General features: G+C 39.5%; 3 protein-coding genes and 1 long non-coding RNA gene across 5 annotated transcripts; 2 read left to right on the forward strand and 2 right to left on the reverse strand.

Annotated features, from left to right (window-relative positions):
• Positions 1–4168: 4168 nt before the first annotated feature.
• On the forward strand, positions 4169–31249 carry GINM1 (glycoprotein integral membrane 1). Of its 2 annotated transcripts, none has more exons than XM_038526311.1 (8): positions 4169–4351; positions 10567–10626; positions 10797–10893; positions 19712–19863; positions 20395–20551; positions 21135–21268; positions 23891–24054; positions 28532–31249. In XM_038526311.1, the coding sequence occupies exons 1-8, from the start codon at positions 4232–4234 to the stop codon at positions 28641–28643; spliced, it is 996 nt and encodes a 331-aa protein (XP_038382239.1). In that variant the 5' UTR covers positions 4169–4231; the 3' UTR covers positions 28644–31249. The 2 variants fall into 2 exon arrangements, with proteins under 2 accessions (XP_038382239.1, XP_038382240.1); XM_038526312.1 differs by having other exon boundaries at positions 21138–21268.
• Positions 30826–77610, reverse strand: KATNA1 (katanin catalytic subunit A1). The gene is made up of 11 exons (XM_038526310.1): positions 77357–77610; positions 66551–66725; positions 64396–64553; positions 57338–57518; positions 42313–42434; positions 40773–40878; positions 39174–39332; positions 33866–33992; positions 33035–33169; positions 32594–32720; positions 30826–31193 (listed from the first exon to the last, which is right to left on the reverse strand). The coding sequence occupies exons 2-11, from the start codon at positions 66710–66712 to the stop codon at positions 30995–30997; spliced, it is 1476 nt and encodes a 491-aa protein (XP_038382238.1). The 5' UTR covers positions 66713–66725; positions 77357–77610; the 3' UTR covers positions 30826–30994.
• Positions 77611–77733: 123 nt separating this feature from the next.
• Positions 77734–82633, forward strand: LOC111090669. The gene is made up of 3 exons (XR_005353073.1): positions 77734–77893; positions 78108–78222; positions 82284–82633. It is a non-coding gene; the product is annotated as an uncharacterized LOC111090669 (long non-coding RNA).
• Positions 82634–97072: 14439 nt separating this feature from the next.
• On the reverse strand, positions 97073–115964 carry LATS1 (large tumor suppressor kinase 1). Its single transcript, NM_001024635.1, is given in 5 exon segments — positions 97073–98158; positions 100201–101711; positions 108490–108637; positions 112069–112557; positions 115832–115964. Coding segments are annotated over 4 exon segments (2592 nt in total). The 5' UTR covers positions 112411–112557; positions 115832–115964; the 3' UTR covers positions 97073–97567.
• Positions 115965–129774: the final 13810 nt, after the last annotated feature.

The following is a 129774-nucleotide window of genomic DNA, read 5'->3' on the forward strand; positions in this document are numbered from 1 at the left end:
CCTTTTCTTTGTTGTGATTATTTTATCATTAAACGTTTTAGTAGATATTAGTATGGTGTTTAAAAATGTAGGTTTGGGCAGCCCCAGTGGTGCAGCGGTTTAGCGCCGCCTGCAGCCCAGGGTGTGATCCTGGAGACCCTGGATGGAGCCTGCTTCTCCCTCTGCCTTTGTCTCTGCCTCTCTCTCTCTCTCTCTCTCTCTCTCTCTCTCTCTCTCTCTCTCTCTCGTGTCTCTATGAATAAATAAATAAAATCTTTAAAAAAAATGTAGGTTTTATTATTATTCACGAATGATGAAGCCAACAGATCAGAACATGATTGCCATTGAAAAGATAGTTACAATTCTCAAAGGGGTAAGGGGTGGGGGGCACAGGGAGGAGGCACACCATGCCATGCAAGGCCAAAGAGAAAAATACCAGGGTTGGTCAGGAGGGGTGGAAGGAGCCCAGAGGAAACTGTAGACAGGAGTCCTTATTGTGGTTCCCTGGAGAAGGTGAGACAAAGGAGGATAAACAGGCTTAGAATCTGCTAATTTGATTTTTTTTTAAATTTTTTTTTTTTTAATTTATTTATGATAGTCACAGAGAGAGAGAGAGAGAGGCAGAGACACAGGCAGAGGGAGAAGCAGGCTCCATGCACCGGGAGCCTGATGTGGGATTCGATCCTGGGTCTCCAGGATCGCGCCCTGGGCCAAAGGCAGGCGCCAAACCGCTGCGCCACCCAGGGATCCCGGAATCTGCTAATTTGAATAATTTCAGCAGTCTCTGGAGTATAAAAGCTATCTCTAGGGATGCCTGGGTGACTCAGCAGTTGAGTGTCTGTCTTTGACTTGGGGCCTGATCCTGGGGTCCGGGATTAAGTCCCATGTCAGGCTCTAGAGGAGAGCCCGCTTCTCCCTCTGCCTGTGTCTCTGCCTCTTTCTCTCTCCATCTCTCATGAATAAATAAAATCTTTAAAAAAATAAAGTAAAATCTATCTCTAGTTGTTTGGTACCTGGCCCTGGGATGATTAGGACAGAGGAATATTGCCTCCTGGACCTTAAAAGCCTGATAGAGGAGGGGATTTAGAATATGGGCTCTGGATCGGTTGTTGCCTATAAAAGGTAAATTAATAGAAAATACATATTGGTCTTTGCCCCCAGTTCCTGGCATGGAGCTTCTGAAACCTTGTAATTTCCTGAGTGATAAGAATACTAGGAGCATCCCTTGTTCTAAGATTGGTGTCCCTCTCTCTCTGTTTTCGAAGTAAGCTCCAGGCCCAGTGTAGGGCTTGAACTCATACCCCACCAAGATTGAGAGTCACATGCTCTACCAACTGAACCAGTCAGGTTGCCCCTAATACTGGTCTTTGACTCTATTCCTGACACAGAGCTCCGAAACCCTTGCAATTTCCTGGGTGATAAGAGTGTCTTTTGTTCTAGTGAGGTAACTCTGCGTGGGCTTCTGGCGGGCTCCTGGATGAGGGCTGGTCACCAGAAAGACCAAGATGTGAGTGGAAGCTTAGAATTTTCAGCCCTGCCCCTCATTCTCTTGAGGTGAGACAAGGGCTGAAAATGGAGTTAATGATTGATGATGCCTCCATTAAAATCTCTTAAGTACAGGGTTCAGAGAGCTTCAAGTTTGGTGAACAGGGGGAGAAGCAAGGAGTATGGCCTGCCTGGAGAGGGCACGAAAGCTCCACCCCTTCCCTTACTCTACAGACCTTACTCTGCGCATCTCTTTGCACCAGGCTGTTCATCTGTACTCTTTTAATTAACTGGTAAACACAAGTGTTTCCCTGAGTTCTGTGAGTCGCTCTAGCAAATTAATCCATGGGGGTGGGCGTGGGGGGTGGGGGCCATGGCATTGGAACCTCTGCTCTGTAGCTGATTGGTCAGAAGCGCAGGTAATAACCTGGGCTTGTAGTTAGCATCTGAAGTGTGTGTGGGTGAGAGGAGGCTGTGGCTGTCTTGGTGGACAGAGCCATTTTCCTGTGGAATCTGATGTAATCTCTAAGTAGATACTATCAGAACTGAATTAAATTGTAGGACATTTAGCCGGTGTGGTAGAGAATTGCCTATTGGTGTGGTAGAGAATTGCCTATTGCCAAAACCTCCAATAAACTCCAACTCTAGCAGGCTTCTTCTTTTGTTTTTTGGGTTTTTTTGTTTTGTTTTGTTTTTAAGATTTTGACAGGGAAAGAGAGAGGACAAGCAGGGGGACTGGGAGAGGGAGGAGCAGGCTCCCCGCTGAGCAGGGAGCCAGAATTGAGACTGGATATCAAGACCCTGGGATCATGACCCCAGCGGAAGGCAGACACCCAACTTACTGAGCCACCCAGGCACTCTTTTTTTTTTTTTTTTATTCATTTATCTGAGAGAAAGAGCGAGCACAAGGAGTAGCAGATGGTGAGGGAGAAGCAGGCTTCCCGCTGAGTGGGGAGCTCAACTCTGGGCTCTATCCCAGAACCCTGAGATCATGACCTGAGCTGAAGGCAGACACTTAACTGACCGAGCGACCCAAGTATCCCTCTAGCAGCCTTCCTAGAGCTCAGAGCTAGCCATGGAGACAAAAAAGTAGAAAGATAATGAATTGTCAGACTATGAGAAGGGATCTGTTGGGAAACAGACTACTTCACTTTCCATGTCTACTTTTTCATGTAATGTGTTCTGATCTCCAGATTCGTTTTTGATCCCAGCAGTCTGAAATAGAGTGAAAAACCAGGTGGTTGCAGTTGGAACCCAAGAGTGAGTGGGACTTCACTGCAGAAACCACTTGCAAGTTGATAATGTTGTTGTTGCATATCTTACTGCAGGCAAGGAGTTAGTTGAATGATTTTTTAGTATACCCTACCAAGATTTTATTGGGAGAGGGGTTGATATAAAGGGCTAAATGTGAAACAGACTTGTGTTCTTTCCATGTCAAAGTTAAAAAGACTAAACGTTTCTAATTCTGCCTCGAATGGCAGTGTCTCCAAGTTCTCAATCAATATTCAATATTAATCTGAAATGCCTGACTTTCCTGGTATTCTCTGCTTTAGAGAGTTTCATAAAATATTTATTTTTAAATATGAAAGAGGAAAGAGGGACGCCTGGGTGGCTCAGCGGTTGAGTGTCTGTCTTTTTTTTTTTTCTTTTTTTTTTTTTTTTTGAGTGTCTGTCTTTGACTCAGGGAGTGATCCCGGAGTGCCAGGATCCAGTCCCACGTCGGGCTCCCTGCATGGAGCCTGCTTCTCCCTTGCCTGTGTCTTTCATAAATAAATAAAATCTTTTTTTAAAAGAAGGTGAGGGGGGAGGAGAGAAGTCTATCATCTTCATTTTGTAGATTAAGAGACTGACTAGAAAAGAGCCCAGAGGGCAGGTGGAGTAGCTTCCTGCCGGGAGTATTGTTCCCATGGCGCCTACAGTGATCCACTGAGGGTTGAACATTGGATGCGCGGCTTATCCTCAGCCCTGGTGCAATAAACACGGGGGAATAGCATCCCAGACTAATTAAATCAGAAACTAGGCTGCCCTGTAAGACTCCAGAACAGTCATTTTTATTATTTATTTAAAAAGATTTTATTTATTCATGTGAGATAGAGAGAGAGGCAGGGACATACCTAGGCAGAGGGAGAGCAGGGGCTCCCTGCAGGGACCCCGATGCGGGGACTCGACTCTGGGATCACGACCTCAGGGGAAGGCAGGTGTTCCACCACTGAGCCACCCAGGTGCCCCGAACCAGTAATTTTTAAAACCGCCCAGGCAATTCCCAGGAGCAGCCAAGGGTGAGAACTACCGATTTAATAAAATTCCCCCTTTAAACGTGACATATTCTGTCTATAATGTAGTTTTCTTTGATATTACCATTATTCTCATTTTATGCACATGTAAAATATATACACACAGAGATATAGCTATGTGCATACGTACATATACTAGTTCTGTTAGTACACACTAATTTTAAAGTAATGTCAACGAAAACATCCTCCCTCCTAGGGTCGGCCGCTCTCTCCAATCCAGACCGCCAGTCTAATGACGAAATCGGACCCGCCCCGGCTTGACTCCGCCCCCACCTTTGGCGGCGACGCGCATGCGCAGCCCGCCTTTCCCGGAGCGGAGCGGTCCCTGCCACTGGCTCCTTCCCGGGCCCGGCCCGCCCCCTCACCCGGGGCCCCGCCCCCCGCCGGGCTCGCCCCGCCCCCGCCCCGTCCCCGCCCCCACGGCGGGCTCGGCCCTCGGCTCCCGGCCGTCCGCCGTCGCCGGCCTGTCCAAGATGGAGGGCTCTCCGCCGGCGCCGTTTGCCCTCCGGCTGCTCCTGCTCGCGGCGCTCCCGGCCGCCGGGTGGCTGATGACGGTTACCCAAGAGCTGCCACTGCGATCCCGGGCCCTGAAGGTAGGGCAGGGCGGGCGCCGCTCGGCCGCTCCTCCGCCCCGAGCCTCCGGGGAGGCCCGGGCGGGAGTCGTGGGACTTCGGCGTCCGTATGTTTGTTGCCACCGGCCGGCGGGCCAGGGGCGGGGTCCGGGTGCCCAGGAGAGGAGTGGGGAGCAGCCCCAAGGCCCTGGGGCAGCCAGGGAGGAGGAGGCGAGAGAGCGAAACGCGGTCCTTGGTGTGCGGTGGCGCCTCGTGCAGCCCAAGCCGTCCCGCCGTGGCCAGCGGAGGGGGTTTTGCCGTCGGAAGGACGATCACAAGTGCTCTCTCTCAGCCTTTGGTAATGGCGCCTTCCCGGGGATGCCCCGGCCCCGGGGCCAGGCGGTGTCCGTGCCTTCTGTGCTCGGGAAGGGGAGCGATCCCCGGCCACCTGTCTGCCCGGCGGCGGCGGGAAGCCCTGCCCCCCCCCCCCCCCCCCTCCGCGAGCGGGGCGCGCACGGCTCGGGGCCGACGGGACCGCACGCGGAGAGGCCCGCGACCCGACGCTTCGGTTAGCGGCGGCGGCTCTTGGAGCGTGGCGGGACCAGCCCAGCCCCACCGGCATCGCCTCGCGCCAACCCGATGCTCTGGGGGTGGGGCCCGCCCGTGGGTGTCCGCAAGCCCTCCGCCCCAGGGGCTTCTGCGGCCAGCTAAAGTTGGGGCACCCCTGCGCCCCTGGGCTGCAGCGTGGCCGCTTCTTAACCGCTTTCGCCGGGAGTCATGCTGAAATAAGCCAGTATTTGCCATTCATCGATTGAATGTATGATTGGGAAAAGTTTGAAGATTTTAAAAAGGGGACTTTCCCAGAATGAAAAGAAACAATATAGGTATACTGTTCCTTACTGGTCAAGACTTGAACACTCTAAATTCAGGGGTGACTTAACACCGTATCACTTTTTTTCTAAAAACACTTTAAAAAAAAAAAGATTTTATTTATTTATTCATGAGAGACAGAGAGAGAGAGAGAGAGAGGCAGAGACACAGGCAGAGGGAGAAGCAGGCTCCAATGCAAGGAGCCTGATGTGGGACTTGATCCCGGGACTCCAGGATTACACCCTGGGCCGAAGGCAGACGCTCAACCGCTGAGCCACCCAGACGTCCCTAAACTTTTAATAACACTACTTTCTCCGAGAAGAGAAATAACCAGCATATCTCAGTTTCAGTTCTGCTAGGCATTTCAGTATTTTTTTTCTAAGATTTTATTTATTCATGATAGACACACAGAGAGACGCAGAGAGAGAAGCAGACTCTCTGCAAGGAGCCTGATGCAGGCAGGACTTGATCCCAGAACCCCCAGATGGGGACCTGAGCCAAAGGCAGACTTAACTACTGAGCCATCCAGGTGCCCCTACTGGGGCATTTCAAGAAACCACAACAGGGCAGCCCCGTGGCTCAGCGGTTTAGCGCCCCCTTCCGCCCAGGGCCTGATCCTGAAGACCTGGGATCCAGTCCCACGTCGGGCTCCCTACATGGATCCTGCTTCTCCCTCTGCCTGTGTCTCTGCCTCTCTTTCTCTCTCTCTCTCTCTCTGTCTCACTGTCTCTCATGAGTAAATAAATTAAAAAAAGAAAAAACCACAACAATGAAAGCCTAAAGAACCCCTTGTATCTGAAATTGTATGTGGACCACAGTTGCAACTGGTTAAAAATAGGAATGTGATTGGCCAGCATCAAGAGACCAGATAAAAATGAAATGATTTTTAAAGTTCTGGAAATACATTATTTTCTAAATTTTAAAGATTCATGATCATCAACTAGTGAATCCAAAGACATTTGAGTCTGTCCCTATAGTCTGAGAAAAATGCATTTTGACTGCAAGCTGAAAGTACTGCACTGTGGGCTTAATGAGGTCATTGAGGTTGTCATTTCAGTTCTGCCTTTTAATGCCTTCCTTCCACTTTTGGAAAGTCCAGATCTAAACTCAGAATTTCAGGGACACCTGGGTGGCTCAGTCAGTTAAGCATCTGCCTTGGGCTGTGGTGATCTCAGGATCTTGGGATAGAGCCTCACTTTGGGCTCCCTACTTAGTGGAAAGTCTGCTCCTCCCTCTGCCTTTCCGCACCTCTGGTGCGCTCTCTCTCTCTCTTTCTCTCTCTCAAATAAATAGGGACGCCTGGGTGGCTCAGCGGTTGAGTGTCTGCCTTCGGCTTAGGGCGTGATCCCAGTTCTGGGATCAAGTCCCGCATCGGGCTCCCTGTGTGGAGCCTGCTTGTCCCTCTGCTTGTGTTTATGCCTCTCTCTGTGTGTCTCTCATGAATAAATAAAGTAAAATCTTAAAAATCAAATAAGTAAAAAAAAAATCAAATAAGTAAATATTAAAAAAAAAACCTCAGAATTTCATAGATGAAAGAATGCTGAACAGAGAGAGGGAGCATCTCATTCCTTGGAAATGTTTACACGGGAAGCTGAAGCCTCTTGATCTAAATTGTTCAATGTTTTATCTTGAAATTTTTCTTTTTTTTAAGTAGGCTCCATGCCCAGCATAGAGACCATTAAGGAGCTTGAACTCAAAACCTTGACTGAGATCAAGCCCTTAGCCGGATCAAGAATTGGATGCTTAACCGACTGAGCCACCCAAGCACTCCTATTTTGAAATTTTTCAAATGTACAGAACATTTGAAAGAATGTCACAGTGGTCACCATGTTAGATAAGTGTCATCTACAGGACTTCCATGTAGTGATGGTGTTTGTTTGCTCTCTCCATTACAGTAGTCACCAGACTGCTGTAATTATTGAGTGCTTGAAATAATGGCTGACCAGGGCAACAGAGGAGCTGAGTTTTTAAACTTTTATTTATTTAATTTTAATTAATTTAAATATAAATGACCCATGTGGTTAGTGAGTACCATATTGAATAGCGCAAACTTAGACCACCATTAATATTTTACTATACTGGCTTTATGCTTTATGACATCTGTTTACCTGTTCATTTTTGTATCTAACTTGATCTTTTATTTTATTTATTTATTTATTTATTTTTTAAAGTTTCAGTTTATTTTATTTTATTTATGATAGTCACACACAGAGAGAGAGAGAGGCAGATACATAGGCAGAGGGAGAAGCAGGCTCCATGCACCGGGAGTCCGACGTGGGATTCCATCCCGGGTCTCCAGGATCGTGCCCTGGGCCAAAGGCAGGGGCCAAACTGCTGCGCCACCCAGGGATCCCTAACTTGATCTTTTATTTTTTTTATAAATAAACCTTTTTTTTTTAATGTTTATTTATTTATGATAGTCACACACAGAGAGAGAGAGAGAGAGAGAGGCAGAGACATAGGCAGAGGGAGAAGCAGGCTCCATGCACCAGGAGCCCGACGTGGGATTCGATCCCGGGTCTCCAGGATCGCGCCCTGGGCCAAAGGCAGGCGCTAAACCGCTGCGCCACCCAGGGATCCCAATCTTTTAGTAAGAAAACTGAAGTCAAGAAAATTCTCTCCATATCCCCTCAGTGATGCAGATCTACTGGACTATAGGCATTTTTCTGTTTTGTTTACATGTGCAACTGTTAGAAGTTGAGGTTACCCCACATTGTAAAATAATGCAAATTTTTGTAGTACATTCTTCTAATATTAAAATAACTTGCTCATCAAAGAAAGACATCCAGAGGACACATATTTTCTTTTCTTTTTTTTTTTTTAAGGTTTTATTTATTCACGAGAGACACACAGAGAGAGGCAGAGGGAGAAGCAGGCCCCATGTAGGGAGCCCGATGCGGGACTCGATCCTGGGACTCCAGGATCACACCCTGGGCCAAAGGCAGGTGCCCAACTGCTGGACCACCCAGGCGTCCCCACATATTTTCTTATATGTGTATTTATTTCATATACTTCCCTGAAACTTAATTCATTTATTTTAAACGAGGTATTTATTACCTTTGTCCTTAGGAAGCCATGTGTACTAGCTGGGCATCTTGTGAGTGAAGGAATTAGAGGAGGGATTGAAAATGGGTGGGTAGAAACTTCAGTTCTGCCACCCACTCTTTAAGTATCCGCCACCCTGGCTCCCAAGCTTGAACTTCCAGTTCAGTCAGAGGCTCTCAGGAATAGCAAGAAATATGACCTATCTCTGAACTTGAGCCCAGGGGGCAGTAAGGGATTAAGGTCTCTTTTGAAATGAAATCATTCGGAAGGAGCAAAAAGTTTAATTGAATTTGGTTCTTTACAAAATACAGCAGGACAGTGTCTGCTGTCTTTTACAAACCCCAGATTTCACTATGCAAGTGATATATGTAAGTGCAGTAAGTATACAACAGTATAGCGTATGTTCACTACTGAAAGGCTGAAGGTGTGAAAAGGTTTCTTGGAATGCCATCATTGTAGGGTTATCTCTGGGCTGTTAGAAGAACAGTATAGTGAAAAGAGGAATTCTTGGCTGGAATTAGAACACAAAAAAATATAACCACCAGTTTGATGACTTACTGAATGTTGGTTGGTTCTAGAGATGAGTGTATTGGTTCTAGCCCATGCTTCATTCTAGATTAGGGTGGACCAGGAGGAAGCCAGACTGGTTCTGAAGCTTCCTAAGCCCCCATACAAGTTGGCAAGTGTACCAAATGTATAATACAGGCTTTCCATATTAGAGTCCTGTTCCTTGGGATCTCTGGGTGGCGCAGTGGTTTAGCGCCTGCCTTTGGCCCAGGGCGCGATCCTGGAGACCCAGGATCGAATCCCACGTCGGGCTCCCGGTGCATGGAGCCTGCTTCTCCCTCTGCCTGTGTCTCTGCCTCTCTTTCTCTCTCTCTCTGACTAACATAAATAAATAAAAAATTAAAAAAAAAAATAGAGTCCTGTTCCTTGAATAGCATCATCTCAGTCTCATAAAATCACTTCAGTCTTTTTCTCATTTGTTGGAAATATATAAAGTATTGGAGATAGTCACAGTGCTAAGAGATCCACTTGTATATTATTTTTTTTAAAGATTTTATTTATTTATTCATGAGAGAGAGAGAGAGAGAGAAGCAGAGACACAGGCAGAGGGAGAAGGAGGCCCCATGTAGGGAGCCTGATGTGGGACTCGATCCTGGGACTCCAAGACCAAGCCCTGGGCCAAAAGCAGGTGCTAAACTGTTGAGCCACCCAGGGATCCCCTGTATATTATTTTGATTATGAATAATTTTCCTATTTTCAAAGTTAGAAATACCCCCAGGAAAAAATATTTTTTTTTATTCTAGGATAACAGTATCTAATTGTGAATAAACTTAGGTAAGGATTTGCTTTACAAATGACAAACTGTAATTCCTCTTAGAAATATTGGTGAATACTTCTTAACAGTGTTTTCTTCTCTTTAGAAGGTGTGTCATTAATAAATTTAAATATTTGAGTAACTGCTTTTGAGCATACCTTGAGAGACACTAAAACTGTGCACAATACATACTTGTCCACAGACCCTATGGGACATACTTAAGAAGGGTTAGACCAGGGGTGCTTGGCTAGCTCAGTCAGAGGAACATGTGACTATTGAGTTCAAGCCTCATATTGGGTGTAGAGATTACTAGGAAAAATCAATAAACTTAAAAAAAAAAAAAGGTTAGAGCAGTCTTGTTCAAAGAAAACAAAAAAGTTGGAAACTATTCCAATGTCCATTGATAGTGGAAAAATAAGTAAATTGGTAATCATTTGATGGGTTGTATACAGCACTGTAAATAAATGTCTTCAGCTGGTTGCATCAACAGTTTTAAATAAAAGAAGTTCCAGAGGAATACATGCAAAATTGTTCCACTTATATAAAGCACAGAAACAGATAAAACTAAACAACTTATTGTTTAGAGAGAATGACACACAGTAAAAGTATAAAGAAAAGTAAGAAATGATTAACATGGAAGACTATAGATATTTCTTCTGAGGGAAAGGAGGAGAACAAGACAGAGAGGGTTATGCCCGGGACTTCTAAGGTGTGGACAATACCCTAGTTTTTAACCTAGGGAGTAGGTACATGAGTGTTAATTTTTTCTTTCAAGTCCTACATTTGCATATTATATGCTCATAAATGTGATATATTTCATAACTAAGAAAAAACACATTATGAAAAGTTGGAATTGTGAATGAGGGCATAAAAAAGGCTGTAAAATTAAAAGGCTGGGTTTTAAAAAATGTTCTTTTGCTATTATAAGTGATTATACAATAAATATAATTGAGGGGAAAAGAAAAACTGAGTTATTCTTACTTAGTGAAATGCATACCTATCCAATTTATATGTTTTGCAGGACAGCATCAGAATTAATGTAACTACCCTGAAAGATGATGGGGAGGTATCTAAAGAACAGGTTTGTCTACTTTTGATTATGTTTTTAATATATAACTTAGCTAAGTATTAGGCAGCCTATGTTATTTTCCCCCACAAATCTATTTTACTTAGGTAATGTATTTTTGACATGAAGAATTTGTCATCATTTTTAAACCATTGGAATTAACGTATATGCTGCTTTATTTTAAGGTTGTTCTTAACATAACCTATGAGAATGGACAGGTATATGTAAATGACTTCCCTGTAAATAGTGGTGTAACGCGAATAAGCTGTCAGACTTTGATAGGTGAGTACTATTAAATTATTTCTGTAATTGTTCTGTTTTTAGTAATACTAAATTTGTGAAACACGGTTCTTTATGTGATGAATTTCCATTTTAAGTTAATACTATACATCATTACTGGAGTGTATACTAATACGACTGTGTTTAAAATTCAAATCCTACTTTATATTGGTTATTCCTAGCGTATTCCTATTTCTTTCTTGTGAGATTGGCATTGATGGGAGCTGCATTTCTGGTAGGTTGAGATCAATGTAAGAATATACAGAGAGGTAATAAGGGAGATTTACAAGTAAGAGGCAAAATCTTGGAGGAGTACTTATCACAATTATAAAAAAATAAAGAGAAAAATAAGCTATTGGCCTAATTCTCTGGTTTTCTGTTTCTTCTATCCTTATATCCAGATGACACTTTTTTTTTTTTTAAGATTTTATTTATTCATTCATGAGAGACACAGAGGCGGGGCTTGGGGGTGGGGAGGGCAGAAACATAGGCAGAGGGAGACGCAGGCTCCATGCAGGGAGCCCGATATGGGACTCCATCCCAGGACTCCAGGATCATGCCCTGGGCCAAAGGCAGGCACCAAACTGCTGACCCACCCAGGGAGCCCGACACTTTTTTTTTTTTTTTTAAGATTTTATTTATTTATTTGAGAGTGAGTGAGAGAGAGCACACAGCAGGGGCAGAAGGAGAGGGGAAGAGAGAGGGAGAAGCTGGAGCAGGCGCAGGTTCCCCACTGAGGAGGCAGCCGGATGCGGGTCTGGATCAGGGCCCTGGGATCATGACCTGAGCCAAAGGCAGACACTCAACCAACTGAGGCCCCCAGGTGTCTCAGATAACATTCTTTTTAACCTTTTAAAATCTTGAGTTGGGGGTCGCCCGGGTGGCTCAGTGCCTTTGGCTCAGGGCGTGATCCCAGGATCCGGAATCGAGTCCCATGTCAGGCTCCCTGCATGGAGGCTGCTTCTCCCTCTGCCTGTCTCTCCCTCTCTCTCTCTCTGCTTCTCATGAATAAATAAATAAAATATTTTAAAAAAATAAATAAATCTTGAGTTGGGCAGCCCGGGGGGCTCAGTGGTTTAGCGCTGCCTTCAGCCCAAAGCCTGATCCTGGGGCCCCGGGACTGAGTCCCACATCCAGCTCCCTGCATGGAGCCTGCTTCTCCCTCTGCCTGTGTCTCTGCCTCTCTCTCTCTGTGTATCTCTCATGAATAAATAAAATCTTTAAAAAAAAAAATCTTGAGTTATTTAAAGACAAGCAAATATATTATGTTGTACCACAGTATTTGAAAGAAATAAAGAATATGAGAAATATGTATAGTCTTCTTACCATCTGTTTTAACATACACATTTAAGGCAGTGAATTTTTCTCTAAACAGTTGTACCCTGTACTTGATTTATTCCATACTTTCATTGTTATTCAGTTTGTAGTGTTTTCCAGTTATTTGTTGTGCAATCTCTTGTCCTGTGGGTCATTTAGAAGTTAAGGTGCTTAATTTTAAAAAAATTTGGAACTTTCGTTTTTTACTGTTTCCACCTCTATCATCAGAGCTACACTGGGTATAAATTTAACTCCTGAAATTAGAGACTTGCTTTGTGGCTTAGCAGATGGTCAGTTTTAGGAAATGCAGATGTCTGTGTGCCCTCAAAAAGAAAGTACATCATATGATTATTTGGATATGATGTTCTGTATGTGTCAGGTAAAATTTTTTGTTAATCATATTGTTCAGTCTGTTATGGAAGTACTGATTTGTCTGTTTGCTTTCTTGCTCTATCAGTTCCTGAGAATGGTATGTTAAAATCTCCACTATGTAGATTTGTCTTTTTTTCCAGCTTTGTTCATTTTTGCTATGTTTTGGCACAATATTACCAATTTCACACGGATTTACTGTTCTGTCTTCTTTGTAGATGGACTTTTTTAAAATTATGATATGCCCTTCTTTATCTCTAGTGATATTTTTGCCTTAAAGTCAATTTTATCTATATTATTTTAACAGTAATTGCTTTTTGGCCGGGGCAAGTGGGAAAGAGGGAGATTGTTGTGTGGTATCTTGCTGTTTTCTTTCAGTCTCTCTGGGTCCTTATAATTAGGGTGAATCTCTTATAAGCAACATATACTGGTGGGTCTTATTTAAATTCAGTCTGTCAATCTGTCTTTTAATTGGGATTTTGATTTATTTACATTAATGTAATAACTAATATATTTGGATTTAAATCTTTAATTTGAATTATGTGTTTCCCATTTGTGTCCCATCTGTTCCATGTCCCTTTTTCTTTCCCTTTTGGCCCTCTCCTGGCTTTTTTATTTTTTCTTTGATCATTCCCCCTCTATCTTGTTGGTTTTTGAATTATTTTCCTATTCTTTTAATAATTACTGCTGAGCTCAATAAACTGGGAATTTTTATCACTTCCCAAACAATGCAAGAACCTCAGAAAATATAAACTCCATTATTCCCTTTCTGCTTTTGTATTGTTACTGTCATACATTTTAACTCTTTGTGTTATTAAATACTAGTACTACCCATAATTATACTACATAATTGTTTTTACTATTTTGTGTAGTCCAGTACTCATCTATGTTTACGGTAATGGTTGCCCTTTCCATTGCTCTTTGTTCCTTCCTGAATATCTGTGTTCCCCTTGGGCCTCATTTTCCCCCTGCCTAAAAAGTTCCCCTGAGTAAGAGATCAAGAAATCCCCTAAATGCAGATGTGTTTGCCGTGAATTATGTGAGCTTTTGTTTGAAAACATCTTTATTTTGCCTTCATTTTGGAGGATCTTTTTATAGATAGGGAAAGACAGGTTAGCATTTTATTTTGTTTTGTTTTTAAAGATTTACTTATTTATTTATTCATGAGAGACACAGGGAGAGAGAGGCAGAGACAAAGGCAGAGAGAGAAGCAGGGTCCATGCAGGGAGCCCGATGTGGGACTCAATCCCAGGACTCCAGGATTGTGCCCTTGGCCGCAGGCAGGCACCAAACCGCTGAGCCACCCAGGCATCCCCAGGCTAGCATTTTAAAGACCAATTTCGTGGTCTTCTAACTTCTCTAGTTTCTATTGAGAATCAGTGTTAGGCTCATTGCTACAGGGAGGATAATAGGTTTTTGTTTTTTTTTTTTTTTTTTTTTCTTTTTCTTGTTGCCCTTGATTTTTTTTTTCTTAGTCTTAGGTTTTTAGTAGTTTTACTGTGATGTCCCCAGGTGTAGGGTTCTTTAATCTGTGACTTGATGTCTTTTGGGGAAAATTTTTGACCATTATCTTTTCAAAAAGTGTTATAAGTCCTCTTTCTTATTCCCTTCTTGCTTTTCATTTACATGTATGTTTGACCCTTTCATAGGGTTCCATATCGATTTTGCACTGTTTAGTGCTTTTTTAATCCTTTTTTTTTTCATCCTTCCTGCACAGAAATTTATCAGCTCTGCCTAATTGAGTTAATTTCATTTACTGGACTTTACTTCTAGGATGTCCATTTTATTCTTTTTTATTTTATTTATTTTAAGTAAGTTTTTTTGTTAAATATTTTATTTATTTATTTGAGAGAGAAAGAGAGAGATAGAGCACGAGTGAGGAGGAGAGGAAGAAGCAGGCTCTTTGCTGAGCAGGGAGCCTGAGAAGGGGCTTGATCCCAGGACCCTGAGATCATGACCAGACCCACCCAGGTACCCCCATTTTATTCTTTTTAATTTTTTTTTCTTTTTTCATCTCCTTCTTGGGCCCTGGATACCAGCCCACCTCTTTAAAAAAAATTATTTTATATTTTCAATTTTGATTTTAATAGTTTACACTTATCTGGTGAAATTCTCCATTTTGTCATCTATTTTCTTTTTTTTTTTAAAGATTTATGGGCAAGGCAGCCCCTGTGGCACAGTGGGGTTTAGTGCCGCCTGCAGCCCAGGGTGTTATCTGGAGACCTGGAATCGAGTCCCACGTTGGGCTCCCTGCATGGAGCCTGCTCCTCCCTCTGCCTGTGCCTCCGTGTCTCTCATGAATGAATAAATAAAATCTTTAAAAAAAAAAGATTTATTTATTTTAGAGAGAGAGCACGAGCAGACAGGGGAGGGGCAGGGGGGTGAGACAGAGAATCTCAAGCAGACTTTGTGCTGTGCGTGAGTCCACCGTGGGGCTTGATCCCACGACCTGAGCCAAAACCAAAAGTTGGATGCTTAATAGACTGCGCCAAGTGCCCCTATTTTCTTTTTTTTTTAAGATTTTATTTATTTGAGAGAGAGATTGCAAGCAGGGAAAGAGGGAGAAACGGGTTCTCTGCTGAGCAGGGAGCCCAGTGCGGGGCTCAATCCGAGGACTCTGAGATCATGACCTGAGCCAAAGGCAGATACTTAACTACTTAACTGACTGAGCCACCCAGATGCCCTATCATCTATTTTCTTGAACCTGTCACTTTCAGTAACTTTATTTTTTTTTAAATTTTTATTTATTTATGATAGGCACACTGAGAGAGAGAGAGGCAGAGACACAGGCAGAGGGAGAAGCAGGCTCCATGCACCGGGAGCCCGACATGGGATTTGATCCCGGGTCTCCAGGATCGTGCCCTGGGCCAAAGGCAGGCGCTAAACCGCTGCGCCACCCAGAGATCCCTTTCAGTAACTTTAAAGTTCATGTCTGCCCCCTCTAATTTTTCGAGCCATTCTGGATGTGTTTTGTTTTTTCTTTTGATCCTTCTCCTTCAGTATGTGTTGTTATTTTTTTTTGTGTGTGTGTTGTTATTTTTGATACTGTATGTGAAAAGTTAAAAAGCGTCTGGATAGTATTATCTTGCTCCAAAGGGGATTTACTTTAATCCCTGACAGTCATGATAATAAGGGACAGAATACCTTAATTTTTAAATTGAAGATTGGGCTAATGGAAGGCTCTATTCTCATCTTTGTGAGCCGTAGTCTATTTCTTAGTTACTATTATTCCTCAGATGGAGCTCATCATTCGCCCTACGTGAAAACTTGGGGTGTTTATGAGGGCCCATCCTTTTGTGGGTCCCATGCTCCTCACTCTCATGAGCCTGCCAGAGTTTCTGCTTAACCTCATAGTGTCTTAGGTAGATACTCAGTTTTTTAGCCCAGCCTGACTTAGTAGTCAGCAAATGTTTTGGGGGGCAGGGGGGCGACCGCATAAAGTATTAGCTTACTTTTATTCTTCCTTCACTCTAGGATCTTGTCACAAGTCCCTGGATACCTTTGTAGCCATAATCCGTCTATTACGCCCCTCTACATGAGACTGCCAAAATCTGCCCGTTTAGCTCTGTTTAGCTTCTTGGCCTCTTAGTCATTACTTTCTGTTGAGCTCTCCAGCCTCTCTACCTGTTCAGCTTGGGCATCAGTAAATGCCTTTGGGATGCTGACTGGCTTTTCAGCTCTCTGGTGCCTCTAGACCCCTGTGGGTTTTGATTGTATATGTGTGTGTTTACATCTTTACTAGTGGCTCTCAGTGAGAAGGTTGGTATACAGCAAGCTAATTCTTCATAGTTAGGAAAAGAAGTGCCATTATTGGTATAAGTAATAATTCCATTGATGACATACACATTAGGAATTTCCCGTGGAGTGTGACCTGGCTGCTGTCTGTATTACTATATTACAGTCACCTTGCTGGTCATCCCGGTTGTTGCATTGAGTTTCTTTGATAACTGTAGTAAATGCCCATCCTATTAGTTCGACAAATCTTCAAAACAAATATAACAACAACAAAAAGCCCTCTTTCCTTAATTCTTTAACAAACTTATTTGGAGGTGTATTAGTTGTTGCCGTGTCACAATTTAATTCTTAGTAGCCGACAACAATATTATCTCATGGTTTTTGTAGGTCAGGAGTCTGAGCTTGGCTTAGCTAGGACCTGTGGCTCTGGCTCTCTGGTAAGGATATAGTCATCTCAAGGCGCTGCTGGGGCTGCTTCCTGGCTCACTCATGATTTTTGACAGGATTTCGTTCTTGTGAACTATTGGACTGAGGCCTCAGTTCCTTGCAAGAGGTTGGCCAGAGGCCTCACTCATTCCCTTGCTGCATGGACCTTGTAGGGCATCTCACAAGATGGCAGCTGGCTGTATCGGTAACAGGACAAGGGAGCCTGTCAGCAAGAGCAAGAGTCTAGCATGATGAAGTCACAGCCTTTATAATCTAATCATAGAAGTGACTTGCCATCATTTTTACTTTATTCTGTTTGTTAGAAACAAGTCACTGGGTCCAGCCTACACTTCATGGGAGGGTCATGGGTCGTTGAGAGCCATTTTTTTAAAAAGATTTTATTTATTTATTCATGAGAGATACACAGAGAGAGAGAGGGAGAGAGGGAGAGAGGGGCAGGCCCCCTGCAGGGAGCCGAGTCTCCAGGATCACTCCCTGGGTTGAAGGTGGAACTAAACCGCTGAGCCACCGGGGCTGCCCTTAGAGCCATTTTTGAAAGCTACCTACCATAGTCAGAAAAGTCAGAATATCAAGGGCTTTTTTGTGTGTTTAATTTTATTTTGTTCTACAGCAGGGGTGCCAGATTTAGGGACCAAATTTGATGTATTTATAGGCCTGCATTTTCTCATCCATCGACTCTCTTTTGCATAGTGTACCAGCCTTTGGACAGACAGATGGACTGCCAAGGAGCCTACTGTTTTGTGAGCAAGACCGATGGGCAAACAGGGAACACATGCTCAGGTGGACCACAGGAGAAGGGAGGAGCTTGGAGGATGGGAGAGAGGTTAGGCAGATCAGAGAGGGAGGAGCAGCAGGTGCTCCCTGAAGAAGGACCATTCAGGGAACCCCCAAAGAGTTACAGGGATGCTGCTGATGGTGTTTGAGCAAGGCGGCTGTATAATCAAAACTCTGTCATGGAAGGTTAATCTGGCACTGCTGTGTGGATGGTTTGAAAGAAGGGACTAGTTAGGTAACTATTATAATGGCGAGTAGTTAATGAACTCCATATTGGGTGGGGAGGTAGGTGGGAATGAGAAGGACAAACGTTAAGAGAAACTGGACCTGGAATGGCCCAAAGGAAGCAACTAACTAACTGGATAGGGAAGGAGGGTGAAGAAGTCAAATGTAACCTGCTAACTTTTGTCCTTGCTAGTTTGGAGAAGGGTGGACTTATTTATAGAAATAGGGAAGTCAAGGAGGAACCGTTTTGTGAAGACTTGGTTCTCAATGGAAACGTCTGTACCTGTTTAAAAAAGTGAGACAAGTTAGGCTTTGCCTCCCAGAGATTTTGACTTACAGAGATTGGGATCAGACTCTGGCATCTGTACTATTTCCCAGTTGGTTTTGATGCCTCATTATGATTTAGAACCACCAGACCAGGCGTTTGAACAGTATCGATAACTTATGATGGCATATTATTTTAAATTATGTATTTATAATTCTGGATGGAATCACTGCTGAACAAAAGCCATAGAACAAGAAACCTGATGCATTCTGTCAAGGGAACGCTGCCTGGTCAAGGAGATAGGTTTATGAACAAAGAGTTACATTACAAAAAAGCTATTGCTTAAAAAAAGGCGTGAACTTAGCAATGTAGGGATACAGTAGATAGAACTGCCTAAGTAGGAGTTTATTAAAAATGGATGAGAATGGGGCGCCTGGGTGGCTCAGTCGATTGGGTGTCTGCCTTCTTCTAAGGTCATGATCCCAGAGTCCCAGGATCAAGCTCCACATCGGGCTCCCCGCTCAGTGGGGAGTCTGCTTCTCCTTCTGCCCCATCCCTGCTCATGCTCTCTCTCTCTTTCTCACTCTCAAATAAATTAATAAAATCTCAAAAAAAAAAAATGGATGAGGAGAGAGTGGAGAGTAGAGGACATTCCAGATAAAGGGAAGGGAATAGGCCTATAAAGGCACAGAATCCATTTAAACAGCTGGGTCTGCATGCAGAATGTCCATCTGGGTCCCTTTTTAGCGAATAATCCTCATACGATAACATTTGAGGGACTAACATTTGAGAAACTAAGTGTTCCTTTTGCACTGGTCTCCTTGATTTATATTGATTTATCTTTTTCTGTACTGTTTTCTGCCTTGATAGGGTAGCCACTGGCTCCCAGGGTGGGGGGGTTCTTCACTAGAGAGAAGTAGGGCCAGCAGCTAATCCTTCCCTCATCCATTAGTGTGCCAGTTACAGGGCAGTCCTGTCCTCTGCCCCATTCCTGTCCTCTCCAACAGCAGCGAGTCACTTACTGGAGAAAGTGTTGAGAAAACAACTCCGTGTCCTTTCTTCTTGGGCCGTTATGTCCCTGGATTTTGTGAATGAGAGAACAGATGAATGAATGTGCTTGCTTTACTAAAACATGAGATTGATGGGCTGTGTCTTCTGGCCTTCTTCGTAAGTAGTTATGCCCCGTTCGTTCCTCCTTGACAAACTATGTAAAAGAATGGGAATGATGTTGCTAGTGTGGTAGTTTAAAGACCATCGAGGAGCACCTGAGTGGCTCAGTGGTTGAGCATCTGCCTTTGGCTCAGGTCATGATCCCAGGGTCCTGGGATTGAGTCCCATATCAGGCTCCCTGCAGGGAGCCTGCTTCTCCCTCTGCCTATGTCTCTGCCTCTCTGTGTCTCTCAAGAATAAATAAATAAAGTCTTAAAAAATCAAATTAAATTTTAAAAAGACCATTGAGCACTTTTCCCTTTTCAAATGACTATATAAGCATTTTGAGGATTTGTCAAGTTGTCTCTGTTTTTATAAATTCTGTAACATTAGTGAAGTTGGAGATTAAAAAAGGCCAAGAAATTGTTATGTAATTGTCTTGTTCCATGTAAATGTTGAAATAATCAGATTCAGTAACAGATTGGGTGGCATTTGTTTTGTTCAAAACTGTTTTTTGTTTTGTTTTGTTTTGTTTTATAGTGAAGAATGAAAATCTTGAAAATTCGGAGGAAAAAGAGTATTTTGGAATTGTCAGTGTAAGGGTTTTAGTTCATGAGTGGCCTATGACCTCTGGTTCCAGTTTGCAACTAATTGTCATTCAAGAAGAGGTAGTAGAAATCGATGGGAAACAAGTAAGATAGTATGATTATTAATTGGGAATTAAACTGTAAAGATTAGTGCTGGGTGTTATGCATGTGTTGCATTATTTTATTTATTTCTGACTTGATAAGGAAAAATGGTATCCTAATGTTGCCTGTATCCAATCTTTTAGAACTTTTTACTTGTAACATTTGCTTAGCATTTGAAGACTTAGCATTTGAAGTCTTAAGTTTTAAAAAATTCATATTTATACATGTTTTTATAACTTTAAAATATTACAAACATTAGTAAATTGAGTGAGTGAAGAAATTGAATTTCGTTCATAACTCTGCAACTTTTCTTCTGGCTGAGTAAATGAAATGGAACAGAGAACAAGCTTATGATACTGAATTCTAAAACACTCAGATTAAAGTTGTTAATTAAATGCCTCAAAGTATGGGGAATAAAGAGTAATTGTGAATAGGATAAGTGTTTTAAAGAGAACAAAAAGGAAAAGTTAGTTTTAGATTCTTATAGATCCATTATTTAAAATAAAGAATAATTGCTTATTTTTTCTTTCATAGGCTCAACAAAAGGATGTTACTGAAATTGATATTTTAGTTAAGAACCAGGGAATACTCAGACATTCAAACTACACCCTACCTTTGGAGGAAAGCATGCTGTATTCTATTTCCCGAGATAGTGACATTTTATTTACCCTTCCTAACCTCTCCAAAAAAGGTACTTTAAAAGACTGTTACTTAGGGTATCAAGGAAATTATTTCTTTAGTGGGTGGCTTTCTAATCGTAGTTAATATGTTTGGTAGTAGGTTTCTTTCAGAAATGCTTTATAACACCTGTTACTTTATATGTCCATTTAAGAACTCCAGGAACCTATCTGGAGTCTTAATAGAGAGTGACTGAAACAAAAAGTGATCAGTCATGACTGCTTGGTGATATTTTATGGTAATTATCTACCCTTATTCTGGGCAGTCATCACAAAATACATGATAAGAATAGTGTTTAGGTTCTTTTCGAGAAAGAAGTATTCATTTTTTTTCCATCGAAACATGGAACTTTTTGAAGATTTGACTTTGTGCATTCTGCGTGATGATAGGATCATAACTGGTCTAGCTCCTTATGACTGTCTAGGTTATGGCTCCTTTCTGGCATTTAAATATGAACAATCAAATGTTACTGTTTTTCTCCTGTGGCAAAATAAATTCTTAGTATCCTACATGTGTTTGGTATAGTAATGATGGAACTAGTAAGAGAGACACCAGAATGCACCTAGCGTTTTGGTAACTTGGCTCTTCCTTCTCAGTAGAAAGTGTTAGCTCATTGCAGACCACCAGCCAGTATCCTATCAGGAATGTGGAAACCACTGTAGATGAAGACGCTTTACCTGGCAAACTACCTGAGACTCCTCTCAGAGCAGAGCCTCCTTCTTCATACAAGGTAAATAAAATATTTTGGATTATCTTGATATTACAAACATTTTTTTGAAGAAAATAGCATTTCAGATGAGGTGGAAACCATGAGGATTGGAAGTGTGAAACATTGTTAATAGTGGACTCCTCACTGTTGTAGTATGATGTTTCCAGGTATTCCCATGTTCTTTTCAAGTTTCATTTAATAATAGTTAGATAATCATTATCAAGTCATTGGATTCCATTTTGGGACAGTTTTCAGTTCCAGAGTCATTCCCATCCTTATTCCTATTTATTTATTCTGTGGCTGCTGCCTGGTGCACACACACATGCGTGGTGCCCTCAGGATCTTGAACAGTGACCGAGCACATGTGGTCAAGAGTGCAGTCAGGAGTCCGATCACGTAGGTTTGAATCCTGGTTCTGCCACTTACTCGTTGTGTGATCTTGGACAAGCTCCTAGTCTCTCTAACCTCTGTTTATCTGTACAATGGAGCATCCACTTTAATCTATAAAATCACGCAGTTGTTACCAGGATTAAATAACCTGGATACAAACGTAAGAACGTATTTCCATTTGTTAAGTATTCCTAAATTACTAAGGGCATCATATGGTTGCCTGGCCATATATTTGGGGTTCAGACTGAGTATCTTGATGTCTTTATACATATTAGCTAAGGCCTCTTACTCAAAATAATTTTTGTTTTTGTTTTTGTTTTATAATTTCTATTTAAGTGAGCAAGGTCTGTTGTTAGTCTCAAAAGATTCTGGAGGTTTCTTTGAAGTTCCCGCTGAAGGTTGGGATTGCTTATTTGGGGTTGCTGGAAAAACTCCAGTCACCTTTGGCTGGCTGAAACGCCAGCACCCTTCCCCTGCCTGCTTGCCTCCCTCAGAGCAAGGCAGCCCATGCCATCCATGCACCTTAGCATCTCCTCTGACTCTCTAAGTATAGGAACATATTTTGTGCACTGTGAACTCCCCATCTGGGCCAGAAGCCACTAATGTTTGTCTTTTTCTCCTGCTCCTGTCCGCCAACTATTAGAAACATAGTTGCCTCTGGTCTGTTTTGCATAAAGTAGACTAGCTGAACCTCTTACCATTTAGCAATAACTTTCACTTAATTTATAGATAATAGTATAAATAACTGTAAAGGATAATGAAGCAACATTCCTATGCCTGTATTATTAGGATATAATTTTTAGATACATTTACAGAGTTTATCAAGGTACATTTTAAAATGAAATGAAGGGCAGCCCCGGTGGCGCAGCGGTTTAGCGCCGCCTGCAGCCCAGGGTGTGATCCTGGAGACCCTGGATCGAGTCCCACATCAGGCTCTCTGCATGGAGTCTGCTTCTCCCTCTGCCTGTGTCTCTGCCTCTCTCTCTCTCTCTGCATTTCTATGAATAAATAAATAAAAAATCTTAAATAAATAAAAAAATAAAAATAAATAAAAATTAAAAAAAAATGAAATGCACCCATTTAAAATATAGTTAGGGGGTACCTGGGTGGCTCGTTGGTTAAGCGTCTGCCTTCAGGTGAAGTCATGGTCCTGGTGTCCTGGGATCGAGCCCTATGTCAGTGGGGAGTTGGCTTCTCCCTTTCCCTCTGCCACTCCCTCTGCATGTGCTCTCTTTCTCTCAAATAAATAAAATCTTTAATAATTTAAAAATAGTCCTTTGACAGATGAATGGGTAAAGAAGATGTGGTGTATATATACATAATGGAGTATTACTCAGCCATTAGAAAGGATGAATCCTTACTTTGATATGATGGAACTGCTGGAGGGTATTATGCTGAGTGAAATAAGTCAGTCAGAGAAAGACAATTAATTATCATATATGGTCTCACTCATATGTATAATATAAGAAATAGTGAAAAGGACTATAAGGGAGGGATGCCTGGGTGGCTCAGTGGTTGAGTCTGCTTTCAGCCCAGGGCGTGATCCTGGAGTCCTGGGATTGAGTGCCACATCGGGCTTCCTGCATGGAGCCTGCTTCTCCCTTTGCCTGTCTCTCTGCTTCTCTGTCTCTCATGAATAAATAAATAAAATCTTTTTTAAAAAAGGGGCGGGTACTATAAGGGAAAGAGGAAAACTGAATGGGGAAAAATTAGAGAGGAAGACAGGGATCCCTGGGTGGCGCAGCGGTTTGGCGCCTGCCTTTGGCCCAGGGTGCGATCCTGGAGACCTGGGATTGAATCCCACATCGGGCTCCTGGTGCATGGAGCCTGCTTCTCCCTCTGCCTATGTCTCTGCCTCTCTCTCTCTCTGTGACTATCATAAATGAATAAAAAAAATTTAAAAAATTAGAAAAAGAGAGGAAGACAAACCATGAGAGACCACTAACTCTGGGAAACAAAGGGTTGCAGGAGGGGAGGACGGTCGGAGGATGGGTAACTGGGTGAAGGGCACTAAGGAGGGCACATAATGCAATGAGCACTAGGTGTTGTATGTTGGAAAATTGAATTTAAAATATTTAAATTTTAAAAATAAAATGTGTAGTTAGGTAAGTTTTGATAAATGTAGACATCTGTCTAACCAGCAACACAGTCAAGACACAGAATTTTATCATCACCCAAAACTAGAACATAATTTTTAAAGCCTCTTAGAGATTAAATGATCCTTGATTTATCTAATCAAAACTCCTTTTTTAGGTGATGTGTCAGTGGATGGAAAAGTTCAGAAAAGATCTGTGTCGGTTCTGGAGCAGTGTTTTTCCAGTATTTTTTATGTTCCTGAATGTCATGGTGGTTGGAATTATAGGAGCAGCCGTGGTAATAACCATCTTAAAGGTGCTTTTCCCGGTTTGTGAATACAAGTAAGTAATTATTATTTTTGAAACATTAGTGGTTTTAATGATTAAAGAGTGAGTTGTATTTACTGTATTATTTAGAGTAGAAAGTATAAATAATAGGAAGGCTATAAGACAAGAGGGAGGGAAAATGTTCCTTTTTCTAGCTTGTCTCCCAATGTTAGCAAAATTAAGACATTTATTGGATATCTGTCATGAACAGGACACTTGTCTTAGGGATTCAGATGTAAGACAAACTCTCTTCTCTAAGAACTTAGTCTATTAGAGAAAGGAAACATATATCTGTTATGGAAAATGCAATGTTAGACTAAAATGAAATGAGGGCTTTGCTATGTATAATTTTCTACCTCAAAGTATCAATTTAAAATGAAGTAGATTTTAGAAGACCAGTGAGATAGTTGGTGTAGCATTGCTAGTAAAAAGCAAGAGAGGAAACTTAAGTGTTATCAGTGAGGGCTTACCTAATTGTTCACACATGTAGTGGAATTCTGTGCAGCTGAGATGCAAAGAATCCAAATTCTATTAGATGGGGGAAAACGTGTAACAGTATGATCCCATTTGGGTAAATACTTTTCTATTCTGTATATAAATGCATAGGAAATTTCTAGAATGACAAAATACGTTATCTCTAATGAGTGGGAATGAGAACAGGGATAGAAACACTGACTTTTTCTTTTTCTTTAAGATTTTATTTATTTATTCATGAGACACACATACAGGCAGAGACACAGGCAGAGGGAGAAGCAGGCTCCATGCAGGGAGCCCGACATGGGACTTGATCTTGAGACTCTAGGATCACACCCTGGGCCAAAGGCAGGAGCTAAACAAACTGCTGAGCACCCAGGGATCCCCACACTGACTTTTTCCCTTTGTGTACAGCTTGATTTTTTTAACCATAAGAAATTATAAATGTAAAAGTGAATTTGTTATTAGTATTTTTGTAAGTTAAACAGTCAGGGGGCACCCATCTGGCTCAGCTGGTGGAACATGTAACTCTTGATCATGGGGTCATGAACTGGAGCACCATGTTGAGAACAGAGTTTACTTAGGAAAAAAAAGAAAGAAAAATAAGTTAGTCACTTCAGTTGTCTTAATAGAAGTAAATCTCCATAGATAGGGACGACCACACTCTTTGGCTTAAATTATATTGTACTATGTTGTAAAGACCATAGGATTTATGGGAAAAGAGGCCCAATTCAAGCATTCACTTTTCCACCTGCTTGCCTGCCATTTTTTCCTATGTAACATTGAACTAATCCCTCCCCTAAAGGGTTTGTTGAAAGACCATAACGTATGCAAAGTGCCTGTGGAGTATCCCTCCTACCTTTTAGTTTGGTTTCCCTTGAAGAATTCACATTTACCATTTCTTTCTGAATGAAAATTCTGGAACTTAATAAATTTTTTCCTTTTTCCTTTGACTGCCAGGAATCTCAGGACCTTTTTTGAACTTTATTATGCAAACCTGTATAGAAAACCATGTTGCACTTTTTTTTTTTTTAATTCTTTTACCAAATGTTTTGTTATGGGCTTCCATGTGGGAAGAGACACAATAGAAAATTAAAAACCTGATTTGCAGTATAAATGGCAGTTGCCCTAAGGATACTTTCTGGTAGTAAAAGATTTCATCAATACAGAAATATAGAGAGCAGTTAAAATACCTCATTTCCCTGTTCTTTAATTCTTATAACTAGAGGTAATCATTGTTAATCAATGTTAACTTTGAGAGTGTGCATCTTTTACCCACATTCTGTATATTGATATAAATGCATGGTAGGGCAGCCCCAGTGGTGCAGCGGTTTAGCACCGCCTGGAGACTTGGGATCAAGTCCCACGCTGGGCTCCCTGCATGGAGCCTGCTTCTCCCTCTGCCTGTGTCTCTGTCTCTGTCTCTCTCTCTGAATAAATAAAATCTTTAAAAATAAAATGCATGGTAAGATATCATTAAAGTATGGTCCCATTTGGGTAAAACCAAAGTATTATGTTTATAATAATAAGATTGTTTATCAACCGAGGCTCTTAACTGCCCCACATATTGCTTTAATTTTTTTTAGATTTTAAAAATTAATTTATTCATGAGAGACACACAGAGAGGCAGAGACCTAGGCAGAGGGAGAAGCAGGCTCCCTGCAGGGAGCCTGATGTGGGACTCTGTTCCAGGACCCCAGAATCATGACCTGAGCCGAAGGCAGATGCTCAACCACTGAGCCAGCCAGGCATCCCTAGATTGCTTTATTCACCTAATGACAGAGGCTCCAAAACTTTTTTGGTACATAGCAGTCTCAAGTGTGCCACTAATTTTTTCCTGTTGCTCTTATCTAGGCCAGAAGAAAATTAAAAGAAAAATTTTTATTTAATTCTTTTAAATATTTTATTTATTTTTATTTTAAGTAGGCTCCACACTCCACATAGGGCTCAAACTCACGGCCTTGAAATTGAGAGTCACATGCTCAACCGAGTCACTGAGACATGACTATTTTTTTTTAAAAGAATTTAATTATTTATTCATGACAGATACAGAGAGAGAGGCAGAGAGAGAGACAAGCAGGCTCCATGCAGGGAGCCTGACGTGGGACTTGAACCTGGGTCTCCAGGATCATGTCCTGGGCCGAAGGCAGGTGCCAAAACCGCTGAGCCACCCAGGCGTCCCGAATATTTTTTAATTTACAACTACACATATACATTATGTTACATTTACAAGCGAGATGTGTGTGCCTACAGGGCACCACATAAAATTCTTATCTGGGAATCAGATTGCACACTGCCCCCCTCATTTCCTGTTCAACATTAGCTTTTGTACAGTATTTTTTTTTTTAAAGGATTTTATTTATTCATGAAAGAGAGAGAGAGAGAGGCAGAGACACAGGCAGAGGAAGAAGCAGGCTCCATGCAGGGAGCCCAATGCGGGACTGGATCCCAGGACTCCAGGATCAGGCCCTGGGCCGAAGGCAGGCACTAAACCGCTGAGCCACCCAGGCTGCCCCAGTATTTGCTTTTTATTCAACAACTGCCCAGGTCCAACTTTGCAAAGATCTGACCTCACTGAATGTGTAGTATGACCTGATGTTGAAACTGTGACTACTCTCAAAATGAAATCTTGAAAATGAAATAGGCTGTAGCCTTGAGTCTATAGAGCCACCCCAGGGGTCTCCATGCATTTGGGAACCACCCAGGGGGTCTCCATGCATTTGGGAATCAGACCTTTTCCTATCAGCACACATATTGCTTATTGATCCTCTTTCTGGCGGCGTGGTGTTTTACAGCATAGGTAGGCCATAACATAACCACTCCTCCAGTAGACATCCAGGTGTCTTCCAGTTTCACACTATTGCCAATAATGCTCTAGTGTGCACCTTAAATATACAAATGTACGTCTCTTTGCACGTGTATTTATGGAGATAGACTTTTTTTTCTTTTTTTAAAGATTTTATTTATTCATAGAGACATAGCTAGAGAGAGAGGCAAAGACACAGGCAGAGGGAGAAGCAGGCTCCATGCAAGGAGCCCGACGTGGGACTCGATCCCGGGTCTCCAAGATCACACCCTGGGCTGCAGGCGGTGCTAAACCGCTGCGCCACCGGGGCTGCCCTGGAGATAGACTTCTAAAAGTGAAATTACTGGGTCAAAGGGTGTGTGTATCTCAACACCTGAGAACAATCTTTTTTGTTTTTGCTATTGTGGAGAAATCTCATCTTACTTTGCATTTTCTTCTTGCTTATGTCCCTCGCAAGTCCAGGTCAAACTGAGTCTAGCAACTTTGTGATAATCAGCTATATATTTCTCCGCTGACGTGCCTGTTTATAGCCTTTGCCCATTTTTCAGTTGTGTTGCCTTTTATAATCAGTATGTGGGAGCTCCTTTATCTGTTACACACATATAATATCTACTGCAGTTTTTTTTTTTTTCTTAATCCCAGACTGTGATTTGTCTTTTGCTCTTGTTTCTGGTATCACACAAAAGTTAAATTTGGGGCCAGAGCACTTCATGCCTTTCCTTTGTGGCTTTTAGGATTTTAAATTTTTCTTAAGTTGACCTTTCCCATCTTAAAATTATTTTTCTTAAAACATGTTTTACTATCACTTGTGTATACGGTAAGCTGAGTTATGATTTTGTTTTCCAAAGAGAGTTGCCGTCATTTCAGTTGTCCTTTGCCCTTGAATTGATATGTTACCTTATTCTGAATTTCCACATACTTTAATCTCACTTCTGAACTTCTCTTCTTCCACTGCTTTGTCTAGTACTGTGCCAGTAGCATAGTTTTAATTACTATACTGCTTTAATAAAACCAGGCATGTTAACAGCTATTCTTGTGACTTATTCTCCCTTGTGACTTTGGACTCCCGTTTGTCCAGCTATTATAAACTAACTAAAATGAAGCAAAAACACTTAACCCCAGGTATATATTTAATTTTAACTCTGATACAGCCTTGTCTTACCATCAAACTGTAGATGGAGGAAATGTTTAATTTCTGTTTTTGTATTTCAGAGGAATTCTTCAATTGGATAAAGCAAATGCTATACCTGTCACAGCTATCCACTTATTTCCGGATAATCCTGAGAAAAAAGCAGAAACCCTTGAAGATAAAACATGCGTTTAAAACACTATCTCAAATCATGGACTCTGAATTAGTCTTTTGGCTCTCAATTTGCCACTTGAATAGAATTGTCTTTTAAATCGCAAAGAATTTGTTTATACACTAGAGAAATTGCTAAACTCCTAAAACTGTCTGAAACTTGTCCTTTTAGGAGACAAGTTAAAGTTCATCTTATTCTGTAACAGAGCTGGTTATTCAGATGATTAAGGAAAATTTAAATGAAGTGGAAGAGAAGATATGAAGAAACATCAAAATTACCAAAAAAAAAAAAAAAAAAAAAAAAGGGAGAGGGCAGGACAAAATGCCACGTGCCAATACTTTTCAAGGTGCCTTTATAAAGGAAATTATATCCACTTAATTACTATAATATATGAGACTTTATGAAAAGCACTTTATGAAATTCTAATTTAAAAGCTCAAGAATTTAACACTTATTTTTTTATTCAGTAAAATGTGCCTTTATATTAAGTATGTGACTCAGCATAAAATCACTTAAGTGTATCATCATTTGATTGTATCCTGTACGAAGACTACTTACCTTGAATGCACCAGGATTTAAAAATAGTAGTGACTTGTTCTCACTCTAAAATAAACTTTTTTTTGAGGAAAACAATAGAGTTTTGGTATAAAAACATATCCTGGGCAAGAACTGCTTCTGTGTCAGAGTTGATTTCACAGACACTGGCTTTAGCCATGGTTCAGACTGCAAATGAGCCCTTTGGTCCTGGAATTAGATTGTACCTTGCTCTTGTGCTCCTTAAGTGTCATTTATCCTTCAACAGTGATCTTTTTTTAACCATCACCTCCATTAACATGTTTTATAATGTGATGTAGTACATAAAATACTTGCTTTTATTCCAAGTGACAGATATTTCCTATTTTGTTTTATTCATTACTTTTTTATTGCAACCTGTCATTTTAAACACATTGTTCAGTAAAATAATGACTGACTGGTTTGTAAGACCACCTTAGTGGAGAGGGGAAAAAAATAAAACCATCTTAGAGTTGGGTTAAGTAGATATGTATGTGTGGGGTAAGGATGACAGGGAGCAGAGTGAAGGAGTGAGGTTTTATCCCGCCTAGCTGTTTTTTGTTTTGTTTTGTTTCCACCTAGCTGTTTTTAATAAGAAATAACAGCCCTGTGAAATATACTTTCTCCATATTATATGAATAAATAATAGCATGTGATTCACTTTGATCCTAAAGTCACCCAGCCAGTAACACTTTATGTCCTTCCTCACTTTAAGATGCTGGAAATCACCAATTCTAACTTCAAAGAATGACAGTCTATTAAGCTTACAGAGAATCTCATGAGAACTGTGGAGGAGGCTAAGTGGCCAACTGGAGAGTGTAGGCTTTACAGTCAGCAGAGTCCTGTCCTGCTTTGCCTCCTTATCAGGGAGACCAGGAACTATGGCTTGGTGCTCTCTTTTCTATGGTTGGGATGATACAGTTATTTTTTAAAAAGTAATCCTTAAAATTTTTAAAAAAAAATATTGTATTTATTTATTCATGAGAGACAGAAATAAGCAGGCTCCTTGCAGGGAGCCTGATGTGGGGCTCAATCCCGGGACTCCGGGATCACACCTGGGGCCGAAGGCAGAGGCTCAACTGCTGCGCCACCCAGGTGTTCCTAAAAAGTAATCCTAAACAGGTAGCTTACTTAAGATCTTATACCATTAACTTTTAACTTATACCATTAACTGTTCATTTAATTATGCTTTGTATCCATGAAAGAATGTGCTAATGAATTTCATTCATTAGAGCAAAGGGAGCAGCCTGTAGTGCAGCCTCATATGTAGGCAAACTAAAGTCAAGCAGAAGTGTGTGTGTGTGTATTTTTTTTTCTCTTTAAGTATATTATAAAATGAAGGGTCTTTAAAGCTCTCCCAGGAAGAGGAGGGAAGCTACCTTAACGCCAAGCAGGAAGGCACAGTGGGTGCATGGTTTGTGCCTCAATTGGCTACTTATGTAAAATGTTCAGGAATTTTCAGTTATTCACTGGCACCCAAAGTGCTAGAGCCAATCTTACTCCCTAAAAGGAATGGCAGCCGGACAGTGGAAGAGAAGATGCTGTACCTAGAAGTGCATACAAAGACACTTCCAACCTAAGTAATTGCATCTGTGCTGCAAACATACATGGTCAGTGAAAGAAATTAGCTAATACTAAAGTAAAAGAGATTTGCTTGCAGCTTTAAAAAATTGCCTTTATTTATTCAGAATCATACTTTTCTTTTTTTAAAATCTTACCATTATGAAACTTTAAAAAAATATAGTACTCAATGCAATGAAATACTACATTTAATTATTATTCAAACACTTAAGGCAGGTTTCTCACAGTTTGCATGTGAGAATTTAGCATGATCCAAACTCAAATATCCATTTCTCATATCTTTCAATGTCTGCAGCAGAAACTGACTTAGAAACCTTTTTTAAAGCCATTTCAAAATCCTCCATAGTTGTAGGCATGTGCATTTCTTCTCTTGAAAGATTTCTGATTTCTTCTGGGGTCAAACCTTCAATACGCCTTCTCATTGCCATCAAGGATGCATCCCTAGGTTTTAAATTAAAACACACTGTTATTTTGATTGAATAAAAACTTGTAAACAACATTTTTTCAGTATTCTTATTTTGTAATTATCCCACTACACATACTTACGGAGTATTGCATAGAATCTTGTATCAGAATACAAGGCCTGTTTGGAGTTGTTTTTTAGCAGTTAAATCTTCCATGATGAAATAAGGATATTAATTAATTTAAATAACTGATAGTAGGAAGTCCAAGAAAAAAAAGGCGTAAGAAGCTAGCAACTGAATTTCATTTTAAGTGTCCGATAAAGAATATACATCAGAAAGACAAGAGAGAACCAGATGGCTGAAAAACAGTATTTTCTAGATGTGTAGGGAAAACTAAATGATCAGGTTAGGGTGTTTCAGCTTTCCCCTCTGTATTAGTTATTTATTTATTTATTTTTTTTATGATAGTCACACACAGAGAGAGAGAGGCAGAGACATAGGCAGAGGGAGAAGCAGGCTCCATGCACGATGTGGGATTCGATCCCGGGTCTCCAGGATCGCGCCCTGGGCCAAAGGCAGGCGCTAAACCACTGCGCCACCCAGGGATCCCTGTTTTTTGTTTTTAAAGAAGAAACTTCAGAATAAGGAACCTCCTTTCACCAAGTTTCATCCTTAATAACAGCCACCATTTATTTATGCAAAGGGACGCAGCTGCTTTATGTACACATGTTCTCACTAATGCTCACAACCTTGTGTTGTTTACAATGAGTAACCTCAGATTAGGACAAAACCTACTTAAATCAACTGGATTGGAGACTTTTTTTTTATTCCTGTTCCTGTCCTATTTTGTACCCTTGCACTGAAATGAGATTGTATTCCTCCTAGAGTATGCCCAATCAATATCACAATTGTATTTCTTATGAAAAAGTATACTAAGTACACCAATAGTTTAAAAATCCAATATAACTACTGATTTCCTGTATTATATCGATTGTTCTACATTTATTTATTTTTTAATTTTTGTTTATTTATGATAGTCACAGAGAGAGAGAGAGAGGCAGAGACATAGGCAGAGGGAGAAGCAGGCTCCATGCACCGGGAGCCTGACATGGGATTCGATCCCGGGTCTCCAGGATCGCGCCCTGGGCCAAAGGCAGGCGCTAAACCGCTGCGCCACCCAGGGATCCCTGTACCGATTGTTCTAACATTAGCTTCTTGAACCAGCAGCTTTCAAATGCACTGCAAACTGTTCAGTGCTGTGCAACATGCCGAAATTCCTACCAGCGCCTTTCCACAAACTTAATACCAAAACTCGCGTCTGTGAATAAAGACTCTAATGTGGGTTTTTACTCTTCACATATCCTATTAATTCAGCATGAAAACTTCCTAACAGACGTTTATACTCGCAAAACCCCATACTTCCAAAATAATTCATACCTGCACACATTGGTAATGTCTGCACCTGAGTAACCTTCCATATTTTCTGCTATACTTGCAAGGTTAACATCATCAGCCAATTCCAGTTCACGTAGACTTATTCGTAACAGCTCCTCCCTGCCTTTTGCTAATGATGGAAACAAAAAACGTAAGCTTTCAATATAAACTTATTTTTTCTCAAGCCTACTTTAAATGAGAAGTTGCTTTCCAATTCTTAGAGCTCATTTGCTTAAAAATTTAAAAGCCCTTCCTCACTAAATTTAAAATTTCCCGATACCAAGTCTTTCAGGTTCTAGATATAGCAAAAACAGTTAATGTAAGAAAGATATCCTACATTTGTTTCTTTACAGGAAAGGTAATTACTACCAAATTTTAAAATCTCTAAGCAAAACTACCAAAGAGTTAACATGAGCTTTCTGACAAGATTCAAATGCAGATAACCTGATGGTAATGGAATATAGATTCTTTTTTCAAGACGTCGTCTTAACGCCTCATCAATATCCCAGGGAAAATTAGTAGCTGCCAGAACCATAACCATCTTGGAAGGGTCATCATTTTCAGAAGCACCTCCAACACCTAAAACAAAGGGTGAGGAGAAAGTAAAAAGGAAGTCAGAATATACAAAATAAAGCTCAACTACTTAAAAACCGCATAGTTAGGACTAAATTATAAAGGTAGTGTAATAGTTAGGTATCCCTAAGGCTTCCAAAGGTAAATGGTACATATATGAATTTGTGGCCCCCAAAAATAAGGTTTAGTATGGAAAAAAAATAGGACTCAAATAGATTTTTTTTTTTTAAAGATTTATGACATAGAGAGAGAGAGAGAGAGGCAGAAGGCAGAGACACAGGCAGAGGGAGAAGCAGGCTCCACGTGGGGAGCCTGACGTGGGACTTGATCCGGGGTCTCCAGGATCAGGCCCTGGGCTGAAGGCAGCACTAAACCACTGAGCCACCTGGGCTGCCCGGACTCAAATAGATTTAATCAAAAGACCAGCTCAGTTTAACTACATACCAATTTCTAAAATTTTTCAAAAACACCTATATCCCTAAAGCAAATTTATTTGCATTTATTCCAATTTCATTGTTGAAAACAAATCAGAGTATATGCCCATGAGTGCTCTGAACAGCCATTATTTCTGGCATGTCCCCAAGTCCATGTACCCAATATACTGTCAATCTCCAGGACCTACTTGCCAGCCCTCCCTAGTCGTCAGGAGTTGTGTGGGTGAGCCCTAGGAGCAGAGCTTTGTCAATATACAGACATGCATACCATCCATTTGAACCAGCAGCTCGGCTTTCACCCTTCGGCTTGCTTCATGCTCTTCAGAAGTCCCTCTGCGACTACAAATGGAATCTATCTCATCGATAAATATGGTGGCTGGAGAGTAAAATCGAGCCTAAATAAAGAAACCATGTAACACCAGGTTTTTATTTCATTTAAAAAATAATCTGCAGCAATTAGAAAAGAGCCCAGGAACCTGCCACATCACATCTCTCTAGTCCTATTACTGGGGAGAAGATAAACTGGAGCAGCTAAAAGCTTCTAATAGAAACTTATCATAGACTTAAAAATTACATGGCAATTTTTGTACCATTCAGTACTTTAACTGGCAATATTTATTTATTCATGAGTGATATAAATACAGAATTATCTTGTGCACTCCAACAATAAGGACAATAGTGGCAAGAAAACATTCATAGATATTGGTAAGTGTTCTACAGTTCGAGAAAAAATTGGTTACAGAGAACCATTACCTTAAATAAAATCATATAGATTCCCTCTAAGAAACCTAATTGCCATTTTTCACTTGACAATACATTACAGTAACTAAAGAAGTTCATAATTTATCGTTTTTATTTTTAAAGACTTATTTTAGAGCAAGAGAGCATTAGCGGGGAGAGGGACAGAGGGGAAGAGAGGGACAGAGAGGGAGAAAAGCAGACTCCCTTATGAGTGAGGAGCCCGACATGGGGCTCGATCTCACAACCCTAAGATCATGACCCAAGCCAAAATCAAGAGTGGGACACCTAACTGACTGAGCTACCCAGGCGCCCCATACTTAAGTATTTTTAAGATTTTATTTATTTATTTGAGAGAGAGACTGATCACTAGCAGGGGGGAGGGGCAGAGAGTGAAGCAGACTCCTCACTGAGAAAGGACCCCCCCATCAGGAATCGATCCAGGACCCTGGGATTGTACCCTGTTCTGGAGGCAGACGCCCAACCAATTGAGCCACTCAGGTGCCCAAGTAGTTAATTATTTTTAAATGAAATATCCAAACTTACAGAATCACTGCACAAGAGAGTTTGAACCTAAATGATGACAATGATTTCTCAAAACACAGCTTAATGAATAGCACTTTTCGAAGGTTTTTCCAAAAATAAAGTCCATGATGGCAAATGAACCATTATGAACTTGAACATGCAATTATACTGGGTCTATCAGTTCTTTTGGACCATGAAGTTATAATCTAGGATCTTCTAAGAGGCAATTCACTGTGTGGAAAACTATGCCTCCAAAAGTATGGATGCAGTTTTTGTCCACTTGGAAAATCCTAATACTTAAATCTCACTTTTCTAGTTGAAAATTTGAATTCTAAGTCATCAGTTCCCTCTACAGAGATAATTTAATTTTATTTTTTTATTATTATTTTTTTAAATAAATTTTTATTTATTTATGATAGTCACACAGAGAGAGAGAGAGAGGGGCAGAGACACAGGCAGAGGGAGAAGCAGGCTCCATGCCGGGAGCCCAACGTGGGATTCGATCCCGGGTCTCCAGGATCACGCCCTGGGCCAAAGGCAGGCGCCAAACCGCTGTGCCACCCAGGGATCCCTAATTTAATTTTAGTAAAGCGTCCTTACTTGGATTTTAGGTACTGTTTACAAAAATTTTGTATTCAAGAAATAGAATATGAAAAAAAAATGTTCAGGAAAATAAGAAAAAAAAAAGCATCCAAGAAAATCCTCAACTGAAATTCTAGCAAGAAAGCATCTGTCTACAGAAGCTAACATTAACAAAAATTAAATTTCAATCTATTTGTTGCCACATCAAGAAAAAACCCAGTAGATTCTTCCCAAATATTGAGGGTGTGAAGAACAGTTTGACTTAAAACAGAGGCTACACAGAACATGTAAAATTGGTTTTGCATGACATGGAAAATACTACAGAAAGATTCAGAGTGAATACCAAATGTTTTTGCTTATATAGCATCCCTTTTGGTAAGAGAAGCTCCCATTTTCATTCATAAACTATCCTACATGTTCTTGTTCCACTACTTTAAGAGAGGCCACCTCGGACACTTGAAAATGAAAGTTCTTGACAATACAACAAAAATTATACCATTAAGTTTTGGTATGTGTTACCATGTCATGAAAAAAATCACGGACAGACATATTTTAAGTGGTATTATTTAAAATATAGGCCTTGGGAAAACAGAAAAAGAAAAGAAAATACAGGCCTTGAGATATGTTTGCTTTGAGCAATTCTAGGGAATTGGGAGGCAAGTTATCTCTATAGCAGTCAAAAAAGATGTGAGTGGCAGTCCAACTCAAGTACTCCTTGAGAGTCCATACAGCGAACAGAGAAAAAAAAACAAAAAAACAAAAAAAACTAAGCCAGTTTTAAATATGATCCCTAATCAAAAGTCACAAAGGCAAAAGCTCCAGACTGGCTTGTGATTGAGCCTCTACTCAAGTAGACATCTCAAAGTAGCACACTCCAATTAAGCATTTATTTGAAGATGGTTAATACCAGGGAAGCCGGTGAAAAATAAGCTGTTTCACATGAATCTCACTATAAAAAGTAATGTAAATTAGCACTTTGTAAGAGGCTTCCCCACAGAGAAGAAAATGTTCGGTTTTCTTGAATATAAACCCTCCATTAGAATACCTATCAAACGGGGACACCTGGGTGGCTCAGCGGTTCAGTGTCTGCCTTTGGCTCAGGGCGTGATCCCAGAGTGCCAGGATCGAGTCCCACATCAGGCTCCCTGCATGGAGCCTGTTTCTCTCTCTGCCTGTGTCTCTGCCTCTCTCTCTCTCTGTGTCTCATGAATAAATAAATAAAATCTTTAAAAAAAAAAAAAAAGAAAGAAAACCTATCAAATAATTCTTAAATAGGGATGCCTGGGTAGCTCAGTTGGTTAAACATCTGCCTTTGGCTCAGGTCATGATCTCAAGGTTCTGGGATCGAGCCCTACATCAAGTTCCCTGCTCAGTGGGAGCCTGCTTTCACCTCTGCCTGTGCTCCCCATGCTTGTGCTCTTGCTCTCTCAAATAAATAAAATCTTTTTTAAAAGGCAGCCCTGGGGGATCTCTGGGTGGCTCAGCAGTTAAGTGCCTGCCTTTGGCCCAGGGCGTAATCCTGGAGACCTGGGATCGAGTCCCACATCGGGCTCCCTGCATGGAGCCTGCTTCTCCCTAAAATCTCCTTTTTAAAGATTTAAAAAAAAATCTTGGGATCCCTGGGTGGCGCAGCGGTTTGGCGCCTGCCTTTGGCCCAGGGCGCGATCCTGGAGACCCTGGATGGAATCCCACGTCGGGCTCCCGGTGCATGGAGCCTGCTTCTCCCTCTGCCTATGTCTCTGCCTCTCTCTCTCTGTGACTATCATAAATAAATAAAAAAATAAAAAAATAAAAAAAAAATCTTTAAAAAAAGTAGTAATTCTTTTTTTAAGATTTTATTTTTTTTAAAGATTTATTTATTTATTTATTTATGATAGACATAGAGAGAGAGAGAGAGAGGCAGAGACACAGGAGGAGGAAGAAGCAGTCTCCATACCAGGAGCCCGACGGGGGACTCGATACCGGTACTCCAGGATCGCGCCCTGGGCCGAAGAAGGCGCTAAACGGCTGAGCCACCCAGGGATCCCCTAAGATTTTAATTATTTATTCATGAGAGATACAGGGAGAGAGAGAGGCAGAGACACATGCAGAAGGAGAAGCAGGCTCCATGCCGGGAGCCCGACGTGGGACTTGATCCCAGGACTCCAGGATTAGGCCTTGGGCCGAAGGTGGCGCTAAGCCACTGAGCCACCCGGACTGTCCAAAAATAGTAATTCTTAAACAGAGCAGCTAATATCTATTAACCCTTATGAGTCAGGCTCTATTGTAAGCAATTTACATGCATTAGTTCATCTCACCATCCAAACATTACAGAGGTAATTCCTGTATTGTGGTCTTCCTTTTATAGATAAAGTAACTGTGGATCAGGAAAGGAATTGGTCCAAAGTTAGCCAGCTAGGGAAGTGTGACAGAGGTAGGATCTGTAGCTGGGCCACCTGACTCTAAAGACTCCATACTTAGCCATTTATTGTATTTAGCTTACTTTTTTTTTTTTTTTTTTGAAGATTTTATTTATTTACTTGAGAAAGAGAGAGCATGTGAATGTGCATGAGCAGGGGAAGGGGCAGAGAGGAAGAGGGAGAAGCAAACTTCCACTGAACAGGAAGCCTGATGCTGGGGCTCAATCCAAGGACCCTGGGATCATGACCTGAGCTGAAGGCAGCCGGTCAACTGACTGAGCCACCCAGGCGCCCATTAAGCTTACATTTTTAAAATGCCTGGATATTCTGGAATTCTGGCAATATAATTTTTTTCCCCTGAAGCAAAGGGCAAACTAATTTTCCAAACTCATCTAAGAGGTTCTCCACTAGATTCCTACTGCAGTATAAACTACTGATAAACTCTTAAGAACGTATTAGAATTTACGTCCTGTCTTATGAATTATCAAACTTGAAGAAGGAAATGGGAATTGATACAGGGATAAAAGCTTTTACAGAAAATGGATAACCTCAAATTGTAAGGGTTTTCATTTGCTTGTTTTGTTTTATTTGGAGCCTATGAAGTAAGATCTAGTGTCAAATTAACACTGTCATCTAAGGTTTTGTCCATGATGGAATCTTTCGAGTTAAGAATGCAAGTCACTTCCCATATAATAAGCATAACTCTGCCCTAATGTATATAACTACACTATTGTTTAAATGAGGCAAGACTGAAATAACCACTAAAAAGCTGCTGAATTCAATCCAAACGCTCTACTAGAATTCATTCACTTATATTCCTCCTATTGATACTCAGATTAGTGGGGTTTGAAGAAGGAAAAAAAGAAACTCAATTAACAAGCAAAAAGTAACAATCCAAAGACTGGATCATTAAACTCAAGGTATTTAGCACAGTTAATGGATTGGAGGTGATCTAATCCATAACTACTTGATTTTCACTGTTCTGAGTTACTGTTACTACACTAAATTTACCATATTATAACTAAGTCTACGGATTTCAAAAACATAGTATTCTAAACTCCTATAGCAGATTAGTAATGCAGATCTTATAATGTGAACATGCCTATAAGCCAACAGAGATGACTCTTCCTCTAGAGGAAAGAACACACAGAAAAACTCAAATTAAAACTTAAAACTCATGTAATTAAAGGGCTCTAATTTTGAGGGCATAGGAATCACACTTTGGAAACAGTATCAGCCTGCCTAGCTACTCTGCACACTGCAGATAGTTTTGACCCACTCTCTCCCCCATTTGAGAGGTAAAGAATCATTAGAATTGTCTTAAACGTTCACCATTTCGAATAATAGACGAACAAGCTTCTCGGACTCTCCTCTGTATTTGGAAGTTAGAGTTGATGAAGACACATTGAAGAATGTTGTCTTGCATTCTGTAGCTACTGCTTTAGCAAGGAGGGTCTTTCCTGTGCCAGGTGGGCCAACCATCAACACTCCCTGTTGGGAAAATAATAACATAACTGAGATTAACCTGCCACTGTTCTAATTCACAAGAATTCCATTACTGAGAACTAATTTTCAACTAATATATAATATTAAGATAAATAAAAAAATAAACAAAAGGATGCTTTATCACCAATTTACATCATTCATCATAAAAGGTTATATTAAAAATCTGAAACTCAGAAATGAGAAAAAGATAATGTCATAATACTGACATAATAATCATATGTACCAATAGTATTTGAATGTATTTCCTGCTAGTCTTTTGTTTGAACAAATCTGTCTTTTTGTTACACAGCTGTACTCAAGAATGTCCAGAATTTTGTAGCTTATCACTTAATATTTCAAGAATTTTTAGTAAGTGCAGAGTTAGCCATTAGTACATTTTCTAAATCCAAGAAAGAGTTTTTTTCAGTCTCTTTTCAGATCAGCTCATGATTTCTTAAAAAACTGAGACACAATAGCCAAACTGTGGAAAGAGCCTGGTGTCCATTCAAAGATGAATGGATAAAGAAGATGTGGTCTATGTATACAATGGAATATTCCTCAGCCATTAGAAACGACAAATACCCACTATTTGCTTCGACTTGGAGGGACCTGGAGGATATTATGTTGAGTAAAATAAGTCAATCGGAAAAGGACAATCATTATGTGGTCTCATTCATTTGGGGACTATAAAAATTAGTGAAAGGGGGGCAGCCCCAGTGGCTCAGCGGTTTAAGTGCTGCCTACAGCCCGGGGTATGATCCTGAAGATCCGGGATAGAGTACTACATCAGTCTCCCTGCATGGAGCCTGCTTCTCCCTCTGCCTGTGTCTCTGCCTCTCTCTCTCTCTCTCTGTCTCATGAATAAATAAATAAAATCTAAAAAAAAAAAATTAGTGAAAGGGAATAAAGGGAAAGGAGAGAAAATGAGTGAAAATATCAGTGAGGGTGACAAAACATGAGACACACCTAACTCTGGGAAATGAACAAGTGGTAGTGGAAAGGGAGTTGGGCGGAGGTGACTGGGTGATGGGCACTGAGGGGGGCACTTGGCGGGATGAGCACTGGGTGTTATGCTAAATGTTGGCAAATTGAACTCTAATAAAATTTTTTTTAAAAGATTTTATTTATTTATTCATAGACACAGAGAGAGAGAGGCAGAGACACAGGGAGAGGGAGAAGCAGGCTCCATGCAGGGAGCCTGATGTGGGACTCGATCCCGGGTCTCCAGGATCACACCCCAGGCTGCAGGCGGTGCCAAACCTCTGCGCCACCGGGGCTGCCCAAATTGAACTCTAATAAAAAATTTTTTTAAAAAATTGAGACATACCTGCATCGAATGAGTACTTATCTATTTTTTCCCCTCACTTCCCTGAATACAATACTCATTTTCTACAACAATGTACTTGCCATTCACTTTGACAATGCCATTAACAGTAATAAACTTACTTTCCATGGCCTCCTAATGCCCTTAAAGAATTCTGGCATCCACATTGGTAACACCACAGCTTCCTTTAGCAACTTTTTAGCTTCTACTAAATCAGCAATATCATCCCTGAAAGAAGAGATATTTTATCAACACCCTCTTAGATTATGCATGTAACTGTATGCAATCACTCTTGAGAACCACAGAAGCACACGGTTTTACACTGCTGCCAGAATGCAAAGCCCCTCCCTAGGTACCAGTGCACTAGCACACTGTGATGAGGCCTGCCACACCAACCAGTATACACAGAGCACAATCTGAATCATCAATTCTTGGCAATAATGATTTCCAATGTGGTGAATGAGAACACTGGTCTATAGACCTACTCTAAGTATTTATCATGCCACTTCATTTTAAATTCCTGGCCTTGTGGTGCTCCTTTCATAAACCCCATGATTTAGAGACAATGAGCCCATTAAAAAAATAATAATAAAAAAATAAAGATAAAAAAGGCATAAAGCTGAGGCAGGCTACAATATTTTGCCCCCAACCCTTTTAAGAGATAGGCACCAAGGATGAAGAGTATCATAGAGACTACTATGAAGTCATCACCTACCACTAGAAAACTCTGCTACTACTATTACTGGTACATGTGGCATTTTCATGAAAGTATATGTTCACTGTATAAATATCAAATACCAAAAAATATTTTTAAAATACCCCCAAAACCATACCTAAAAATCATAAGGTTTTAATGAAAAATATATAACAGAATGAACCTAACTTTGTGGGAAAGGAGGCATTTTTTTAGGTTTTTTCGAAAAGGAGCTTTTAGAGAACTCACAGAATTACAGTTCTTTGATTAGATATGATAAATCAAGTTGAGAATCACTGCTCAAAATCATAGAAAATAAAAGCAACATCCACAGGATAAACCTATCGATAACAAGCAACAATGGGACAACAGTGCATGCAACTCCAGGTCTTGGACAGGGTTTTGAGTTCAAGCGGCACTTAGGCATTGAGCTTACATAACAAAAAACAAAAACAACACACATGCGTAAGAATCACTGCCATTTCACCAGTAGAGGATGTCCCAGAAAGAAGATGGAATTTCTGTGATCTTATTCCCACTCTGTATAGAAGATTTTTTTTTTAATTTTTTTATTTTATTTATTTATGATAGGCACACAGTGAGAGAGAGAGGCAGAGACATAGGCAGAGGGAGAAGCAGGCTCCATGCACTGGGAGCCCGACGTGGGATTCGATCCCGGGTCTCCAGGATCACGCCCTGGGCCAAAGGCAGGTGCTAAACCGCTGCGCCACCCAGGGATCCCGAAGATTTTTTTTTAAATAGAAACTTATCATTTGTTACTTTCTTAAATAAAAAAAAAAAAATCCCAACAAAAACTTGGTAGAGCCTAAACCAAGTGCTGGGTTCACACTGCATGTACTCTGGTTCCATCCCCAAGGACTGATCTTCAGTGCAGGCCCACATTGATTCCATTTACTTTCCCTAAAAGCATTATCAGAGCCTAATTATTTTGTTGTGATATAACTTACCATCGAACATTGGGATTCTGAGAAATTATATCTCTTTCCAAAGCTTCTACTAAGTCCTTATCATATCCAGTACTATCAAATTTACTTGTCTCTGGTTCGGTAACTGCAGCAGGTGATTTGTTCTACATCAGGAGAAAAAAACAAGAGCTTCTGATTGACTCAAAAAATTATACTCAGAAACAAAGATCGGACTCCAGTGATATTTTTAAAAGAGCTAATCTAATAATACAAGTAATAGAGAATCAAGGCTATTCAGTCATTCTTCTCTATCAACATCAGAGTGAATTATTAGAGTTTCATATTCAATCTTTATTTTTACATAAAAAGTATGACAAAAATGTTCAAGAAAAACAAAAATATTATGCATACAAATTAGTGAAAATAAAAAAATCAACATTGAGATGAACAGTGATTACTAGTGAATATCAGATAGTGATATTTATCTCAAAGCTTTAGAGGAGATAAGATTAAAGACAGTTTATGTAGCTGAGATTACAGCTCACTCTTAAAAAAAAGGAAAGTATGTATGTATGATTGATATTTATTTATTTGATATTTATTTATTTATTAATTAGAGTGAGACCATGCATGTGAGTAGGGTGAAGGGTAGAAGGAGAGGCCGAGAATTTCAAGCATGAAATGCTGAGCACAGAGCCCCACATAGGGCTCTATCCTACAACCCTAAGATCATGACCTAAGCCAAAACCAAGAGTCAGATACTCAACCAACTGAGCCACCTTGATGCCCCATTTACAACTCACTCTTAATCACCTACTCATTAATGCTCTTAAAACATTGCTTTTCACTGTTCTTACCTCACTCCAAAAGAGACATCCCAGTCCCAGGTGTGATTCCCTCCCATCCTCTATGACAGCAGTCATTAGGGCCACAGCTCCTAAGCCCTGTACTAAAGCATTCCAGGGCAAAATGGGAAACTTACCGAGCACTGCAGGATATTTTACATTTTTTTAGGGAATCTAAAAATCCAGCAGTATCTGTTGAATATTAGGGGAATTACCAGCTCCAGGCAATTCTGTTTCTAAATTAAAACCGCTGCATTCCTTTCAATAATGCCAAATTTAAAAAAATAAAAATAAAAAAAGTGCCAAATTTTTGTAAAGCTGGGTTTCTGGCAGTTTCTATGATAAAACAAACAGTGGGGGGAATCCCTGGGTGGCTCAGCGGTTTAGTGCCTGCCTTCAGCCCAGGGTGTGATCCTGGAGTCTCAGGATTGAGTCCTATATCAGGCTTCCTGAAATGGAGCCTGCTTCTCCCTCTGCCTGTGTCTCTGACTCTCTCTCTCTCTTTCTCTCTCTCTCTGTTTCTCTCATGAATAAGTGAAATGTTTAAAAAAATAAAACAAACAGTGGGAAAAATCAAGGTGAAAGAGGAATCAGAGAGAAATATCCACTCTGCCTCCAACGTCTGAGAAACTGAGCAGTGCCCAACATATACTGTTAGGACATAGCAAATTTGTCTGAACCTAACTTCTTCACCAATGTATGAGTATTCTTTTTGTCCTAAAGGTGCTGTGAAAAAATTAAAGACACTCATGAATTTTATAAGGCAAGAAAATTTATGAAGGTCTGCATTAGGGTAGACAGTCATTTACTTGGTCTTGTACTAGAATTCTTACATTGTCTCCTTAATACTGTTTTGCCCATACATGATTTGTCAGTGCTGTTATCTAAAGTCAGCATTAATGTATCTGTATTAGTAGCTAAACTTAACCAATATTTACATATTCAAAAGTCTTACATTAGATGGTCAATAAGTGTCTGTCTCACAGTATACATATTCACTAATACCAACATAAAACAAACAAACAAACAAAAAAGGAAGGTATTGCCTTTAAAAGAGGAGAAGGGGGCAGCCCGGGTGGCTCAGCGGTTTAGTGCCACCTTCAGCCAAGGGCCTGATCCTGGAGACCCGGGATCAAGGCCCACGTCAGGCTCCTTGCACAGAGCCTGCTCCCCCTGGGGAGCTTGCTTCTCCCTCTTCTTCCACAGACACAGTGCCTGTGTCTCTGCCTCTTTCTCTCTCTCTGTGCCTCTCATGAATAAATAAATTAAAAAAAAAAAAGGAGGAGAAGGTTAGGGCACTTGGCTGGCTTAGGCAGAAGAGCATGCATTTCTTGATCTTAGAGTTGTGAGTTCAAGCTCCATGTTGGGTGTAGAGATTACTAAAAAGAGGGAGGGAGGGAGGGAGGGAGGGAGGGAGGGAGGGAGGGAGGGAGGGAGGGAGGGAGGGAGAGAGGGAGGGAGGGAAGGAAGGAAGGAAGGAAGGAAGGAAGGAAGGAAGGAAGGAAGGAAGGAAGCCAGTCAATCTGAATATTTATGTAGTCTTTCTTTCTTTCTTTCTTTTGTTTCTTTTCTTTCTTTTCTTTCTTTCTTTCTAGATTTTACTTCTCTGAGAGAGAGAGAGAGAGAGAGAGACACAGATTACAAGAGTACGAGCAGGGAGGAGAGGGAGAAGCAAGCTCCCCAATGAGCAGAGAGTCTGATATGGGGCTCAATCCCAGGACTCCAGGATCATGACCGGAGCTGAAGGCAGATGCTTAAACAACTGAGGAGCCCAGACCTCCTGCAGTTGTTATTCCTTCACAAATATTTACCAAGAACCCATTCTGAGCTAGCAGCTGTGGGGGACAGAAAGAAGACACTGTCCCTGATATTTGGGAACTCACACTGTGAGCCTAGCAAGACACAGACAGAAAGTACTTTCTAGTTGCTCTCTTTCCTCCCACAGAACACAGTGCTAAAGGGATGTCTGCAGACAAAGCAAAATGAATTTAAGCTAGGCAGAAAGGAGTAACAATTCAATAATAGGTCAGCCAAAGGAAGCTATGGACTTTCAAGTGTTGACATTTTTTTTTTTAATAAAGATTTCACTTATTTGAAACAGAGGGGGAGAGAGAGAGCAAGCACAAGCAGGCAGAGGGGCAGAGGGAGAAGCAGACTCCTCCCTGAGCAGAGAGCCCTATGTGGGCTTGATCCCAGGACTCTTGAGATCATGACCTGAGCTGAAGGCAGACTCTTAACCAACTGATCCACCTAGGGGTCCCAAATGTTGACATTTTTGATAGGATTTTATTTAATTAGTTGAAATAGTACAATTTCCTTGATGCTTAAAATAAAGCTGAAGATGAACCAATTAACCAGGAAATAAATACCCAACTTTAAAACCAGTTATTGTAAAAGCTGACAATGTCAGAAACACAAAATCCAAATATACTGTCTCCATTAAATGAGTTAATTAAAAATGACAGCTAGGCTTTCACTCACAGGAAGACAGAGTAAATGTACTTTTCACAATTCCTTCTGCTATGGAGAACTAAAAACCCTGGCATTGGGATATCTGAGTGGCTCAGCAGTTGAGTGTCTGCCTTTGGCTCAGGGCATGATCCTGGAGTCCTGGGATCAAGTCCCACACTGGACTCCCTGCATGGAGCCTGCTTCTCCCTCTGCCTATGTCTCTGGCTCTCTCATGAATAAATAAATAAAATCTTAAAAAAAAATAAAAATAAAAGTAAAAACAAAAACAAACAAAAAAAACCCCAACCCTGTTGTTATACACTAAACAAAGACAGGACTTCAAAAAGTATAGAGAGAGGCAGGCCAACCAGGGAACCTAGACAAGGTTGTGTGCTCTCTAGATTTTCTTTCTCCTTCATAAATCCAGACTCAAGGTCAAACAAGACAGAAACCCAGAAACAACAATGTGAGCAAATAAAAAGACCCCAACAAAAGCTTATTCTCTCTAGCCAGAGGACCAAAAAAGAGGGAGGCGTAGCAAGATAAAACTTCAGACAACACTCTATTCCAGTCAAGCACCTTGGAAAAGGCTGGGGGCCTGCCCTACTCAGGCAAGCAAAAGCCAGGTGGGGAGCCTAGATATCCACTTGGGAGGCTGGAATGAGGTACTCTACCCTGCCCCAATCACAGTGTATCAGAGGCCAATCAGGGGACTAGAATTTTCATCCCTGCCAATCAGTAATAAGACTTCCACTCAGTGGAGATTACAGAGGGAGCCTGCACTTCCATCCCCACCAGCAGTAATGCGGTACTGGGGTGGTGTCAGAGGAAGACTCATGGAGTCAAGACAAGGTCACCCCCATCACAATGTCACTGGAGTTCACATGGAGAACTTCCACCACAACTCAGTGGTAATGAGAAGACCTCTTCCCCATTCCGGTGTCAAGAGAGGCTATGTGGGAACCTAGACTTCTACTTTCACCTGAGGGCAATAGCCCCTTGGCTTTCCTGCCACAGCAGTGTCAGAAAAAGTCAGTTATAACAGTAGGTGTAAATAAGATCTAGAGTCTCATAACATAATATGAAAATATCCAGGTTTCAATCTAAAAATCACCTGATATACTAAGAGCCACAAAGATCTCAAAGACAATCAACACATGCCAAGACCAAGAAGACAAAATTTCAAACAAGCAATTATGAACATGTGAAACAAACCAAAAAACAGATAACTTCAGAAAGAAATAGAACACCCCAAATTAATCCACTGAGAGTAATAAGCAAAAATAACACCTTGCCAATAGGAAAAAAAACTATTCAAATGAAAGTAGATTTCTCCTCAGAAAAGGAGGCATAAAATTTTTTTTCAAGTGCTAAAAGAAAAAAAAAACTGTCAACACAGAATCCTCTACCCAGTAAAAATGTCCTTCAGGAATGAAAGGGTAATAAGACCATTCTTATATGAAGGAAAAGTAAGAGAGTTCTGTTGCCAGGAGACCAATCCTAAAAGAATGGTTAAAAGAAGTACTCTAAAGAGAAAAGAAAAATGTACGGAAGAACCTGGAAAGATCAGGAAGAACGTAGTAAGTAAAAATACGGGTAAGTACAATAGGCTTTCTTTCTCCTTTTGAGTTTTCTTTTCTTAAAAGATATATTTATTTATTTGACAGAGCCAGAGAGAGCATGAACAAGGGCAGTGGCAGGCAGAGGGAGAAGCAGGCTCCCTGCTAAGCAGGAGCCTGATGTGGAACTTGATCCCAGAACCCTGGGATCATGACTTGAGTTGAAGGTAGATGCTTACTGATTGAGCCAGTCAGGTGCCCTCCTTTTGAATTTTCTAATTTATTTAACAGTTGAAGCAAAAAGTTTAATGCTGTGTGATTAGGCTCTAAATAAGGGAAAGGAAATATTTCTTTTAAAGACTGATTGATTGCTTGATTTATGACAGAGAGAGAGAGAGAGAGAGAGAGAGAGAGAGAGAGAGGCAGAGACACAGGCAGAAGGAGAAGCAGGCTCCATGTCGGGAGCCCGACGCGGGACTCGATCCTGGGACTCCAGGATCGTGCCCTGGGCCAAAGGCAGGCACTAAACCACTGAGCCACCCAGGGATTCCTGGGAAAGGAAATACTTAAAAACAATTATTAACAATTAAAAACAATTATAAATGGTGGAGGACAAAGGAATATAAAAAGAAAAACGATTTCTATACTTCATTTGAAGTGGTAAAATGACAATACTAGTCAACCAGTACAAGTTCTTTATATATAATATCTAGGGCAACCACTGAAAAAGCTAATAAAAGGGATATACTCAAAACCACTACAGAACATCAAAAGAAAGTTCTAAAAAAATGTGCAAGCAACCCCTATGCAAAGGCCAAAAAAAAAAAAAAAACAAAAAAACAAAACAAAACAAAAAAAACAAAAAACAAAACAAAATTTAAAAAAAAAAAACACAGAAAAATAAAGAAAACCCCAATCAGAAAACTGAAAATAAAATGGCAGACTTAAACTCAATATAACAAATACTTTAAGTATAAATGGCCTATATATACCAATTAAAAGACAGGGATTGGTAGAATAAATTAAAACAGGACTCAAGTATATGCGGTCATCAAGAAACTAGTTCAAAAATAGTGATACAGGTAGGCTGAAAGTAAAAGATTTGAAAAAGGCTTAATGTAAACATTAATCAAAGAAAAATAGGCATGGCTATATTAATATCAGATAAAGTCAATTTCAAACAAAACAAAACAAAACCTACCAGTCAGAGAGGGATACTACATAATGATAAACAGATCAATCCACCTAAGAAAACAAAGCAATAAAAAAAAAAAAAAAGAAAACAAAGAATTCCTAAATGTGAATGGTGAATGCACCAAACAACAAAGCCACAATATATGAAGCAAAAACTGATAAAAGTGAAAGAAATAGGCAAATCTTTAGATATAATTGGAGACTCCCAACAACTCCTCTCAACAACTGACGGAAGAACCAGAAAGGAAATGAGCAAGGAGGGGATCCCTGGGTCGCTCAGTGGTTTAGCGCCACCTGCCTTCGGCCCAGGGCGTGATCCTGCAGACCGGGATCGAGTCACACATTGGGCTTCCTACATGGAGCCTGCTTCTCCCTCTGCCTGTGTCTCCGTCTGTCTCTCTCCCTCCCTCTCTGTCTCTCTCTCTCCTCTCTCATAAATAAATAAATAAAATCTTAAAAAAAAAAAAAAAAAAGGAAATGAGCAAGGATATAGAAAAACTCAACAGCACCATCATCCAGCAGAATCTAATGGACATTAATACAAAGTGCCACCCAACAAGGACAAAATATACATTATTTTCAAGTGCTCACAGAAAATATTTCAAGTGTTCATAGAACATTTACCAAGAAAGACCATAAAACAATCTGACATCATACAGAATATTTCTCTAAGCACAAAGGATTCAAACTTGAAATCAATTAACAGAGAAGTACACAATCTCTGGACAATCAGAAACTAACACACTTCAAAATAATCACAAGGTCGAAGAGGAAATCTCAAAAGAAAATTTAAAAAAATATATTGAATTAAATGAAAAGGTAAATACAACATAATTTCTGGGACATAGCTAAAGCAGTACTGAGAGGGAAGTGTAGACCACTAAATGCATAAAGTAGGGCAAAGTCTTAACCATCTAAATTCCTACCTAGGTATGTATAAAAGAAGAGCAAAATAAACTTAAAGGAGAAAAAAGACAGTAACAGTGATAAGAGCGAAAGCCAATGAAACAAAAAACATAAAAAAGGGAAAAAAATCAATAAAACGAAGAGGTGGTTCTTTGAAAAGGTGAGAAACTAACAAACCTCTAGCAACACTGAAAATGAAAAAAACAAAACAAAACACCAGAAAACACATATTATCAACGTCAAGAATGAGCTACAGACTTGTAGATACCAAAAGAATAGGGAATCTTAACAAAAAATTCTACATACATAAACTTGGTAACTTAGACAAAAGGGAACACTATCTTGAAAAACACAAATTACCACAACTCACCTACTATGAACGATTATTTGAACAGCCTTACAACTACTGAGGAAACTGAATTCATAATTTTAAAACCAAAAAAGAAATATCCAAGTCCAGAAGTTTCACTGGAGAATTTTATCAAACATTTAAAAAAGAATTACCAATCTGACACAGTCTTTTCTGGAAAACAGGTAAACACTTCTCAATTCATTTTACGAACCTAATACTATGATATCAAAGACAGTTAAAAAAAAAAACAAGTATGGACCAATATCCCTCATAAATATAGACACAAAAATCCTTAACAAAATACTTCCAAATAGAATCCAGCAAGAAAAAAAGAATTATGTACCATACTCAAGTGATGTTTATCCCAGGGAGGCAACTAGCTCAATACTTTAAAAAAATATCAAGGTAATCTATAAAATAGCAGGTTAAAGAAGGAAAACCATAGCATCATGCAATAAATGCCAAGCAGGCATCTGACATAACTCAATCTCTCTCTTTTTTTTAGAGATTTTATTTATTTATTCATGAGAAATAGACAGAGACACAGGCAGACGGAAAAGCAGACTCCATGTAAGGATCCCGGGTCTCCAGGATCAGGTCCTGGGTTGAAGGCAGCGCTAAACCCCTGAGCCACCTGGGCTGCCCTCAATATCTCTTTAGGATGAAAACTCTCAGAAAAACAAGGTTAAAGAGGAGCTTCAACTTGATATGAAGCATATGCAAAAAACCTAGCAGTAACATCGTATTTTATTTTATTTATTTATTTTTTAATATTTTTATTTATTTAATCATGAGAGACATGGGGTGGGGAGGGAGAGAAAGAAAGAAAGAGAGGCAGAGACACAGGCAGAGGGAGAAGCAGGCTCCACACAGGGAGCACAATGTGGGACTTGATCCCGGGTCTCCAGGATCATACCCTGGGCTGAAGGCAGCACTAAACCGCTGAGCCACCCGGGCTGCCCAACATCGTATTTTATAATTAAACACTGAATGCTTTCCCCATAAGGCTGAAAACAAAGCTAGCATGTCCACTTTCATCACACTTATTCAACATAATGCTAGAAGTTTTAGCCAGTGTAACAAGAGGAAGAAATAAAACTGTCCTGTTTGCAGAGGACATGATGTCTACCCCAAAAATGCTAAGGAATCTGCAAAAATTTTCCTAAAATAAATGACTTCAGTAAGGTGGCAGAACACAAGATAAACATCCAAAGTTTGGGCCCCTGGATAGCTCAGTTAGCTGAATATCCAACTCTTGATTTTGGCTCAGGTCATGATCTTGGGATCATGACATCAAGCCCCACGTTGGGCTCCACACATACTGGCGAGTCTGCTGGAGAGTCTCTCCTCCCTCTGTCTCTCCCCCTGCTCGTGTGCTTGCTCCCTCTCAAATAAATCTTAAAAAGAAAAACACACACACACACACACACACACACACAGATCAATTTTATCACTATAGAAATGCAAATCAAAACCTCAGTGCAAGGGGTGCCTAAGTGACTCAGTTAAGCATCTGCCTTCAACTTAGGTCATGATCCTAGGGTGCTGGGATCAAACCCCACATTGGGTTCCCTGCTCAGTTAGAGAGCCTGCTTCTCCCTCTCTCTCTGCCATTCTCCACTCTTGTGCTCTTTGGTTCTATCTGTCAAATAAACAAATACATTTAAAAAAATAATAAAAGGCAAAAAACACAGAAAATGACAAGTGTTGACAAAGATATGGAGAAACTGGAACCCTTGTGCATCGTTGACAGAGATGTAAAATGATTGCAAATACTGTGGAAGTCTGGTGGGTCCTCAAAAAATTAAAAATAGAACTATACATGACTCAACAATTCCATTTCTGGATGGATATATATATCTACAAATTTCCAATAGACCTGAAAACAGGGTCTCAAGGAACAGTTATATACACCCATGACACAGAAGCACTATTCACAATAGCCAAAAAGAAGCAACCCAATGACCTCAGATGGATGACTAGATAAAGACCAATGGAGTATTAGCTTTAAAAACAAAGGAAATTCTAAAGACATTATACTAAGTAGAATAAGCTAATCAAAAAGACAAATACTGGGGCAGTCCCGGTGGCGCAGCGGTTTAGCACCGCCTGCAGCCCAGGGCGTGATCCTGGAGGCCCTGGATCGAGTCCCACATCGGGCTCTCTGTATGATGCCTGCTTCTCCCTCTGCCTGTGTCTCTGCCTCTCTCTCTCTCTGTCTCTATGAATAAATAAAATCTAAAAAAAAAAAAAAAAAGACAAATACTGTATGACTCCACTTATATGAAATACAAATTTCTCGTGCATCCCAAGATCATGACCTGAGCCCAAATCAAATTCAAATAGTAGTCACATTCATAGAGACAGAAAATAGAACAGTGGTTGCCAGGGGCTAGGGAAGGGAGAGGAATAGCGAATGTGATGTGATTTGTAGTTAAGTGTATATTCAGTCTACGTCCTATTCCTGGTACACAGCTCCTACAGCCCTTGTACTTTCTTAAATGTCAAGAACAATCAAAGGATTTTTTTGTTGTAATTTTAGCTTTTGTTCCCAGCTCCTGAAATTGCTCCAGAGTGGTAAAGGTGAAAGGGGTATCTGTTAATTCTTAACAAGCCCCTTTCAACCAAACAAGAGTTTATGTTAATGAGGTCAATTTTGGAAAGCCCCTGAATAACCACAGGATGGGGCTGTTGTCAAGAGAATCAAACATGTGGCTAAAGGGTTAGAACTGAAGCCCTAACCCTGAATTTATTTTTTTAATATTTTATTTATTTATCCATAAGAGACACAGAGAGAGAGGCAGGCAGAAACACAGGCAGACGGAGAAGCAGGCTCCATGCAGAGAGCCGATGTGGGACTCAATCCTGGGACTCCAGGATCATGCCTTGGGCCCAAGGTAGGCACCAAACTGCTGTGCCACCCAGGGATCCCTAGCCCTGGGTTTAAATCAATGGCCAATGATTTAATCAATTGTGACCACACAATGAAAAGTCCATAAAAACCCAAAAGGACAGGATCAGAAACCTTCCAGCTTGTGAACATGTGAAAGTGCTAGGAACATGACTTGCCTGGAGAAGGCCTATGGAAGCTCTACATTCCTTCCCACATACTTGCCCTATGTTACTCTTTCATTTGGCTGTCCCTCTGGTACAAACTGTTATTGCTGAGTTCAGTGAGTTGCTCTAGCAAATTACTGAACCAAGGAGGGAGTCATGGTAATCTCTGATTTATACCAGTTGGTCAGAAGCATAGGTGATATCCTGACTCTCAACTGGTACTGATATGGGAGCAATCTTTGGGGACTGAGCACTTAACCTGTGAGATTTGATGCTAACTCCGGGTAGGTAAGTGTCACACTTAAGTTGTAGGGTACTCACTCAGCTGATATTGGAGAATTGCCTGGTGTAGGGATAAAACCCTACACACTTGTAATACACAAGTGTTCTGTGAGCAGCGAGTAGGCAGAAAGTAGAGTTTTCCTTTCCAAGGAGTTACTGTTTAATGGGTCGAGTTTCTGTTTTGCAATATTGAAAATGTTCCATTGGGTAGATGGTGGTGATGGTACCACAACAATATACACATATTCAACTGCATTAAACTTTAGCACACTTAAAAATGGCTAAAATGGTAAATTTTATATTATATATACTTAAACCACAATTAAAAATTTTTTTAGAAAGTCAATTGTGTTTCTTTTTTTTTTGTCAATTGTGTTTCTATATACTAGCAATGAATATGTAGACACTGAAATTAGAAATACAATACCATTTACAATCACTTAAAACAAGTAAAATATATGTAAAATCTAACAAAACATATGCAAGACTAGTATTCTGAAAAGGGTGCAATGCTGATGAAAGAAATACAAAATCTAAATAAAAGGAGATAAATAACATGTTCATGAATTGACATACTCAATAAAGATGCCAACTTTTCTCAAACTGATATACAGATTTAACATAATTCCTACCAAAACCTCAGCAAGAGTCTTTGTAGATGTAGAAAAGCTGATCCTAAAATTTATATGGAAAAAGAAAACAAAATGGTTAAAACAATTCTGAAAAGAAATAAAGTGGGATGAATCAGTCTACCCAATTTGAAGACTTACTATATAGCTACAGTAACCAAGACTGGGTAGTACTGGTTAACAGACAGATATATATATCAATAAGATACAATAGAGAACCCAGAACTAAACCCACCCAAATATGCCCAACTCATTTTTTAAAAAGGTATAAAGGCAGTTTGGGGCGTCTGGGTGGCTCAGTCAGTTGAGTATTTACCTTTGGCTTAGGTCACAATCTCCAGGTCCTGGGATTAAGCCCCAAGTAGGGCTGCCTGCTCAGCAAGGAGTCTGCTTCTCCTTGTCCTTCTGTGTCTCCCCCCCCACCCCCCCCACCCCAGCTTGTTCATACTCTCTCATTCAAATAAATAAAAATCTTAAAAAAAAAAAGGAACATATATCTTAGACTTCATCAAAATTAAAATTTTTTGCTCTGTAAAAGACTCAGTTAAAAGGATGAAAAGAAGTTGCACACTGAAAGAAAATATTTTCAAAACACATTATCTAGGGGCAGCCCCGATGGCTCAGTGGTTTAGTGCTGCCTTCAGCCCAGGGTGTGATCCTGGAGACCCGGGATGGAGTCCCACATCAGGCTCCCTGCATGGAGCCTGCTTCTCCCTCTGCCTGTGTCTCTCTGCCTTTTTCTCTCTGTGTCTCTCATGAATAAATAAATAAAATCTTAAAAAAAAAAAAAAGCCACATATCTGATAAAGGGCTAGTACCTAGAATACAGAAAGAACTCTAAACCCAACAGTAGAAGAATGGACAACAGGTGAGAAGCAGGAGCCTGCTTCTCCCTCCTCCTGTGACAACCATTTTGACAATGGGCAACAGACTTGAAGGGAGACACTGCACTGAAGGGCACATGTCTGTGTTCATATTCCATTCCTCTAGTCATTTGGACAGCTACTATTTAGAACAATGATCAACTCAATATAGAAAGACAGTTAGAATGTACTGATTACTTAAAAACAGAAAATGATTCCACTTGTGGCAAAAAAACGAAAAAATTATGCATACAGAAAAGGATACACCATGGGATTAATAGATCTCAGGAGCAATAGGAATGCGAGTTTGAGGTGTTTTTTTTTTTTTTTTTTTACTTATTCTATGTTCTGATTTTCTAAAATGAATATATAATAAAAGATTTTTAAATAGGATAAAAAATGATTCACCTTTTTAAAAAATTTATTTATTCATGAGAGACAGAGAGAGAGGCAGAAACACAGGCAGAGGGAGAAGCAGGCACCATGCAGGAAGCCCGATGTGGGACTTCATCCCAGGACTCCAGGATCATACCCTGGGCTGGAGGGGGGGTGCTCAACCACTGAGTCACCCATGCATCCCCGATTCACCTTTTATAGCTTAATGGTTTTATCTCTTCTATAAAGTTTGACTACCACCAACCTCTTCTGAGAATTCTGTTCATTTTAGTCCATTTGTAACCACTGTTAAGCATCTAATTACCTTAGAATTACTTGAAATACATTAATCTGGTCTCCCCAAATATACGTTTCTTGACACCGGGTACATATTTTCAAGACACTGCTGACTTGGGAAGAACACTTATTTTACACATTTGTTCTCTGGCTATCCTATCCCCCTTGATAGAGGTCCTGCCTACACTTAGTGGAGACAGATAAGACCTTCTCTTATTGCAGCTAATCTTATATTTAGTATACTTTCTTCTCTTACTCTTCCTTAAAACAATAGAGAACCAAAGAGTGGTGGAAACACTATACGTTTTAAAACTAAAGGCTAGGGCAGCCCTGGTGACTCAGTGGTTTAGCGCTGCCTTCGGCCCAGGGTGGGATCCTGGAGACCTGGGATCGAGTCCCATGTCAGGCTCCCTGTATGGAGCCTGCTTCTCCCTCTGCCTGTGTCTTTGCCTCTCTCTCTCTCTCTCTGTCTCTCATGTTAAATAAATTAAATATTAAAAAAAAACTAAAACTAAAAGCTAAAAAATATAAATAAATAAACAAATAAATAACACTGAAGGCTAAAATATTTTCATTGATACACAAGAACTTTTTTCTTAAGTGAGTTTCCTTTTAGGGGATTTATTTTTATCTTGCTTTTAACTTATTTTTACTTTTTCATTTGTATCCATTAAAGAGCATTTTGAATGTAGTTGCCAACATCTGAAATATCTCATTAAAAATTTTTAAAAGATTTTATTTGTGAGATGCCTGGGTGGCTCAGCGGTTAAGCATCTGTCTTAGGCTCAGGGCGTGATCCTAGAGTCTCGAGATCGAGTCCCGCATTGGGCTCCCTGCATGGAGCCTGCTTCTCCCTCTGCCTGTGTCTCTCGCTGTCTCTCTCTCTCTCTCTCTCTCTGTGTCTCTCATGAATAAATAAAATCTTAAAAAAAAATTTAAAATAAAAATAGAGTTTACTTGTTTATTTGAGAGAGAAAGCACAATTATATGTTAATTGAATTTAAATTTTTAAAAAAGAGAACAAAAAACTGAAAATCATGATTTTTCATTTGTCATAGGAATAACTGATTTAGGCTAGTATCACTGGATGCTAAAACAAGTAGATGAGATTTTAATGAGAAACAGGATATTTACATAGTTTCAAGGTATCTCCCTTCAAATTATCATAAAGGGAAAAAAAGTAGCTTTATAGTGGAGAGCCCAGGCAGACACCACCCTAATAATGAAGCACTCCAATTTATCACAAGTCACAAAACATCCTGTGCCTCCGTATATTATACAATGTGAAGAGCAAAACTTCAATGGTATTCCTGCTCCACATTTATAACCTTAATCTAATCACAAGGAAACATCAGAGGAACCCAAACTGAGAGGCATTCTACAAAATAACTAGCCTGTACTCTTCAAAAAGGCCAGGCCAAAAAAAAAAGAGAGAGAGAGAATGACTGAGGAAATTTTCGCATTAAAGAGACTAAAGAAACATGACATTGAAAGCATTGTAGGCTTCTCTAGTGAGTCTTGGCAAGGGGGGAAAATGAGCTACAAACGCTGTTACTAGGATAACTGGCTAAATTTTATGAGGGTCTGTGGATTGATACAGGCCTATAACAGCTAAAATGTATGGCTTTTGGGATGCCTGGGTGGCTCAGCAGTTGAGCATCCGCCTTTGGCTGAGGGCATGATCCCCATCCCAGGATCAAGTCCCACATCCTCCCACGTCGGGCTCCTTGCAGGGAGCCTACTTCTCCTTCTGTCTGTGTCTCTGCCTCTCTCTGTGTCTCTCATGAATAAATAAATAAAATCTTTAAAAAATAATAAATAAATAAAATGTATGGCTTTCGAGATCTGTATTGTGTTTATGTAAAAGAATGTCCAAGTACTTAGGAAATACGCTCTAAAGTATTTAGGGCGTGATATCTATAACTTACTCTCAATGTTGCAGGAAAAAAATGTATACAGAGTAGATGGTAAAGCAAAAGGGGCAAATATTAACAATTGGTAAAACTGGGTAAATTTATACTATTCTTGGCAACTTGTTTGCAAGCCTGAAATTATATCAAGATATAAAGATACAAAAATAGTCCAAGATATCTGTTTACTAGGGAGTGGGAAAAAAAAAAAAATCCCAGTCTAGGTGGAATATGAGTAAGGTTTTATCATAGCCTGGTGGTTTCAATGACCAAAAATGATTACATTTATACAGTCTTCATTTTTAAGCTTAATAAATATTTCATTTATGAAAATCAGTATCATTTACCTTTTCCTCTCTTCCTTTATTCTGTTCTTTCTTTTCCCGACAGCGAACGGCTTTCCCTCTGTCGTTGTGAAGATTGTGTGCAGATGAACGGTGAGCTCTGACGGTTGTACCTGGACGGTTGCCATGTGGTTTAGGGTCACTGTACTGAGGGGACTGGCGTTTTCGAGGCCCTGGTGAGGGTCTAATTAGACACAAGATCATGAAAATCATAATGAACTGGAGGTGGTCCAAATACAGACGAACACATATCATGTTTAAGTTAGGGGCTCTGAACTGAAGAAGCCAAGGCAATAATGGAAGATCAGAGAGGAGTGAACAAACTTAAGTCATTGAAATTTAAGATCTGATGTTCAAATCTGACACCATAGTCTGGGGTAATATATGAAAAGAAAGGAAGGACTGTGGTATGGTTATATGATAGAAATGGAAGGCAAGTGATCATCACTTCTCCTTTGAGAGGAAATCACTGGTGTACATCAAGGATGAGAGAAAAAGGAGTCTGATTCCTGGAAACTGAAAAGACAGCAATTATCAAAGAGAGTTTTATCAGAAGAACGAGAACACAGCACAAGTACAGGATTCATATTTATCCAACGGTACGTGTGTAAGTTGACACTATTTTACTTAGAATATATCATAGATCTCTTATTTTAATTAATGAAATTTAGTAATTTTCCCATTTAAAAAACTGACATAAATACTGGCTATGGACAGTCACAAGAAGTGATGCATACAGTGCTTTACATTTATACATGACCTCATGCCCTCTTTGTTTCTGCAGCAGGATTCAGACCTCTCAAATATTTCTCAGGCTGCTAGACTGGGTTGGGGTCACTAAAATGAGCAATAAAAAAGGTAAGAGAGGCCTATCCTCAAATACCATAAATATAGTTAAGAAAGAAGATATGTAAACTAGGCAAGTACACCAGAAAATGTAAATGAGACCAAGTGCTATCAATGACTCAAGAAGACAGAAAATACACCGGGTCTGGAAACACTGGAGATGAACTAAACAAGGGGTTTAAGTGCAGACAAAATCAGCGTAGCAAAGAAATAAAAATGAGCTTCATCTCTGTAAAGGAGTCTAAAGACACTAACTACAAAGACAACGGGGAGCATTCAAGGAAGATACTGGAGAAGGTGGTTTACTAAGTAGAAAATCTGAGTACCAGCTCAAGCAAGAGGCTTGGCTTTTAGCTAACTACTGCTGAAAGGGTTTGAGAGCGCAGCCCTGGTGGCGCAGTGGTTTAGCGCCGCCTGCAGCCCAGGGCGTGATCCTGGAGACCCTAGATCGAGTCCCACGTCAGGCTCCCTGCATGGAGCCTGCTTCTCCTTCTGCCTGTGTCTCCGCCTCTCTCTCTCTCTCTCTCTCTCTCTCTCTGTCTCTATGAATAAGTAAATAAAATCGAAAGAAAGAAAAGAAAGAAAAGAAAGAAAGAGTTTGAGAAAAATGAGTCCAGTGCTGAGTAAGAAAAATATGCCAATAAAGGAAACAGAAGCAGGGGGATATATGCAGGTTACATATGTTATGGAGGCAAGAAATGAAGGCCAGGCTTAAGGCAGTAAGCAATGAGAGTCTGAGAGAATTGCTATTAAAATATACTCCTGTAGACATGGGACATTGAGAATGAGGATTTGGCAGGATGATAAAATCAAACCAATGTGGAAAGGAATGATAGGGGTTCGATTTTTGGATTTAGACACTTGGGAGAGCCAAGTGGAGATATTACCTTAAATTAATTAATTAATTAATTTATTTATTCTCCTCTTACTAGAAACATAATATAAAATAGACACTGAGATATAATCCTTTTTTTAAAAAAATTTATTTATGAAAGACAGAGAGAGAGAGAAGCAGGCTCCATGCAGGGAGCCCAATGTGGGACTCGATCCTGAGACTCCAGGATCATGTCCTGGGCTAAAGGCAGGTGCTAAACCACTGAGCCATCCAGGGATTCCTGACACTGAGATATAATCAAGTATAAAAAATAAGTCACCTGTAACTCCATTACCCAGCATTAACCACCTAACATATTAGTCTATTTTCTTATAGTTGCTTTTCATTTAAACAGAACTAGAGAGGATCCCTGGGTGGCTCAGCAGTTTGATGCCTGCCTTCGGCCCAGGGCATGATCCTGGAGTCCCAGGATCGAGTCTCACATCGGGCTTCTGCATGGAGCCTGCTTCTCCCTCTGCCTGTGTTTCTGCCTCGCTCTCTGTGCCGCTCATGAATAAATAAATAAAATCTTAAAAAAAAAAAAAAAACAGAACTGGAATTGTTATGTACACATGCATTCATATTTTTCTCTACTCATTTCATAAGGCATTTCCTGTATCATCACCTCATAAATGGCTTTTAATGACTAGATGGCAGTTACCTGTAAAATATGCCACTTTTCATCCACTTTTTACTACTAGCTATTCATTTCTCCAAAAACTAATTTACTGAACTATTACTATTGATTACACATTAGGATTAAAATATTTCAACTAAGCTTAAGAAAACCTTTACTCTTACAGACTTATATCCGTGTGTGTATATGTGTGTATGGAGAGGGGGCTTCAATGAAAACATAAACAGTACATCAGATGATGCGAAGTGCAGTCTAGAAAAATAAAGAATGGCAGGGGCTTTGATTAGGGGGCGGTATTTCAGGGAGAGTGGTCAGAGACAGCTGACCACTCTCTCCGAAGTAACATTTAAGCTGAGACCTGAAGGAAATGAGAGAACAAGTTATCAGACATCTGAGCTGAAAGAAAGGCAAGTACAAAGAACTAAAGTGTCTGTGTGTTTGACTTGCTTGAGGAAGAAGAGAGTCATGAGAACTCAGGTTCTAGAGATAGTGCAGAACCAGTCTGCACATGCTGTTGAAGGATATGATGAACACTTTGATATTCTAAAAGGCCCAGTGAACCTCCTTGTACAAGCATTTCTCTGCACAACCATAAAAGAGAACACTGGATCAGCTCAATCTGTTCTTTAAATGGAACTAAAATCTAACTGATGACAAGGCTGAACTCACCACCAAGGTTCAAGAAAGAATAAGCTCGGGCAACCCGGGTGGCTCAGTGGTTTAGCGCCTGCCTTCGCCCCAGGATGTGATCCTGGAGACCCGGGATCGAGTCCCATGTCGGACTCCCTGCATGGAGCCTGCTTCTCCCTCTGCCTGTGTCTCTGCCTCTCTCTCTCTCTGTCTCTCTCATGAATAAATAAATAAAATCTTAAAAAAAGAAAGAAAGAAAGAAAGAAAGAAAGAAAGAAAGAAAGAAAGAAAGAAAGAGCTCTCTTAAACACGAGTACAAATGAAGATTAACAAAAAATAAAAAGTTTTGAGGGATATTTACTTGAGGGAGCAAATAATAAAATAAACTACAGGAAGAAACAAAGATGCAACTAATAAAGTCAAAGAGGAGGAGAATAATAATAATAATAATAATGTGATCCATCCAAGGCATTTAAGATCAGGGACAAAAAAAGATATTGAAGAAAGCAAGAAGCAATCAGAAGGGAAACTAGGACTCCTCGTCATAGAATTTCTAGATGAAGAGGTTCATCTAATGAAATGAACTAAATTGTCACTGTGTACATGTATTCATTGAAAAGTTCTTACCCCAATAAGTGAGAGAGGAGTTACAGGGCTGTTATGGATTCAATGTTTGTGTCCCCCCAAATTCACATTAAATCTCATCCCTAGTGAGATCATCTAGAGTAAGGGAGTAACTAAAGTTAGGGATGCCTGGCTGGCTCAGTCAGTAAAGCATGTGACTCTTGATCTCAGGGTGGTGACTTCAAGCCCCATGTTGGGCATGGAGCCTACTCATAAATGAATTAATTAATTAAATAAAGTTAAATAAGGCCTTGATCTGAGGATGTGCCCTGTGAGACATACCAGAGAGCTTGCTCATTCCCTCTGCCATGAAAAGACAGAAAGAAGGCAGCTGTCTGCTTGAGAAGAGTCCTCAGGAGCCAAACTAGCTAGCACCTTGATCCTGGACTTTCTGGTCTCCAGAACTGTGAGAAATAAAGACATAAATTTCTGGTGTTTAAGCCACCAGATCTGGTATATTCAGTTACAGCAGGAGGAAGAGACTGGTAACACAAGGACCAAATGATGGTTCTCCAGAATGAGGAAAGAAAAGAGTAAAAAGGAGTAAAACATATTTATAGAGAAGAAAAAATAAAAACATACAACTTGACTCATCTATTATTTGTTTTACTAAATTAAGAAAAAAGTAATCATAAATGTAGAAGATGATTCACTTACAAATACTCACTTTATATTAACAAAAAGGGGAAAACAACCAGTGAGAGCATGGTTAACTATTTGGTTATACACAACCCTTTAAAAGCACCAGAGAAAAAGGTCTAACGTGGCTTGTGAATCATCAATGCTTACAGTATGAAGAACCAATTAACCTATCTGGTGTCCTCATCAGAAACTGGGGCTAAAAAATTAGTACCTACCTTCTGAGACTGTTTTGAGAATATACATAAAACAATGAACACAGTACCCAGCATACAGTAAATATCTAATGATTGTTGTCTATTATTAGGATTCTTTTTTTTAGAAACAGGGTACAAATTTACATATTGTGAATACAGTATAACTGTGAAAATAAAAAGATTAGAAGTTGCACTGGAATGTCTGTATGATTTGCCCTTCCTTTCATGCATTTTCTTATTTTTCTTTAATGAGCCTACTGCTGTACTTTTTTTTAGTGAATTCTAAAATATAACAGAAAATACAGTATTTATAAAAATGTTTATAAGCAAAGGAAAAATTTCGTAAATATTCAACATTAGTACTTTAGAACTGAAGACAAGAAGAAGGTGGCTAGAAAGCAATCAATACCCAGTAGTTGATCTTAAAGTGGAGAGGGAACACTTTGGCACAATACTTATCAAAGCATGATCCATGGACCACCAGTATCAGAATCACTGGCAGATTCCTGAGCTCCACCTGCTATCTATAGGCATACCTTGTTTTACTGTGCTTTAATTTATTGTGCTTTGAAGATATTGTTTTGTTTGTTGAAGATTTGTGGCAACCTCATGTTGAACAAGTCTTATAAGTGCCATTTTTCCAATAGCATTGGCTCATTTTCTGTTTCTTTTTTTTTGTTTGTTTGTTTTTTTCATTTTCTGTTTCTGAGTCATACTTTGGTGATTCTTGGAATATTTTAAACGTTTTATTATTATTATTATATTTGTTTAGGTGATCTGTGATCAGAGATTATAACTTGCTGGGAGCTCCAATGACGGTTAACATTTTTTAGAAATAAAGTATTTTTCAATTAGGGTATGTGTATTGTTTTTCCAAGACAAAATACTACTGCACACTTAACAGATTACAGTATAGTACAAACCCAACTTTTATATGCACTGGGAAACCAAAACATTTATTTGACTCAATTTTGGTATAATATTCCCTTTATGGTTATGGTCTGGAACCGAACCTGCAGTATTTCCTAGGTATGCCTGCATTATATCAGACTCTCTGGGAGTGAAAACCCAGAATTCACATTCTAATGAGTGCCAAAAGAGACCTTTAGTAGGTATACTGGAATTTGAGAATAACTAGTATGGCAGGGAATGCCAGCTTTCAAATATACCTGTTTTCAAATTCCAGCTCCACCAATTATTAGCTTTGTGATAATGGGGAAAAGTTACCTAACTTCACTATACCTCAAGCTATCTTATCTGAAATATAAAGCAAATAAGACTTATTTGAAAGGCTAACTGTGAATAAATGAAATAACATGTGTAGCCTCTAATAATGCTTAAGACATATGAGCACTCAGCATCTAGTACCCATCATAAAATACAATTAAGAATTTAGAGTTATGGGGCAGCCCGGGTGGCTTCGCAGTTTAGCGCTGCCTTCAGTCCAGGGCCTGATCTTGGAGACCTGGGATTAAGTCCCACGTCAGGCTCCCTGCATGGAGCCTGCTTCTCCCTCTGCCTGTATCTCTGCCTTTCTCTCTCTGAGTCTCTCATGAATAAATAGATAAAATCTTAAAAAAAAAAAAAAAAAAAAAAAAGAATTGAGAGTTATAAATAACAATGTGAAATTGAAAAACACCTGAGCAATGTCTTCCTTAATGCAAGGTTCTCAAACTGATTAGGAGGCAAAGAACCTAAAAGTCAGGGTTTTTTATAGAATGCTATTATACACTCACATGTTTAAGCCTACAATACAAACGAGGAAATCTATTATGTGAGTGGAAGAGACTAGTGACATCCATCACACACTTGTCAGATAAAAATATATATAGTGAGGGACACCTGGGTGGCTCAGTGGTTGAGCGTCTGCCTTTGGCTCAGATTGTAATCCCAGGGTCCTGGGATCGAGTCCCACATCAGGCTCCCTGCAGGGAACCTGCTTCTCCCTCTGCCTATGTCTCTCCCTCTCTCTGTGTCTCTCATGAATACATAAATAAAATCTTAAAAAAAATGGAGTGAAACTAAGCATGACTGGCTATGCAGACCATTTCAGTAAATATCACTTTCACTAACTGTACATATGCCAGCTCCAAGAATAGAAAGCTTGGGGGAAAATGCCAAAAAAAACCTAAAATAGAGAACATTTTATCCTTTTTATCCTGTGAATTAAAAAGCCACATTATTTTTCATTTTAATAATTTTCATGAATAGCAGTATTCTGTGATAGCTGTTTGAGAACCAGTGTTTTGATGTAACTCCTTCACTTTACCTAAGAAAAATCTGAAGCCTAGAAAGGTTATAGGTTTTTTCCAAAGCTACAGAAGCATGGCAAAGATAGAATGAGAGCCAGATATTTCAATTCCCAGTTATTTCCATAAGATAATGTTGTCTCCGTTACTATAAGCTCATTCACAAAAGCATTTTTGGCATATTTCCTAAGTTTAATTTATCGATACAGGTCATAGTTACATGATACACAACATAAGAGTTCTAAAAGGCATTCAGTAAAAAAAATCCTCTCCCGTTCCTGTCTCTTGGCTACCCAGCTTCCCTAGATATAGCCAATGCTATTAGTTTCCTGGGCTAATTTGTTTCTTAAAAGGTCTCCACTTACCTTCGTTCAACAGGTACAGGCAAGGACCAGACTTCCCCCTCAGAAGCTGGAAGCTCATGCTGTGCAGCTTTCAGTGGAGTGTTGTCTAGTTTAAAGCTCTCCAGTGTTTTCATGATATCTTTAACATGTTTAGCTTCCACATTTATTTCCTGCCAAACCTGGTTTTAAAGGGAGAATATGGCTCTTTAAATATCTGTAACCAGGGCGCCTGGATGGCTCAGTTGGTTATAAGTGTCCTACTTTTGATTTTGGCTCGGGTCACAATCACATGATTGTGGGATTGGCTGTGGGATCGCGCCTTGTTTTGGGCTCTGTGCTCAGCAAGGAATTTGCTTCCCCTCTCCCAAAGTCCCTCCCCCAGCTCATATGTGTTCTCTCTCCTTAAAAATAAATAAATAGGAGCACCTAAGTGGCTTAGTTGAATGTCAGGTTCTTGAGCGTCAGGCTTTTGATTTTGGCTCAGGTCATGATCTCAGGGCTGTGAGATAGAGCCCCACTCTGTGGGAGCACAGACTCTGTGCTCAGCAGGGAGTCTGCTTAAGATCCTCTCTCCCTCTGTCCCTCTCTCCCCTGCCCCTTACTCAAATAAAAAATCTAGGGCAGCTCAGGTGGCTCAGCGGTTTAGCGCCGCCTTCAGCCCAGGGTGTGATCCTGGAAACCTGGGATCAAGTTCCACATCAGACTTCTTGCATGGAGCCTTCTTCTGCCTTTGTCTGTGCCTCTCTCTCTCTGTTTCTCATGAATAAATAAATAAAATCTTAAAAAAAAAAAAAAAAAAGCTTAGACTTTTAAGATAAAAGTCTCTAGTCTACAAGGGCACCTGAGTGGCTCAGTTGGTTAAGTGTCCAACTCTTGATCTCAGCTCAGGTCTTGATGTCAGGGTTGTGAGTTCAATCCCCACCTTGGGCTCCATGCTGGCTGTGAAGTCTACTTAGAAAAAAAAAAAAAACATCTCCAGCCTATGAACATAAGTCTTTCAGTGACAAACTTAAGACTCTTTATGAAATAAAATATTTTCCTCTTATGGTAATGTAAGGGATATGCAGAAGCAGATTTAGGGAAAAAGTTTTAAGTTCAAAGAGGTAGGATATTTCTCCATTTTAAAGAAATTAAGTACAAAAATGGAATACTATCAAAAAAGTAGTTTACAAGAATCTGAGGGATAACATTCTACTGAGAAGACCCGTTCAAAAAGACTATTAAATCCTGTAGTAATTCCTTCCTCTTTGATGTAGCTGACCCTTGTTAGAAATGCCACCTTCAGGGCAGCCCCGGCGGCACAGCGGTTTAGCACCGCCTGCAGCCCAGGGCGTGATCCTGGAGACCCGGGATTGAGTCCCACATCAGGCTCTCTGTGTGGTGCCTGCTTCTCCCTCTGCCTGTGTCTCTGCCTCTCTCTCTCTCTCTCTCTCTGTCTCTATGAATAAATAAAATAAAATCTTAAAAAAAATAAACTGCTTAGTTATTAAAAAAAAAAAAGAAAGAAAGAAATGCCACCTTCAAAGGAACTTACAACTTCTACACTTTCCATCTGTAAATTCCTATTGGTCCTCAGAGACTAACATTCCTCAAATGGAATTCAAATATAGTCTTCTTTAGAATATTCTGCAGAGAATATATTATAGCCATGAGAGATTCAGGTGTCATCTGCAGTTTCAACAATGGCTTAATAAAGTCAATCCTAATTATACCAGGTAAAAAATGGGATTAGAAAAAACGTCAAGGAACGCCTGCGTGGCGCAGCAGTTAAGCCTCTGGTTTCGGCTCAGGGCATGATCCCAGAGTCCTGGGATCGAGTCCCACATCGGGCTCCCTGCATGGAGCCTGCTTCTCCCTCTGCCTGTGTCTCTACCTCTCTCTTTCTCTCTCTGTCTCTCTGTCTCATGAATAAATAAAATCTTAAAAAAAAAGTCAAAACCATTACTTTTTTTAATCTATTAGATTTCAAAAACTGTAACTGAGTAGAACTCACAATATTGATGATGGTGAATATGAACTATTACTAATATAATAAATCAAATTTCAAGTAACATTATATACAAATCCATGTAACAAACCATATACTCTTCATGTGTAACTTCAAAAAGTACCAACAATCTCTTTAAGTCTTCTGAATCTTTAAACCATTAAAACACACAGCAGCCATAATTCTCACCTGTTGCCATTTCTGCTGGAGATAGGTGTCTTTGACTGAATACAGATACTTGTTCATCTGGTCAAGAACTCCCTGATAATATACCATTGCAGAGTCATAGTTTCCCAGTAGTGCATACTCACGGGCCAATTTTACGTTCTCACTGATCATAAGAAGACTCATGCTCAACTGTAAGCTTAAAAAAAAAAAGAAAAAGAAAGAAACATTTTCATATTATATGTCTCCTGAAAATAAGTATACAAAGAGTTTTTCTAAAGTATACTTTCCAGGGCTCCTTCAAGAAGCTCACCATCATGTACAGTGTACTTTCCATCTCTATATTTGCTCATGCTCTTTCTCCTTCAAAGAAATTTCTTGGTTCACACAGGCAAGCCCCACTGATGCGTCAAAGTCCAGCTCAGAGGGCAGTCCTCCCAGCATGTCTAGCCTCTGAACTTTTCAGTTTGAAATAAACTCTCCTCCTTCTAAAGTCCCCTGGCACTTTACCAGGGCCTTTTACTCAAGACAGCTGTCTACTCTGAATTACAGTTACTCATATATGTGTCTTATCTCTAGGAGAGCAGGATTTACATCTGAAAGATGTGAGATTGTATCCTCGGTGCATGACACACAAGTCTTACTGAACATCTGTGAACAAATGCACAATGTCAGGTATAGTTATTGGAAGGTAGCGTGGAAAAGCAGAAAGTATATGTTTTGAAGTTAGAAAATTCTTGGTTAGAATTCTAATTCTGCCACTGTGGTCAAGTCCCTTAACTTTTCTACGCTTCACTTTTTAAATACGTAAAACGGAGACAGTACTACTTCCAAGACTTGCACTGTAAGGAATAAATGACTACTTAAAGTATCTAGCATACTACTTGGTAAATAATAATAGCATGTCGGGATCCCTGGGTGGTGTAGCGGTTTAACGCCTGCCTTTGGCCCAGGGCGTGATCCTGGAGACCCGGGATCGAATCCCACGTCAGGCTCCCGGTGCATGGAGCCTGCTTCTCCCTCTGCCTGTGTCTCTGCCTCTCTCTCTCTCTCTGTGTGACTATCATAAATAAATGAAAAAAAAAAATAAAAATAAAAAAATAAAAATAATAATAGCATGTCAATAAATGCTAATTGCATCTTTTCTGGAACTTTCTATATTTGAGAACCAAGCACAATCTCTGTATTAGTAGGATATGAATATATGAATGAGGATACAAAGCATCAGAAGTAAGCACTTGGGACACCTGGGTGGCTCACTGGTTGAGTGTCTGCCTTCACCTTAGAGTATGATCTCAGGAGTCCCAGGATCAAGTCCCACATCCCTGCATGGAGCCTGCTTCTTCTCCCTCTGTGTCTCTGCCTCACTCTCTCTCATGAATAAATAAAAACAAAATCTTAAAAAAAAAAAAGTAGGCACTTGAAAAGTGTTGGCTTTGTTGATGTTGACAATTACCATTATTTATTAACAATACATCGCAAGAGGTAGTTGAAAATCTGAAAGATCTGCATACTTTTGAGGGCAATAAGTTAGAGTTTGTGGCTTTCAAAATAAAAAAAAATCTGGGGCGTCTGGGTGGCTCAGTCAGTTAAGCATCTGACTTCAGCTCAGGTCATGATCCCAGGGTCCTGGGATTGAGCCTCATGTAGGCTCCCTGCTCAGCGGGGAGCCTACTTTTCCCTCTCCCTCTGCCCCTCCACCCCACTTGTGCTCTCTCTCTCTCAAATAAATAAATAAAATCTTTAAAACAAAACAAAGTAGTATAAAAAGAAATTTGAAACACACGGTGAAAGATATGCTCAGATTTAAAATGAATGAAGTTTCAAAGCTGTGGAATTAGAAAAAAAATGAAGGAGTTGTGAAAGATCATAGGAAAGCTGAGGACAGATGTATGAAGGAAATAAGATCATTTTTTTCTGACTCCTTTTCTGTGTCAGTGGGATATTCAAATAAATATATTTCATAGATGAACAGAGATATCTTCAAGGTGGGGACCTCTCTATCTGCCTTTAATTTAACCTAGCCAGAAGAGTTTCCTAAAACTATGGCTTTTGGCACCTCCCTTCCCCACCTCACCTATGGTTAAGGTCAAGTGATGCAACAGAGTTAAGTCTGATAGAGACCACTATGTCTCTTATGTTCTTTATTATTTAAATTCTTTATTCAGGAATGGGGTTTTCTGTGAAAAAGCATGCTAAGGAGGGATGCCTGGGTGGCTGAGCGGTTGAGTGTTTGCCCCTGCCCTTGGCTCAGGGCATGATCCTGGAGTTCCGGATCGAGTCCCCCACAACAAGGCTCCCTGCATGGAGCATGCTTCTCCCTCTGCCTGTGTCTGCCTCTCTGTGTCTCTCATGAATGAATAAATAAAAGTTTAAAAAAGCATGTCAAGGAAACTTCTTGAGTTTAATTTAATGTAGATTGTTCAGCTCGTACAGAGCAAGGAATGATGGCAGGCCACGCAGAAATATCTAACACTATGTGTTACACACAGGACCAAAAAGATTTTCTACCAAATAGACAAGGGAAGGTAATCATATTCACACAGCCCAGTATTAGAGGATTGTATAAAGCAAGATTAATGGGAAATGTTGGTGAGCAGAAGAGTTACAAAGCAGCACTGCTATCTATACCAGAGCAGAAAAGGGAGTGTACTGTACTCCTAAGGACAGAGATTAGAGGAAGATAGGATCACAACCTTGATGGAAAAGCAAGAGATGTCAAAATCACACCAAGGGCCTCAGGCTTCCATTCTCTGCCAGTCTTCCGTTCTTTGGCAGTTTTCATTCTCTATCCAGCTAAAGGTACAACTGCTGCACCTCTACCCAGTTAGGTTTGATTAATATGTATCATGTATATTTATTATGATCTTTAAACCCAAACGACTTGAATCTCAGTATCAGGTTCAATTCCTAAGTACAAAGCAAGCCAGGAAGCCAAGACAGCGACTGGCCCCCTTCCCAAAAACCCAGCCTAGAAGAGCCACAGTTACTTCATTTAAGGTTGATGGATCCTCGAACTGGATATAAAATTCAGGAAAACACTGAAATAACAGATGGTGATTGGGATCCTGGTATGTGAAAAAGTACAAGGCAGCTCAGAGGGGAACAGGGCCAGGTTAGTTTGCTAATTGTGCCCTTTCTGAGGTCTATTGGACTGGCCCATCCTTGCTCACCCCACCCACACTTGCCACTGTAGGACAGTGAAGCAGCAGTGCAAGCATAGTCCCTGATGGAGACAGCAGGGTACATCACAGCAAACCCTAGCCTGGACACAGTGGGGGAGCTAATAAAAATAGAGGTCAACAGGCCAGTTCTTGTGAGTGGTCCCCTGCTGCCACTCTTCCACTCAGGTTAGGCTAGGTGGGAACAACTGAAAAAGACAGTTCTGGGGATTCCTGGGTGGCTCCGCAGTTTAGCACCTGCCTTCAGCCTAGGGCGTGATCCTGGAGTCCTGGGATCAAGTCCCACCTCAGGCTCCCTGCATGGAGCCTGCTTCTTTCTCTCTCTCTCTCATGAATAAATAAATAAAATCTTCAAAAAAAAAAAAAAGACAGTTCTTAGGAAAATCAGTTCCCAGGATTAGAATCCCTTATACCAGGACTGGGACAAGCACACAATTGGGACATCAGGAAATGATGATGGTTGAATGACTACAGAGACTCACCACACCCCACCACAAGAAAGAGTGAACATAACTGAGCTACGCTGTCAATTTGGGAAGCTAGAAGAAGGCTAACAGACTGAAAAATGTAAGAAAGAAAATAAAGGGCCGAATTTAAATTAAAATGAAAGGGCACCTGGATGGTTCAGTTGGTGAACCATTTGACTGTATCTCAGGGTTGTGAGTTCAAGCCCCATGTTGGGTGTGAAGATTATTTACAAACAAAATCTTATTCAAAAAAATAAAAAAGAAAAGAGAAAACCCAAAAGCACTGAAAAAAACTTAAAAAAAATAAAACTATGGGTCATTTAAAAATTGAGAAACAGGGATCCCTGGGTGGCGCAGCGGTTTAGCGCCTGCCTTTGGCCCAGGGCGCGATCCTGGAGACCCGGGATCGAATCCCACGTCGGGCTCCCGGTGCATGGAGCCTGCTTCTCCCTCTGCCTGTGTCTCTGCCTCTCTCTCTCTCTCTCTCTCTGTGACTATCATAAATAAATTTAAAAAAATAAAAATAAAAAAAAATAAAAATTGAGAAACAAATCTTGGCAAAACTGATAAAGGAAAAGAAAAAAGAATATACAATAAACAAAATACAAAAATGAAGAAGAGCTAAAGAGATCTGAAAGAAAATGAAATTCTTTTGTCCTTTAAAAAATTTTCTTCTCTTATTTCCTAGAAAATGAAGTCTTAATGAAAGACCTCTACCTATAAAAAGCTTCAGGTCCAAAGTATTTTTTATATGGAGGTTTTTCTTTCCTTTTTTTTTTTAAGATTTTATTTATTTATTCATGAGAGACAGAGAGAGAGAGAGAAAGAGGCAGAGACACAGGCTGAGGGAGAAGCAGGTTCCATGCAGGGAGCCCAACATGTGACTTGATCCTGGGTCTCCAGGATCACACACTGGGCCAAAGGCGGAGCTAAACTGCTGAGCCACCTGGGCTGCCCAAGGTGTTCCCTACCTTCTAAACAGAAAGTAATTCTAATCACATAAAAGTTGACTGAGAAAACAAGGGAAAAACTGACCAACTCTTTTTAAGAGGCTAGGCTCATCTCCATTTCAAAATTGAGTAAGAACAATATAAAGTCCATTTTGCTTATGAACATAGATGTGGAAATCCAAAATAAAAGCTAACAGTGTTTCAAAGCACACACACACTCTCTCTGATCAAGATTTACCACAGAGGGGCACCTGGGTGGCTCAGTCTATTGCGCATCCGCCCCTTGGTTTCAGCTCAGATGGTGATCTGGGGGTCATGGGGCTGAGCCCAGCATAGGGCTCTGCGCTCAGTGGGGAGTCCTTGGGATCCTCTCCCCTTTGCCCCTCCCCACCCTCTCTAGGATAAATGAATAAATCTTACAAAAGTAGAAGAAAAAAACCTTAGACACAGAACAAGACCTACATCACAATACCATTTTATAAATTCAAAATACATATGCTGGGGACACCTGGGTGGCTCAGTGGTTGAGCATCTGCCTTTGGCTCAGATCGTGATCCCGGGGTCCTGGGATCGAGTCCCACATCAGGCTCCCTGCCAAAATCCTACTTCTCCCTCTTGCCAGAGGGTTTAGATACAGAAATATGAGCAAAGAGAATGAAGGGTAAGGAAGAAACAAATACTACAAAAGAAGGGTCTTTCATCAAAATACAATCACAGCCTCTAAGATGGCTCTCAGTAGCCTCTGCCCTCTTGTTTCCATACCCCTGTGAAATTACCTTCATTTGAATGTGAGCTTGTAACAAACTGAATATGCAAAAACGGAAAGTCATTTTTGAGATTAGACTGTGACTTCCATCTCACTCACTGCCTCTTGCTGGCCCTCTCTAAGCTGCCCTGTGCAGAAGCTCACATAGGAGGCTCCAGGCCAACAGCCAGTGAGGAACTGAGGCCCTCAGTCCAATAGTCCAGAGGAGCTGAATCCTGCCACAACCATGGGAAGGAGCCTGGAAGCTGATCCTTCCTCAGTTGAGTCCTTAGATGACTGCAGCCCCAACTGATACCTTGATTATAGTGCTTGACAGACCCTGAATCCTATGCACCCAGCTATGCCATGTCCACAACCTGACCAAAGAAATTGAGATAAATGTTTGTTGTTTCAACCACTAGGTTTTGGAGTAATTGGTTATGAAGCGATACAGATATAAACTAAGGTCTGTAAGTAACTCAAGATTGAGCATGTGAGGTCCAAAGAAGAGGGGGAAAAAAAAAACAACCCATGACCTAAATAGTGATTCCACAGAGTCATCACCACTGATAATATTCCATCTTAATAAAAGCTACACAGCCAGGAAGCATGGCTCTGTTATTTACTGATATACCCCCAGCACCTAGAACCATGTTTGGCACATAGCAAATATTCAGTCAATCTTTGAATAAATGAATACTGCCAGGTTTTTGTTTGAACTACTAAGATTTCTTATCTTTGTCTAGTTCCTGACCCTCAGCACTCTCACATTCCTTGATCTTCAACTCATCCCTATCAGAACTGTCTGACTGCTTCTGCCCTGAGGCTATAAATGCCCCATAGTGACACATAGTCTGGGAAACAATGTTAGAAGAGTATAGCTGGGGCCAGGTGCTGCCAGTATACAGTGGATCTAGATGAGCCTGGCTCTCAAGACTCTTCTGCCGGGACACCTGGGTAGCTCAGTGGTTGAACGTCTGCCTTTGATTCAGGTCGTGATCCCAGGGTCCTAGGATCAAGTCCTGCATCTGGCTCCCTGTGGGCAGCCTGCTACTCCCACTGCCTATGTCTCTGCCTCTCTCTATCTCTCATGAGTAAATAAATAATATCTTTTAAAAAAAAAAAACAAAACTCTTATGCCTTCTCCCTCTCTCCCTTTTTTCCTTAACTGACTCTCTCCAGATCTTTCTTCCTATCCTCCTACTAAAAAAAAAAAAAAAAAAAAATCTAAATCAGGTTGTTACTGATATATGGGTGCTCTCTCTACTTTTTTGTAAGGGTCATGATTCAATGTCCCGAAACTCAGAATTCACTCCAGGTCTTTTTTGAAGGTTGTGTGTTATGAATACTTCTTTCTAGTCAGATAAAATTCCTTAGCATCCAATGAGTTGACATTTTCTAACAAAAAGAAATATAGGGATCCCTGGGTGGCGCAGCGGTTTAGTGCCTGCCTTTGGTCCAGGGCGCGATCCTGGAGACCCAGGATCGAATCCCATATCGGGCTCCTGGTGCATGGAGCCTGCTTCTCTCTCTGCCTATGTCTCCGCCTCTCTCTCTCTCTCTCTGTGTGACTATCATAAATAAATAAAAATTAAAAAAAAATTAAAAAAAGAAATATAAAGTCAATTCAAGGCAATCTTAAAAATGACCTGAAAAAATTCTGCTTATCAAAGAAACAAAGTGTTCACTAAAAATAGTATCAAAATACCCTTAGTTGATTATATGTGAGACAAAAATAAATTTTCCTATTCTTCTAGTAGTCTCTCAGCTTTCTTCTCAAATGAATACCAACACTGCAAATTTATAAGACTCTCCAATTTTCAAGAATATCATAACTAAAACTACAACAGACACAGAAATATCTGGCACAACATCTAGCAGTTTTTTAAAAAATACTTTATTTATTTGACAGAGAGAGAGAGCATAAACAGGGGAGCAGGAGGCAGAGGGAGAGGGAGAAGCAGACTCCCCGCTGAGCAAGGAGCCCAATGCAGGGCTGATCTCTGGGAGTTGATCATGACCTGAGCCAAAGGCAGAGCCTTAACCAACTGAGCCACCCAGATACTCCCAATATCTGCAATTTTTGAAGAAATGAATATTTGGAAAAAGCCTATAGACCAAATTTTAACCACCATGAACAGTAAAGAGTATCTACTGGTTCACTGAATGGAATAACACTTACAAAAATGAGATTGTCCAAAACTCAGATTTTTTTTTATTAGAGAGACAAAGAGAAAAATAACTATAGGTGATGCCTACTTTATCTCACAGCAAACTTCTCCTTTACATTATCCTATCAGAACCAACCTTTTGCTTATGTGGTTTATATATTTGTTTTTGCTAATGATTAATCAATTTATTTAAACTAAGTAAGGTGCAACATGAAATTTTACTTCAAGTAACAGAGTTAAAAATTTTAGATAACAGGGCCACCTGGGTAGCAAGGGGTTGAGTGTCTGCCTTTGGCTCAGGTTGTGATCCTGGGGCCCTAGGATTGAGTCCCATCTCGGGCTCCCCGCAGGGGGCCTGCTTCTTCTTCTACCTGTGTCTCTGCCTCTCTGTGTCTCTCATGAATAAATAAATATAATCCTATAAAAAAATTTTTAGACAATAAAAAATACTACAGCAAAATTTCTAGTAAACTTAATATCTGGGACGCCCAGGTAGCTCAGTGGTTGAGTGTCTGCCTTCAACTCAGGTCATGATCCCAGAGTCCAGGGATCGAGTCCTGTGTCAGGCTCCCTGCAGGGAGCCTATATCTCCTTCTGCCTATGTCTCTGCCTCTCTCTCTCTCTCTGTGTGTGTCTCTCATGAATAAATAAAATGTTTTTTTTTTTAAAAAAAGGTAATATCTGCTGTGCTATGGTATCTCCAAAGAGACTTAGTGTCTTTTTCTTCTCCAGGATTATGGAAAATAAGTGATTAAAGAGATGATGGAAAAAGAATAGGCAATAGATCCAAACATCTGAGGTTCTGAGATTCCTACACTCCCCCCCCCCCCAAAAAAAATATGAGGCCTTCCCTATTCCACACCTAAGAATATCATATCCATTTAATATTTTAGGGAGTCAGGCTGGGTTCCACTAATATTCCAGTTTTTACTGTAATGTGCATAGGTCACTCACTCAGGAAATATTAACTGGGTAACTACTCAGTTCCAAGGAATTGCACTGAAAACAAAAATAAGACTTAAACCTTTATATCCTTGAAGTTTAATAGAACATCATTGATCTATTCTAGGTGTATTTGCTTCACTTAGGAGAAGCATGGCATATTATTAAGCACAGGCTACAAAAATCAACACCTATGTTGAAAATATTTATCTGTAAAACTGATGTCCTAAAACAAAAACAAATGAACCTCATTCATAGATTTTCTTGAAGGAATTTCAGTAAATCAAGTGTATGTAACTTTAAAAGTGACAATACTATTAAGCAATGTTCAGAAAGTTCATCTCTGGGATATGAAAACAACCATAATGCTAACTTAGTCACTAACAATTATAAATATATACAATAAATGAGTGATCCATGACCAATTATAGCATGGCATACATTTTTCCTACCTTTATAATCACCATATGATAAATACTCAAGAAGAACAAGAAAGTTATCCAAGTGTGCTTGCTCAGGAAAAAAAGAATACATAAATATGTATTTGATAACCTCTCAGTTTACCCTGAACAAAACAAAAATAAGTCAATATAACAATTAAGATGTAATTTAAAAGCCATATTCAGGGGCACCTGGGTGGCTCAGGTCATGTCCCAGGTTCCTAAGATGAAGCCCCGCATCCGGCTCCCTGGTCAGAGTGGAGCCTGCTTCTCCCTCTTCCTCTGCCACTCCCCCTGCTTGTGCTCTCTGTCTCTCAAATAAATAAATAAAATCTTAAAAAAAATAAAATAAAAGCCATATTCAAGCCATAGCAATAAACACTATAAGCATATCTATTTATCATGTTGTCAATATTGATTATACTGATTTGATACACTATCTTTTTTTTTTTTACCAATCACATAGCCAAAAAGAAAAACCTAAACCATTGTCGCAAACATATATTCAACAATGTCGGGACACCTGGGTGGCTCCGTGGTGGAACACTGCCTTTAGCTCAGGTTGTGATTCCTGGGTGCAGGGATCGAGTGCTGCATTCAGTTCCTAGAGGGAGGGCCTGCTTCTCCCTCTGCCTCTCTCTCTCTGTCTCTCATGAATAAATAAAATCTTAAAAAAAAAAAAAAAAAAGAAATTCAACAATGTTGTTAGTACAGTGAATTCTACAAGATTCCCAAATCCTTAGTATTTGTCAAACTATGACATCAGTTTCAAAATAAGATGCAGAATCCATTGTATATATAGTATGCTGAGTACTGAATCTGTAAAGTGTAAAAGCTTCTTGAATAACCAATGCCCTAGAGGAGCTTTACATAGCTTTCCACGGTTTAGGAATGTTGGAAATTGATCAGCACTGCTTTAAAAAAAAAAAAAAAAATTTTTTTTTTAAGGCATGATACAGGCCACAAATTAATAGAAATTACAAAATAGAGTTCTGCAGTTATTTCTGTGTGAGAACTCCCTGATTACAAAAATCATCTCCTTTGGAAAAGACAATGCGGCTACACATTGAGACATTTAGAAGCCTGTGAACTTTACAAGAATCTTTCTTGACACGGTGGTTTTCTATCGTTGTGGCAGAGGTTCTAAAACATTAGGAATGTTTTTAGCAGTAACTAAAGGTAGGATTTCAAGGAGAAACACAGAAGTGAATGCTTTCAGGAGAAAAGGATGCAAAATTGTGCTGCTGGAAATTTAGTAACTGATATAAAACAGCACTTCGCAGTTAAAAGGAGAAAATTATTTTTGATTAAATAAGGGCTGAGACTATCCGCTGTAGGGGGCACGTAAGGATCCACGTTATCTCCAACTTCGTCACCCTAGAAATATACGATCTGAAACAAATGTTTCGAGGGATACATTTGCCAAAAGGTACCAACTCTGGACCAAAAGGGCCAAAAGCCTCCCAGAGGACGCGGGGCGCCAGAATAAAGCATATCCTCAACAATATCACTCGTATCTAACAAAATGTAAGAGAAGTTGCATCCCGCTGTCAAGGTTTTCAAGGTTTTTCGGGGGTGAGGGTTTGGGGCGGGTGCGTGGGCAGATTCCGAGGACAGCCGCTCAAAAAAAAAAAAAAAAAAAAAAAAAGCGAAGGAATAAAGAAAGACGTTTTTTTCCGATGAGAGACTCCTCCGATGACACAGGCCTAGCAAGGGGAGCGCCAGGGGCCCCCCGAATCCCAGGCTCGACAGCACTCCTCAGGTAGGGGACGCGTCACCTGAGCCACAGGTGTCAGCGACAACAGCAAGGACCCAAGACCCCGGCGCAGCCAAGGGCAGGCTCAGGGCAGGCTCAGGGGAGGATGCGAGGCGGGCTCGTCGCCGCCCGAGCGCCTCGCCGAGCGGGCCCGGGGGGTCGGGGGTGAACACTCACCTGCGGCTGCCGAGGCTCCGTGGGAAGCCGCCCACCGCCAGGCGGAGGGGAAGGGCCGTGCGGGCTCAGGGCGGCGAGGAGGCCGGGCCCTGCGCAGCCCCAACCACTCTGCTCTGTGCTCACCGCCCCAGGACGGCGATGTCCAACCGCCACCAGCCCCGGCGCCGCTTCAGCTCGCCGAGAATTTGAAGGCAAACCCGCCAGGGTCACTTCCGGTGCTGGGGGCGGCCTCGGCGGCTCCAGCGCACGCGACGCGACGCCCCGGGAGCGAGGACGCCGGGCGGCGTGCGCGCGCCGGGCGCCAGGCCGGGGGGGGGGGGGGGGGGGGGCGGGGGGCGGGGCTGCAGGGGCGCGCCTGCGCAGTCCGCACGGTCTCCTGGCGGCGTTCGGGGCGGGTAGTAGGGATGCGCGGCGTGAAGCTAGTAGCATCCCACGTCGTACCTTGGTATCTTCTTCAAAGTTCTCGCTCCCTTTTCCTCCCATTTGATTTCCACCGTGCTCCTCAGAGGTTAGGAAGCCAGAGGGTCTGTTTTACTGGTGAGTGCCAAGGGCCAAATAATTTATGACAGATCCAGTTTTAGAACCAAATAACGCAGAATTCGACTGGGGCGCTGGTCACGACCTAAGACTGATAACATAGGGAATGGGTGAACGAAGATATGCGGACATGCTGCTCGTGGAGTTTTGTTTTCTTGATTTATTTATTTATTTATTTATTTATTTATTTTTTTGGCCATCATTTTAATGCAAGCGGACAACACAATACTGTGATGTGCCAGGATTTGCAGATGCGTGCTCCACGGTACAACTGGCCAGGCTTCCTCAGCCTCCATCTCCGTCCTGTCCCAACACCTAAGAGGCAAGAGGTGCGAGACGCGTTCTCCTTTAGGAGCGCATGGTCGTTGAAATTATAATCTTAAATCATCGCAGTAATTTAACACAGATTTATATAAAGACATTCAGTTCAAAGGAAAGCTATCCATTTATTCCACTGATATTTATTGAGCAACTACGATGCTGTTGACACTGTGGTAGGCATCAGGTATACAGCAATCAAAAAAATATAATGTCTCCGGACGCCTGAGTGGCCCAGCGGTTAAGCATCTGCCTTCCTCTCCGGGCGTGATCCTGGGGCCCTGGGATGGAGTCCCGTGTGGGGCTCCCTGCAGGGAGCCTGCTTCCCCCTCTGCCTGTGTCTCTGCCTCTGTGTGTCTCTCATGAATAAATAAACAAAATCTTTAAAAACATACGTGTAATGTCTCATGGAGATTAAAGTCACACATTTTAAAAATTTTTATTTATTTATTCATGAGAGACACAGAGGGAGGCTCCATGCAGGGGCCCCAATGTGGGACTCGATCCTGAGTCTCCAGGATCACACTCCCGGATAAAGGCGGCGCTAAACCACCCAGCCACCTGGGCTACCTAAAATTCTCAGCTAAGTAGAGAATAAGTGTTGCTGTGGATAGGAACTCCACAGTAACAGAGCACCGGAAATTGTAATTAGTTTACTATCTATTTATTTATGAAACAGAGAAAGAGGCAGAGACATCGGCAGAGGAAGAAGAGGCTCCCTGCTGGGAGGCTGATGTAGGACACCATCCCAGGACCCTGGGATCATGACCTGAGCCAAAGGCAGGTGCTCAACCACTGAGCCACCCAGGTGCCCCGACATTGTTGAATTTCTGTTTACAATAATGGTTTAGGTTTTCTTTTTAGCTATGTGATTGGTAAAAAAGTGTACCAAATCAATGTGATCAATGTTGATAACATGACACGATAGATTTTTCTTGTAGTGTTTATTGATATGGCATGAATATGGCTTTTATTTATTTTTTAAAATTTAATTTATTTATTAGAGAGAGAGAGAGTGAGTGCATAAGCAGGGGGAGCGGCAGAAGGAGAGGACAAGCAGGCTCCCTTCTGAGCAGGGGATCATGACCTGAGCCACCCAGGCACCCTTGAATATGGCTTTTATTATTTTTTTAAATTTAATTTTTAAAGATATTGCTTATTTATTCATGAGAGATACAGAGAGAGGCAGAGACACAGGCAAAGGGAGAAGCACATTCCCCATGGGGAACCTAATGAGGGGCTCCATCCCAGGACCCTGGGATCACACCTGAGCCAAAGGCAGATGCTGAACTGCTGAGCCACCCAGGCTTCATAAATGAATGAAAATTATTTTTATTTGGGGCACCTGAGTAGCTCTGTGTCTCTCATGAAAAAATAAAGTCTAAAAAAAAAGAACAATTTGGGGAGGTACAGATTAATCACCCTAGTTAGGCTGAATCTACTTTCACCTTTTATAGGTATGCAAAGGTATGCTGAATTATAGAGACCATTTGTACTTCTAAAACTTTTCAAACAGAGGCACCTGAGTGGCACAGTGGTTAAGCAGCCTACTCTCTTGGTTTCTGCTCAGATCATGACCTCAGAGTCCTGGGACAGAGCCTGATTCTCCCTCTCCTTTTGCCTTTCCACCCTCCTTTCTCTCTCTAAAATATATAAATCCTTAAAAATTTTTTTCCCAAAACAAAGTGAGCATGTATTATATAACTATATTATATAATACTATATATGAAATTCTAGAACAAGCAAAACTAATCTAACAAAAAGCTGATCAGTGTTTACCTGAGGCTGGATTAAGGGCGGGAGGAGGGAAGAAAAGGATTAGATTTCATAGAGGCATGAGGAAAGGTACTGAGGTGATGGAAATATTATATATCTGAATTAGGGTAATGGTTACACAAATGTATGTATTTATTAAAACTCTTCCAAGAGTACATATTAAAATGGATGCATTTTATTGTGCATAAATCATATCTCAATGAAGTTGATTTTTATTTATTTTTAAATATTTTATTTATTTATTCATGAGAGACACAAAAAAAGAGAGGCAGAGACATAGGCAGAGGGAGATGTATGCTCCATGCAGGGAGCCTGACTCAGGACTGGATCCCAGGTCTCCAGGATCACGCCCTGGACTGAAGGCAGGTGCTAAACCTCTGAGCCACCCGGGGCTGCCCTAACGTTGATTTTTAAAGTAAAAAACCTCCAAAGAGAGGCTTACATTCACCAGTTCAGTTTCTTCACCATCTGTACCAGTTTGGGAAGACTAGGCTAAGCTGTAGTAGTCTCTAAATCAGAGGTTTCAAACAACAGGATTTGTTTTAAGATGAGAGACACAGGCAGAGGGAGAAGCAGGCATCATGCAGGGAGCTGGACGTGGGACTCGATCCAGGGTCTCCAGGATCACGCCCTGGGCTGAAGGCGGGCGCTAAACCGCTGAGCCACCTGGGCTGCCCAACAAGATTTGTTTTTTAATCAGAATATAAACCCCCTTATACCAAAAAGAACTCTGAGCTTACCAAAGGGGCTATAAACTTGTGCTCCTTTGAACACTATTTTTTTCCTCAATTACTCTATGTGTTCACAGCAGAATGAATGCAGGCCCTGGGACCTTTGGCATGGGGGGTGGGAGGGTGGGGAAGAGGTAACTTGCACAACTTCTGCCCACATCTCATTGGCCAGAGCAAGTCATGTGACCAAGCCTACCTTCAAAGGGACAGGGATGTGCAATTCTGCAGTGTGCTCTAAGGAAAAACGGTATTTGTATACCACACTCATGACTACTACACTAAACATTTATTCTTTTTTTTTTTTTTTTTATTCATGAGAGGCCCAGTGAGAGAGGCAGAGACACAGAGGGAGAAGCAGACTCCCTGAGGGGCGCCAGATGCAGGACTGATCCCAGAACCCTGGGATCATGACCTGATTGGAAGGCAGATGCTCAACCACTGCCCCAAATAAAAATTTATTTATTTGGGGCAGCCCCCGAGGCTCAGCGGTTTAGCACCGCCTTCAGCCCAGGGCGTGATCCTGGAGACCCTGGATGGAGTCCCACGTCAGGCTCCCTCCATGGGGCCTGCTTCTCCTTCTGCCTGTGTCTCTGCCTCTCTCTCTCCTCTCTGCCTCTCATGAATAAATCAATAAGAAATCTTTAAAAATAAATAAATAAAAATAAAATTTAAATTTTATTATTTACTTACTGTTTTATTCATTAACTTAAATTTTAAAAATTTACATTTCATCCAGAGAAATCTAAGAGACTTTCAGGATCATTTAATTTTACTCACCTGGTTGATTTTATCTGGCAGTCCTTGTCTGCATACTTCAAAAATTTGAGCCATCTCTTAGGATACAGAGTATAAATAAGACAAGAAAATTCTAACACAAGTAAGAATCTGAATTTTTAATTATGTCACAATATTTGTAGTAACAAAATGGGGCAGATCCCTAACATTGTTCATTAATATTATTATGTACATTCTTCCTAAATAATAGCTTCCAGCACAGTCCTGCTACTCCCAGATTGCTGAATGCTACAGAAAAAAAAAAATATATATATATATATATTTGTGTGTGTGTGTATATATCGCACCACCATGAAGATTGATGCACCATAATTGTGTATCTTCCAAGCTACCTGAAACATATTTTTCTGCATATTCCACCTCAGTTCTCTCTCCTACTCTCTTCACATTAGTTATTTCAGACTTTCACCATTTTCCTCAAGCGAGCCACCTGCCCATTTCTGTCCTTTAAGCAAGTTATTATGTCTCCACCCTGGGAGAGAATGGAAGCTAGCAGAGTGAAATTTCCTCAACTTGATCCCTGAGGCTGAGACTGCCATCTGGCCACCAAATACTCATTTTCCTTACTTAGTAACAGAACCAAGCTTGATGAAATTGGGCCATCTGGAATAAGGACTACATTTCCAGACTCACATGCAACTAACTAGGTGTGGCCATGGATCTAACTTCTGGCCAGGAAAAGTGTTATGTACAACTTTAGGAAGGCATCTTAAAAGGAGAGGCCTTGAAGCTCCCCCATACCCTCTCTTTTCATCCCTTCTTTTTACCAGGTGAGAACAGGGAAAAAATGGATAAAGTATAAGCCACCAGCCTTTTGAATACAAGCTGTATGATGAAGATAGCAGAACTGAACAGACGAAGTGTGGGCTTTGTGGAACTGCCATACCTGCTGTGGACTGCCAACTCCAGATATTGCATGCCTAAGCAGTGACTGTTTTGGGTTGTATATGCAGAGAAACCTAATCACAATACACGGAGCTCTACTTCACACTTGCCCTTTGGTTTTTGCCTCCCATTTCAATGAAAACTTATCTTCCTTTGTCTACACCCAGGTCCTCCACTTGAATTTAAGAGTTTGAGTTTAAAAGAATTTAAAATAAAATAAAAAAATAAAATTTTATTTTTATCTATTGTTTTGTTGTTAAGCAGGCAATTAACTTGATTTGATTCGCTGGTGGGTAGTACTTCAAATGCCAGTTAAATTTTTCGTTCTGGGATACCTGGGTGGCTCAGCAGTTGAGCATCTGCTTTAGGCTCAGGGAATGATCCTGGAGTTCCAGGATCAAGTCCCACATCCAGCTCCCTGCATGGAGCCTGCTTCTCCTTCTGCCTCTCTCTTTCTGTGTCTCTCATGGATAAATAAAATCATAAAAAAAAAAAAAAAATTCTTCTCCACAGATGTGTGGTAAATGATTCAGCTAGAGATTTGGGGATTTCTCAGCCAAGATTTCATGAAAATTAGATAATCTAGTGCCATTCCTTTCTTCCAAGGGTTGACTTCCATCCAGAATCTTCCTGTTCTTGGTTGCACTCAGTATTTTTAGGTGGCTGTTTTTGTATTTTCCCCAGAGTTTATAACAGTTCTGGGTAAAGTCAATCATTAGGAGCTTATGTGGTCATTGTAGAAACAGAATCCAGTTATTTTTCAGGTAGGTCATTTGGGTGCTAGTTTAGCTAATAAACCTGAAGGACCAGAATGAAATCAAAGAATATAGTTAGAAAGCTATTGCAGTAATTCAGGTAAAAGCTCAACTCTGGCCTCAACCAGAGTAGTAACAATGAGGCTGAAGAGGAATTAGAGAAGAATGTACAAGGTAAAGTAACTGAGTTTCATGATTGATTGCATGGGAGATGATCAGAGTACAAAATGACCTCCTTAAATTGTTTGGCAAATCAGAGTATGGATTATATCGGATTATAAATTCTATATTAATTAGGGTATAAGTTCAGCAACAGTAACAAATGGAGATGATACACACTCACACACATACAGACATTCTGCAGTTTATCAGACCAGCCCGGACAGACAGCCCCACACCACACATCTTTCAGGTAACCAGGTTCTTTTCTTTTTTTAAATTTTATGTTTTTACATTTTTTGAAGATTTTATTTATTCATGAGAGAATACAAGGGAATATGAGAAATATGGGCTGCTCTAGCAGGGCAGTCAAAATTTGGACAGGGATGGGGGCTCTATTCACGAAAGAATGAGAGAACTGGGCAGCCTGAGTGGCTCAGCGGTTTAGCACCACCTTCGGCCCAGGGCATGATCCTGGAGACCCGGGATGGAGTCCCACATCGGAGTCCCTGCATAGAGCCTACTTCTCCCTCTGCCTGTGTCTCTGCCTCTCTCTTTCTCATGAATAAATAAAATCTTATAAAAAAAAAAAAAGAATGAGAGAATGTATGCTGGGGAACAAGAGCAGCCTGTGTCATTAGTCAGCCACTCTAGGAACCAAGAACTCATGAGAATCCCTTTTTCCACCACGGAACAAATTTAACCCTTCTCCGGGGGAAACAACTCAAAGTTCCACCCAGATTCTGAATCCAGCAGTATGTTTAGGATCTCTGGATTTAAAGTAGGAATAAGGAGAGACTAGATGTTAGGGACAACAATAACTGCCTACGTTTCAGACATAAATTTGACCTCTTTCCTGTACTCTTCACACACACAAGTAGATAAATTTTTGTGTGTTTGGCTTTGGCATAACAAAGTAGAGTCACAAACATGCCAAACGTGGGTTTATAGTATAGTATAATGAATAATAGGAATATGCAACTTGCATCAGCTATACAACAGCCTCGAGTAGACTAAAAATAATTTTATAAGGAAGTGCAAACAAAAGAATAAAGGAGACTAAGAATGATGGTAATGCTTGAAAAAGCAAAAAGAATACAAAACTAAAAATGTTCATCCATGTAAAGCTGATTTAAGATATAGCATCAATATATGTATTTTCTCTGGTAGGCAGTCATGTGATAAAGGATTATAAATAAAACAGATTATCCAACTACGTATTTTAAAAATTTTGGACTCATGATACAAATTGAGGAGTCTGATAATCAGGAAGGTTTAAATCTGTGCTGATCTAAAGGAAGCCTTTAACATGAAATATTTATTGTACTTATGTTGGGCAAAATGAAAACTGTCTTAGACTAACTCTACTCAGTTTGCCTTACCCCTATTATCATTAGTTGTATATATTTTAATCTAAAACATTGAATTTTTAATCATAAATTTTGAGAATAAAGATTAAAATAGGGATCCCTGGGTGGCGCAGAGGTTTGGCGCCTGCCTTTGGCCCAGGGCGTGATCCTGGAGACCCGGGATCGAATCCCACATCGGGCTCCCGGTGCATGGAGCCTGCTTCTCCCTCGGCCTGTGTCTCTGCCTCTCTCTCTCTCTCTCTGTGACTATCATAAATAAATAAAAATTGAAAAAAAAATTAAAAAAAAAAAGATTAAAATACATTTTTGAAAATGAAATCAACATACTAAGTGCCTTAATAGTCGGCTCTCCACACATAATTGAAAGATTGGAATTATTATTTTTTTTATTATCCCAGCAAATGTTACACTACAGAAAATGATTGGGAAAATACAAATAGAGTCATTAAAAACACAGGCTGATTATTCATATCTACTACATTCAGAAGTATGCAAAACAATTTAGTTATATTGCAAAGCTGTAATTCCTTTTCCTAACAAAGCATTATTTTATAAAACTGTAGTGTCGCATTGATTCAATTTTAATACAAAATACTTATATACACAATACAATATAAAAGTAAACTGTGGTATAGTGCCTTCCACAAAGGGATATATTAAGGCGCTTTACAAATATACCAATATGTTGACCCAAATTACTTTTTGCTTTAGATTAAAACGAACAGGCTAAATAAATGTTTCACTTTAAATACCGAAGGGATTTTTGTTTATTTTTGTTTATTAAAGAAAAATTTCTAAAGTACCTTAGGTAACAGCAGCAGCAATATCTAAAACTCCTCCCACTGTATTCTCTAATTTCTAACATATTATTAAGTCAGAATAAAACATTTCCGCTCACAGTTTTGCACTTTGCAACAGCAGAAGGTAATAACTTTTTTAAAAAGTCAATCTCAAAGTGACTTCTTAGTCATACATTCTATAGTTCCTATTACAAATAAGGTAGAAAAGATATAGCAATAAGGCCTGCCTTAGAATGTCACTGGACAATACATAACAGTATCTACAATTACATAATTATAGAACACATTTTATAAATACTATTGATATACATAAAATGGGGATAAGTATAAGAAAGACAGCAAGTTTTTTCATGAATGGGAAAATTATTTGAAAAAGAAAACACGTATAACCAATGTTTTCACTCTATTTCAATTGAAAGCATATAGGTTTTTTCATGTTCTCGTCTTTTTGGTCAGGAAGCACCAGATTCTGTGCTAGAAGGACTGGATATGGTTTGGGAATAAGATAGCTAATAAGTATATCCAGACTGTTAAAACTGCAGATACCAAAGGCTTGTCTACTGCTTCACATAAACACAAAAAGCTTATGTTGTCAGAGGAAATTTTAAAAGAACACAAAATTTGTAGTGTCAACACAGATTTTGTGGGGAGAGGGGGAGGAGACAGCACCTTAGTTTTCCTACAACATAAATGTAACAAAGTTGGTTTTGTACATTGCATTGCAGCACAATCCAAAAGTAAAACAACCAAGTGGAAATTCCAATAAATCTGACAGAAAACCCAAAGAGCCAGAGGGATATCTTAAGGTTTGAGTACTGAGTTAAAAATTCTTGAACTACTTTGTTTCGAATAGGATTTTATAGCACTAATTGAATGTTCCATGAAGTAAAGACTGCCAACTCATTATAGTGCCTTTTCTTACAATTCTCTGATTAGAAGTCCTTCAGAAATATTTCCGTATCAAGCCTATAACAAGTCAAACATTTATTTCAGTGCCCTCAAGAGTATGTTTAAATGCCTTAGTGCTGTACCAGCAAGAGAGAGGCATTCCTAGGGATATCTTATCACATGGTATAGACTTTTTCCATCACAGATTATCACTGTTTATACAAGATGTGCTAATCTGAGTATCAGTAAATTTAAAACAAAGTTCTTAGTTTAACATATCAGTGTTCTTATAGGACACAGGTCCTTAACCAAGTCTGTGAGTTTTCAACATGTCCAGAATCCCTAAGACTGCATGCAGCATCATATATGCGTGTGTGTTAATATGCATTTTTCCAGGAAGAGAGTCCCTACCTTTCACCAGATTCTCAAAAAACCAATGAATCTCAAAGACCCACCGCTACACAATGGATTATGCAGTGGTTTACAAGCTAAGCTCTGAGAGGGACACCTATACAAAGGTGGGAAGTGTGAACTAATAAATCTTCATTGCCCACCCAATTCAACTGGAACAGCTTTGCCTTTAATTTTACTTACACGTATTACTTCCACTAGCTTTGTTCCATTAGTTTGAAAATCACTAAAATTATGCCTCTTCTGATCCAGACATAAAGTTTTGATAAAACAATTCCCTATCAGTGGAGCTTAAAAAAAAAAGGAAGTAAAATATAAATTTTACTAATGTCAGAATACAGCCCTTTTCCCCTTCCTAAAAGAGAAGCTAAATGTATTTTGGTATAAAACCATTAAGTGTTCCTTAAAACCTAAGCATTATATATAACAGGCATGCTGTAAAACATTATTTAACCTTAAGTTAGGAGGATTTGAATTTTCTACTAAGACCGCTATGTAACTTTTTTTCTAATTACTAATGTCCACCTTAAGAATTAAATAATAATTATTTCACCAGTTAATCTGCCCGTGGGTTAAATATGCCCAAATAGCCAGATTTCCTTTGCCATAACAATCCATGAATACAGTACTGTTCTGAAAGAGGAAACATATAACATTACTGATGACATAACCAAAACTGTCAATATATAGAAAAAATACTTTTCTAGTGAGTACCCACAAATAATTTTTCTAATTAAAGTTTCATATGAAACTGAAAATAATCTCTCTGCTTAGGATGTGGAAACTTAAAACAAATTTCTGAAGTAAAAATATGAAAGATTTTAGCATTCAGTATTGTAAATTTTGACTTATGGCAACTTTGTTCCCTTTTAAAATCTAGAAGCAGCATTAAAAAATATCGGTATAGAAAGAAAAATGGTAGTGCTTTGCTTCTTTTAAAGCCAGTAATTCTTGAGAAATAAATGCTAGAAGATTAAATATTCCACAGAGGGAAAAGAAACAGATAATCTGCATTATTTTTTTCTTCTGATGAACATACTGTTTCAACCCTGTATTTCTTAGTTCCAAGATGTAAATTATCAGATTATCATTAGCCTAGGTACACTCACCGCCATAATGGCTTAATTTCTATAGCTTATTTTGTACCAAAAACAAGGTTATGGGGTAAACAAAAAAGAGCTCTGTGAATGTGGGGTACATATTTGGTTAAAGCAAGATAAAACTAAAACTGTCTTTCAAAAAAATTTCAAAAACTCTTGTCTTAAAATTATTTAGTGTATGTACAAATAGATACCAGGCTTCTCCTTTTAAACAAAGCACTATATTTTATTTTAAGTACTTTAAGTACCAAGAACTGACTATAGTATTCAGTTCATAATTTACTTTCTTTATAACAATTTTTTCTAAATTACTGATTAAAAAGGCTGGAATAAATTAACATTTTAAAAAGATTTTCCATAATTTAGGAACATAAAACATTGTACACAGAGCACTCATACAAAGCTCTGTCACATTTGCATAATTTTACTCTCAGAGCCTCAAAAAACTCTATTTTTTGGGTCTTTTTCCAAATCCTCATTACAATGATTTCCTAGCGTGTTAAACATACACTAGATCACGATTTTTGATCTCTGAGCCTGTGTGCTGATCATCTTCATCTGACTGTTGCTCTGAGCCTTGTGAATTAATATATTCATATTCAATTGGCTTTGGATAATTATATGGGTAGCCATTGTCATCAAAAAATCTCCGAAAGGTAAATTCATAGAAAGCATGTTCAGGGTGCTTTCCATTTTTATACCATCCGTTGAGAGTGTCATTTACGTTTTCTTCCTCATTATCATCACTCCATAACTTATCAGGATCAACAGGATCAAAATTTGATGTATCTGTTGGGTGTGTGATTTTAGGAATATATGAAGCAGACTGCTGTCTTAGGTCGCTGGAGAAATCAATTGTTTTAAAAAATGGATGAGCTTTTATTTCATCAGCCCCATTCTTGCCTAAGCGATCTTCTGGTCCTCGGCAAAGTTTAATAATAAGATCAGAGGCTTCAGGACTCAGTTTAGCTTGAGGTGGAATGTGAAGAGATGTCTGCCAGTTGATAACCTTTAAAAGAGATTTTTAGAAATTAGGAAGGAATTGATAAATAAGAAAAACAAAAATTTCCTCGAAGCTTTTTTTTTCATTTTTAAAAATATTTTATTTATTTATTCATAAGAGACAGAGAGAGAGAGGCAAAGACATAGGCAGAAAGAGAAGCACGTTCCATGTAGGGAGTTGGATGTGGGACTCGAGCCTGGGACTCCAGGATCACGCCCTGGGCTGAAGGGAGGTGCTAAACTGCTGAGCCACCCAGGCATCCCTCCTCCAAGTTTTATTTTTTTATTTTTATTTTTTTTTAAATTTTTTTTTATTTATTTACTTATGATAGTCACAGAGAGAGAGAGAGAGGCAGAAACACAGGCAGAGGGAGAAGCAGGCTCCATGCACCGGGAGCCTGATATGGGATTCGATCCTGCGTCTCCAGGATCGCGCCCTGGGCCAAAGGCAGGCGCCAAACCGCTGCGCCACCCAGGGATCCCCCTCCTCCAAGTTTTATAGCAAAAAGTTTTACCAGACTATTTGCATCTTTAAAAATAAATTGCATGGTATTTTGCCTTTCTTACCTTTAATAATGAGTGAATCAATGGTGAGAAATAACCTTTCCTCCCATTCCTTCCTCTCCAGGCAATTTATATTCATATTACAAGACTCATCATTTTAAGTTTTAGCTCCTCTTTTAAACTTCTACCTATGGCAGAAAATGACTGTTTCTACTGTGCCTCCTGTTTCATGTATTTACTGGTATCATAGTATCTCTAATACTTTGTGGTATCTATTTATGTCTATGTCTTTCTACCACAGATAAAATTCCATAAGGCTACAGACCATGTTTTGTCTTTCTCAGTGCTTGGCAAGTTGCCTGGCACATAATTAATAGATGTTCAATAAATATTTATTCTGGCTTTGAATAAAACAGAATGAGGGAGAGAGGGAGGTAGGAAGGAAATAAAGAATGGAGAAAGAGAAGGAAGGAAGGTAGTAGGTAATCAAATATTTTTTACTATTGAGTTTTGAAAGTTCTTTTTATAGTCTAGATACAAGCCTTCTGTGGGAAATATGATCTGCAAATATCTTCTCCCAAGCTGTAGCCTGTCCTGTCTTGACTGTGCAATTTGTTTTTTGTTTTGTTTTTAAACACTATTATTTTTTGAGAGAGAGACAACGTACATGAGTATGCAGATGCATGCATGAGGGAAGAGCAGAGGGAGAGGGAGAGGGAAGAATCTCCAGCAGACTCTGAGCTGAGCATGAAGCCCGACATGGGGCTCTATCTCATAACCCTAAGGATCATGACCTGAGCTGAAACCAAGAGTCGGATGCTCAACTGACTGAGCCATTCAGGTGCCACGTGACTGTCTTTTGTATACTGAAAGTTTTAGATTTGATGAATTCCAATTTCTCAACTTTTTCTTTTATGGATCATGATTTTGGTGTCATTTCTAAGTATTCTCTGCCTAACCCTACCTACCTAGGCCATAAAGATTTTTCGCCTGTTTTCTTCTAAAAGTATTATAGCTTTATATTTTATCTCCAGATTGATGATCCATTTTGAGTTAATCTCTACATAAGAATGAAGTTTACATGGAGTTTCAGTACATACTTTTTTTCTTTTTTTTAAGATTTTATTTATTTGAGAGAGCACACACAAGCCAGGGAAGAAGCAGAGGGGGAGGGAGAAGCAGACTCCTCACTAATACAGAGCTGGATGTGGGGCTCAATCTCAGGACCCTGGGATCATGAATTGAGCCAAAGGCAGATGCTTAACTGACTGAGCCACCCAAGTACCCTGAGTTTCAGTACCTTCTGTATGTGGCTGACCAGTTTTTCCTATATCATTTGCTGAAATACTATTCTTTCTCCATTTGCACCTTTGTCAAAGATCAAATGGTCCTATTTGGGTGGTTCTATTTCTCTGTCCTGTTCCATTGACTGTTTGTGTCCTTTTGCCAATATCACCCTGTGTGAATTACTGGAACTTCACAGTAAGTCTTAAAATCAAGTAGTTGATTCCTTTTTCTTATTTTATATTTAAATAAATAAATATATTTCAAACAGTATTAAATAATTAAGTATTAAATAAATATTAAGTAACATTAAATATTTATTTATTTACTTAAAGATTTTATTTATTCATTCATGAGAGAGACACAGAGAGAGAGAGAAGCAGAGACACAGGCAGAGGGAGAAGCAGGCTCCATGCAGGGAGCCCGATGTGGGACTCAATCCTGGGACTCCAGGATCACGCCCTGGGCGGAAGGCAGGCACTAAACTGCTGAGCCACCCAGGGATCCCCTAAATATTTATTTTTAAGTAGGCTCCATGCTCAGTGTGGAGCCCAATGTAGGGCTTGAACTCACAACCCTGAGATTAATACCTGAGCTGAGATCAAGTCAGATGCTTAACCAAGTCACCTGGCAACCCCTTTGCTCTTCTTCTAAAAAACTATTTACATTATTCCAGTTTCTTTGTCCACCCATATACATTTTAGAATTGGCTTATCTATTTCCTCAAAAATTAGAACAGAATTAAATCTATAGATGAATTTGGAGATAAGATAAGCTTTACTATGTTGAGTTCTCCAACCTATTAGTATGGCATGTCTCTGTATTATTAAGATCTTTCTTGATTTCTTTCATCAGAGTTTGTAGCTTTCAGCATATAGATCTTATTCATGTATTATTAAATTTATACCTACATACTTCAATTTGGGGAAACTTCTATAAATGGTACTGTTTTTTATTTCAGTTTCTGGTCCTTTATTGCTTGAATATAAAAATACAATAGATTTGTATTTATTACTATTATAACCTACAAACTAAGTAGTTCTATGGGTTTTTTCATAAGTTCCCTGGGATTTTCTTTTCTTTTCTTTTTTTAAGATTTTATTTATTCATGAGAGACACAGAGAGAGGCAGAGACATAGGCAGAGGGACAAGCAGACTCCTCACTGGGAGCCTGACGTGGGACTTGATCCTGGGACTCCAGGATCACACCCTGAGCTAAAGGCAGATGCTCAACCACTGAGCCAGCCAGGCGTCCCACCTGGGATTTTCTATATAGAAAATTATGTCGGGACAGCTGGGTGGCTCAGCGGTTAAGCGTCTGCCTTCAGCTTAGGGCATGATCCCAGGATCCGGGATTGAGTCCCACATCAGGCTTCCTGCGTGAAGCCTGCTTCTCCCTCTGCCTGTGTCTCTGCCTCTCTCTCTCTGTGTCTCTCATGAATAAATAAAATCTTAAAAAAAAAAAAAAAAAGAAAATTATATCGTCATCACTGAATGGGGGCAGTTTTTATTTCTTTATCATCTGTATGCCTTGTATTTCTTTTGTTGCTATACTACACTGGCTAAGACTTCCAGAACTATGCTTAATAAGACTGGTAAGAATAGATATCCTTGCCTTGTTCTTGATTTTAAGGAGAAAGCATTCAATTTTTCACACAGCCACATACATACATACATATGTGTATATGCATTTACTTTCATATATACATATATTAAAATGAAGGTGAAATAAAGACACTTTCAGACAAATTGATCTGAACAAAACCTGAGGGAATGTGTTACCAATAGACTTATAGGTGACTGACTCGTGATTTCAGCTCAGGTCATGATCTCATGGTCCTAGGATCGAGCCCCATATTGGGCTCTGGGCTCTGCTTGGGATTCTCTTGCCCCCTTTCTTCTCTCTCTGCCCCTCCATGCTGTCTTTCAAATAAATAAAGTAAAAATCTTAAAAAAGAAAAAACAGAAAAAATTCTAAAGAAAGATCTCTCTCTTTTATTTTTAAGTAGGCTCCACACCCAGTGCAGAGCCCAGTGCAGGCTCAAACCCACACTCCTGAGATTAAGACCTAAGCTGATGTGATGCCTGGGTGGCTTTGACTCAGGGCATGATCCTAGAGTCCGGGGATCGAGTCCCACATCGGGCTTCCTGCATGGAGCTTGCTTCTCCCTCTGCCTATGTCTCTGCCTCTCTCTCTCTCTTTCTGTGTTTCTCATGAATAAATAAATAAAATCTTAAAAAAAAAAAAAAAAAAAGACCTGAGCTGATATTAAGAATTGGATGTTTAACTGCCTGAGCCACCCAGAAATACCAGAAGTTTTAAATATCTTCTGTTAAATGTAATGAAAGAAGTAGTTACAACTTAGCAAGAAGCAACATAGAAGAGATAACTTCACGATCGTCAAATAATGATTAGTAGTGAGTTAGTTCAAGAGTTTACCAGGTTTAAGAAAGTGGGGAGGACTGTGGAAGATGGGAAAGAAAGAAGGAAGACATCCCCCACAGAGGAAATGGTATGCACAGAGGAAGAGAGGGCAAGTTTGGACTTTAATCCATGGACATGGGAACCACTAACGGGTTTTTAATGGGACTGTTTATGGTCCAAATTGTGCGTAACTTCTCATTTAAGTGCCAGAGGTAATTTCAAGTGGAGATATATACTTTGTAGTTTGGAGGTAGGATGTGCATGGAAGGGAACAAAGTCAGGAGCCAGAAGGTGACAAAAAATAAATTAAATCTATAAACATTACTAAAGACTTCCTTGAGAATGAGTGAGGGGGAATATAGCACTGTAACAACAGTGAGAAGATGCAGAGTAGAGTTCACCTGAGGATTTTAGTGGCTTTCTATAACCCTCACAAATTCATTTTTAGGAAAATGAACTCTTATCCCCAATGGGAGGCTCAAAGTCATGAATTCATGACCCCAGGATCAAGCGGTGCTTGCTCTATTGACTGAGCCAGCCAGGTGCCACATTACAAATTCATTCTTAAATTCCAGATTAAATTTTCCTCCTCTAAGTAAAACACTGCTAAAGGTCTGTGATATAAGGACTATGTGACAATCCTTTGGTACAGATTCTATATCTTACCTTCATTTGTGTTTCTAATGGTGTTTGTGCCAAGAAAGGAGGCTGTCCCACCAACATTTCAAAAAGAATTACACCAACACTCCACCAATCACATAACTGTGTATAGCCTAAAATAAGATACCAAAGTTATAGTTATTCATAAACTTTTAAAGAAGTGCTCAGGATACCATCAAAATTAATTTTAAATCACCAGCTAATTCTATAGAAATTAATATTTTTATTATAAACCTGAAAAATAAGTCATGTGCTAATTAATTTAAGTTTCAGCTGGTCTAAAAGACTATTGAGATATTATGAAACTAATGTCTTACCTGTTCGTAACAATACTTCAGGTGCAATGTAATTGGGAGTCCCAACCAATGAATGTGCAAGACATCGCTGGTGCTGGCGTGCAGCTCTCCGCTCTAGTGGTTTTAATCTATCTCCACATCGACAGTTAGAGGGGTCACCCCATTCATTACTGAAATCCATACTATCTTGCCGTGGATGGTCACCTGTGTAGTAAATAGATAAGTAAATAAAAGCCTCAAGCACAAGAATGTACCCAAAGCCTGTTAATCTTTTAGCATCACGATTTAGAGTTAACAATACTCTTCCCTTGAGACAAATTAAGACACAACATATGCCATTTCGTTGATGGTGTTTATTATTGGCTAGAGCCTGTGCTCTGAGATCTCAATAGGACAAGTTTTCCCCCCCAAAAAATTAGCATAAGATTCAGTAATTTACTTGATGTTAAACGATCATAATGAAAGTCATGAGTAGATAGGATCAGGAATCTGTTACTCAGACTGGTCCCCATTACTCATCTGAACAAAGTTTCAAACAAATTAGATCCGTGTTTCATTCACTCAACAAATGATAAGACAAGGTTCTTCTCTCAGGTAGTTTCTATATATGGAACAAGCAAAACAGATACATATATAACAGAGTGATGAGCCCCATCTAGAGAATCAACATGGGATAATATGACAAACATACTAGGTGGCTCAGGAAGACTAACTGAAGTAACATTTGTGAAAAACAAGAAGGACTCAACCATTTGAAAATCAGGGCAAGGCATTCTAATAGAGTAACAGAAGACCAGTGGCAATAGTAGAGAATGGAAGACAACAGAGTGGGAGCCAGTACAGTTATAAGCAAAAGAAATGATTTGCCTTTTATTCCAAGTACAGTGGGAAGATATTGGAGTGTGAGAAGCAAGAGAATGACGAGATCTGATTTTTTTTTTAATTTTATTTTTTGAGAGAGTGGCAGAGAGAACGAGTGAGTATGGGGGAGCATGAGCTGGGGAAGGGGCAGAAGGAGATGAAGAAGTAGCCTCCTGCTGATCAGCGAGACCATATGGGGCTTGATCCCAGGACCTCGAGATCATGACCTGAGCTAAAAAGGCAGATTCTTAACCGAGACACCCAGGTGCCCCATAATCTGATTAATGCTTTATTTTTTTTTGTTTTTTTAAAAAGATTTATTTATTTATTCATGATAGACATAGAGAGAGAGGGAAAGAGAGAGGCAGAGACACAGGCAGAGGGAGAAGCAGGCTCTATGCCGGGAGCCCGATGTGGGACTCAATCCCAGGACTCCAGGATTGCGCCCTGGGCCATAGGCAGGTGCCAAACCGCTGAGCCACCCAGGGATCCCCTGATTAATGTTTTAAAAAGAAAACATTAACTGCTGTGTAGAAAATAGATTATAGGAGGACAACAGTAAAAAGTGACCAGTTCAGAGACTATTGCAGTTAAGCTTGGATTGTGATGGTAACAGTGAAGACAGAGAAAAGTGAACAGATCCAGGGTATTTTTAGAGGTGGAATAAGCAGTATTTATTGATGGATTAAACGTAGAGGATGTGAAAGAAAAAGAATCAAGGATAACTAAGTAGGTGGTGTTAGCGCAATTTACTAAAATGGGGAAGCCCTGAAGGGGAGAAATTAAGAGTTGTTATTGGCAATGTTAATTTTGAAAAGCCTATTAGAAACACACATGTGGTGCCTTGGTGGCTCAGTCAGTTGAGTGTCTGACTCTTGGTTTTGGCTCAAGGCATGATCACAGAGTCCTGGGATCAAGCTCCGTATCAGGCTCTATGCTTAGCATGGAGTCAGCTGGAGTTTCTCTCCCTGTGCCCCTCCCTTCACTTCACTTGTCCACTCTCTCTAAAATGAATAAATCAATCTTAAAAAAAAAAAAAAAAGAAAAAGAAATACACATGAGAGAAGCCATTTCTAGAGAGAGATTGGGAAGTCACTGATAATGAGATGGCATTTAAACTTACGACTAGATGAAATCACCTAGAAAAATACATCTGAAATTAACCTGACTGTAATAATCATTGGGGGTGTTTGATTAAAATACAATTTCTTGGGGTGCCTGGCTGGCTTAGTCCGGAGGGCACACAGCTCTCAAACTCTGGGTCATGAGTTCAACCCACATCAGGTATGGAGGCTACTTAAAAAAATAAAAAGCAACCTTAAAAAAAAAAATACAATATCTCCCCTCCAGTGAACATTTTCAATTAGAAGACTGGAATAGAGCCTAAGAATCATATTTTTAAGAAGAACTTCAAGTAATTCAGGTGAATCTGGGGAGACAGGTTCAGATGTCTCAGTTCTACCCATTTAATATCAATTTACTGTGTTCACTTAAGCACAGGAGGCTAATAAGACTTACCTCAGAAGATTACTGTAACCCTTAAGTTAGAATATATGCAAAGAACCTAGTCATAGTAAGTATTCAAGAATTATTAGATCAACTTACACTTCCATTAGCGCTTTGAAGGGATCTTGGTGAGGCAGTGTGGTGTAGTAGAAATAACATGGCCCTGTAATCAGACAAACCTAGGTTCAAAGCCTAGCCCTTATACTTCTTTTCTGTCTGACCTTGGGCAAGTTACTTCGTCTAACTAAGCCTCAGTTTCTTTTTTTTTTTTAAGCCTCAGTTTCTTTATCCTGCTTCAGTAATATGTGAAGATTAAACAAAATTATGTATATAAAGTGCTTAAGGTTGAATAAGTTGTGTAATAATTATACAATGGAATCCTAAATAGTAGTAAAAAAAAGATGTCATATGCAGTAACACAGATCAACCTCAAACACGAACACTGAAGAATATATATAGCATGATTACATGTAAATAGTGTGCAAGAGTAGACAAAATAAAATAATATTGTTCAGGGTTACAGACATATGTGGAAAAAGTACAGAGGAAAGTAAAAAGCTGACTACAGAATTCTGAAATAATGGTTACCTCTGTGGAGGAGTAAAGGGAAAGCAATCGTTTAGGGCCTTTAATAGTACTGATAATCTGGTTCCTTTTTTTTTTTTTTTTTTTATTCATGAGAGACACAGAGAGAGAGAGGCAGAGACACAGGCAGAGGGAGAAGCAGGCTCCATGCAGGGAGCCCGACGTGGGACTCGATCCCCGGGCTCCAGGATCACATCCTGGGCTGAAGGCAGCACTACGGCACTAAACCACTGAGTCACCCGGGCTGCCCTGATGATCTGGTTCTTAAGCTGAATGGCAGGTATGGGGCTTCATTTCAAAATTATTTTTAAAATGTTATTTGTCTGACATATTTCAAATTGAGAAAACATCAAGAGGTGAACTCAGTAATGTTAATGATATTTAGAAATAACTGAATCTAACATATTCTTTCATTTCATAAGTCTAGATGTCTAAAGGATTCACTCACATTTATCCAACAGTTAAGACCTAGAATCAAGACTTCTGGCTTCCATCCAGTGGTAATACCATCTTATATCTTATTGCATTAATAAATCATATTAATATGTACAAATTTTATGATTTTACTCACCACTCTGATAGTACTTAGAATCATGTGTCCATCTGAAGCCAGTGCAGAGGCCGAAGTCAGTCAATTTAATGTGACCATCACGATCAATCAAAATATTATCAGGTTTAATATCTCTATGAATAAAACCCATTTTATGAACACTTTCAACTGCACAGGTAAGTTCTGCTATGTAGAATCGTGCCAGATTTTCTGGAAAGATGCCCATTCTAATTAACAGGCTCATCATATCACCCCCAGGAATATAGTCCATTACAAAGTATAAATTGTCCTTATCTTGGAATGAATAATACAGACGAACTACCCATTCATTATCAGCTTCGGCCAGGATATCCCTTTCAGCTTTAACATGAGCAACTTGATTTCGAAGCAGAACATCTTTCTTTCGAAGAGTTTTTGTTGCATACAAAGCCTTAGTGTCTACTTTTCTTGCTAGACAGACTTCACCAAATGCTCCTATTCCTAGTGTCTTTATCTTCACAAACATAGACTTGTCCATTTTAGCCCTCTTAAGACGGATGTAATTAGACTCTTTTTGGCAAAGCATCTTTCTCATTTGATCCTGCGCATCTTGAGATAATCCAACCTAGGCAAATAAACTGAAGGTTAAGTGAGGAATTATCTTCTATATCAAATATTAAAAAATAGTTTGGAAAAAACTCAGGCATATATTTAAAGGTTAAATGCATAATAATTTTTAATAAAGCATGTTAGAAATCTAGAATATACTTCAGAGAAAATTAATTATCAAAGTGCAGCTTAAGGGATAAACAGGATATACAAAAGTGAGTATATACGCAGATTCTGCTGTGAAGAGCAAGAAGATGATACCAACAGTCAGCCTTCAACTGTTCTCTAATGCACCCCCAAAAAAGTTCCCAATGTGCAATAACCAAACATTTGTTAACATGCATCCTCACCTATCTCTCCATGCAGACTCACCCCAAATTATGTGATTAGATTGTTTTCACTATATGCTAATCTTGTGGAACACCAAGAATTAAAATATTCTTCCTATTTTACCTATCATGAAAAAAAAAAAACCTCTGCCTGTCCAGATTCATTTATTCTAAAAACTGATGTATTAAGAATAAAAGAACGTCTTCTCTAAGCTAACCATTTATTAATAGTCCATCTTTCCTTTCATGTTTCTTTTATTTTCTCAGGCAGTAGACTAAGGGTAGGACTCGCAGCTACCACTAATGCAAAATGCAAAGGCTTTTTCTTCTATCTTATTTAAAAGGGACAAACTTGTTTGATTATAAGGTACCTTTTACACATTTTGGTACATTTCAAAGAATGGTCAGTGTGATTTATGAAGATACCAAAGCACAGATTAAAAACAAAAGCCAACTTCTGAGTAGACGTGGACTACCTGGATTTCGAAGAAGTTTATTTTTGGCTAGTTCAATAAAGAACTAATTTAAGGGTTTAAGCAGAAAAAGAATTAAGTAGAGTCTAATTCTAGAAACGCAAGCCTAATTAGAATATAGCAACCTCATGCTTCTGTTAGGATACCCATTTGCATGCAAAATCTTTTAAGGGTGGCATGCCAGACTTAGAACTGTTTCTCTTAAAATCTTACTTGCCTACACAGTAATGGAGGCTACAGAAGTCAGCAAAGCTTCCAACACCATAAAAGTTTAAATCAGCTATTAGTGAAAGTGAAGAGGAAAAAGGAAAAATAAACTAAGAAAATACATACAGACAGACTTTAGTAAGAAATCCTAAGAGCTAAAATATGGATAAGTCATACAGATAATCATGGTGTTTCTCATCTCAAAGTTTAATTTGTAGCAGGAATAACATAATTATGAAATCAGACTTAGAAAATTCATCTTAAAATAATAGTTCTCAAGTTATATAAGCAAGCTTTATCACAAATTTAAGCCTCCTGGATTTGGAGTGATAGATATAAGAGTAGGAGTCAACCTACTCTTGTAAACATGTGATGAAAATAGTAACAATGATAGTACCACCATAAATAATATCCAGTGAAGATATGTATATGGAATCACAACAGAGATTCATCTAAAATGAGTGAGCACTTATTTTTAGTCTCCTTTTTAGTAGTTTAAAAATTTCAGTACATTTTCCAGTACATTATAAAAATGAAATTAGAAGAGGAAATAACTGAAAGGACAGGTCTTTGACACTTTGTAGTGAGACCAATCACATGAATAAACCTGATGAATAGAGCACAAAAACTACTGTAAGTAAAAACAAATATTTCATAAGTATATCAAGAGATGGGACCCAGATATTTCTAGCTTATTTTAAAATGTTATATGATACATTTATAAAATCTAGAAAATAACCCTTGCTCCTATTTCCATAAAAAGGGATTATACATCTACACAGGACACTATAAATTATACATCTAAACAGGACACTATAAATTATATTTTTCTTAATTTATTAGAACTTTATTCCAAGAAATTCTGCATAAATTTTGAAATACTAAAATAAAATAGTATAATCAAAAGTACTTTAATATTTGCTGACTTTTAAGTAATTGATAATATATTTAGCTATAAAAAGAGGGAAAAATACTGGACCAATATTTTAAGATAAACAACAAGCAAATAGATGATCAAGTATAAAAATGGGCATTTTAAAAGGTTTTACCCGCATCATTTCATTCTCTAATTGTTTTTTACGATGTAGACGTTGCTGATGAGATTTGAGTACATTTTCTACATGTTGCTCCATAAAGAATTTAAATGCCTGAGGAGAATAACTTTGAATACGAGATTCCCTTCGCTCTTCATCTTTCTTGTTTTTCCTAACGGTGATAGGTGAGGTTGTAATCTGTTTCTTTTCTTTATCCCCACCATCAACATTTTCATAACTTTTTTCACTCTCATCTTCCTTAGGCATGCTTGCCTGATCCTCTTTGCTAGATTTATTGATTGATTCATATGGAGGAACAGATGGATTTTGGTGTAGTAGATGTTTTGGATAAGGTGGAGGTGGACCTTGATAGTTTGGAGCTTCAGCAACAGGAGGCATAACAGTCATATTTGAAGTGGTACCCTCAGAAAAAGGACTAGGCTGAACTGTCTGAATTGGCTGTGGTATCCAAGAAGGGTGTGTAGGTGCTAATGCAGTCTGTAGCTCCGGTTTTAAAACACGTATACTCTTCACAGGCTGTTGTATAGGAGCTGGTGTAATAGCAGTGACTGTTGTAGCTGAAGGCTGAGAATTAGCAGAATGACTTGTTCTATTTCCTAATGGGTTATTAAAGGAATTTGACCTCACTGGTATGTTAGGTTGCCATGTGGGGATTTCATGCCCACTGCCTGGGGATGACTGGGCTGGAGCAGAAGATGACTGAGGCCAAGTTGTTTGCAGTCCAGGTGCATTAATGTTATAAAGTTCCATGTTATGACTGTTTCTGTTTGGCACCATCATAGATTGGGGAATATTTCCATTTGTATATGATGAAGATGCAGCAGATCCCCCTGTTTGTAAAGCAGAAGAGCTTTGTCCATTAGTTGGGGTCAGAGGATATGGAGGGGGTGGTTGCCGATTCACAGTGCCAGCAGGAACATTTTGGTGTATCATAAAATCAGTTTGACCACTACCATTCTGAATTCCAGGTCTTCCTGGTGGAAAGTTAAATTTGTTGGAACTCTGCATGATGATTGGTTGTCTGCCAACAGGAACAGAACTAATGCCTCTCTGTCCCTGATTCGGAGGATTCATTGGGGATGCATTCAGAGGTGGTGGAGGATAACCCTCCTGCCAGGCTCCAGGTGGAACAGGAGAGATTCTGGAGATTACGTATTCCATGTTCCCGGAATACCGCTTTGTTTGAGAGTTTGGTTCCCAAGATGGAGGAGGTGGAGTTGTACCTCTTGGAGGAGGAGTCTGGCCTCTGGGAGGTGGTGGAGGAGTGACGCTCCTTACTTGAGGAAGTGGTGGGGGGTTTACTCTCTGTCCGTTGCTAGGGTGAGCTTGAGCAAATGCTGTTATACCAGAGCCTGACAAAGGCCTTCCTACATCGGTCTGCGAGTTGGGACTTTCAGAACGATAGGCCACACTTTCTCCTAGTGGAGGGCCATGTCTTTGAGGAACTAAGGATTCTTTGGAACCTTTCCAGCTTTGTTTGCGGTTAACTGATTGTTGCACACTCCCTATGGTTACAAAGCAGAGGGAAAAAAACATGTTTTTAACCTCTTATTTTTGAAAAATTTAGCTTGGAATTCTGACATAGCTAAATAGTAATTCTCTTTTGAGAATTAAAAAAAATCAAACTTCAGTTAAGTGGTTTTTACTACCTTTCAAATTTTCACTAATTTTGGCTAGGTAATACATTCCCACGGCCTAAATTAAGAAGTACAAAAGTATACTCACCTCTGTCTCCAGCTTTCTTCCTTCAATCAGTAAGATATTTTAGGGACATGCAAGTAATTAGTATACTTCCTATGTATACTAGTGTGCCTGGCTCTTCTCATTAAAATACTGAAAATTCTAGGGGCACCTGGGTGGCTCAGTGGTTGAGTATCTGCCTTTGGCTCAGGTCGTGATCCTGGGGTCCTCGGATCGAGTCCCAAATCGGGCTCTTGTCTCCCTCTGCCTGTGTCTCTGCCTCTTTCTCTATGTCTCATGAGTAAATAAATAAAATCTTTTAAACTAAAATAAAACACTGAAGATTCTTTATCAGTATATAAAATGTTTGTTTACTTTAAAAAAGTGTTACCACAGTTTTTCACAGTATTGGTGTACCCAAATTTAATTTTTTTTAATAGGCTCCACACCCAGTATGGAGCCCAACACAGGACCTGAACTCATGACCATGAGATCAAGACCTGAGTTGAGATCAACAGCCAACTGCTTAACTGATTGACCCACCCAGGCACCTGCATATACCCAAGTTTAATGTTTCCCTACTGAAGACTATTAAGGTTTCTAGTCTTTTGCTGTATATATAAAAAAAGCAATGAAAAATTTTGTACAGATATCATTTCATATATATGTTAAGTAGATAAATTATCAAAAGTGGCATTATTGAGCTAAAGGGTATGTCCATTTTTTTTTAATTTTTTTAAATTTTTATTTATTTATGATAGTCACACAGAGAGAGAGAGAGGCAGAGACACAGGCAGAGGGAGAAGCAGGCTCCATGCACCGGGAGCCGGACGTGGGATTCGATCCCGGGTCTCCAGGATCACGCCCTGGGCCAAAGGCAGGCGCTAAACCGCTGCGCCACCCAGGGTTCCCGGGTATGTCCATTTGTAATTTTAATAGATACAACTACTTTTAAATGTATTTCAAAGATACCAGGCGATAATCAGTTGAACACTAAATATAGATTTTACAGTTTCTCTTTACTGGAATTTTCAAGTAAACGAAATGGCAAGAAAATAAATGATACAAAAAAAATTGAATGGGATGCCTGGGTGGCTCAGTGATTGAGCATCTGCCTTTGGCTCAGGGCATGATCCTGGATTCCCAGGATCAAGTCCTGCATTGGGCTCCTTGCATGGAGCCTACTTCTCCTCCCTCTGTCTGTGTCTCTGCCTCTTTCTGTGTCTCTCATGAATAAATAAATAAAATCTCAAAAAAAAAGAAAAAGAAAAAGATCTTTAACACATTTAAAAATACATAAAATATATTTGTATGGAATGCAATTCATATAATTAATATATTCCAGATAGAGATTATATGGTAAAGATTTACAGATCTAAATATATAAAACAAAACATGTAGCAACATTCAAAACACATACATGATGTAAAAATGGTAAATGTTCAGAATGTACAATTTATTTTTTTATTTTTAAAAAATATTTTATGTATTTATTCATGAGAGACACTCAGAGAAAGAGGCGGAGACACAGGCAGAGGAGAAGCAGGCTCCATATAGGAGCCTGACGTGGGACTCGATCCTGGGACCCCAGGATCACGCCCCGGGCAGAAGGCAGGTGCTAAACCAGTGAGCCACCCAGGGATCCCCGAGAATGTACAATTTAACACTTTGTTTCATCAAGACTGGGCAGCATGCTGGGTCTATGACTCCAGGAAAAGTCATCACTCTGGACAACCTAGGCAAGTCCTCTGGCCACTAAGCTCAGTCTCACCTTCCTCAGATAGCCGGCTGAGGCTAAATATAACATGTATTCACTCACTCAGCTTTTACCAGTTAAATTACAAGTCTCTACAGGCCTAGAGTATACCGTCATCTCTGTTCTGCACCTCCCACAAAGCTGTGTTCTCCCACTCCTACCCTTCAGACATGCTCTGTCCCATAACCAACCCTGGCTCCTATGTCACCAAGCTTTCGCATCAACTACTCAAACCTAGAAATCTTCTGCTGACATTCTTTTCAGCCCTTTGCAATTAAGATTTTCTTTTCTTTTCAAAGATTTTATTTATTTGAGAGAGAGAGAGAACACAAGTGGGGTGGAGGGGCAGAGGGAGAGGGAGAAGCAGACTCCCTACTGAGCAGAGAGCTTGATTTGGAGCTCAATCCCAGGACCCTGGGATCATGACCTGAGCCAAAGGCAGATGCTTAACCAACTGAGCCACCTAGGCACCCTGCAATTAAAGTTTTCTTTAAAAATAACCTGGACTAGGGTTGCTTGGGTGGCTCAATCAGTTAAAGTCTGATTCCTGACTTCAGCTCAGGTCATGATCTCAGAGTTTTGAGATCGAGCCCTGTGTGGGTTCTGCACCTGGCATGGCGCCTGCTTGAGATTCTCTTTTTTTCCTTTTTTTAAAAGATTTTATTTATTTATTCATGAGAGACACAGGCAGAGAGAGAAGCAGGCTCCATGCTGGGAGCCGGACGTGGGACTTGATCCCAGGTGTCTAGGATCACACCCTGGGCTGAAGGCAGCACTAAACCACTGAGCCACCTGGGCTGCCCAATATTCTCTTTTTCTCTCTCCTTCCCTCTGTTCCTCCCCACCCCTTCTCCAAATAAAATAAAATAAAATAAAATTTAAAAAATAATAAACTGGGCTAAAGGTGAAATTCTACATCTTATTATTTCTTCATACCCTTTTAAAAAAAAAAAAGCCAGTTCTTTGGATGCTCATGCTATCTGGGAGGCCACATTCATTCCTCTCAATGAACTCCTACTTGATCAATAGTTTTGACATTTGGTCTACCCTAAGCCCTGCCAACATTCTGTAACTTCAACATCCATATGGACAAACCATCTATCACTCTCACCTCTCAGTTTCATTTCTTGACCTCCTCTCGTCAATTTGACCTCTAATATCATTCCTAAGATCATATTTTTAATTTAGGTATTATCCATATCTGCTTTTTTCAAAATCACTTAAGTTTTATACACTTGGACTACAACTCTCCTTCCGTGTTTAACTACTATTACAAGCATTTTTCAACTTCACAAAGGCCTCCATATTCTTACTTCATTAGTCCTCCACTTTCTTTATGAAACACTTTAGCTAATTTAAATCCATGGTCCATTACTTCTTTCTTCCCTCTGTATTCCTTTTCTCCTCCCCTCATTTCTATTCATTCATTAAATTTTTATTGAGCATCTAAGCAATCCAAGTACAGTGGTAAAAAAATAATCTCCCTGGCCCCATGGGACCTCCATTCTTGGGAGAGAAGACTTACAATAAACACGTAAATAAATAAACAAGGTGACATCTGGGTATGACAAATCCTATAAAGGAACCACAAATAGTGTCAAATGGTAGAGAGTAAGGAGGACATAAAGGGATGAGATTCAGTAGTCAGAAAAGGCTCCACCAAGGAGATGACATAATATCTAAAACTAGGCAAAGGCCCTGAAGTGGAAGCTTGGTATATTCCAAGAAGAAAAAGAAACTCAGCATGACTGGAGAGCGGTAAATCAGAGGAAGAGGGGTACTCGAAGAAGTCTGAGAGCAGCAAAGCCATCAAGAGGAGTCTGGAAGGAATGAAAAGCCACCAACAGCAGAGGAAGAATATGCCCTAATTAAGGATTTAAATCACCCTTTCAGTATATTCTCAACTCTATCTTATTTTGTACATATTTAGTAGAACTCTAGTCACAGATGATTCTACCTATCTACTTTTTTTTCTTCATGCCTGCTAGAAAAGGTGATGTGAAGTGCACGCTGATTCCACCAAAATTCAGTGATCAGCATCATCAAATGGCTTTAGCACTGCCAGGAAATCCTACTGCTTCTTTTGGTTTCCACTACAATTCTCTTTAGTCCTGGGTTTCCTCAAATTGCCTGTCCCATTCCTCAGACACCTCTCTCAGCAGATGACCTGATTTTCCCCTTCAGAGAAAACTGAAGTTCCATCAGAAAGGAACTTCCCTGTCTTCCGACATAACCCAGGCCTGTTTGTTCCTCTTAGAACAAAATGGTTGTTGCCTCTTCCTCTCTAAGGCTAATCATCTCTCATCCTATGCTTTGGATCCTTTCTTTTCCTGGCTTCTCAGGAATTTACTTGATCCTTTTCTCTTGAATGTTTAATTTTTTCCTCTAAACTGGAGTTTTACAGTTTATCTTTTAAACATGCCTAAGCCTTTACTATTAAAAAAACAAATAAGGCTCTCCCTCCAGTTTCATATAGGGCACTACCTCAAAGTGCTGCTACCAGTCCACTATAAGTATGGAAATGGAGAGCAAAAACTTGGAAACTTACAGAAATCTAAGTGTAATTTTATTTCTGTTAAATATAACAATAAAATATTTGGCCTTATATATGTCATTTTTAATTTAAATTTTGGAATAATTCATCATTATTGTTTTTTAAAAAATTAGGGCCCACCCTAAATGACATTATTTAACCTAATTGCCTTCTTAAAGACCCTGTTCACAAATACAGTCAAATTCTGAGATACTAGGAATGAAGACTTCCTGAATTTGGTTGGGGGGAGAACACGATTCAGCCCGTAACACACAGAGTAACTTGTTTCTGTCCAGTTATGGGAACATAATTCAGATTGGGAGTGGGTTGAGGGACAAATGGATGTGACATAAAGAATTCATGTATAAACAACACATTGAGAAGTTTTTCTGTGAGGGTAGAGTGAGGATATTAGCAAGAGTATGATTCTTATCTCTGGTGAAGAACTTTTATTTTTTAAATTTCCAATTCATTATGGATTAATAATTTCATAAAATACACTCCTGGCTTTCAAGACACTGTTGTTTTCTTTCCTTCCTCTTCAGCTAATTCTTCTGTCTTTGCAGGCTTATCCTCTCCTGCCAGCTACTAAGTATTAGGTTTGGTGGTAGGCCATCTTGTCATTTTTGTCTACACTATCTCCTTTAGGAGACCTATTTTATACACAGGGCTAATTGTATATATCCAGCTCCCTACTTGACATCTTCACTTGGATAACTCAATGAACCTAATTCAACCTGATGTCAAAAACTAGATTTAGGATCTTTCTAAATCCTGTTCTCTCCTGGCATTTGCTTTTATAATGTGGGGTATCGCCACACTGCATCTATTTTTCTACACCAGAGGCCTAACAGGCATTCCTCTCCATTATCACTCTCATATGTAATCTATCACCAAGTCCTTGTTGACTTTAACCCTCCCATCTCTCTTAATTCATTCACTTTTCTCCACTGCCCTATCCCAGTCCAAATTACCTTCGTTTCCCAGAAACTACTGTTATCTCTTATCCAATCTATCCTAATACCCACCACCCAATTCTTATCCACTGCAGCCATCTTTTTGAAACACAAATCTAATCATGACATTACCCTGCTTGAAGTTTCCCTAACTTCCTGCTGCTTTTAGGATAAGATCAATAGACAGTCCTGCATAGTCAGGCCCTATGTACTTCTCCAGCCCTATCACATACTGGTTTTCAGTGTCCCAACCACATTCAGTTCTTCCAGAGTAGTATCAAAACCTGCCAAACAGGCCATGCACAGATAGAGACACTCTTCCTCACTAAATCCTTCCCATTAACTTTAGTCTTGCTTCAGCTATCAGCTCTACTACCAGTTTCACAGGAAAATTTTCTCTGATCTTCTTGATTAGGTCAAAAAGCCCTCTATAAGTCCAAAGTACCATATAACTCACCCTTCTTCATTCACATGTATATAGCTGCAGTCCTACATAAATTTTTTTGTGAAAATGTTTGATCTCCTTTACTAGATTGTCAGCTCTACAAAAGGGCAAGAACTTTATACTCAATACTGAGCAAAGATCCTGAAACAGTGGATGATCAATAAAATTTTGCTGAATGAAAGAAAGAATGAATAAGTCCTCTTATAAATCAATAAAAAGATTAACCCAAGATTAAAGAATAAAAATGCCAATTTAAAAATAACCGATAAACAATAAATAAAAATTAATAACCAAATATTCAATACTAATGATCAAAGAAATGTGAAAATAAAATGAGACAGTATTTCTATAGCCATTAAATATACAAAAATCATAATACCTAGGATTTATAAATATAAGCCTTCTTATATTAAATTGATCAGGAGAATGTAGGTTGGGAATACCTTTCTAGGCAGCAATATCTAAGAAAAACCTTAAATTTTTATAAGACTTTGGAAATTTCCTTTATAAAATGACCAAGAATGTACAAAGATTTAGGTATGAAAGGATTTACTGCAGTGCTGTCTATAATGGCAAAAAAAAGAGCAAACAGCAAATGTCAAAATATGAGAGACTGGTTACATAAAGTATGTGATAAATATAACAATGTAATTATTAAAATTATTTTGTAGACCATTTAGTAACAAGGAAAGTTATGCAGTTTAAGTAAATCAAGTAGGTTTTACTATGACTCCATTTTTTGTTTAAACAATAACAAAATACACACATTTAAGCCTACTCATAGTATAAAACTATTATGCTATTACTCTGACTTAAGACTTACTGTGCTGCTTTTAACAATTTCTAAGACTAAAGAGTTGATATAAATATTTTAGAACTATAAGAAATGAGAAAAAAATGTTTGATTAATCACCTGGTTTCAAGCTGGCATTGATAGGTCTGGCAGCTGCTGCGGCCATCTGTTCCCGGCGAGGATCTTGGTAACTCATTTTACTAATGAATTCAATTGCTGCCTCTATACTTCTGTTATTCGTTTTCTGAAGAGCTTGTATAACCATATCCTGGTACGAAGTTTAAAAAAAAAGAAACAAAGCTTAAATCTTATAATTAATTAAGAGAGAAAGAAGACTATAAGCTCCACTAGAGAAATTCATAATTTTTTTTTTAAATTTTTATTTTTTTATGATAGTCACAGAGAGAGAGAGAGAGAGGCAGAGACACAGGCAGAGGGAGAAGCAGGCTCCATGCACCCGGAGCCCGACATCTTAGTCATCATCTGGTTAGTGCCAGCATGAAAAAGAGCATCCACAAATCAGTAACTTTGGAAATCTTATGTAATAAGAAAACATCATGTCCACATTACTATGGTGTTTTCCATGTATATAAACAAAAATACACATCACTGCTTGAGATTTATGTGCCCCAAGAACACATCAATTCTGTTTAACATTTATTTCTACAAAGAAATTAATCTTAAAATACTTGAGGTTTTAATTTTACAGACCATTAGAAACATTCTCAAAAAACTGGCAACTGCCTTGAACCTGATGTAGCTAAAGGAATAGACTGGATTTATGAAATGATAAAATAATAAAGCAAAAACTGGATAAAATTTTAATTTTTTAGTTTTTTTTTAAGATTATTTGAGAGAGTGAGCAAGTAGAGTGGGGGGTGGGGGGTGGGCAAAGGTAGAGAGAGAGAAACCAAAGCAGACTCCATGCTGAGCACAGAACCTGATCTCACCACCCTGAAATCATGACTTGAACTGAAGCCAAGAGTTGGATGCTTAACTGAATGTACCACCTAGGCACTCCTGGATAAAAATTTTAAAGTACCAAGTTAGGATTTTAAACAAATTCTGCAATATAATGAGAAGCTATCAGAATGAGTGATTTGAGGAGGCAGCAGAAGTAAATTGCCATATTGTTTATATTACTGTGGGGATAAATAATACCCTAATTTCATTATTTGGACAAATGAGAATTGATAAATGTCTAAATGCTTTTAGTAAAGCAACCCTGCTTAAGGGGTTACTAATGTCATAGGTGATAATAGTAAAATATGTTACTGTAATAAAGCTAACATATCTTTCTAATGCAACGCAATTATTGTTTTTATTGCCAACAGATAAAGAATAGGGCATTGACCTAAGTGAAGTTAGTCAGAGAAAGACTATCATACGATCTCACTTACATGTGCAATCTAAGAAACAAAAAACCAGACTCTTAAATATAAAGAACAAACTGCTGGCTGCTAGTGGGGAGGTGGGTGGAGGGACGAGCGAAATAGATTAAGGGTATTAAGAGGTACAAATTTCCAGTTATAAAATAAGTAAATGATAAAAGATGGAAAGTACAGCACAGAGAATATACTCAATAATATTGTAATAACTCTGTATGGTGACAGATGCTAACAGTGGTGATCACTGCTAATGTATAGAATTGTCTATAGTACTGTCTATATACCTGAAAATAATGTTACATTGTATGCCAATAACACTTAAAAAGACTAAGCACTGACTAATGCTTAGACTTTATTTCTTAAAACTGTCAATGTTAGAAAGAATTTTAAAGTTCCTTAAAGGAATAGACCATGTTTGGTACCACTCACTACACTGATTGAAGGGTTCACACATAGTAAGAGCTCCAGAAATACAAATCTACTGAGGTGATTTATCTGATATAACACATTACTACTTAAGGGCCTTTACAGCCATGTGATTTTCTAAACTTTCTTTCCCTAGCAATATATAAAAGGAAAGAATAAGGTCAATGATTCACTCCTTTCTTTTGTTTTTCTTAAAGATATTTATTTATTTGAGAAAGACAGAGCAAGAACAGAGGGGAGGGGCAGAGGGAGAAGCAGACTCTCTGAGCAGGGAGCTCCATATGTGGCTTGATGCAGGGCTGGATCCCAGAACCCTGGGATCATGACCTGAGCAGAACGCAGATGCTTAACAGACTGAGCCACCCCGGCGTGCTGATTCATTCCTTTCTTTATTCTGGCTAAGAGATTAGGAAGAAAGTACTCTGCAGAAATTCCACATAAACTATTTCCTTAATCCTCCCAGTTCTAACCAGGAAAATACCAAAGGTCTTCTCCTCCTTTCTCTCTATATTTTCAGGTGCAAATCCAATTATTTTTAGAACACAGCATAAAAATAGTAGGAAATAATATTAATCAAATGGATGAATAGGGGGGCACCTGGGTGGCTCAGTAGTTGAGCATCTGTCTTTGGCTCAGGTCGTGATCCGGCTCAGGTCCTGATCCCGGGATCCTGGGATCAAGTTCCACACTGGGATTCCCGTAGGGAGTCTGTTTTTCCCTCTGCCTAAGTCTCTGCCCCTCTCTTTGTCTCTCATGAATAAATAATCTTTAAAAAAAAAAAAGATTAAAAAAATGGATGATTAAGGTAGGCCAGAAAGAGTCATTGTTTTTCTCTAGTTTAGGTGAAATCTTCCTTTTCAAATCTTACTATAATGCATACTTAAGTTTTCAATTTTAACCTTAGAAATCTCTGAAAATGTGGTCACCAAAATATTAACCATAATGAAAGGATTTTAATGGTAATTATCTTTATGTAGTAGAGCTAAAGGTAATTTTCAGTGTTCTCTTTCCACTTCTTAATTTTTAACAGGGGATAGATATTTTTATAATCAAGAAAAAAGTTACTATAATTTCAAAGGAAAACCTAATTAACACTTGCTCATTCACATTTAGTTACATTTTCCATGGCCAACTTGTATTCAAAATGATTTCTGCTACCTAAAATAGTCAAAGAAAATGTTATCATGGAAAATATGTTAGTAATAATCTAAATGGAATATGATTATAAATATATACATGCGAAAAAAAAACTTTCAATATGAATTCTAAAGGTAAATAGTAAAGACTTGGCATAACTAACATGAACTGAAATTTCTAAAAATAAAACTGAAATCCTAGCAGATTGAACAATATGTAAATTTTCAGTTTTTGTGATTTGAGATTTAGGCCTGAGAATGATGTGAACATAGCAGCTTAATGAAATTCTGATTAACCAAAAAATAAATAAATAAATAAATAAATAAATAAATAAATAAATAAATAAAAAGAAAAGAAATCCTGACTCTACTTCTTTCTCTGTAGTATAAACTTAAACTTCATAAGCTGTCATTTCCACACAGCCACTTTTCCCCAGAGCCCCTATTGCATGCAGAGATGTCCATTCCTACTCACTCTCTCCTCCTCTGTAGCTTTCTCAACTGCACTTTCATTCTGACTTCAAGACTTGAGCTTTTAAATATCAGAAACCACAGAGAAAACTAAGAAATAATTATTTTGTTTTACTAATTAATGGAATTGTAAACAACATTCTTTGTTGATTGGAATATACAAATTTGTATACATAGTTAAATTCTCTCAAAGGAAACATTTTGGCAGGTCACTATAACAGTTTTATGCACTACTGTAAGGTAAGAAAAATCTTTCTTTTATCTTTCAAAATTCCTACCTCATCAAATCCAGCAGCTTGCAAATCTTGAAGCATTTGTGGATTAACTTCTGAAGTACTTCGACTTGTTTCATTTGCAAATGGTTGTAGAGAGTTTCGAATTTCCAGCAAGGCTTTATGATGCGTCCCAAATTTCGGTGGATTTCTGACTTGTCGGGGATCTTCGGTTGACATTTTACTCACGTTCTGCTCAGTCTTAGCAGCATCGGATGGCTTGGATAAATTCCTAAGGGATTCCCGAATTTCTTGCAACATCTGCCGGCTACTGCCAGTGTAGTTACTGGCAGGAAAAGTCTTAGGCCTCATTTGTCTATATCCTTCTGGCTTTTCACTTCTCTTCATGAAAACATCTATATTTATAACCCACACAAAGGACTTCTTTAAGAGCTACTTGATAGATTCAGAACTTCCTCTTGAGCAAAACTGAAAAAGATTCTTTGCAGAAGTCCCCAGGAATGTTGAAATTCTTTACCATCTAAATAATTAGCCCTATAAAAGAAAAGAAAAGCTATAAAGCGATTACCTGATAAAGCAGTACCATGTATTTGGGGGAAAAAAACACTGATTTAGTAGTCAGAGACCTGGTTTACAGTTCTGGCTCCATTAAATATTAGGGTATGGACAGGACAACTTTGTTAACTTCTCTGTGCCTATTTCCTAATCTATAAAATTATATCAAGTACTAGTTATGATGATAAAAATATGATTTTAAGAGTGCCTACTAAGGTGGGGTGCCTCACTGGCTCAGTTTTAAGACCATGCAACTCTTGATCTCCGGATCATGAGTTTTTTTTTTTCTGGATCATGAGTTTGAGCCCACGTTGGGTGCAGAGATTACTTAAAGTAAATAAAAAACCTAGGGCACCTGGGCAACTCAGTGGTTGGGCATCTGCCTTCTGCTCAGGTTGTGATCCTGGGGTCCTGGGATCGAATCCCGCAATGGGGAGTCTACCTCTCCCTCTGCCTCTCTCTGTGTGTCTTTCATGAATAAATAAAATCCTTAAAAATAAAAATAAAAAAATAAAAAACTTTAAGAAAAAAAGAGTGCTTAGAAAGCACATAAAACATATACAGATGCAAGAGATTACTAAAGTGAAGTGATATAACAGTCTTCTTGTCAACTTCACTTTGCAGGTCCGATTCTAGATTTTAAAATTGGACTTTGGGCCACCAGGGTAGCATAGTCATTTAAGTGTTTGACTCTTAGTTTTAGGTTCAGGTCCACGATCTCAGAGTTCTGAGATCAAGCCCTGTGTTGGGGTCCGTGCTCAGCACAAGGTCTGCTAGAGATTCTCTCTCTCTCTCTCTCTCCCTCTGCCCCTCCCACTCATGCTCTCTCTCTCAAATAAATAAATAAAATAAATCTTAAAAAATAAAATAAAATTAGACTTCAAATATAAGATTTCTTTAGAAGAGGGGCGCCTGGGTGGCTGTCAATTAAGTGTCTGTCTTCAGCACAGGTCATGATTCCAGGGTCCTGGGATGGAGCCCGAGTTGGGGTCCCTGCTTAGCAGGGAGCTTAACGTCTCCCTCTCCTCCCCACTTGTGCTCTCTCTCTCAAATAAATAAAGAAATAAAATCTTTAAAAAAAATTTCTTTAGAAGAAAAGGTACTGTTGTTTTAAAAAGGGTTTTAAACTACTTGTCCAGGGCACCTGGGTGGCTCTGTCAGTTAAGCATCTGCTTTTGGCTCAGGTCATGATCCCAGTATACTGGGATCAAGTTCCGCATCAGGCTCCCTGCTCAGTGGGGAGTCTGCTTCTCCCTCGCCCTTTTTTCCCCACTTGTGTTCTCTCTCTCGCTTGCTTTCTATCTCTAATAAATAATATATATATATATATATATACACACACACACACACATACATAAGTAAAATAAACCACTGGCCCAGAAGATACCTTTATGCTTCTAAAATAGATGCCTGGGCTTATTTCACGAACTGTGGACTAGGACTCTAGAGATAGTAAATTCATTAATGACAGAATGAGGAATGGTCATCTGTGGACGACTTATCTTATTCCTCACTTAATGCATGAATGTCTTTTAAAACACACTAGAAGAATAGTCATTTAAAGTCTACTTAAGGGCAGCCTGGGTGGCTCAGCAGTTTAGCGCTGCTTTCAGCCCAGGGCATGATCCTGGAGACCCGGGATCGAGTCCCACGTCGGGCTCTCTGCATGGAGACTGCTTCTCCCTCTGCCTGTGTTCTCTGCCTCTCTTTCTCTCTGTGTCTCTCATGAATAAATAAAATCTTAAAAAATAATAACAATAAAATAAATAAATAAAAATAAAGTCTACTTAAACATCCTGACTGATAGGGAAATCATTAATGCAAGAAAGCCATTTCATGTGACCTGCAACAAGTACTAAAGGTGTTTTCTTTCTATGGAGTACCATGATATCCCACTCATTGCATACTAAGAGCCTGTTATGGGCCGGTGCTAAACAACTTTGCCTACATCCTTATTTAACCATCCCAACAGCCCTGTGGAGCAGGTTTATTGTATCTACCTTGTACATGAGGAAACTGAGGTTTAGAGAGTTTGGGTAAAACAGTTTAGTTTGTAAGTGGTACCACTGGCATGTGAAACATTGCTAATTATCACCTACTAGGAGTCTATTTCTATTCTATTTTTTAAAGTAATCTCTACACCCAATGTGGGGCTTGAACTTACAACCCCAAGATCAAGAGTAACATAGTCAGGGAGCCTGAGTGGCTCAGTTAAGAGTCTGACTCTTGATTTTGGCTCAAGTCATCTCAGGGTTGTGACATCAAGCCCCACATTCAGCTCTTGCTGGGCATAGAGCCTGCTTGAGATTCTCTCCCTTTCCCCCGCACACATGCTTTCTTTCTCTCTCAAAAAAACAAAAAAGAGTCACATGCTCTACCAACTGAGCCAGCTAGGTGCCCCATTTCTATTCCTATAAATGTAATCACCATTCATGTTACATAAAAAGGTCTATAGACAGATGTAGATACATCCTTCTAGTCATTTATGTCTCCGGCTTATGTTACCTTCTCAATGACCCTTTCACTGGTCACTTAGTTATCCTATTTTCTTAATAGTACTTATTACTATCTAAAATTATTTTACTTGTTTAGTTAACTATCTATCTCCCCTCATGACATAAAAGCTCCATGAGAATAGAAGACATTATTTGTCTCATAACCACTGTCTGTTCACTGCTGATATCACAGCCTTACACAGTGAGTACTCAATAAATGTACATGTTGACAAATGAAATAAACGTCTTCTAAACATCCCCAGTTCCTTTAAAATCTATTTGAGAGAGAGCAAGCCAGCGAGGATGAGTGGGAGGGGCAGAAGGAGAGAGAAAGAATCTCAAGCAGACTCCCCACTGAGGTGGAGCCCTACAGCTGGGCTTGATCTCATGACCAATGAGATCAGGACCTGAGCTGAAGGGACACCTGGGTGGCTCAGCCACTGAGTCTGTCTTCGGCTCAGGGCATGATCCCAGAGTACTGGGATCAAGTCCCACATCAAGCTCCCTGCATGGAGCCTGCTTCTCCCACTGCCTGTGTCTCTGCCTCTCTCTCTCTCTCTCTCTCTCTCTCTCTCCATGTGTCTCATGAATAAATAAATAAATAAATTTTCTTTAAAAAAAAAAAAAAGAATTTATTTATTCATGAAAGCCACAGAGAAAGACAGAGAGAGAGGAGCTGAAGCCAAGAGTCAGAGCTTAACTGACTGAGCCACCCAGGTGCCCCTAAATGTTCCCTAATAATAGACAGCTCCAGATACCTGGGTTGCTCAGTGGTTGAGCATCTGCCTTCAGCCCAGGGTGTGATCCTGGGTCCAGAGATCAAGTCCCGCGTCGGGCTCCCTGCGAGAAGGCTGCTTCTTCATCTCCCTAGGTCTCTGCCTCTCTCTGTCCCTCATGAATGAATAAATGAAATCTTTAAAAAAAAATAATAATAGACATGCTCTTCTGGATATACTCTAGTTTGTTAAAATCCTAGAAGTGCTAGAAAATAATGGAGAAACGAAAAAAATTATTCAAGTACCTGTTCTATTTATTTTAGCAATGTGAACTTGGGTATTTATTTCCCTGAAAAGCTGTCTCCTGAGGCATAAAATGGTTGGAATAACAAGATTTATCTTAAGCCCTGAATAAGGATTACGAGGAACAATGCAATATAGCTAATAGTTTGAGGATGAAGGATGCTCCCTGCAACACCATCTATAATGGCAAAGCATGATATCAATCTAGATGCTCATCAGTAATTCTCTGAGCAACTGACAGCACATCTATATGTGATAAAACAGATGTTAAAAAGAATGATGTAATTCTATCTATATGTACTAACACAAGAACAGGTACCCATAACACACTCTTAAGTGAAACGGGCAAGTTTCAAAGCACTACAGATAAAATAAAGCCATTTCCTACTTTAAAATTAGATTATTATGATGGTTGTATAGTTCTGAAATATACAACTCTGAAGAACCACTGAATTGTATACTTTAAATGAGTAAATTTTATGGTACATAAATTACATCTCAGAACTGTTACAAATACTTTTTGGGGGGACCTGGGTAGTTCAGTTGGTTAACTGTCCAACTCTTGATTTCGGCTTAGGTCATGATCTTAGGATCATAAGAGTGAGCCCCATGCCAGGCTCTGTACTGGGCATGGAGTTTGCTTAAGATTCTCTCTGTCCCTCTCCCTTTCTTCCCCCCTCCCACTTTAAAAACAACAACAACAACAAAAAACCACTGTATTTTTGAAAATTATGTTTATGGATGTTAATTATATATACACATACACAACTGTTTCCAGCAGGCCTGAAAAAGGTTGAAGTCCTAAAGCAGATATCAGAGGCATGGTTTTCTGATGACTTTGCCTCAATAATCAGTATTTTTGTGGTACACTTCTTAGTTAAGATCTTAGTTATGATCAATCCAATTCTACTTGACAAGCAGCCCAGATTTCTCCATTTTTTAAAAACAAAAATGATCAACTCTGTCATTATGTTGCCAAAAATTACACATATTCTGTCTACAACATGACCCAATCTACTGATAATTACTTCATAAATGAAATTTCTTAATTCTTACACTTTTATGAAGAAAGCAGGTCCCTAATGTTTTCCCTACACCTTCCCAAAATATTAATACCTTTACTAATGGAATTTTTCTAGGTTTAACACTTAGCTCATCAGTCTAAAATTTACAGAATTCCCCTTCTTGCTCGTTCTGAAAGTGAAGATGCTTTCCATGTCCAGTTCTGCAATCTATCATTTCTCCACAATCAAGGATTAACAATAGTGGTTGTGCAATGCCATGTATCAATTCTCTCAATATCTGAGTTACATTTCATTCACAACACCTAAGCATTCCTTTAATACCTCATTTATTTTGGGGGCACCTGAGCGGCTGAGTGGTTGAGCATCTGCCTTTGGCTCAGATCATGATCTTGAGGTCTGAGGATCGAATCCCACATTGGGCTCCCTGTAGGGAGCCTGCTTCTCCCTCTGCCTGTGTTTCTGCCTCTCTCTTTCTGTCTCTCATGAATAAATAAATAAAATCTTTAAAAAAAAACAAACTCATTTATTTTGGGTTTCAGCTCCAAGTTTAGTATCACTTTACTATTTTATCATTTTCAAAATCATTCTCCTTGATAGAGAGGAAAAAAAACCAAAATAAGCATAATTAATTTTTCTCTGTCAATATATAGCATTTTCTTTCATTCTGAACATAGAACCTGGTAAACAGTAAGCAGTGCAAAAATATCTGCTGAACTAATAAATGCACAGTGACCTATCCCTTTTTTTCACTCTTAAAAAACTATAATCTTGGGACACCTTGGGTGGCTCAGCAGTTGAGTGTCTGCCTTTGGCTCAGGGCATGATCCCAGGGTCCTGGGATCAAGTCCCACAGTCAGGTTCCCCTTGAGGAGTTGGCTTCTCCCTCTGCCTGTGTCTCTGCTTCTTTCTGTGTGTCTCTTATGAATAAATAAATTCTTTAAAAATAAAATAAAATCTTAAAAAGACTATATCTTAGTTTTTTTCTAATTATACAAAGGGACATCCTTATTGAAAAACTTAAATATTACATAGTTATGTAAAGAGAAATCCATTCTCTGTTGCATATACACACTCACAATATAATATTACTCAGCCATAAAAAAAGAATGAGATCTTGTCATTTGTGACAACATGGATAGATCTGGAGGGTATTACACTAAATGAAATAAGTCAAAGACAAAGACAAATACCATATGATTTCACTTATATGTGGAATCTAAAAAATAAGTGAATAAACAAAGCCCCAAAACAAACCTATAAACACAGAGAAGAAACTGATGGTTGTCAGAGGGGTGGGGACAGGGAACGGGCAAAATGAGTGAAGAGTGGGAGGTATAGCCCTCCAGTTAGGGAGTGTGGAAGCCAACAGAATGTGTAAGCCATTGAGATGAAAGCAACAGATATGCAATATCATGCAATATCAGTGGTATTGCAATGGTATTATATGGAGACAGATAGTAGCTACATTATAGTAAGCAATGCATAACAGAGTTATCAGAGTAGTGTATCTGAAACTAATGGAACACTGTATATCAACTCTATTTTAATTAAAATAATTTTTAAATATGGTATATTCTAACATTACTACTAATCAAAATGGGATCACAAAATGTAACATCATTCTTTTACATAATATGTGAATTTATAAGAAGAGAATGCTGTTTTGCCCAAACTTATCTGACCAAAGAACTTTTTTTCTTTTTTCCCTCAGAGCATTTCATGAGATTCATTTCTATGGAATACATTTTAGAAAATGCTGGGCCAGTCATTCTATGCTATATTCTATAACTCTGTACTTGAATAATGTAATTTCTAATGCTGCTAACATCTGGGTGTACAATGGTCCAGAAATGACTGAGTTCTGGTATATGTGTGATAATATGTTTTAAGTTAAAATAAATGAAAAGTTAGTCTATGCTTATCTCTTTGATCTACGTGTTGAAACACTTAGGAATAAAATAGGATATCTGGAATTTTATTTATAATTTGGATTGGTGGTGAAGTGGATAAAGATAGAGATGAGAGGGATCCCTGGGTGGCGCAGCGGTTTGGCGCCTGCCTTTGGCTCAGGGCGCGATCCTGGAGACCTGGGATCGAATCCCACGTCGGGCTCCCGGTGCATGGGGCCTGCTTCTCCCTCTGCCTGTGTCTCTGCCTCTCTCTCTCTCTCTGTGATTATCATAAATAAATTAAAAAAAAAATTTAAAAGATAGAGATGAGAAATAGAAGTTGATGACTATTGTAGCTGGGTGGTGGGCACATGAAAGTTCATCATACTATCCCCCTTTGGGTGTGCTTGAAAATTTCCAAAACAGAAAGTTAACAACTAAAAAAAAGAAAAGGAAATGACTACAATGCTCTGGATCCTGAAATGGTTCTGCAGCAAATTATTATTATTCAAATACAAAACACACAAAGAACACACAGGATTTCGTTAATTTAAAGGAACCATTAATTCCATGCAACCTCATTTCAACATTAGCTTCTCAGGGGAAATAACATTATATCTATTGTTTTTTTAAGATTTTATTTATTTTAGAGAGGGAGAGAGAGCACAAACAAAACAAGAGGGACAGAGGGAAAGGGAGAGAGAATCTCAAGTAGACTCCATGCTGAGCAAGTAAGGGAGGGGCTTGATCTTATGACCCTGAGATCATGACTTGAGATGAAACCAACAGTCAGACACTCATCCAACTGTGCCACCCGAGCGCTCCAAAACACTGCATTTAAGGTTTCAAAAGATAATCCATATTATCTGATTTCAGTAATGATGAAATGGAGGAAATGTGGCATATCTTTATCCAATTGCTCTTGATAAATCCTGTCCCAAAGACTGTGTTTATATACTGCCCTCTACTTCTCAAATTTGTTCTGGTCAAAGCCCTATAAGTTGATGTAATGTATCAATTCTGGGTTGAGGCAGTTAAAAGTCAGTGCTTCTCCATCTCTCTTTCTGCTACCATGACAATATTGGTCACATTTTGAGATAGTAGCTTCACAGCATGGAGGGAATATGGGTTCCTAAGTCATTGAATGGCTTACTATTGAACCCCAATGGCAAAGGAAGACAGGAATCTCTGTTGTGTTATACCATTGATATTCTGTAGTATTACCACAAAACAGTCTAATATTATTGTGGAAATAAAGATCCTGCAAGGAGCACTTGGGTGGCTCCATCAGTTAAGCATCTGACTCTTGAACTCAGGGTCATGAATTTGAGCCCCTGCACTGGGCTCCATGCTAGGTGTGGAGTCTACTTTAAATTTTTTAAAAAATAAACAAACAAACAAACACCACCCCAAATAAGCAGAGTCTATTTATTAAGAACTTGTCATATCAAGAGAGTGAGCCAGCCACCATCTCTTTGGCAGAGATTCAAAGGCAGGCAGGGGAATAGAAAAGCTTTAAATTGAATAAAAGGGAAGACATCAGGTATGCTCTGCCACAAGGAACCTGGAGGCATCCTGTGTGATTGGCTGGAGGGTATATTTGTCTTTCCCTGGTTGGTCCTGAGTCAGAAGTTGGCAGTTACTGACCAAGACCTGGCCATTTGGGCCTACTGCCACTGAGGCTTTGGGTCACAGTTCTATTTTCATATATGATCTGGCCATTGTCTATTTGCTATTTAGTCTTTCATCCTAATACAGAAATTGGTCCCTAGAAGTGACCCTAATATAGTATTGACTTAGTAGTTGGGCAAAGGGCTTCAAGGAAAGTGATCCCGGGAGCTGGAAAAAATGAAGAATCATGTTTTCCAGTGGCAAAATATTTGATAAAGTGCTGCCTGTTGTAACTTACAAGGTGATAAAAGAGTCTACTGAATTTGTAGTTCTATAAAGAGAGTTTAAAGAGAATCTTAGAAGTATATGTTAGCTGCTATTGGGTATTTGGCAAACTATTTTAAATAAGGGGTAAGGTCAGGAAAGCAGCTGATTTCCAAGCAGAAAGAAAAGGAATGGACAGAATTCAGAAATTTAAAGTCTTGCAGGGTTGGAATGCAGCTTGCTTCAAGACTCCAAATAGGAAGAGATGGCATTAAAAGGCTGAGCACAGATGCCCACTGGCATTTCTCAGCTAAGGCACCTCAGCGGTAAAACTGACACTAAAGGGATAGCTGCCCCTCAAATAACTGAGTAGAGAATTGGGAGCTCCTGAATCTCTGGATGAGTTTACTAACACCTGTGAATATGGTTATCGACACATGGAATTGACTGGAACTAAATACATCAGAGGCTTGCTAACTTTGAGAAAATAATTATGTTAAATTTTTTTTTTTTTATACCACTCAAGCTCAGAATAAAAAAGCCTTGGACTATTCACAATTTAAATCCTTTGGGTTCCCAACTTCCATGAACCATAATCTAGATGAGAAAGATTTGCACCTTCCAAAGAGAGACTATTCCCCCAAAATTCACACTTCCATTTGTGGCCAAGGATGATAATAGAAAAAGAACTCTAAGGAGATTCTTAGAGGGAACAAAGGCCAAGGGTCACAGAAAATAATGAATGAGGGAAGGGGAAAATCCCCTCCCTCCAAGGCTGGTTGTTTTCACAGACCTGCCTATGGAGATTTCAAAACTATTACAGATCAGCAATTGCTGCTATTTCCTATTCTTCTCCTTTTCTAACAGTAGTGCTTTTCACAACCCTGCCATTCTTGTTATACCACCGTGTACTGTGGTGAGTGAATGAGAGGGGGATGGAGAGGAGGACAAAGAGTGAGAGCAAAAATAACTGAACAGGTCTCTGGACCAAGAGGAACCATATTTGTACCTGAAGGGGAGATTACTGGACATATGGACCACCAGGCCTGTGAATCTAGCTACTGTTGCTTAGAGCCCAATATAGCAGCAAAAGAATAATGTAGTACTATGAACATCTTTAAACAATAAGCACAGGGTAGCCTGGATGGCTCAGCGGTTTGGCGCCACCCTCAGCCCGGGATATGATCCTGGAGACCAGGGATCAAATCCCATGTCGGGCTCCCTGCATGGAGCCTGCTTCTCCCTCTGCCTGTGTCTCTGCCTCTCTCTCTGTGTCTGTCATAAATAAATAAACAAAATCTTTAAAAAAATAAAAAATATGAAAAATAACCACAGTGTTTTGATTCTAAGATACATACTTTTCCATATTCTAGTATTTCTGAAATTGAGTATATCCTAAAGTCAATATTTATTTATTTTTAAAGATTTTTAAATTTATTTTTATTTATTTTTTAAAAGATTTTATTTATTTATTCATGAGAGACACAGAGAGAAACAGAGAGGCAGCAGAGACACAGGCAGAGGGAGAAGCAGGCTCATGCAGGGAGCCTGACGCAGGACTCGACCCCAGGTCTCCAGGATCACACCCTGGGCCGATGGTAGCACTAAACCACTGAACCACCTGGGTAGGTTCAAAAAAAAAAAAAAAAAAAAAAAAGGTAGACTCCATGCCAGCATGATGCCCAATGCAGGGCTTGAACTCATGACCCTGTAATCAAACACCTGAGCTGAGATCAAGAGTTGGACACTTAGGGCAGCCCAGGTGGCTGAGCGGTTTAGCGCCGCCTTCAGCCCAGGGTGTGATCCTGGGGATCCAGGATCAAGTCCCACGTTGGGCTCCCTGCATGGAGCCTGCTTCTCCCCCTGCCTGTGTCTCTGCCTTTCTCTCTCTGTGTCTCTCATGAATAAATAAATTTTAAAAAATCTTAAAAAAAAAAAAGAGTTGTACACTTAATCAACTGAGCTACCCAGGAGCCTCAAACTATATTCTTTTCCATTCTTTCTTTCTTTTTTTTTTTTTTAAGATTTTATTTATTTATTCATGAGAGACAGAGAGAGAGGCAGAGTCACAGGCAGAGGGAGAAGCAGGCTCCCTGCAAGGAGGCTGATATGGGACTCCATCCCAGACCCCAGGTTCATGCCCTGAGCCGAAGGCAGATACCCAACCGCTGAGCCACCCAGGCGTTCCTCCAACTGTGTTATTCTCATTGGCAGTTCCACATATAGTTGAATCTAGACCCTTGATTAGTGGTCAAAGTGTCTTCAAAAAGATTCTACTATGGGGGCACCTGGGTGGCTCAGTTGGTTAAGTGTCTGCCTTTGGCTTGGGTCCTGAGATTGAGCCCTGCATTGAGCTCCCTGCTCAGCTGGGAATCTGCTTCTCCCTCTCCTTCTGCCCCTCCCCATGCTGTGCTCTCTCTCTCTCTCACTCCCTCAAATAAATAAATCTTAAAAAAAGAAAAAAGAAAAAAAGTAACTATAAAAAACTATGTTTCTTTTTCTTTCCCTGAAAGAAATAAGACCATTCAACTTTATCTTTTTTTTATTTTTATTTTTTTTCAACTTTATCTTTTTTAATAACTATATATTGAATTACATGATATATGTACCATAATTTATCCCCTACTCATGGGCATTTCGGTTGTTTACAATTTTTGCTATTATAATGTTTCAAACACTGGTAACTGTAGTTGTATAGATAATATTCTAGTTCTGAGGATGGATGGTGAGTTCCTGACTGTTCTTTTTATTATGATCATAGCTTACACATATATAATATACTCCTTATAAATATCAAAAAAATGTGACAATAAAATTGTTAAGCACACATTGTTGAGCAATTCCCTTAAGATAAATTCCCAGAGGGGGAATCCCTGGGTGGCTCAGTGGTTTAGCGCCTGCCTTTGGCCCAGGGTATGATCCTGGAGTCCTGGGATCCAGTCCCACGTCGGGCTCCTTGCATGGAGCCTGCTTCTCCCTCTGCCTGTGTCTCTGCCTCTCTGTGTGTGTGTGTCTTTCATGAATAAATAAATAAAATCTTTAAAAAAATTTTTTAAAAAAGATAAATTCCCAGAGGGACGCCTGGGTGGCTCAGCAGTTGAGCATCTGCCTTTGACTTAGGCTGTGATTCTAGAGTCCCAGGATCAAGTCCCACATCGGGCTTCCAGCAGGAAGCCTGCTTCTCCCTCTGCCTATGTCTCTGCCTCTTTCTCCCAGAGGGGCACTGGGTGGCTTAGTCGGTTAAGTGTCCAACTCTTGATCTCAGCTCAGGTCTTGATGTCAGAGTTTGAGTTCAAGCCCCACGTTGGGCTCCACAGTGGGCATAGAAACTATTTTAAAATAATAATAATAAAAATAAAATAAAAATAAATTCCTAGAACTGGAATACTGAGTCAAAGAGAATGCATATGACTAGTTTTATTTGGCTTCCTTTTATTATGCTTCAGATATTGTGTTTTGTTTTGAACAAACTGAAGGTCTATGGCAACCTTGCCTTGAACAAGTCTATCGACACTTTTCCAACATTTGCTCACTTTGTGTCTCTGTGCCATATTTTGGTAATTCTTAAAGTATTTCAAAGCTTTTCATTATTATTATATTTGTTATGGTGATCTGTGATCAGTGATCCTCTGAGTCCCAGGATCAAGTCCCACATCGGGCTTCCTGCATGGAGCCTGCTTCTCCCTCTGCCTGTGTCTCTGCCTCTCTCTCGCTCTCTCTGAATGAATAAATAAATAAATCTTTTAAAAAAATAAAAATAAAAAATAAAAAAAATGTTCAAGTGAAAGGAAGAGTTGCAGATTTCTTGCCAATTAAACTTAGTGAGGAAGGCATGTCAAAAGCTGACAGGCCAAAAGCTAGGCCTCTTGTGCCATTCAGCTAAGTTGTAAAAGCAAAAGAAAAGTGCCCCCCCCCTTTTTAAGATTTATATATGTTTTTATTTTTATTTTTTTAAGATTATTTATTTATTTACTCATGAGAGAGACACACACACAGAGAAGCAGAGACACAGGCAGAGGGAGAAGCAGGCTCCATGCAAGGAGCCTGACGTAGGACTCGATCCTGGGACTCCAGGGTCACGCCCCAGGCTGAAGGCAGGCGCTAAACCACTGAGCCACCCAGGGATCCGAAGATTTACGTATTTATTTTTATTTTTATTTTTTTTGATTTATCTATTTTAGAGAAAGAGAATGAAAGTACGAGCAATGGGTAGGGGCAGAGGAAGATAATCTTTCAAGCAGACTCTCGCCACTGACAAGGAGCCTGAGGCAGGGCTTGATCCCAGGACCCGTGAGATCATGACCTGAGCCAAAATCAAGAGTTGGACACTCAACTGACTAAGACACACAGGCACCCCGGAAAAGTTCTTAAAGGAAATGAAAAGTGCTACTTAAGAGGCACCTGGCTGGCACAGTTGGTAGAACACGTGACTTCTGATCTCAGGGTTGTCTGAGCACCAGGTTAGGTGTAGAGAGTACTTAAAAATAATAATAAATAAAATAAAAGTGCTACTCCAGTGAATGCATGGATAAGAAAGCAAAATACCCTTATTGCTGATATAGAGAAAGTTTCGGTGGTTTGTTAAACAGATCAAACCAGACATGACATTACTTTAAGCCAAAGCCTAATCCAGAGCAAGGCCCTAACTCTTCAATTCTGTGAAGGTTGAAAGGTAAGGAAGGTGCAGAAGAAAAGTCTGAAGGTAGCAGAGGTAGGTTCTTGAGATTCAAAGAAAAAAGCCATCTCCATAACATAAAAGTACAAGGTGAAACAACTAAGTACTGATGTAGAAGGTGCCCCAAGTTATCCAGAAAACCTAGCTAAGATAATAAAAGTGGTTACACTAAACAACAGATTTCCATTGTAGATGAAACAGACTTTTATTTGAAAAATATGCCATTTAGACCTTTCATTGCTAGAGAGAAGTCAATGCCTGACTCCAAAGCTTCAAATGACAGCCTGACTCTCTTGGTCAAGGCTACTGCAGGTGGTGTCTTTAAAGTGAAGCCAATTTACCGTTCCCAAAATCTTAGGATCTTTAACAATTATGCTAAATATACTCTGCTCTGGTCTAGAAATGTAACAACAAAGCCTGGATGACAGAACATCTGCTTACAACATGGTTTATTGAATATTTTCATTGTTGAGACCTACTGCTTAGAAAAAAAGATTTCGTTCAAAATACTGTTCATTGACAATGTACCTGGTCACCCAAGAACTCTGATGGAGATACACAATGAGATTAATGTTGTTTTCACGCCTGCTAACACAACATCCATTCTGTAGTCCATAGATCAAGGAGTCATTTTGACTTTCAAGTCTCATTACTTAAGAAATACACTGTGTAAGGCTATAGCTGCCATAGATAGTGATTCCTCTGATAGATCCCGGCAAAGTAAATTGAAAACCTTCTGGAAATAATTCACCATTCTTTTTTTTTTTTTTTTTAAGATTTTATTTATCCATTTATGAGAGTCACAGAGAGAGAAAGTCAGAGATACAGGCAGAGGGAGAAGCAGGCTCCATGCAGGGAGACCAACGTGGGACTAGATCCCGGGTTTCCAGGAGCAGACCCTGGGCCGAAGGCGGCGCTAAACCGCTGAGCCACCCGGGCTGCCCCTAATTCACCATTCTAGATGCCATTAAGAATATTCATAATTCATAGGAAGAGGTCAAAATAGCAACATTAATAGGAGTATGGAAGGAGCTGATTCTAACCCTCATGGATGATTTTCAGTGGAGGAAGTAATACAGATGTAGTGGCAACCTCATGAAAAAACTTTAATAGATGAGGAGTTGCTTCTTATGGATAAACAACGTAAATATCTTAAGATGGAATCTACTGCTGGTGAACATGTTGCAAAGACTGCTGAAATGCAAAGGATTTAGAACATTACATAAACTTAATTGAGTTTCTTAATTTATTTTATTTTATTTTTTTTAAATATTTTTTTTAAATTTTTATTTAATTATGATAGTCACAGAGAGAGAGAGAGGCAGAGACACAGGCAGAGGGAGAAGCAGGCTCCATGCACCAGGAGCCTGATATGGGATTCGATCCTGGGTCTCCAGGATCGCGCCCTGGGCCAAAGGCAGGCACCAAACCGCTGCACCACCCAGGGATCCCGAGTTTCTTAATTTAGATGAGAAAACAGTGGCAAGCTTTGAGAGGATTGGGTCCAATATTCAAAGTTCTACTGTAGGTAAAATGCTACCAAAGTACTTCGCATGCTACAGAGAAATCATTCATGAAAGGAAGAGTCAATTGATACAGCAGACCTCACTGCTCTTATTTTAAGAAACTGCCCCTGCCACCCTAATCAGTCAGCAGCCATCAACATGGAGGCAAGACCTTCCACCAGCAAAAAGATTATCCCTTGCTGAAAGCTCAGATGAGGGTTAGCATTTTTCAGCAATAACGTATTTTTTAATTAAGGTATATAGTCTTTTTAGACATAATGGTATTACACTATCAATAGTCTATAGTATAGTGTAAACATATCTTTTATATGCACTGGGAAACCAAAAAATTCATTTGACTCACTTTATTCTAATATTTGTTCTACTGTAGTGGTTTGGAACTAAACCCGCAATATCTCCAAGGTATGCCTGTATTTAAAATCCTGACATTTGAATAGTTAAAATAAAATACACAAGAAACAACAAATGTTGGCAAGGATGCAGAAAAACAGGAACCCTCTTGCACTGCTGATGGGAAAGCAAACTGGCACAGCCACTGTGGCTAACGGTATGGAAATTCCTCAGGATCCCTGGGTGGCTCAGCAGTTTAGTGCCTGCCTTTAGCCTGGGGCATGATCCTGGAGACCTGGGATCCAGTCCCACATCGGGCTCCCTGCATAGAGCCTGCTTCTCCCTCTGCCTGTGTCTCTGCCTCTCCTTCTCTCTGTGTCTCTCATGAATAAATAAAAATAAAATCTTAAAAAGAAAAAAAAGAAATTCCTCAAAAAGTTAAAAATAGAACTATCCTTGGATCCAGTAATTGCACTACTGCACATTTACCCCCAAAATACAAAAACACTAATTCAAGAAGATCTATGAACCCCTATGTTTATAGCAGCATTATTTATAATAGCCAACTGGAAGCAGCCCAAGCATCCATCAATAAAAATAAATGATATGCAGTGAATAAAGAATATGCATGAATAAAGAATATGCAGTGCACACAAACACATTGGAATATTATTCAGCCATAAAAAGGAATGAAATCTTGACAACTGCAAGGACATGGATGGAGCTAAATAAGGCTAAGTGAAATAAGTCAGAGAAAGACAAATACCATATGATTTCACTCACATGTGGAATTTAAGAACAAAACAAATGAGCAAAGGTAAAAAAAGGAGACTGAGAGAGGCAAACCAAGAAAAAGACCCTAATTATAGAGAACTGGTGGTTACCAGAGGGGAGGTGGGGAAATTGGTAAAATAGGTGATGGGAATTAAGGAGTATACATGTTGTGATGAGGACTGGATGATGTATGGAATTGTTGAATCACTACATTATATACCCAAAATATAATAGTGTATGTTAACTATCCTGGAGTTTAAAATAAAACACAATTTTTGAAAAAGGAAAAAAAATAAAAAATAAAATAAAATTCTGACACTTATGGTCAGATTGCCTTCCAGAAAGGTGTACTAATTTACAATTCCTCCAATCAATAAAGTATGGTCGACACTGATTAACAAATCTTAGTAATCTTTGCTAATTGCAAATGTGAATATTCAAATTAGTAGAGTTTTTAAAAGAACTGTTCAAAGCAAAATAGCTGACCGCTAACTCATGTTACACTGATGCCAGATTAATCTTCCTAATAAATAGTTGTGATCATGTCACTTTCGTCCTCCAGAACCCTCAATGATTCCTTTAAATTAGTGGTTAAAGAGCTCTGGAGTCAAACTGCAGGGTATCCCAGTTCTACCACTAACTGGCTGTGTAATCTTGGCAAGTTGTGCCTCAGTTTCTCCATCTTCAAATGTAGGCAATAATGGTCCTGCTCAAAATACAGTTTAATACAGTTAACCCTTAAATAACACAGGGGTTAGGAGTGCTGACCCTCTGTGCAGTTAAAAATCTGAATATAACTTTTGACTCCCCCAAAACTTAACCATTTATAGTCTACTGTTGACTAGAAGCCTCACTGATAACATAAATACTGTTAACATATATTTTGTATAGGTATTATATACTCCGTATGCTTACAACAAAGCCTATACTTTTCTTAGTTTTTTTTTCCCAGTATTTCTAGGTTATACTGTTCATCTGTGAGTTTTTTTCAAATTGCAACAAATCTCCAAAACTTTTTCCAATATATTCAATGAAAAAATCCATGTATAAGTAGACCCACACACTTCAAATATGTTGTTCAAGGATCAACTGTGCATGTCAAATGTTTAGAATAAATGCTCAACTCAATAAATGTCAGTTATCTTCTTATCTCTTTCCACTATCTTACCCAGACTTTCCCCAATGTACCTTATATTTTAAGCCAAATTACTTGCTCTCGGTTTTCGTACCTTGTGCTTTTCTACCTTCATGTCCTTACTCATCCTGTTTATTCTTCTTGGGAGAGCCCTTGCCATATTTCTTCTTGTAGAAATCATACCCAACCTTTGAGGTGCCACTCATGTGCCATCTGCATGAAGATTCAGATTCACTCATGTTTGTTATCTTTCTCTGAACTATAAATGCACTTTGTGTGGTCAAATAAAACCTGTTTTTGCCCTAGTCTTAAAGTTGTCAAAAATAAATAAATAAAGTTGTCTCCTTTCTCCTACTAGATCACAGATTCATTGAGAACAGGGTATTTTAAACATGTATCTCCTCCCTCCCCTCCATATACACTCCAGAAGAGGAAATTAATCCAGAGAGATAA

The sequence above is a fragment of the Canis lupus genome, chromosome 1 (genome assembly GCF_011100685.1).
Source record: "Canis lupus familiaris isolate Mischka breed German Shepherd chromosome 1, alternate assembly UU_Cfam_GSD_1.0, whole genome shotgun sequence".
NCBI lineage: Eukaryota > Metazoa > Chordata > Mammalia > Carnivora > Canidae > Canis > Canis lupus.

Coding starts and splice junctions, on each gene's coding strand:
- KATNA1 (XM_038526310.1), bottom strand. CDS start 66,712: ATGAGTCTTCTTATGATCAGTGAGAACGTAAAATTGGCCCGTGAGTAT. Junction 42,435..57,337: donor ATAAAGGAAGAGAGGAAAAG/GTAAATGATACT, acceptor CTCCTGATGTAG/AACAAATCACCTGCTGCAGT. Junction 31,194..32,593: donor GACATTACCAATGTGTGCAG/GTATGAATTATT, acceptor TTTAAAACCTAG/GGATGCATCCTTGATGGCAA.
- GINM1 (XM_038526311.1), top strand. CDS start 4,232: ATGGAGGGCTCTCCGCCGGCGCCGTTTGCCCTCCGGCTGCTCCTGCTC. Junction 10,894..19,711: donor AAGCTGTCAGACTTTGATAG/GTGAGTACTATT, acceptor TTTGTTTTATAG/TGAAGAATGAAAATCTTGAA. Junction 19,864..20,394: donor TAGAAATCGATGGGAAACAA/GTAAGATAGTAT, acceptor TTTCTTTCATAG/GCTCAACAAAAGGATGTTAC.